General features: G+C 32.1%; 2 protein-coding genes across 2 annotated transcripts; one reads left to right on the forward strand and one right to left on the reverse strand.

Moving 5' to 3' along the window:
* Nucleotides 1–25,917: 25,917 nt before the first annotated feature.
* LOC130441767 (uncharacterized) lies at nt 25,918–32,708 on the forward strand. Its single transcript, XM_056775553.1, has 2 exons — nt 25,918–25,939; nt 32,395–32,708. The coding sequence occupies exons 1-2, from the start codon at nt 25,918–25,920 to the stop codon at nt 32,706–32,708; spliced, it is 336 nt and encodes a 111-aa protein (XP_056631531.1).
* Nucleotides 32,709–40,257: 7,549 nt separating this feature from the next.
* Nucleotides 40,258–104,478, reverse strand: LOC130441300 (zinc finger protein ZIC 4). Its single transcript, XM_056774917.1, has 3 exons — nt 103,525–104,478; nt 43,220–43,389; nt 40,258–42,413 (listed from the first exon to the last, which is right to left on the reverse strand). Exons 1-3 carry the CDS (start codon nt 104,330–104,332, stop codon nt 42,168–42,170), a joined length of 1,224 nt encoding a protein of 407 aa, XP_056630895.1. The 5' UTR covers nt 104,333–104,478; the 3' UTR covers nt 40,258–42,167.
* Between the last annotated feature and the right edge of the window lie 39,701 nt (nt 104,479–144,179).

Genomic DNA, 144,179 nt, shown 5'->3' on the forward strand with positions numbered 1-144,179 from the left:
CTTTAAGTCGTAAATTATCGATATGCGGATATGAAACAAAGAAATCTTTGTTCGTTTTGAACGCGGAGAAGTGCCAAATATATTAGGGGTATTTTTGATGAACAAACACTGTCGACGGGATGAAAAACTGTTATTGATACCATTTGAATATGACAAATGCTCGCTAACAGAAATAGAAGACAATTTAATATTAATTTATGGAGAAGGGTATACAAGTTTTGGTTTTCGTTAATAACTGTCTATTTTATAAATTTCTAAATCTTTAACCTGATAATTATTGTATATAGAAAACATAGGAATTGAATAATTCGATTTAAGATTATTAAGGCATTTATCAGAACGCGTGACTAACTAGTTTAATTAAAATTAAAATTTGGATTGAGGGCTGTTCTTTCTTGTAATGTTTGACTAACTCTAACCGGTAGATCGTCTGGCAAGACCTCTTGGACTTGAACTTGAAGAAGATGTATTTGCTTGTCTTGTCACATTCCTTACGCTAACTGTTGGATTTTGATCAATTAAATTTAAAATATATTCTGTTTATTAATAGTTCTTGTTGTTCTTGGCCTACCACCATTTATTTTTTTCGGTCCCACATTCCCAGTTTCTCGACAACGTCATTCAATGGCTCTAAATGTATTTTAATTATTGACTCAACATCATAACTATCAATGAATGACAGTTTTCCATGGCAAACTCAAATGCTATTGCTGAGTAAAATTCAAAGTTAAATAATTATGGGTACTCAGCTATTGAAGGCTTTAGTATAAAACAAACAGTCCCAGAACCGCAATTCATGATCATCAAATTGTTGTTTGTGTCATACTAAGGCCTCCAATAGGTTTAATTTGGAGAAACAAGACCCTATACTGATTAGACTTGATTTTTGTGGAACGTTGCAATAAATGAAAGCCCTCACTCTCAATTTACGAGACAAAGAATTTGAAATTTTGAACTTACGTATATAATAATAATTAATAACTTTATCAACATTTTACATCAGCATCGGTTATTACTTCATAATTTTTTATTTTAATTAAGAATATCTTTTTGGTGTAAAATTGAATGATGTTTAAGTTGACTCGAAATTTTGCTTGAAAAATCAAATATTGTATTGTATGTAAGTTATGTTCAATACTACTTGGTACGAACCGTGTAACTAGCGCCATCTATGAAAGTCAGACATAAAAACAGATTCATTGGATGTATCAGCTTCCAAAACATATTCGTATAAAATTTCAATTCAATGTTGCCAATAGTTGCGGTAAAATCGTAAGAAATAATTTTACGCCCTTTATCTTGAATACGGACGGCATTACAAAATTTTTTTACTGAGAAAACCCCAAATATTTTTCAGTTTTCTATCTATCCTAAACACAGGATCAACTTTTTACAACCACGCCCTGTATAAATGTTTAAAATTTAATTAAGCACTTATATATATATTTTTCAATCACTTGAAACTAAGTTTTAAGCGTAGTTTCAAGCTGTTATAGTTCGTAAAATGCTACAGGCTCTTGGACTACAGTGGTGTCCGTTGATTGTTTCTTCCGAACTTTCCCCATACAAAACAACGCTTCCCTACAATATGTAGTTTTCATATGCTGAGACTTTTTTTCAGATCGTTCCTCGTACATTGATTTGTCACATTATTCAAGGTTGTAGTCACAAAATCGGTTTTTCGCTATTATCTTAATTTTTATATTATATATAATATGTAGAGCATAAAATTCGTAGCAGCTGTAGATCTGAATATTATTTCATACACCCTTGAGTTTTTTAGGACTTCGACGCCAGCATCGTAGAAACGAGGACAAACTGTATAGTTTATATAATAGAAAAACATTAACATAATGCATACCGACACTACCCATTCTTTACATTAGGAACATCCTATTCTTGAGTTATCATTCAAAATATTTTGGAAATTTATGAATGCCAGAAAGTAAATAACATTGAAATCGACCTAATCAAAATACAATGGAATATTTTAACATAAACATATGTCGAGATTAGGTTAATGCCATTACTTATAAATTTATGATGTTCTTTTGTGTGTTATATAAAGTCACAATCGTAGAAAACACCTGCTTATAAGCCTTGTTAAACCAATTGTCAAGTAGTTCCTGAATACCGTGTCCGATGGGTTAATTTTTATTAATTGTGTTTGTCTTATATAATCCTAGTTTATGGCAGTTTTTGGTTGAGTTATTAACGTAGGTATTGTATAACGTTACAAGGGTTTAAACTTTATTACCATTTCCGTTTAATCTCACTTTAGTGTTAATTTTGATTCAATAACATTTATTTACCAGATATCTAGGAATATCAAAGAAAAATCACCCCAAAAAACGCCTTTTAGAACGACTTCCTCCCATAAAAGACCAATGGACGTCATATTTTACCTCTGTTCAAGCAATAAACTTATATAACATAACTCAATAAGAAATGTGACTGACATACAGATGACGCTACTATTGTCTAATCCAAATGACGTTTATGAAGTACCAACTTTCAAAAGATTATGTGTAAAATTTCATGAAATTTCGATTAGTCAAAAAAAGTGACAGCCATTTTAGTGAAACCACTTTTGTAAGTTTCAAAACAATAGATTCAAAACAAACAAATTTATCATTGTTTCTTCATGAAAAAAAATACTGTACAAGCTCAGTAATGGCTCCATCTGCTCCATCGAAAAGAATTATTTGTTATTGGTTTGCTGAAGTTAAACGTGGTCGTACGAACACCGATGATGGTGAATATTCTGGTCATCCAAATACACTTCCTTGACCACCGTATAGCTCAGATCTATCCCTCAGTGACTACTAGTTATTCGCTGATCTCAAAAAATTGCTCGCCGGTAATAAATTCAGCTCAAATGAAGAAGCAATTGCTGAATCTGAAACCTATTTTGAGGCAAAAGACAAATCCTTCTACAAGCACGGCTTCGAGAAGTTAGAGAAGCGTTGGAATGATTGTAATGATCTTGACGGAGATCACATTGATAAATAAAATCGATTTGTGACAAACAATGTGTTTTTCTTAGTGTTTACTCTTGGTGGAGTAAACTACATAAAAATATTCTAAACGATCGATGTTTATTGTAACCAGGATAATTATTTATTTATTGCCGGAAAAAATGTCTTGGAAGATAACAAGAGTAGTACTGTATTTGAAGAAGCTCTTTCATGTTAAATTTCCATCACACTGGAAGGAGTCTACGACGCAATCCACTAACATTTCAGCTCGAATGTTAAGTTTTTGAGGATATTGAGTCCCTATCATAGTGCTCAATATCTTCGAAAAAGACAGAGATACTCTTTGGGTTCGATTTTTTACCAACTCTCATTTTTTTTTAAATTATGGATTTGGTTGATTTGGGGTCTAATATAGGATTAGTTTCCGCTACGTATATTCTGTTGGGACTGTTTTAGTGGTGTTATTTCATTTATGTGCCCGTCTGGGCCCCGCGAGTATCAGGGATACTCGAAAATGGCTAGGTGAAACAATGTCACTAAGAGAAAAGAGTAGCTGCTTTGCCAACCCTTTGAAAAATCTTGTACGATGGGCTCTTTAAAATATAAATGCCACAAAGAGTTACCCTAGTTGGATTTGCAGGAACGGTATCTATCGAAGGAATAGGGCTAATCGCACGGCTGGCTCCTATGGAATTGCAAGTAAAGGAAAGAAAAGACAGGTACGAGTACGTCGGAGTGTCGCAGGCTGACGCAAGAACAAATCCTATCCAGAGGTGGCAGTGAAATGGGACAACGGAACATATGGCCGGTGGACCCACTGACTCATTCCTATTATAAAATTCTGGATGAACAGGAAGCATAGGAAAAATGACTACTTCTTAATACAAGCACTCACAGGCCTTGGATGGCTTTATAACAGGCGGAGATCCGTGAGGAAGACGATGCCTAGCATACGCTCTTCCACTGCTCCAGATGGGAAGAAGTAGGATACTTGTAAACCCAGAAACGTGAACAAAGCCAGCATGATGGAATGGTTGTTAAAATCAGAGGAGTCCTGGAAGTACAGATATGAAGTGATACGGGCTATAATAGAAATCGAAAAGGGAGTAGGAACTAGATATAACGAAAGACAGCCTTTGCAATGAAGCAATGCAAGAGCGGATACCATTGCAAAGTGCAGGAGCCCAGGAGGTTTTAATTAGTAAGAGTCCGATACTACCCGACATAGTCGCCGGGCGTCCCTGAGGGTTTCCCTAACTACAGAAGACAGATATGCGTTGTACAGATTTTGGTAGGATAAGGAAAATTTTGATAGGAGAAGGGTTCGTTGGAGTGATCCCTGATATAGGAATTGCTCCTCTGCAGGGCCCTACAAAGAAAAAAAGGTATAGCTGCCCTGCCATATCCTATTTAACGAGTTCAGTAGGATGCAACCAAGACCTTGCGCAGAGCAGATTATGTTTATGATAGCTTAAAAAACGCCAACAATGTTTTTTTATAATTTTAATCATAAAAACTTCGTTTTCCTGTACATTTTCCATTATTATTTCACATAATTCCCACCGTTTAATATTATCTTCGGGAAATATTTACTCAGTTATTGGTACTATAAACTATAAAGCCCACGACGTACTACTGTTTTGATATCGATCAATTTCGATTTTAATAAAAATATTATTAAATAGTGGAGTGGAATTTCACTGGAAACAGTTACATTTTTGTAATTTAATGCGATGTTTTATCTAAGTTCACGCTGGAAGTGATTTGCTAAAGGTTTTACATTAAAATTTCTATGTGTAGTAAAATATTCTGTAATATTGAACATTTTCTTCCGAAAGAACAATTTCCCGGTATTTAACGGTTCAATACCGAGTTTATTATCAAATAAATTGACAGCTTTTTTTATTATAAAAACATTTTATCTTTGTTCAACTGACTGAGCGTTATGTCATTGAATCTTCGACTATATTATATAGAGACTAATCTTAGCATCTTATTGAAAATCTAGCTAATATTTACTTCAAACGTAAAAAAGAAAGAGGATCTTTTCCAGTGACTTAACCAAATATGTTTCAATTTATCCCAGGTTACGCACTGTTAATAAATTAAACAAGAGCCCTTAACGGTTGCCCTGAGGTAATCTACCATCGTTTAGCACCAATTTAAAAATCCAAACAGAAATTAACGACCTTTCTTCGAGCCAATATATTTTCTGTGGAGGGGTAATTACTGTAATCTAATAAGTATATCCTTGTTATTAGTGGTGCTTCCACACGCCCACCGATTTACCGATCATCTTTTACCTTTTATTTTTCTTCTTCTCTGTCTTCGGCATTCCTCCGAGCTGCGGCCACGACCTGGATAAATTGAAACGCAACAGAAACCATAAATAATATGCGGAATTTCAGACAACACGATCCTCATCTTATTATAATAAATACAAAAGCTTGTCTCGACTCATAAATTCATTAGAGGAGAAAGAGATGGACGGCGTGGGCCAAAAGAATAATAAACCTGGGTTGTACCCACTAAATTTTTTTAGATGGAACTATTAATGATATCATAGCTAATTTTATAAAAACTAAATATAAATATTTCAATCCGTATACGAATATAATTTGTAATACATTTAATATTTGAAATACATAACTTTTAAGTGACGTTCGGCGTCGTCGATATATATTTTCAATCGCGATTATTTACAATAACGATGTATACAAGGTGTCGTTAATTTTGTTAAATCGCATTTTAATGTCTCACTAAAATGCACAAGATTACAATTTTACAAATAATTTAATACGAAGAGGGGGAAAGAATACAAACGGAGTCAGTAGCATATAAATTACATTTTTAAAAACTGGATCAATTAGACAATACTAACATTCTAGTAAAGCACATTCTTATTAACCTAAATAATGTTAATGGTTAGATAATCAGATAAAAGTGTTGATCATAGGCGGTTGAGAATCCATTTTTTTAACAACCCCTTTTTATTTGTACTCCGTAAAATTTATAACGGGCATATAGTTTTATATAAATTAACTTGTAGGAAGATTGCCAAGACACGCGAAAGATGCCTCCTCCGGCTTAACTTACTTCATTTTTGAAGGTCACAAGCCATAACGATGTTGGGTTCATACCCTGGAGCATTCATAGTGCCCCATAGTTCATAAATCATAAATCCAAATATGTTTCAATGTGGATTTGTCTATTTACAGCTTGTTGTTGTTTGTTAGTCGGGATCTTCGACTTATTAACTAATATAGTTTACTGAATTTTAGTCCCAATGGGTTTCTCTTGGTTAGTATGTGTGTTTTCTAGGTTTTTCGTCGATCCAGTCCCAAGTATTTTACACATTCTTTTTCCTACAAAAGTTGCCCGTTTAACATTACAGTTAGACAGATCCCTCTCCGTTGGGTGTAAGTAACAAGAACATATTTATCTTCCTCAAGTTTTTATCCACAAGAAAATAGCAATATTTAGTTAATATGGGGGTTCTGTTAAGATGTTGCGGTTGTTGTTTGTGTGTACATAAGATAGAAAATCGGGACAAATACGCTCCACTGTGGAATGCCTGGCATTATTGAATGTAGAGTTGTTAGATTGTGGGGGATGTTTTTCCTAATTTTTTATAGTAATCCGTCGCCTCAAACCTTTTAGAATGACTCTAAGTGAGTCCTGACACGGTTTAGACAGAAGAATTTGAAGGACCAATCATATTTGACCTTTTTAAATTGCTTTTTTGGAAAATTTCTTCACCAATAAACCTAGAAGTATCAATAGTTTCTCCGTAAAAAGTATAGCCTACCCTAGTATACTAAATTATCCACTTCCCGAATATTATCTTATTCAATATCACTTTTGACAACTAAAAGGACCAAATTTATCACCCAGCTGACCGGGGGACGTCGTTTTAAATTCACTGGTAAATTTGGCAAAAAAAAGTCTCAGGTTGAGGCTATGTTTGAGTTTGTAAATGTGTATTTTGGTTTTATGCTGTGTAAATAATTTGTTATGTACTTTATAATGTTTTGTTTTTAGTTAACATTTCTTTCATTATTTTCTAGTGTTGTTACATTTGTATGGATTTATAAATTTTTTTCTAAATAGATTGAAATATTTTTATTATATGTAATTCATTTTTTTTGGTTTCAAAATAGTTCTGGCATAGTATATATGTACAAAATTGTTATGGCTGAATTTACCATACCTAACCTAACCAAAAATCATCAAAGTGTTATCTGGCCGAATTTGCTACCGCCCCAACTGACTTCATTCGATAAACATCACACAAACCATACTCAAATTAAAGCATTGTTCACTCATGAATATTGGAATTTCATACATATTTACATCCAAATCTCAAGACACAGCACACCAACGACTGAATATTTTTTTTGAAAACAACTTCTCCTTTTATTGTTGTCGCTTGCTGCCTCTTCAGACGAATACGATTACTTATAATGCAGTGCAAAGAATCTTCATAATTTTTGATTACTATTCCATTCTTTATTACCTCTAAATATTTTATTTCATTAAATTATTTGTTAATATGTATCCATTGTTATATGTTTATTAGTTTATTAAAATGATTCGACCTAGTGATTCTGTATTACATACTTAGTTTGTTTTTATAAATAAATTGTTCTCATTACCAAATATTAACTGAGACGAAGATACGGCGAAATAAGAATATTTATAACCGGTTTGACACAAGAATTCGCAAAAAAGACTTCAACTAAGAAAGAAATAATTGATTATTACCTCTCCCTGAATCATACCTCATTTCAAACTATACGAAAAAATATTTTACACCTCGAATCCTCTGTCATGTAAAATCAAAGAGGTACCCTTACTTGTCAAAGCCAACAACAAAGAAATGAGTTTTTATTACATTCCCTTCTACATTGGACTAAAAGGAAAGGTGGAAAACTTGGTTGCTACAAAAGCTACTAATATCGCTAGTGAGGACAGCATGAACATTCTAACGATTATCGATGATAAAACAACAATAAAGTGTTGTTGGATGAAAAGTAAAACAATTGGAAGGCATTTATAAATAAGCTGTGAAAGGTTGCGACAAACTGAATCAAATTGGTTTAAAACGGAAAAAATTTAAGATTATAATACCAATTTATCAACAAAAAGATAAAAAATAAACGATGACAAAAACCCTTTTAATGATTCAAGGTATCCGGTAGTTCTTAAAGCGTAAACGCAGTTAAAAAATTTCGTGATTGGAATCATCAAAAAATTTATTACGATGATCCGTTTTATTTACTACCCGAACAATAATCGTCTGTAGTATTATGGGTGTAACGAAACACCATCGAACAAACGACCATGTGATTTACAATCAACATGGTACAAATGTAGTTACATATATTGCTTCGCAGAGAGCGTTGCAATCGATCAGGTTAATTAGAAATCAAACCACAAGGGAAACCCCGTTGAGGTTCCAGCCAACCCCCGCTGTTTTTGTGGGCCCCTCATTGCCCCTTGGACCTTTGCATTTCGCATACCACACGCGACTAAAGGCACAATTAGCTGAATATGTTTATATGATCTACGCATTCCTAGCATTGTTTACTATTCAATAGTATATAATTTATATATGAACAACCGTAGTACGTCTAATTTACCAAAATACTGAGGCTAAAATAAACATTATCGATGTAGATATCAAATTGTTGATTTGAGATTTGGTATTAAGAATATGCAATTTTTTTTTTGTTTTTTGTTCAATAAGTACATTTATTACGAAGGAATGAACCAAGAATATCATTTTAAATAGTCTACAAAAAGAAAAAGAATAAAGCTAATCGTTATTCGAAGGAGCAGCGATTGCATGTTGCAGAATATTGGCAATTATCTTTTGATAAAGCTGCGTCATATAAAAATTAATCATTCCATAAGAAATGGCAACTACACACACAACACCAATAAAATCATAAGTAGACTGCATTTATAGTATTAACAGCGTTGTCATGTGTAATACAAAGTATTGAATTTTATGTTGTATATGACACTACAATAAATTTCTACAAATGAACAGATTTATTATGAAAATTCTTTTTTAAACTTAATTCTATAAAGAAGTTAAATAATTGCCTAGACCTTCAGCTTCTACAATTTTGACTCGTATGTCTATAACTATAAGTTATAAATATATATTGTAATATACACAGTGTGTGAAAATAAGAACGCAGGCTGTAAGTATCTCTAATCATTTTCATAAGCACTGACCGAATGGCGTTAATAATCAACAGTTGATGAGGGACTCTTAAGCTCGAAACACTAAATAACGAAGCCATTTGGTAGATGGATGGCTACAAGATGAATATTTTGGATGGAGAAGGCTTCTGCCCCATAATAGGCGAATGTTATCGCTTGAGGCTTGAGCAAAGCTTCTATAAAAGTTAAACAGCTGAAACGGTGTAATCTCTCAAAAATCTCCTTAAACAAGAGCGCAATTCCATCATTGATCGTACCTAGAGGAGGAAGAAACTGCAGATCACGTCAAGGGTACTCATACATGGTGATGCAAATTGAATAATCTCCTCCTCATTAACAAATATTTAATGAGATTTAAATCTGGTGAGCGGGATGGTTACAGCAAAATATTAAAGTCAGCTTATTTGATCTACTCGATAATTCCACTCGTCATTGTTAACTTGGTTGAGTGAAAAACTTTTACGTTTATTTATATTTCAGTAATTTTATTTGCAGTGGCAACATTGGATTATTATATTTGAAATAAACAAACACGAAACGTGATGTTTGCCTGATCATCTGCATTCTTCACATTTTTTATGGCCGTAGAGAAAGGTATTGGTTGAATTAATTTAATTTTATTTTACTACAGCACGACTCAATAAATTCTTCCGTTTAAGTAGATATATACAGACAGCTTTAATAAGGTTCGAGGAGGATCTTTAAAAATCGAAGAAATGGCGTCTAATATTCTTCTGGCGCCAATCAAAACTAGGAATGGTCAAGTAATGATTTTATCATTTCGTAGTGACGCGGAAATTGGGAATTGTTTTCAAATTTATATAAAGGAATTATGTTTGATTGATTTCTGATAGTTTTCTGATAGTTGCAGCCGGCTTTTCAAAATGGAAATGTTCCATTTAAGGTGTATAGCTCTTGTTGGAACTCGTGTGGTTACCTGTAGTGGAACGTGGACAAAAATATGGCAGTTACTTTGAAAGTAACTAACGGTTGGAAATATACCTCGAATATCAATATGCGTTCTAAGAATTTACAAAATTGTTATTTTTTATATCATGCCTCGACACAACTTCAAAACAGACTGGGAAGCACACTGTAATATAATTGATGAAATGGTAGATTTGAAGATAAGGCTTGAAGAACCAGAAGATATCGAAATGATAACGAAGCTACATAACCCACAACTTTAGCTAGCTGCCCAAACAGCTACACCAATCACGAATCAGAAAAAAGAAAACAAAGATGTCCCACTCGAAATAAAGTTACTAATAGCAGAAAAGAGACAGGCTTGGGCCAGATGGCGAAGGAACTACATTCCTGTGGACAAAAACAAATTTAATCGACTTTTAAGTCCGAACTTTTTACTATAGCATGTTCAGAGTTCATCTAGATAATAGTGGCTACAAAAATGGAGGATTGAAGTAAATGTGATCAAGTCAACAAATATAGAATTCAAAAGGTATGTAAGAGTACATGTCCTCCAGTTAAGTTAAATATTGAATAGTTGAAATTACCGATAATCAGTATATAGGGTGTTCCGAGACTTGATGCAAAAAATTCGGGAGTAAAAATAATGCTATGACATGAAAAAAATTACTCATACCACCCATTCGTTTTTGAGTTACAGCCATTTAAAAATGGGCAATCAGAACTTATATTTGAGAATATTATATATTTCTATGTAGTGTGCTTGACATAATAAATAATTCTACACGGGCGGCTCATGCCAATGGTTAATAAGTAAGTTTTACAGGGACAGATAGCAAAAGTGAATTTTTCAATCGATTCTCAACAAAAAGGTAATCTTTGTTTAAGTTGATAAAATTTATGGTTTAGAAGTTTGTAGATTTTTATATCGTTCGTACATACCAAGGAAAACTTCTTCTTCTTCTTCTTCCTACTCCACTTTAGGCAGATTGTCTGTTCATTCTTCGCAGCATGCCTATTGCGTCAATTGATGGCCTTCGTGGCCTCCCCATACATCTTCTCCCCAGTGATGAGTTGTCTCGTGCTATCCTTACTATTTTTTCCTCGCTCATTCTACTTATGTGTTCGCGCTTTCTGCTCTGTACCCATTCGTTAATATTTTCCAATCTGAATTTTTGCCTACGTTCCTTGTCTAGGAGCGTTTTTCCAATAATTTTTCGTAGAACTTTCTTTCGCTTTTTTCCAGGAGCCTTTTTGTTTTTGCTGTATCAGTCCGAGTTTCTGCTGTGTACGTCATTATGGGTCTGACAGTTTTGTAGGTTCTTGACTTGGCCTCAATACTTATTTATTTGTTCTTCCATATAGTGTCGTTCAGACATCCGGCTGCTGTTGCTGCTTTTATTGTTTGCTGTTTTACCTCTGTCTCAATATCATCATATCCGGATATTTGAATTTCATTTCTTGCTGGATTATTCTGTCGTCTACGACCAGCTTACATCTAAGAGGTATTTCTGATGTTGTCAGGCTTTTTGTTTTGGAAATCATCGTATTTAGAGATTTTGCTGTGTAATTGAAGCGATATAGTAGCCTTTGGAGGTCGTCTTCGTTTTCTGCAACCAGCACAGCATTGTCAGCATAGCACAGGATTATTATATTACGGTCACCCATTTTGTATTCGTTCAATCTGCGTACTTGCTTTATTATTTTATTATGTTGAAAAGGAGTGGACTCAGTGAGGCGTATTCCTCTTTGATTAAGGTATGGGATACTTGTCTGTCATAGAATAAATGTACAACATCCTTTAACTGAACCCGGTCAAATGCTTTTTGCAGATCTATGAAACACATGTAGGCTGGTTTGTTGTATTCGATCGACTTCTCTGCAATTTGTCTTATAAAAAACACAAATACCAAGAAAACTGTTCGGCATAAAGAGACATTCTGAAGAAAATTATCATAAATTGTAATTATTTATTGAAAATATTTATTATTAAAGCACAATCAAGCATTACTTGGTAAACTAATGAATAAATAAATCAAATAAACGAAGATCATATAGAAATCCTTTCGTCACAAGAGGGTTTATCTTAAACATAGAGCCAGAGTGGAAGGCATCAATGCAATCAGTATTAAACTTGGGAGCAGGCATGTAGAGAAAGCAAATTTAAGTTAAACTTTGAATGGATGTACAGGTACATTCGTAGTAATAGTGTCGAAGGTAGCTGAAGATTTTAATTATACCTACATAGTCTCTTCATTTCGGTATTTTCACTTGATTTGAGAATCGAAGGTCATATCGAAGATATCACACTGATTTATAATAGGTACAAAGAAATAATTGAAGAAAATTTGGAGTGAAGCAATGGATGTCATTCTAGTGCTTATATATATATTTGAATTTGCTCTTAGAATAGTCCTATCCTTGTGTTTTGCAGGAGTTTGCATGTAGGGAGACATATTTTCTAATAATGGCATTAATTTACATTGTAAGAACTTATATTTCTATTTATGTAATTTTGTTATATGCATCATAAGAACAAGAAAATAAAATTTCAATAAAAATACTACGGCACTGGTTATTAACCATGCAATTTGATCTTGACTTCTGTCGTTAAAATTGATTGTAATTGCGAACGTTTGGATTGGAAGTATATTCAATAATTATGACTGAGATTTGTGTTTTTTTTTTCAATATACTGAATATTAAAATGAAATTATGGCAACATTTTCCATCGAGGAATTTTAGTAATCATAAACGTATAAAATTGTAGCTAATTATAAAATAGTAAGTGACTAAATCTACTAATATATGGTTTTGTATGAATATTTGAATAAATACATATCAAGTCGGCTTAGTTATACGGAGTGTATGTGAATTCATGTGACAAAATTTAGGTATAGAATCATAGCTCTTTCTAAAAACACAATTTCCGCATCTACACTTTTAAGAGTTAGTAATAGTACAGAGTTAGTAAAAGTTAGTTTTTATTTTTTTTATAATTTAAATTTTCTTAGAGATACACGTTTTGTAAATTCCGGGCAATTGAAAATATCAAAACACCGTTTTCAGTCACATTATAATGGAGTGGGATTAGCAGCCTTTATTTTATTTTTCTTAATGTTAATTCAAATTACAGTGAGATGTATTTATCAAATAGCCTGATTATTCCAAGATATTTCTAAAACTCCACGTTTCTTTCTTTTAAAAAATCGGTGAAAAGAAACGCTTCATATTTTATTTTCCATCGTAACGAGAGGAAAAGTTAGAAAATGCAAGAATAAAACACAATTCATAATAAATTTTTTGTCGATTGTTAATTCCTTGATCTAAAAATACGAGTTCATTTCAAGTATTGATAAGTTGTGAACTAATGATTTAAAGTAACTCCAAAAGTAGAAATCACATGGATTTAATTCAGGACATTAAAGTATTGCCTAGAGATCCGAGTAAAATGTAATGGGTAAATCACATATTATTTCTAGATTCTTAGAATGTTCAAGTAGATCATCTTCAAAAAGAAACTAGTACAAACAATTTTATTTAATTGCTGAAACTGGAAATGTGGTTCAATTAAGTTGTCTCCTATACAGATTCAACGATTTTAAGATATCAAATAGAGGGATCTCTATTGATATCTAGGAAAAAACCAGTTACACTGAAACTAAGAGTGAATCAAAGATTTTTATTCTTTGTGATAATGTTTTATTTGAGATGGAAGCAAGCATAGTAAGTGAAATAGAGTAAGCAAAAGGGCGGTATGAGAATCGTCGAGGAAGGCAAGAATGCTTTGATAGTCCGTAAGTAGTAGCCGAAGAGGGAAATGAAGAAAAAAGGGTCCAGGCTTGAGGACGGTGTTTTTCGCTGTATTGGTATCCTATTCGACCCCGATACGAACTACGTATCGGACTTGCAAGTTATTTAGACGGCTTGGAATAGGAATTATACTTATATTGATATAAACGGTGTTACTAGGATAATAACGAAATTTGTAATTAGCTGTTTTTGAAAATTTACTGCTCGCAAGACAGGAACATTTTAAAAAGTTATTTGATAAGGTACAGTGAACATTTGCAGTTGAGACTTTTTCTGTTTGTTTGCTGTGACAGCAGACGTACGCTAAGACAACCCTCAACAAGCTTGTAGAAATCATTCTTCTTTTGCTACCAGATATATGCAAATCCTTTCAGACCACTATAGAATGTGTCGAAACAATTCTTATAAAAAATAAAAAGTCCTCGCTCCCAATTTTTATTTTATTAGGCTCAGCTCTGCCTTAAGTTTTAAAAACGGTACGCTTTGGAAAGCTGTTTCTGTTTAGAGTGTGTTTTATATGACAACTATGGAAAGAAGTCATTAGAAAGTAGTTATTACTACTGATTCAAAAGCTGAACTAGTAATTGATCGAGCTGCATATAATATTTTGATTTTTTTTTACATTTCAATATCATTTGGAATGTGTTCTTGATAAAATAAGTTTTAACCGTTCGCTATACAAAAAAATCCATTATTGTATCTGAGGATCTATCAGGCCAACATGTCACAATCATTCTTCCAAGTTTTAACCACGCTGGGTTAAACTCTACAAAATTGAAATTTACATCAAGCATTGAGAAACCTTTTTGAAAAGTCGTTTTCTTTTTATTTTTATATATAAAAATAAATGTTTGTCTCTATGTCCTTAGAGAAAGTTGTTGTGCATGAGCCTACAGAGGTTTTTGAGTGGTGGTTTATTTTTCGAAGAAAAATGACGGATACACCAATTTTCGAAAGATGGGAGATATATTGGGAGATTCGGATTGCTGATTGACATCTAATAAATTCAAACGTATTTTTCACGTTGTTCCCGTAGAAATATTCCTATAAAGGTACCTGTACATTATTCGAACGCTTCGTATTATTTATAAAATGTTTAACAGATTTGGATTAAAAATAATCTAATAATATTAAATTGAACGGGTGAAGCCGCGACGGGAAACGATAGTTGTTAATTTAATGAAAGAAAAAAATTTCTAATGTTAAATTTCAATTTTTCACCTTCTCTCTCTAGATAATGGAAAGTATAGATAATATCCTAATCAAGTGGGACAAGTTGTAGGTTACAATAATGTTGTGAGATAGTGCGTATATATTTATTTTCCAATATTTCAATCTCGTTTTAGCTCCATACACTTTTCCAGTGATGTTCGATACTATTTTTATAAAAAAATTGTCAAACTTCTCAAAATAGCCATTAACTTACGACATCTCATTATTGCTGGAAAATTTTTGACGATCGAGCCATTTTTTCATGTCTGGAAACAGAAAATAATCCGAGGGGGTTAAATTCGACGAATAGGGTGCATAAGGTAGCAATTCAAACTTAAAACAATAGTTAGTTTTTAGTCAAATGCGGCCGTCTTTGCATGATTTCTTCGCTAGCATAATACTAGTTGATAGTTTTTTCCTTTTTCAACATGTTCAATGGAAATTATCCAGCTCGAATACCAAAAAATCGACGACATGACCATGCCTGCAGATGGAACGATCTTTCCTTCTTTGGAGCCAGTTCTCCTTTTGTGGTTTTTCTTCAACATGTCTGGAGATGTCATCTCAATATTTTACTGTCTCACTCTAGTAGTAGAATCTAGTTTTATATTGGTTGGTCTAAAGTCTTTCAAATTAAAATATTGTATCACAAAACGATAACCAATTTTTTCAATGTTTACAAATTTACTGAAAACTTTCACTATTGAAGGCTGCCAAAAATATATTAAATAACGTTGCGTCTTCAAATTCGAAACATATGCTGTATAGATTGTATATTTTCTGGTATTTTTCAAGCAACTACCGCCATCTCTTGGTCATGCAGATACTTCTAGAGCCAACCTTGTATACCTTCCTAACAATAATTGGGAAATTATTATGAAAAAAATGTGTGTGTTCATTTAAACAATAACATACAACGAAGATGAATACTCTTCAATAAATTTAACGTTATTCCCTAGTCAATGGTTCAAATATAATATTAAAACAGGTTCCTAAATATAACGAATGACAAACTTTCATGTACATCTTTGATCAATATAATATGAATAAAAAACCGATCTTTCTCTTTCCCATTGAATGGATGAAGTTGGGGTACAACATAAAAACATAATTTTAAGTTATGACAGAGTTGTAGTTATAACCGGAGGTTTAAGGAATGTAGCCTGGCGTCTGTATAACTCGTTACAACATGCGCCAACACGCTATCTTAACTTTAATCAGAAAAGTTTACCTGTATGATTATAATAAAATACGGTATGGTTCGTATATTTATTCGTCTAAGATCTGGGATTGCATATATTTCATCCGGTGTATACTTGCGTCTCGGACTGGGCTCCAATATTTTTGTCTGGTTTTTAGTATTAATTTATTATTGTATTTGAGAAAGTAGGCTGTTAATTATCTTAATTTTCAAATTTCCACATTATATGATGAGAAATTTTTGAATAAAAATATCAGAATATCAACAAATAATTATGTATAGACCAGAATATAGTTAGAAAACTACAATATTACTTTGACAAATTTGTAGACATGATTGTGTGATGAAACTATGAAATGAGTGATCAAACTAACAGAAATGTGAGTTAAACGATTCTCAATTATATTCAAGTCAATTATCATTTCCTATATCATTAACTAAAAGCTAATTTGGTAGTTCTAGAGACCGGAAATAGGCAAGAATAATAGACTGTTTTTACTCTGGGTTCCGGAACAAACAAAACTCAGAAGAAATCAAGATGCAAATACACTCACCATAAAAGGAAAATGAGAAAAAATTAATTTTATTCGTCTGGAGCTTTTTGTGATTAAGGGAAATTTCGGAAAAAAGGTCATTCTAGCATTGACTTTCCAGATTAGACAACTCCAACAAGTTCATTCGAAATTTTATTACCAAAAAATAAACTATACTTCAGCACTGGATTTTTTATAGAGCTCTATAGCCATATACAAGGGCCACATTGTACATTTTCTGATGTCACGAAATTAGAGGAGCACGACTTAACTAAACTGCATTTTTAAATAACGCTATCTTTAAGTAATTAGCTACAGTTGAGTCGCTGCTATCATTTGCCATCCAAATATGAATTTCTCAGAGAAACATGGGTACGATATGACTTCAAGATCGGTTTAAGTGAAGTCTTGTACGGTTACAATGCGCATTTCGTGATTAAAGTTCTCCACGAGCGGCCTTTAATAAAGAGCGGCTATCACTCGGTAATGAGATAGATGCTATTAGGTGATAGAAACATTGAGATTGTGAGACGTATTATCGAACAAGGTCCAAGATGTACCTATTGCTACGAAATCATCCACGACACGGATACCCACCCTTGGCCATTCATTGGCCAAGGTTGGTTGACCCAGCCTTGGCTATACCAATGATTATCCAAGCTTGGGCCAATCCTGGGTATCCCAGCCTTGGCCATTCGTTGACAACCCAGGTTTGGACCAAGGTTGGGCCAATTCTGGTTAAGACATTCTTTGGGGACTCAAGCTTCGGCTGTTCGGTCACATACGGCGTGGTTCGAGTATTTTCGCTCAACATTTTTTCCCATATTTTCTTTTATTATGGGTCTGATCAATCCGATTTCTAGTTTATTCAGTGTGTGTGTTTCTTATCACGTTTTTTATTATTTATTACTACTAAAAGTAAACATGGCTCATGCGTATGTTTGAGTTCAAAGATGGTGTGCATTGAATAGAGAAAAAAATCAATTGTGAACGGGCGAAGCTTAAATAATTTTAGTGTGAACATCAGCTCTGTGAGTGAGGTTAACGATAGTGGTTTAATAATCATAATTTGGATAATGATGATAACAATATTATTATTATCGTGTTAATTGCGGTAAGAGTAAGATTAAATATAAAAATTTATATTTGTTTATGTTTAAAATAAAAAAAAATCATATTGAATGGAAAATAAATAAAGATAAAGAAGAAAAAGTTATGTAATCAATAAGTCTTGGTATTTAACCTTGGCCCAGTCCAGGCAGTTAAGCTTGGCCCTGTCCTGGCATTTAAGCTTGGCGCAGCCCTGGCATTTAAGCTTGTCCCAGTCTGAGCGACCAAGCTTGTCCCATCATTGTCACTTCAGAGTTTTACCAAGACTGGGCCAAGCCTGGCTTACAAGCTTGGCCCAGAGTTCTACATAATTTGGCCAAGCCTGGGCAAGCTCGGGCCCTTGGAACTTTCCTCTATGGTAACATTTGAATGAAGTGATAAATCTCCATTGTTGAATTTGGATGTTATACCTATCGTTTTATTTTCCATCTATTTTAATCTTAGTACGTTTTTGAATTGTACTTAACAAAATTAGAGCAATTGATAACAATTTGTCATGCAGTAATATTGTCATGGTATCTGATTACATATTATTAATTTGTATCATCTAAAACGAACAAAAATCATGACTGTAACGGTTATACATCAGTAAAACAATGACTAGAACAAGAATTATTGGATGGTCAAATTAACTCTATCTTAGTTAGTTAAATATCAAACAATCTGGTAGTCACCAACCAGTTTAATAATCATAGCAAAATAAATATTTTATCAGTGAAGCAAGTCGCTTATTTCTGGTAGTTCCACCAGCACAAATAAATACTAATATTCAATCGATAGATCAGCTCATATCTGAAATCGACATCTTTTATAGTAGAATCAAACGATGGTGCGCCTTATTCCGTATTGAAGTCTACTACTGCATCATATTAAATAAAAGTACTTGCAAATATAAATAAAACATTTTTTTTCATGTTTCACTGATTTTATCACTGATATTATAAATCTTTCAGTTCCTATTTTTCAAACACCTACAAAACCAAAAGAAGCTCTGCTGCTCTTAGATTTATATACAAAAAGAAAATAAACGAATGCGTACTTCAGCAGAAATTGATCGATTATTGTGACTATAAACATAACAAGATAGAGAGGATACTGTAATTATACGAGGTGCTTAAAACAAAGTAGATATTATTAGAGACCATATTCCTACCTCTCTCGGTATATTTACCAACGCGAGTAGCATGTCCGAGCTGAGTGGATGGAGGTTGAAATACTATAAGGAACAGTTCTCACAATACAGATAACACTTTTTCAGAATACGCAATCGGTGATGAAAACGCGAAGAAGCTAGGAAGCCAATCAAAGATTGGTGTACAACGTGATCAACTAGACCGCCATAGCAACTGGGATAACTGGGAGGACCCATTGGAATGCAAATCAATCTGGACTGAGATATATATATATATATATATATATATATATATATATATATATATACTCTTACAAGATCCTTAGTAAGAAGTTCAAAGCTCAGCAGATTATAAACCTAAAACTAAGCACTGGCCGCCCATTGGTACATCCAGAACACAGCAGATTTACTGAGAGTACATAATAAGATATAAATCATGGACTAAACCATGAGGAAAAGTTTTGAAGAGATTAGAACAGAACAATTAAGCGAGGAAAAGGACTAATTACATCATGAAATATTACATCGGTTATCTAAGAGAAGACGCCAATAAGGAAAAAAAAATAACAAAGAAGACGGCTTAGCCTTGAAGATTGGTAGTATATGATAATATGAACAGTTTTATTAAAGTGATACTCTTTTTAAGGTCGTTATTAGTCGGGAATAAAGTTTATGGCACTACCCCAAAAAAAAAAATAGTGAATAGCCGACTGAGAAGTTCATTCCGGAAATGGTGTAAAGGTAGGTATACAAGCGCGAGTTTTTCACTATCGAGAGTAGCCGATTTACTCTCGAGAGTAAAACTTGCAAGTGCAAAGAGTCCTGAGAGTTCTCGCCGGAAGTAGAGAGTGAACTCTCCGAGCGCTGCCCCTCTTTCTTCACAGTAGCAGATGTAAACGCTTTTGCGAGTTACTCTCAGAAATTCAATCCGAGTTTGACTTTCTGAGAGTACTCTCAAGAATGTATTCACCAAAAAATGGACGCATGAGGATGTTTGCAGAGTCATCGAGGCATATGAGTCTAATCCAATCCATTAAGGAACGCGATTTTAAAAATAGAATTAAAAAAAAACTAATTCTTGAAAAGCTGGCCAAAGACTTTGAGACAAATATAGTGGGAATAAATAGAAAAATACACAACTTGAGAAATCAGGTAAGTTTATTTCAGATAAACAATAACAATTGTACATTTTAATTAATAATTCGTAACTTATCAAACCTTGTTTTTCTTAATAATTACAGGTTTCCCAGGAACTGAAAAAAATGAAAAATAAGAAGAGTGGAAATGGAACCAGTGAAACGAAAACTTGGTACTTTTTTTCGACATTGAGTTTTATTGTCCCATCTCTTGAAGGCGCTCCTTCTCAATGTAATCTGGTAAGTTTTTCTTAGACAATTTTTACAGAAAATTAGGTATAAATATCTGTTAGAAAGGAAGGAAGAGCTAAAATACAACAAAACAAGGGGTTATTGTTGCCAATGGTGGGGTGAGTGATTGTTGCCGGAAGCCTCATACCTCTACATACTACCTGCCCACCGCTTCTATCATATTCTGTGGAGACACCTTGCTCTCAAATCCACTAGATTCAATTTGTATTTTCTGCAAATTTGACTGGTTTATAATTCACATGTGCAAAAATCAAATAATTAAATAAATAATATGCATATTGATACAAAAGTGCATTGATATTTATCTTCACAAATAGTTTATTCTGCTAACTTAATCAATATTTGTGAATTTCATAAATACTAAAAAGGATTTGCCAATAATAGCAATTGTTTAAATTGTGATATCTAAATTCACATCAAACAAAAAATTATGTGCCAAGAAAAGAAAAAAGGAGTATTTGGACAATGACGGTGTCATTAAAGCAGCACTAGAAGTGCTCGCTAGAAACCCTGATGATGACAAATTCGGAGAGTACGCTGCGTGCGAACTAAGATCGATGCGTATTTGAGTTCTCCTGCCAGCAGTTCATATGTCATTCTTCCTCCACTCCCACCTCCGACGACACCTTCTCCTTTGCCTACAAATCGCATTTAGCCCGAAAATAAGAATAAACCACCATCCCAAGAAATTGTTGAGTTGTGTGATTTTGTACATTTATAACATTTTATTTCAATTAAATACGTTTTTATTTATAAATCTTTTAAGCCTCTTCTAAACACAAATCGCTTCTTTCATTGGAGTGTTCTTTTAAAAAATTAATGGACTCACTAATTGTACTAATAATTCAACTTCCACACACTACAAAAATTTCGAAACTGCTGGGCATCTTCCAGTTTCACGGGTCAATGTGTAGTAGGCGCCTAAATTATTCTGTTTTTTTTTCCAATTTTTTGTCTTCCTCGATTCGTTTTTCTTTATCATACACAAAATCAACAAAGCCGCTGCTATTTCTCATTTCCTTGAAGACATCTTGAATAATGTATATGTTGAATTAAAACGCTACAGCTGATAGCACTGAACTGTAATCACGAGATATTAACTGGCTTAAGTCACTCTCAGAACTAATAGAAATCGCCCGTGTAAACATTCTGAGGGTACTCTCGAGAGTTGCCATGGCGAGTAGCTCTCCGAGAGTGGACTAGAGTTAATTTCAATCTCACGTGTAAAGGACTCCGCGAAAAACTAACGAGAGCACTCTCGGCGAGCTCCTCTCACGTGTAAACGCACCTTAAGAGATGTAAACTGAAAGCACATTGAATGCGGTAACCTCGATCTAGATTGTTCGTAGTATAATAATCCTCATCTTGATATTATTCCATTTTCTTTGACATAATTCAATATTAGACGTTTTACTTCATGTTTTTCATTTAAATTATTGACTATTTTCTCCAACGGAATCCTGATATATGTTGAGTTTATTTTCTACGCGATTCTCGGCTTCCCCTACACTACATACTTCAAGTTATTTTCCTCCAACCCAGAAATTGATTCTCAATAACACTTATAATTTCTCAACGTGACGACACACTCTTATTGACTCTGATTTTCTTACTTTTTTGGAACTTATTTTCAACGAACGAAGAATTTAAATGGATCTGGAATTTCTAAGCTTACATAACTCAGTGTCACCCATCATAAGAACTGTAACAAGAAAATATACTGAAGACAAAGCAAGTGGGAAAAAACAGAATTCTAGACCCAAGAAAAGTGGCATGAAAAAGTGATAAAGACATGGAACTTGGCTAAAGTTATATATTTTAATATATTTCAAATATCCAAATATTTTGGTAAAAAATAAATAATTTTTGCTTTATAATCATTTGACTGTCGTTTGACCCAGGTCGTAGCGTATACATAGTTAAAAAATTGTCATGATTGGATTTAATGAGAACCATCATTTTAATTCTTCCAATATTCTAACTTCTGTCGAAGCTAATGCATTATGATTCCATCGTGACTAATAAGATACTAAGGGAAACAAAATAATTGGTTATTAAAGTTTTAAGTAAAGTTATTAAATTTTACGGTGAATATTACTAGCTGCGGATGTCGATTTAATAACTTAATACAAAACGGAGTTTGACATTTCATCTTTATGGCCGTTCGTATATTATCTTAATACTAATAGTTTCATTCATTGGAATTTATTCATCATAAGTGGATGGAGTCTATATATTTCATTATTAAAGTATATATTTTATAAATTGAAAGAATTAAGCGAAATTTTTGTGAACCACATTATATGAAATATACCTACTTGAGAATAGTATTTTTGACGAGGATCATATTTTTTAATATCCATCCAAAGCGAATTTGTCTATTTTTCACGACCCACTCTGTATATCTATGAATTATTCAGATTGTTTTTGTGGGTATCTACAATTAAAAAAATCAAGAATTCCTCTTGGAGCCATCATTTTCATAGTCTTTGTTTAAGAATGAAAGAGTATTAAAATAATGAAGTATTCGTAATCCATAGGCGTATCACTTTTTTTAGTAAACAGAATATTTTTCAAGTTATACTTCGAGTGTATCATTTGTAAAAATATAATAAATAGGGGAATGGAAGTGCTCTTTACCAGCCATTTCGCGATCTTTGTTAAATTTTTGGGGAATATTGTTGAATATTGATCAACAATGTTGATTTTGGTACACTGAATTAAGATGAAGCTCTATCTAAGCCCAATTCTCTATTGATTACCTCCTATATTTTCTACTCTATAGCGTCAAGGAACCACTCCTGCGGTTTTCTTTTATTATAATTACCCACTCCGAGGATGTATTGATATCTAGTTAGCCTAAACCAGTTCCATGCATAAACAATTTATTACGTTACCATAGTAAACGAACAATAACTTAGAAGTGTCAGTGTAAAGTTTGACGTCAAAAAAGTAACCTAGAGTTAACGCAATGAATTAAAAGAAAAAATATGTCCACCGAAATTGTGAAATTCGAAAAATTGTATCGAGCCATCATCAAGTACCTGTATTTAAAAAGGTTAAGAGGTAAGCAGACTTACGAAGATATGCTTAATACCCTTGGTGACCAATGTCCTTCGTATGCGACATGACATTCATGACTTAATTTTATCAGGCAGTCGAATTGGGCTAAAACGGATATCTGAAGCACTAAATATTTCACACTAACGCGTTCATCATATAACCAAGTTATTGTCCTCAGAGATTGACTTACCTCTTTTAGACTAAATTTTCCCACCAACAAACCTTCTCCACCGAAAATTTATTCCATCATTCGTCAAAGCGCAAATATCTATAACAGTTTTGTAACGGTCTTCGTATTTTTCTACAAATAGTATGTTGTCTTTTACGCTAGCTGAAAACAGCCAAGGCTCTTGTGGAGCGTACAATATGTTTCCTATAATTTTCAATGTACCTGATTTGATTGGAAGCTTTTTTAAGTGTTTAAGGTGTTTAAAATGGTGGTTTTTTCATTACCGACAGCTCCTAACGATTGCAACCTAAAAGGAGCTGTCTGCTGTTTGCAATTTTGACATAATGTCAATCCAATATTCAAAGTATATGTGAAATACAAACTCGTGTATCAGGAAAATACAAATTTAGACGTTGGCAGCCGTGCGAATTGATTTTCGTTGTAAGATTTATTGTTGTTAAAAACAATTATTCCAGTAGTCATTCCTTGACTACTCAACTGTAGAGTGGGCTGTAAGGAATTGGGTGCTAGAATTTCGCCCTAGTGGGCTGTAAAGAATTAAAACTTTTTCCTTTATTTGTGCCCATTTGGTGATGGTGGTCTAACCACGGTCTTTCCCTACATGATGTTTTGAATTTCTCTTTATAAAGGGAATAAAAATAAATGATACAGTTCTTTTCTCAGAGGACCGGGATGGAACTTAATATACTTTGAATTTATCAAATTTTGTAATTTTTTTTAACCACCTGTAAGCGGACAATTTTTCTTAAAAATTGAGTGATAACCTTATATTATCATTACAGCCGATGTGTATGTATGTCCCCCATTGATCCATGTTATATATAAATATATCGGTTTCTCAATACTTTTATGATTCTTAAATAAATTCTTCATAGATTTTCCAACAACAAACTTTTACATAAACGTTTATCTGTAAATTATTAAAAACAATTAGGTTTTGATATTTATGGGACTGGTCCTCAATTTTGTGACGTCACATTTCAAAATCTATTATTATCTAAATTTTGAAACACGAACTTTAAACTATTACTTTACGAAAATATCAAAATTTCATTTGACCACTGACTTTTGCGGATGAAACAACATCGTTCTTAGTTTTCTCGATTCTGCTTGTTTGTGATATTTAACTTACGAAACAAGTTTAAAATGGACAAAAAAGTAATTTAAGTAATCTGTAACGTAAACTATAATTTGTATCATAATACAATAATCAACACAAACAATTACATAAGAGGTAACAAGAATTTTTACTTATCGTGAAGTTTTTTCTTCAAAGAATTGCTGCTAGACGTGCCAGAAAACTTCTGTGAGGATGATGCTGTTGGATTAGATGAAAAAGATGTAGATACAACTAATGTTTCTGGCATTAATAACCAAAACGAGAACGAAGTGGCTGATATGCGAGTTATAAAGAATTTAAAGGAGTAGTATCAAAGCTCAAAGACTCAAGATTATCAGGTTTATATCTCTAATTAATATCATTCTATCAATATTTATTGTTTTGTTAATTCAATGAATATAATTGATTGCTTTTTGCTTTGTTAATTGTTTGATTTGATGTTAATTTCATTAAAAAATAATTTAAATGGAAATAATAATGATTTCGGAACCGCTCTTTTCATTCAATGATTTCTAAATGTAATTTACAAACTATATGACGTCACACTAGGGAGAGGGGGAGTCACGCAAATGCGACCAGCTGTGACAAAGACGGGGACAAAAAATCATGACATTCATGTGACGTAATTTATGGATGACTCCTTATCTGTTTTTAGGCGCGGTTATTGCTAAACTGTTGAGTACACACAACTTGGACTTTCTTACTAAATGTAAAACCCTACAATCGTATTTTTGATGATATTTTTTGGAAAGAGTTTCTTGAAATTTAAATAAAACAAAATTTCCAACTTTTATTAACAAAGATGTAATTATTAGAAAAATCTTACGATACCGCTATGTAATCTTTAATATACATGTCTTCTAGCCGATCCTAGCTTTTCTCTATTATTCTGTACAGCTTATGGTTTTGAAAGACTAATAAAATACCGAAAACGGCTGAACTTCCGAAAAACGCCAATGAAATTTTACAGGTGACGTCGATATTTTTGAAATTTCCGCGATATCGCAAGATCGTAAATGGCGGCCATTTCGTGCGCAGGTAAGTAGGAGAAGGAGTATCCGCCATTTTGCTCGTTCATTGAATTAGCGGTAGATAAAACATTGCAAGTTTAAAACATTTTTTGTGGTTTGGTTTTTTGAGATAAAATTAAAAGGAATACTTTCAAAGATGTAAGTAGTTAATAAATAATCCAATGTTTCGTCATTTGTTGATTGAATTTTTATTTTTAGTTTCTCATATTATTCACAAGTAACCTTTTTAAAATAGTAACAATTATGGCAACAGATTCTCAAACGAAAATTTAGTTTGGTTAGGTTAGGTTATGTTAGGTTATGTTAGGCTACGTTAGGTTAGGTCCGATGCGTTTATAATCGTATTTCTTTCCTTTTTCGAATTTTTTCTCATGTTTTCCGCGCATGCGCACGATCCGAGGTATATTTTTTTAGTTTTAGGTTTATTCCTCTTGGCGTTTTTTTGGAAGTTTATCCCCGAAAACTTGTATTAGCTCAGATGCAAAATTTTAGGAACTATTCCGATTATTATGTAATAAGATTTAAAATACTAAGTTTTGCACTAGAAATTACGGGTAATTATCTAGATTGGGTTAGGTTTCGTTAAAATTTAAGTGTGTTATAGAGAAAATTGTACTGATGACATCATGTATCATAAAATTTGCAGAGAACTTAGTCTAGTTTGTTCACATACGACTATCGTTAATAAATCTATCGATATCTGTTTTTTTTATTCGTGTTTCACCATGAAAAAGATAAAATTCTATGAATTTTTGTGTATTGCTGTTTATTGATCGATCTTCTATAAATATTCTTAGTTAAAAATAGTGGTTAGGTTAAGTTAGGTTAGGTTATGTTAGGTTAGGGTAGGTTAGGTTAGGTTAGGTTCGCCGATGAAATGACAACTTGTTGTCCTCCCGGCGTACGCAACTCCCAAGGATTTAGGAGGAGGGTGGTTTAGTGGGTGAGAGTCCCACAAAAACTCACAGCATTTCACCCGCCCGCTGTGAGGACGGCATTAACTTCCATTAATTACCAAATTAGGTTTTATTACTCTCTCGTACATCAAAATAGACTATAAAACGAGTCATTTCAGATTGCTTCTCAATATTCTTTGATTCGAACCTGAAAATTTATTAATTGTTAAAAGTTTATCACTTTATGAACCTCTTGAATATTACTTTCTACTTGTAAAAAAAGATTTAAGCAATAAACGCTTCATTATACACAAAAAAATATAGACTTTTTCAAGTTAAACCACAAGTAATTTTGTTAATTCGCATTAAAAGCACGTCAGCTAACGATCCATTAATCGTACGAGGACTTTTAATATATGAACGTAGTGACGATAAATTAAAAATTATTCGTCGATTTACCGGCGCAACAAAATTTATTGTTGTGTCGTAAAATCTAATGAGATATTAAATAAATATAAGTTGAGAGAGACACAATGAAAATGAAATATTCACCGTCTGTATCAGTATTTCATGAAATTTGAAACACCACATTCTGAGTACAGTACTTGCCATAATCTAAATTATCATTTGAGTCTATTAACTTTCATAGTCTAGCGCAAAATTCTATGAGTTTATGGTACACCATCCAATAGATAAAACAAAACAAAGTCTGTTCTATGTGAATAAGAACTTCCCAATGAGCTGGTAGCTCTATTTTCTAAAAACATTCCATCTAGTTGCTAGATGGAACTGGAAAGAGTGGATACAGATTAAAAGAGAAATCTGAGTACTGAATGGCAACGAAGAAATTAGAAAAAAATTCGATAATTTCCATACGTTTGGAGAGAAGAAGACCAGGAATTCTGAGACGACTTACCTATATCAGCTTTCTATAAGTTTACGCAAAATAACACCATATAGAATTTAATTTTGTTCTTCCAATACATTACGTCAGTTAATTAAAGTTAATTAAAATAAATTCACATTTCACATTGATGATTTTGTATTAAACAGACCCTTCATGGGACTGGACTAATAACAAATATTTTACGTAAAAATATCGCTAAACTGACAATATACATTCCACCAAATAAAGAATCACATTCCTCAGAAAAAGGCGATATGGCTTAAAAAATCAGCCTTAATGGATTTTTATTATAATTATTATAATTACTAGTAGAAACAAAGAAAGATACAAAAAAACTAAAAAAGAGAAATATCGATAAGTTTAATTTTGAGAAAAAAATTTAAAACTGTTAATTGGATTTTGCTTCTTATCAATTTTTGTTCGGATTAAGAGTACACATGTTTTATATGACATTTTGAAATTTTTATTGACTATCTAAGACGTCTTCATGAAGATGGGCACAATCCAATAGACTAGAAATTGGTCAGTCAACTGTATCCTCTGGGTAGTAGCGAGAGTCTACAGGATATAATAAAAGGCCAGTACAGGATCGGCCGTGGTCAACATATTTTTTAGTCTGTAAGCTTCACAAAGAAGATACTTAACGGCAATACAGATTCGATAAGAGTTAGCTGAAGCTAGAAATGAAAGAGTAACTCCATAAACAGTGGGGAATGTTGTATGTTGTATGCAAACTGGAATGTTAAAGATATACTTTTCAATGACTAGTCCAGATTTTGTTTATGTATTTCAAATAGGAGAATACCTGTTTATAGAAGAAATGGTGAGGAGTATTTTCAACAACTACAAGAGATGTTGATAAAAATTACTTGGAGGACATGATTAGAAGTATTCCACGACGTTGTCGTCATGCAATACACGTTAATCAATTTATTTAGTTTAAAAAAATAATTTTGCTCTGTATTTTTCGATTTCTTAGTTCCTTCTGATTGTTATTGATTTATATACATAAACAGTTAGGACTTTCTAAATACATATACTTATTTGGCAAGTGGTGTAGTAGAAAAGATGATGATCTGACTAGGTATGAAATTTTCCTCCGAAAAATGCGGATTCTATCGTTTCTTTTATCTCGGTATATGCTGTCTTCATATCTCAATTTTTCGATTTAATTCTCCATTATGAGATTTTTATTAATCAATAAACTTCTTAACCAACGTTAAAAAATCGTCCTTCAAGAGTTATGTGGCACCTGTTAACTCCAGCCAACCATGTCGTCTAAGACTTTATGATAAATAATTAGTTTGTTGACAATAATTAATTTATATCTTATATAAATATGAATTTATCTACCCCCCTGTTACCAAATAAAAAACAACGTTTAACTAACTAATTAGGAATTTAAAAAAAATGTAGTGCCCTAGACTAGACTATAACACTATGAAAATATAATTAATATGGTTCCAAACGATGCTCACATTCTTTAAATTCTGAACACGAGAAAATATGTCTAAGAGTCTCTGGACAGGTAAGGCAACCTCGAGAAGAAACAAGTCCTTTAATAAATATTCAAATTTGACCCGTGATAAATTTTAAGGTTAAGTTATGTACCTTTTAAAAAAGACAACATATTAATTCGACAAATATTTTTTTAATATGGTTGCGGTTCATTGTATTGTGTACGAGTCTCGGACCAAGCGAATTTTTTTAATTCGAAGAAAAAGAATTGCGTGTTAACAATTTGTGTGAATCTTTACTATGAGAAGCGAAAATTAGCTTTGAAGGAATCTAATACTTACTTATAAACGGTTATGTAAGAACTACATAACAAAAAAATTAAAAAAAAACATTTTAGAAAGAGGACGATTTATTTTTGGCGCAATGCTTGGTACAATTGGTCTTCATAAATGATTTGGATGCTACCGATGACAAAGTTGAAAAAGTAATATTGTGAAAAGATTGAAAAATGTTGACCAATCCGCTATTGAATGAAGTTAAAATTCATTGGTGGTGCTCCATTTTGCATAAACCACATTGAGTCGAAAGATTCAGTTCCATTAGAATGGTTGTCTATAAAAATGAAATTCGAAAGGCACCAAGAAACCATTTCACATCATTTATTTCAAACTCTCCTTAAAAATGGTACATATTTGAATGATTCAAATGTATTAATACCAACCACTTGATTGGTGTACTTCCCCTAACCAAACCCTAAGAAAATTTAGATTCCATCTACATTTGAAAAGCGTAATTATGGATCTGCTTAATCCAATACACAAGTAATTCTACCACTGTCGGCAACAGTAGAACTATGACCCTTTACTGTTTTAGAAGGTCAGAAAGTAATAATCGATACATTTTCTTTTTCCTTGATGTTATTTCATCGTAAATCATAACATTTACATCTTCTACAAAGACCAAAGACAACGCAAATGTCTACTATAACTTTCAAAATTGAATACGTCTTCTGTATGAATGAAAAACTTCCGCAAATCGTCTACCTTGATATGTCTTATTTAACTCTCTTTTACTCTCAACATGCTCAGCAAACGTTTCCTTTTGTCTGCATCGTGACGTCTCACTCGGCGACCGGAACATTGCGGTAGTGCCAGAGGGTTTAAAAGTACAACTGTGACCTGATATATTTATTGTATTTACCCTTTGTTAGATCCAGACTACAGCTTTTCAAATAGTCCTACAGTATTGATGCATGTCCTATCCAAGACCAAGGAGAATGGCGCATCCACACCAACGCTGAGATTTACGCCGTTAATGGAGAGCCCAGCCTGGTAGCAGAGATCAAGAGTGCGAGACTAAAATGGCTAGGTCACGTCGAAAGGATGCCGGAGGGTCAAACTTTCTGCTAAAGCCGGAAGGCCGCAGCCTACCAGGACGGCCACGTATAAGATGACAGAACGACGTAGAACAGGACCCGGAGGAAATAGGCGTCCGAAACTGGTGGAGATAAGTTCAACATCGAGAAGAATGGAGGATATGTATCCGGGATGCTAAGGTTCTTCAAGGACCGTAGCGACAATTGGTAAGTTAAGTATTGATGCATGTTAGTACATGAGACGACTTCCGGGAGGTTAGCTCTTCAAATTTCAATCTAGGTGAAACTGAATGTCCTATTTTTATCATCTCAAGATGTCGATTGAGTAACAGGGTCCGGTTAGAAACCCTGAGTAAATTAAACTAAAAACTCTGACAAGGTATTTAAATGGAATGGAATTGAGAATATTGATTGAGTAATTTTCTCTAGTTTGTCAAACAAATTTTAAAATAGTACGAATCAAATATCTAGAATAATATAAATTGCAAAACAAAATGATACATCCAACATTGTTAATCTCGTTTTTCCAATCTTTATTTTAAAAATAACTAATGAAAGACGTTTCCCCATTAAGACGAAACTTTCCAAATCCATACTTCATTCGTCGTTCAGTGCTTCGTACAATATTATTTTGGTAGTAGTGAATCATATCTGTTTGTGGCCCCCTTACGCCCCCTTCTGGGAGAACATCTCTTCTCAGCGGGGACCGCGTCTGGACAATGCGTTTCTCTCTCGAACTTATATCAGTTTTTTTTATTTGGTCTGTTGGCAGGCAATAAAGATCGAGGACCTAATTTTCGGCTGAAATATCTCCTATTTATTATACACTTACCAATTTACGTCATTTTGTTTGTTGGTTTTAGCTCTTCTTTATTCTCATCTTTTGAGTTTTATTTTTATTAAGGATTATAACTCTATTGTTCATCCGAATGAAAATATTTATGGGATATGCAAGAATTAACTCGAATGTATTACTTCTAGCGACCATTTTTGTTTTCTATAATGCACGAGGTGTTTCAAAATTAATACAAAATATTTTTAAATCAAATTTGTATTTGTATTCTATTTCAATACGAAAAGTCCTTGTGAACTGCTAATAGATGTTGATGTTTTGTATTAAACAAGCACTGTTGTGAATTGTAAGCGATCACTTTATCAAATTTAAAAGCATTATTCGGCTTTTGTTGCAACAACACTTGATGATGTGAAAGTAACTCCAATTGACCTAGTTCTATATGCTTACCAATTACAAACATAGGTTAGAAATCTATCCGCCTTGAAGCAAGAACCAATACCTAATAGAGTTCATTTGAACTGAAGGTCAATCTTTAGATGTCTAGCGTCAGTCGAGTGGAATAGAGTCGAAGACGAAGGGAATTCTCCAAATTTTGAAGTTCACTTAGACGACGGCAGAGAAGTTTGGCAAGTACCCAAGATGTCTACAAGTACTAATTAAATTGAGTAAGTTACAGTTACTCAATTTTCGAATGATTAAATTTGAAGGGAGGTGGGAGGTAAACAGAAAATAAAAATTGGAAATTTTGATTTTGAGGAAGTAGATACATTCAAGTACTTAGGAATAACCTTAAGTAGTGACGGAAATAAAGAGGCAGAAGTCAAAGAAAAAATAACAGCAGCTAACAGGGCATATTACGCTAACAAAAAACTACTGCAAAACAAAATACTAGGAAAGAGTACAAAAATGAGAATATATAAAACAGTTATTAGACCGGTCTTGATGTATGCTGCAGAAACTATGACTATGACAAAAAAGCAAGAAAAAGACTTAAGAATTGTTAAGAGAAAAATATTAAGAACAATATTAGGACCAGTAAAACTAACAGAAAATGAGTACCGAAGAAGAATGAACTATGAAATAGCACAAGAAATTAAAGAGGACATAGTAAGAAAAATTAAACAACAAAGAGCAAGATGGCTGGGACATGTATGGAGAGCAGGAGAGGAAACAGTAGCGTACTCAATATTAGATTGGAACCCTGGAAGTGCTAGAAGAAGAGGAAGACCAAGGTCTACATGGTGGCAAGAGGTAAAAGACGACCTTAAGAGAATTGGGATGTGGAACTGGCAAGAAAAAACGAAAGATAGACGAGCCTGGCAGGATATGTGCCATAAGATATAAACAGAAGAGAATGGGGACTGATCTACCCCGAAACAAAGAAAAAAAAAAAGATCTAGAAAGCTCGTAAGAGCGGCGTTACCCCATCTGGGGTGTTTAGCCACCATATAAATTTGAAGGGAGTATCATCAAATTGATTCAACAACTTCTCTGACCAGCTTGTATTGTCACCACGTGCCCTTGTTACAGTTTCTGTTCTGTTTTTCATCCACGTTTTGATGATAATACCTTAGCGCTTCTTTATGATTACTACGTTCAGTACTGGAGGGTTTCTGGGTACTATCTTTTGACCCTAACCCTTCCATGAAACTAATTCCATAGATGCTCAATGGGATTAAGGTTAGACTTTCTTGATGGACACTCAATAAGAGAGATTCCCACAACTGAGAGCGAGCACTGTTTTGCGTTAACGTGATGGTATAGCACATCTGAGATTCATCTTTGTACAGTAAGATTACCTATACAACGCCCCAGATGCAAACTAAAAATCAGTTTTTTTGTCTAAAATTCTTTACCCGTTCTGCAATATAAGCCTGTACAACTAGTTCTTCTTGTCTTCAGCATACCTCTCTGCGTTAATTATTTCCAAAAGAAGATTTCACACTACGAGCCTCGATTATTCGCGTGCCCAATCAGCGGCAGCACGACCCAATTGATGTCACACTTGGCAATATTCTGGAGCTAGTTTTGAACATTTTGTGGGTTTTTGAGCAGGAAATCCACTTTCTGCAAGCTCCAGTACACTTACGGACATACCGTGAATGTTATGAAGTCGCTGGTGCACTTGAACAAGTGTCCGATCGTGTTGTGTTTCAGTTAGTCATTTAGTTATTAAAAATATATATTAAAGGTGAGTAGAAAGAAGTACCAATATTATAAAGATATTATTTCTTTGTGAGATCTAGACTATGTATTTTGGGTTGAAGGCATAATTGGACAATACATTATAACACAGTTCTTTTTACGAAATTGAATAATATTAATGAGCCCAATATTTGGTTCCAACAAGACATACCATACAGCCCATAAAACACTCCAATTACTGCACGAAATATCTCCAGGTCGTGTACTCCTTCGTTTCGGTAATCAGAATTGGACTCATAGATCTTGTGATTTAACACCATTAGATTTATTTTTATGAGGTTATATAAAAATCACAGGTCTACGGCAACAAAAGTATAACCACTTGTGCTTCTCTGTTTATTAGCGGAATTATGAAATCCCAGCTCGGATAGTAGATCTTACAACTGCGTGTTCCTACAGTGCCCAAGCTGTGATAAATTATCAATCTCCAGACAAAAGCTAGCAGTAATAGTTATCCAAAATTTAATACTAGGTTGAAAATATTGTTAAAGAACAATAGTCTCCTGGCTACTCGAGTGATTAAAGCTCCACTAAGGTTTCCGAATATTATAGAGAGACTTTCTCCCGATGACTCCCGAGGAAAGATTCCAAAAGGAAGTCTGCCTTGGTTAATACTAATAAACTAATACCTGGTGAGTTCTTGCAAAGCAAATTTTAAAGATTATATTGTGAAACAATTTTGACAAAATAGATTTTATTGATGCAGTGTGATGTTATTAATTATCTGTCTATCAACTTAACATTAAGGAGCGACTTCAGCATTTGTTACATAATTACTACTCCCTTCTTTTGCAGTGTTGTTAAAGAATTGGGTCTATATTTTTCTTTCCACACATGAAGCCAGGATTATATAATTATTTCAACGAATTTGCTGGATCTATATTTTGGGTTGTTATTGTTGACGATTTTACCTTCGTCAGCGGTTTTCCAATTCATGGCAAATGTAGTCCCTCGTTATAAATATGTGGGTCTTTCAAAATACTTTTTTGAATAGATCTTTAAGGTAGTCATTACTTCATAAGAAAAATTTAAATTGAAAACTCATAAGTATATTAGTTTTATCAAAATTTACAAGCAATTAATCGGGCACAGAAATTCAAATAAGGAGAGAGCGTCATATAAATCAATAGTAACATCGCATCAAATACGTTCTTGATAATTAAAATAATTCAATTTCTTTGTTATGTACAATGCAGGTATACCAATCAAATTGTTTTGTTTAATAAAATCTAATAATAATTGAAAGCTGGATTTCATTACAAAGCATCTTTAACTAAGTGGAACTTGACAATGAATTGCATTTAATCAATCTACAAGCCTCATTAAAAGTCTAAAATCAGATATCTACAAATAAATTATTGTTATCGAAACAAAATGTGATTGTAATATTTTTAATGACGATTACATCGCAAAAAAAATTAATAACGAAAAAAATTTATATAATGGAAACATGTAGCACGTGCTTTTCATTTTCAATTTTTATCCAAATGTATTACATCCGTTTGGAGTTGTATATTGAAAGTATCTCTTAAAGAACCAACTTTTTTGCTGCTAGATACTCTCTCCATATTCTTTGAGTCTCATGAAAAAGTGTGAGTATCATCTTTATTTCATGACTTGTTAATGCTGGCTACTTGTCCAATTTTTATTTTCAAATTTTCCAGTTGTCTGTGCTCTTCTTTTACTTGATGAATGTACTTCTAGTTGTGCTTCATCTATTTCTTTGTCTGCCGATGCTTTATATAAACTTCTAACCCTTCATTAGGATATTGAGGTACTATAGAATGTTGGCTGCCTGCCTCAGCCTGATGTTTTGCTAAACAATCATCTACATCGTTTTCAATTTAAAACGATTTGTTGACGGAAATTTTTGTTCCTTATAGAGAGGGAGAAATACTTTATTGCCAAAAAATTGTTACAATTTGTAGACAAAATCTTGTAAAAACTAACAAACAAACATAAAAATAACTAAATAAAGATACAAATAAAATAAAATATCAATATACAGAATAAAACCACAATGAGCAACAAAATTATAGGTGATAATTAGTATATAAGTTCATAGGAAAAAATTAAACCAGTTTGCAGCATGTCCGGAATTAAATATTATTATTAGAATAGTATTAAATGTCGTTTACAAAGTAAAAGGCACTTACCAGTAAATATGCCACCAAATTATTGCGGAATGCGGGAAAAGATGAAATCGATTTGATTTCAATTGGCAAGTGATTGTGCATTTTTGTTATTGTAAAATATTGAGCCCCTAGCTAATTCTGAACGTGGAGTAGATAGGTAAAGGTTAGCTCCGCGTTCCTATGTGGATATCCGTGCAAAGATCTCTCAGAAATTGGAGAAGCGGGTTTACGAATTAGGCAAAGGGATTCAAAGATTAATAAGAACTAGTCAGAATTTTTAATCTCTTAATAAAGAAGTCCCTGCAGTGAGCCCTGCTGTTTAATACTAGTAAATATCTAACAGCTTTCTTTTGTAGTTTGGTGATTCGCTCAAATTGAGTCGCACCACCACCCAGAAAGGAAAAGGCATATCTGAGATGCGACTCAATAAAGGCCTAATAGACTGTTAAGGAGGTGGATAATTTCAGTTATTTGGAAACTGATTTCAGCGCAAAAATTAATTTTTTAGAGAAATATATATTAACGGATAATTTTCACCTACTACACTTAATAATTAATAGAATAACACACTTATTTTTAAATATTATGATTAAGGTCTATGATAAATTAGTAAACAATTATACCCGTTAACTGATCAAGATATTCTAATAAAGGGGCTGCAATGCCAGCGAATGCTTTTGTTTGTTGCGTAGTCATCATTAATTGTGCAGCAGGCCTCCCACGCAAACATACTTTCACTTTTATTAACGTTAGTTGTTCCTCGGGGTTGACGAAAAGGGTTCATGTTTTTTTATAATAATGAAATAGTAAAGAATACAAGTATAGGATTGTGATATTCAATTTTTTTTCGTGTGGAAAATTTGAGAATCAAGCTAAGTTACTTATAAGGAACCATATCATGAGAAAACAGATGGATGATAAGAAATTGCACGAGCTGAATACTGTCACTAACAACCGTATTTCTGTGTAAACCTTTGTATAAGTCAATAAAATGTTACAAACAAAAATTATACGAGAATAGTTAGACATAATAAAGAAACAAGATATTTCATTTTCATAACTTTTTTTATTTTTCAACCTTCCTTCAACCTTCTTCGATAAAAATCTCGCTTGAAAGTATAAGTTCAAGGTCAGGAAAAGTTACTGGGTACTGGATCTGATGAATACGGTGGGTGACCAATCAATTAGAAGTGCAATTCGTGAATTGTGGCCATGGCGATCACCGAAATATGAGTAAGTGTATAATCCTGATACAAAAGTAATTTCTTTTCCTTCTAATGCGGTTGCTTTTTGCAATTTTTCTCCTTACATTATTAAAAAATGATGCGTGAGACTATCTTGTTATAGTTTTATCTTTTTGAAGATAGTTGATGACTAAAATCCCATAATTATCCCAAACAACAGTCGCCACCACTTTTCGAGCCAATGTAACCGTCTTTGCCTATATTTATAAATCGAAAAAAAAATTTGGAAATGTTGATTCGAGTGCTCTTTTGGTGCACACTGGTTAAACGCAATACCCTACGCGCGGGTAGTTTACGTCTGCATAATTCCTCAGTCAGTATATGGTGAGTATGTTCTTTTGATATCCCGATGACCTCTTCTATCTTCCTTACCTGAATTAGACAATCGTCCAGTACCATTTAGCGTACTTTTTCGATAATATCGCTGGTTGTTCAGAATGCTTGCCGTCAGTCCAGCTGATATGGCCACATTTGAATTCAGTCGCCCAAAATATTACGGTCCTAAATTATGGTGCAGAATCTTCTAACACACTATCTAGCTTCCCTTTCAGTAAAATCTATACAATGATCCACCTATAGGATTGCCAAACTTATATTGATATGTGTGAACATCCTCAAACTACTCAACTGCTACTTTTTAATAGATTTTGACATTAAGTTTTTATACTTTGTCTCTTAATAATAAAGTCTTCATATTTCTTGAGTATCTGATTTTTAATCAAAAAACTTCTCGTACTTTTGCATCACAACAGTCCGTATTATGACACAATAGATCATCAAGCTGAATTTTTTCAAAATAGAAACTAGAATATTCATGTATTCATGCTGTCGTGATATTTTGAGTCCTCAGCTTTTTCAATTATCCGCTACTTAGCTCGAATTTCGACGGGCTTCCGCCATTTGACTCCTGTCAACAATTAAACAGGCTACGTTATTCAGTTTGCGTTTGACGGCCATTGATAAAGCGTAATTTTGACGAGAAAATTTTTAAAGAATGTGTGGTTTTTGTTTCCATTATGGGTTATTTTATTATCACTTGAACCAAAGCTTCGCTTAACGAATATTACTAGTTTACCGCTTTCATCGTGACCGTATAAATACAGATACCGAACACAGGACACCCAAGAAAATCTTTTCTCTTTGTGTTCAAAATAGTGTGTCGGCCAATTAGATGTGACTGTGGAAGCTATAGGTAAAGAGTAAATACCAATTAAAACAGTGGAAGATGGCTTCAACGATGAAATCATCTCATAAACAGATATATTTTTTGATGACTTCGACAATGAGATAAAAAAGTTGGAAAAACGTTGGTCAAAGTGTATAGAGGTCAAAGAATACCGAGTTAAAAAATAAAATGATGTTTTATCACAAAACCCTTTAATATTCAGAGGTATTGAAAAGTAGTATCTCATTATATTTAGTAATTGTTTGATGTCGAATTCTCTTATGAAATCTTAATATTGATTGTTCATTTTATAGTATTTTGTCCAATATTCTCTCCTTTCAACCCACTCTAAGCTTTCAATATCTTTGCAGGGCCGGATTAAGATTTATATGGACCATGACTAAAATAATGACGGGGACCCCTTAAGGAATTCGGAAACCCGAAAAATTATAAAAATGAGATCAGTACGTTAGATTTGTGGTATCATCACATCAAATACAGAATGTTTCCTAAATGATGGGGTCCTCTTGGACCTGAGGCTATAGCCGCCCAAGTTCTTAGCTTAATCCAGCGGCCCTGTATCTTTGATTCACCAAATCCATTGATTTTGATATTGACATTACTTTTTTATACGTTAAAAATAAACAAAACCACTGCAGAGATCAAGCTCAAACAAAAATTTTCTCTAGGGGATAGATTTTGATACGCCAATGGTTATTCCGTCATATTTAACCGACTGTACTGATAAAGAACAAATTAATTGTATGTTCCGTGAAAAGGACGCACCTGTAACGACGTGATATGTTAATCTCTTTTTTTTATATATATATATTCACACCTTTCGATTAAGAATATATTTACCTACGTTTTTCGTTACTTTTCAATCTTTTTATATATTTTGTACTGTCATTTCCTCAATTCATATACAGCGTACTTTCAAAAAAGGTGATCCCGTCTTTAGGATAGATAAAAAGATGAAAAATGTCTGGGATTTGCTCAGTAAAAAATTTCCGAAACGCCATCCGTATTCAAGATAAAGAGCGTAAAATTATTTCTTACTATTTTGCCGGAACTACTGACAACATTGTAATAAAATTACGAATGTATTTTGGAAGCTGATACATCCAATGAATTTGTTTTTATATCTGACTTTCATAGAGGACGCTAGTTAGTACCAAAGAGTGTTGAAGTAACACAACTTTTTCAATATTAGATTTATTAAGCAAACTTTGAAGGGAATTTCAAAGTCATTAAAGTCTACACCAAAAAGGTATTATTACTATTACCAATTAGTAAGCATTTTGTTTGTTGAAAAATTTTTTGTCGCGTAAATGACACCCCATCGATAAAACGGATACACTTAAAAAATTGGGACTGAAGGCTTTCGTTTCTTGTCACGTTTCACAAAATCCAGTCTAACAACAAAACTTGATGATAGTGTATTGGAATTCTGGAACTCAAACTGTCGTTTGTTTCATACAGGCCCCCAGTAGCTCGGTGCGCATAGTTTTTGTTTAACTTTGAGAAACAAGATCCTATACTGATTAGGTTGGATTTTAGTGAAACGTTCCAAGAAACGAAAGCCTTCAGTCCCAATTTTTTTAAATGTATTCGTTTTATCGATGTGGTCTCATTTACGCACATAACATTTTCAATTCACATAAAGCGACAAAATCGTTAAAAATGTGTATATTTTTTTTCTTCAACGTCTTCTATCTTGAACACGGATATCCTAAGAACGGGGTCACCTTTTTTGAAACACCCTGTATATTATTTACTAACTTTTACGTTTGCATCTGTACTTTTCTAATCGTCGTTGTTCTTCGTTGTTAATTGTATTTCAATCCTTTTATTTCATGTGATGGATTGCTATTTCACAGAATTCAGAAAGTGAGTGATATTTTGAAAATTTGCCTCGATATTTCTTATTCATAGAAAAATTCTATTGAAAATGCTAATAAATGCTACTTCTGGTTAAAAGCATTTCATGAATAATTTTTCTTGTTATTTTCAATCTCTTTCTATTTATTTAGTATTATTTTAATGTTTTTAATGTAAGGCTTTTGTACAATGCAATTTTCATCAATTCATTCCATAGTAGTGTTAAAAGGTAAACAAGAAAGGTATAATTCAATAACAACATCTCAGTCGGAAATTTCATATATTTTAATAAATTTTATAATTATATAGATATACAGAGATCTCTGATGACCAAATATTATATACAATTAAATTTTTAAACTTTATACATTTAACATATTCTATTTTAAATTGTGTTGAGAGATAATTTTTACAAATTTACAGCATTACGGTTTGAAATGAAAGCGAATATTTATAAATACAGGAAATGGATTTACAAAATTGCACGAAATATAAATATCTATATTTACAACAGTTTACAGTCACTTATCCACAATATAACGAAAATTCTAACTCTTTTTAACACATTTATAGTTCTAGCTTCATTTTGAGCTTACACGCAGGAAATAATTCCAGCGTTTTTTGTATATTTTTAATTCAATAGATCAATAATTCATTAAATTTTCTTATAAAAATTTTTTCCATAATATAAAGAATACTAAGAGAAATATGAGAGAAACTAGTTGAACACTACCAAATCATTTTAATGCATTATGAAGGTCTTCTAAGTCACAAATCTACATATATCTGTCTACTTGATTTCGATCACCACGCTCCTTTCCTTTTCTTTCTCAAAAGCATTGGAGCAACGTGGAGTAGAGTTTCACTTTTTTACATATATTGATAACCTTGTGTGAAGCCCATCTCTTAGAGGTGATTTGCCGCATACCATGATTTCGAAGTACACTAAACCTTCAGAATTCCATCAGACACACAAAAGGACTTTTCACCCGAATTGATCTTTATAATATGTATTGATAATTGTTTTCTGTCTATCGTCTACCCACCAATTTTCAATGTTTGGATTATTTTACTTGGCTAATTCGTTCGACATCTTAGCTAATATTTGTAAATGGATATGTGAGGTAACTTTAGAAGGTCCAAGGCAGGCCGATAATCGGCGAGTGCTGGTACTAGTTTGGTTTTCCACTGCTTCCCTTGTAACCTCAATATCTTCAGGCGTGAAATCTCCAGTATTAAGACAATTAAACAACGTTGAGCCGTTTCGCCCATCAACTGTAACTTCTCCATCAATTTTTCTTCACTACCACGGCTGCTTCAAACTTTTGTTTCCAATAATATCTTAACAATATAAGAATGTATGTACTGCGTTATTAATAATCAAAGATGGAATGATTAAAGGAAAGTTGTAAAGCAATTGTACTCTTAATAGAATTAGAGACTTGTCTCAACAAGTTACGACATGTTTAAATTTAGGCATAGGAATTTTACCATATTAAAATATTTCTTTCTTTGCAGGCCATTGTATTGTCGATAAATGGAAATCCAATTTTTAAATATTGTTATAACATTGTTAATATATTTTAGAATTTAGGATGTCGTAGAGGAAAATTGTCAAAAAATATGTAGTATAAATATTCACACAAGTTTTTCCAAGGTTCTATAGAACAAATGATATAGTATGTACATTCAGGAGGAAATAATTATTTGAAAGAAAATTATTGAGACAAATTGAGTTTGTTTTGTAGAAAAACTAATAATACCACTACATAATACTACTAAATTTTCTAATAGTATTATAGTTGTTTCAATAATAATGGTTTTGTAATGATTAGTTTACATTTGAAAGGGAAAACAGCGTTGTTCAAATTTTTATATTGCATCATCTAATTGATTTCTGAATCTATTTCAAAAATTTTTTCACAATTTAAATTAGGAATTTATGACGAAAACTAATTACAATTCTTTATTCCCTTTTATTTTCAAGATATCTTATAAAATATATTTGGGACAACTTCGATATCGTAGTAATACAAAATATTTACAAAAAGGCGGTAATTCATGTCAAATATTGTTGAAATTTCAAAAAAAAAACATTCACATACTCGACACTTTACCACCCCTACCCGTAAGTGCTTTAGCCAAAGTATAAACAAAAAAATTCGATAAAACACTAATAAGCAGTAGTAACTCCACTATGATGGAGGTTTCCAAAATGTCCTAAAGTACCTAATGGATCGGGGGGAGCTGGTGTGGGCTGGCAGACATACCAATCACTTAATGATGTTGTACCAGGAACCTGAGATGGTAATTGAACGTGTGGGGAAGCAGCTACGGATATACTTCCCGCTGATGATGAGTTTGATTCTTCACCGTCACTCTCGTAGTGATGGGGTGATCTTCCTGAACAACCATGAACCTGAAAAATGACATCAAAAATTAGGTACCAGAAGGAATTAAATTACACTATGACATATAATATTTGTATTAAAAAAGTCAAAAATCAATATGAGAGGCCACTTCATTCGCCAAAAATGACTGTATGATCATCGATGTTGGCGCGCGTTAGTAATTGGCTCTTCCATTTTTGACGAAACCAAAAAACATGCGGTTACAGTTGGACATTCCTTAAGGCAGAGCTAAAAAACTTCTCTAGCTATAACCAAAGAGCATGGTTCAATGAGGGCAAATTCACATACGTCCAATACCTCTTTACCAAGAGTACGTGTTATTTTCCATCGCTAAAAGAGGCGACATAAACTGGTTCCCACATAATTCTGATTTAAATCCTTTTATCATTATGTTTCTCCCGAATCTAAAGTTTGAAACCATAAAGTGATTCTGGTATTTTCAAGAAACAAATTTCGAAATACTGTATTTTGATTATTAATAAACATTTGCTTAGTAATCTTGTCGTTAGGTCTATATACGTTTGGAATGTTGATTGAATATTCTGCTAAATTAATTTGGCATTAGTGCAGAATAAATTTCTGATAAAAAATGCGGATAATTGACCTTGAAAACAACAAAGGATGATTTATTTTTAATATTATTTTTCAGATAATTTATTCATACCATATTGTATGGATATTTAATCTCATATTCAGATTGAGGAAATTACAGTCGATTAAAATGAGAAACGACGCGACTATTCGATTAGAGAGTTTCTAGTGTCAATTATTTCACTTTTCATAAAATTTTGTAGATTAATAGAAAAATACTTACCTTCATGTGTTTCCTTAATGATGAGGGATGAGTATAAGATTTATCACAGCCTGCTACACGGCAATTATACGGTTTGTCTGATGTATGAACATGAGAATGTTTTTTCCTGTCTGATGAATTAGCAAAACGTCTATCACAACCTTCAAACTCACATTTAAACGGCTTTTCACCTGCAACAGAAGAAACTGAAATTAATACTTCAATCAAACTATTAAAATCATAATAAACATTTGATATTAGACTCAAAAACAAATAAATATCTGTAAAACCAAGGAACACAGATCTAGAAAAGGAAAAATAATAATGGAGCGTGTTTTCGCTACTTCAAATCCTTGACGCTAATTTTATTTTCTGCATTATATCACACCGTATTTAATTTAAAGATAAAAGGATTAATAAAAAGAAGAAAATTATAAAAAAATTATAATGGTAAATCAATCTCAAGTTATAAACATGCAAATTATAGACAAGGAAGTATGAAAATGAATATAAATAAATGTATGAAGACAGAATAAGATAAATGTATTCATATGAAAAAAGAAGTCAAACAGCTGCTTTTCAGTTACACTAAAACTGCGAATTGATGTTATAAACTGAAATTAAAATTTCAATTGTATTATTTATTGCATTCAAATAATGTACACAACATAAGTGATGAGGTTAAAAACGTGTCTGGAGACGTTTTCAATTTATTAAAAATAAATTTATTTACTACCCACCTTGAGTTCTTCTAAAAGATTTATTGTAACCTCAAGAGATAGAGAACGGGGAGCAAAATTCAAGATCGTTTATCAAATTTCGTGCGCTTCAACGATTCTTAGTTCTCTTCCAAAATTTCCGAATAATGGAGTCGTTCAACTGCGGTCAACAAAAAACTAATAAAAAGAAAATTTACTACACTTTTTCTGTGAAGTAGGCTCTGGCATTGACTTGACATGTGAACAGTTAAAACAGTTTTTATTTTTGGTCAATGTGTGTACCTGGATGATGTACCTACCTGTATTAATTCAGTCCGTCTAGAGAGAGAGAGGGTGAGCTGTCGAGAATTAAAATTACTAGGAAGAAAATTTGGTGTGGAATCGTTTGATGTATATGACGTAAGAGCGAGAAGAATCTCGCGAAGAAATAGTTTCTTTTATACAGAATGGACTAGCTGACTATCTTCTTAATTTTGAAGAAAACATTTTGAGTCAAATAATCGAATCAGATATATTGCATGGTATATGACATAATAAGAGAAGGCAATCACAAATTTACAGTTACAATTACTTTTTATCGAGCTGGGTTCTCAGCTAATACTGATAAGTTGGGACTTTATATTAAAAGGGTTGAAAACAATTTTTTCTATATGTTTGGAAGCGTGCTAATGCAAAATATTGGCGTAAAATGTGAAGGCAATTAACGTCATATCTACATACCAAAATCTATACCAAGTTTCATCAAAATAATAATAATTATTTTTAATTTACACAATTTTCTACACATGTGCGAAAATATTTTTACCCAGGAAGAAATTTACTGTTTTAAGGATTCAAAATCGTATGGTTTTTTCTTCTTGTTTCAGAATTTAGGTAAAAATTTTGAAAAATCAGTTCAAGTTTCTTGTAATTCTAAGTCGTCAAATATTGAATAGGTCTCTATAAATTTTGGGCTTTAGATGATATTTCTTTTCATTTTTCCTCAGTATGTATCATAAAAATATATTCTTTTCGTAATATTTGAAGCAATCTACGCATCATTCACATTTAAAAGGCTTCAAACCTCCATCTAATATAGGATTTTTCGATTGGCTCAGTATAGGCCCAGATTTGGGCTAAGTATGTACAACTCTGGCTCTAACTTGGAAGCCGTTATTGGGCCAGACTTGGTGGGACTCTAGGATGATAACAATGTCCCTCGATTGGTTTGCAAGCCTGGACCCGCCTGGTTGCTTTTAAAAATAGATTTTTTCTATATTGTTAATAAAATTATAGTTTTATGACAAATTTCTATTAATGCACTAATAAATATACATAAAAATATCAATTAAATAATTAAACATATAAAAAAGTGACACTATTTCTTATTATTCTATTTTTTTATTGTCTTTTATGCATAAAAGAAATTTATTCATAAAAAAGTATCACTTATAATGTTTAGATATCTATTATGTATAAGATACTAGAACAAAACTTTATATAGTTATTCAGAGTTCTGCCAAGCCTAGTTGACTATAAGATGGTCGAGGTCGATTTACCTAGAGTTCAGCCCAGCTTGGGCGACTATGGGATGGCCGAGATAAGGTTAGATAGAGTTCGGCCAGGCTTGGCTTACCATTGAATGGCCGGGGCTAAGTTACCCAGACTTCAACCAGGCTTAGACCATTATCGGATTTCCAAGGCCGGGTTTCCCAGCGTTGGCACAAGCTAAGCCCCGTAGTTTAGGTCTGGGGGCTCCTAGATTGGATATTGAATTGATCCCCAGTACCTAGGCTCCAATTTATCATGATAAGACCAAGTGTATGTAAATTTATAATATGGTAGTAAGCTTTTGTCTTAAAAAATGCACATCTAGCGTATTTCGATTCCAAAATTCAAATCTTGTGTTTAGTATCATCCCAGATATATAACATGAATAGTAAAAGCAAACATTTTCTCTTCTTCCACAAAATATGAAGATAAAAACTTACAGACAACGTTCTAACCATGGCCAATGACATGTACCGCCCTCGTGATGACTATAGAAAATTCGTACCACATGTAATTACTGTATAAGCTTATGATTGAGGTTCAAATATAGTATTTCGTTCAATCTCATGAAATAATCACCAATAAGAGCAATACAATAATTCCAACTCTTCTCTAAATTCTCGATGTCGTCCTTGTAGAAGGAATTTGTCTTTTGCCTCAAACTAGGCTACAGTTCTTCTTCAGCTTCAGCTTCTTCATTTGGGCTGAATTTCTTACCGACGAGCATTTTTTTGAGATAAGCGAATAACCAGGAGTCACTGGGTGCCAGATCTGGACTATAAGGTAGATGAGTAAGCAATTCGAAGTGTAATTCGTTCAATTTAACCATCGTTGCCATCAACTTGTGAATCGGAGCATTGTTTTAGTGAAAAAGTGGTTTTTTCTTCGACACATGAGACCGAGTTTCTTTGATTTTTGAATTCAAACGATCCAACAACTTTGTGTTGCATTGGTTATTGATGGTTTCTCTCTTCTGAAGATAGTCAATGAACAATATTCCAAGCGCAACCTTCCCAACTGACTGTTGTACCTTTGGAAACTTCGGACGTGGTTCACCGGCTGCAGTCCACTCAGATCCATTGTTACATATCGTCACAAAAATTTGATTTATCACGTGTAAACATGACCAAACACTGCTATGAATCATCAACATTGTTGTTTTTCATCGACTATGATTAAACGCTGCATCCAGCTTTCTCGTGGTCAAATGTTCATGCATAATTGTAAACTAGACATAAGAAAAAAATGTAAATGCCATAACTAGCGACATCTATCGGAAAACATACGTAAAATAGAGAAATTAAGACCTGTTGTTGTATGAGATAGTCTTCTAAGTTATACGACGGGTTGTCTGAGGAGTCTCTAGCGTCTCACGTCTGATATTTGAGTCAGAATCTGTCAATGCATGCGTAAACACATTTTCCAATTTATATTGATATGTGCTGACATCTTCGGGATGAATTTTTTTGGAAAAACCTAGTTTGTATTGAATATGTCTGTTATTTCGTTTTCTATATAATTAATAAAGATGCGTTAATACAAATATTTATGACAACGATTCTATGTAGAATACTGGGTTTCCATTTAAATAAAACGTACCTATAATAAACTGTTCTTGCGGGTTTGAAAGTGAGACCCTGTAATTCGATATTTCCATTCAAAAGTGCGGTTTCTTTTTTTACGCCCTCTCTTATACCATTCAGATCCAACAAAAGAGCATTTTTTTCATTGGAAATACAAAACAGTGTCTTGATTCTCCACTCCACAACCATATCCGCTTTGAAGTTTTAAAAAAGGATAGATGAAAAAAATAGAATCAAGGGATGATACCGTCAATCGCGCATTGTCACAGCAGACTGTCAATTGTCATTGTTGTAGATTAGGTGTATCATCATTGTAACAGTATAAGGGTAGATTAAGTTTTTGTTATTAAACTTAATCGTTTTAGTGTTGAATACAGAATAAGGGGTTTTTCAGAGGGTGTACTATGGTTGGCTGGATTAAATGTAACAGCTGTGTTACGCCATATTTGTAACAGATTAATATGGCGGGGATTTTATTACCTTATAATAGTTCAAATGTGCAAAAATGATTCAAGCTGGCCTCGAAAAATTAAGAGTTGTTTATTAAAGCTACAAATTTTCCAAAATCTTAATACAATTTTATATATTATGTAAAAAGATCTTGGTGGATTTGCTGATTCCAAGTTTGCAAGTTAAATCGCCTTGTCGTTGGCCTTGTTACCCGAGTGAGCGAGCTTACGAATGAGCTGGACCTAGCAGCCATCACTTACCAGTTCTTGTAAAGCTTTCTTACTCTTCAGCACGAGCCTGAGCATCAATATAGACAATTTTATGAAATTTAGAGCCTAAAACCTTTATAAACGGAGCTCCTGGTGAGAAATATTTGGCGACAATGGCGATAAATCTTAGAGTAGTTTATCATCGAGTTAATAAGATAATATAGATAATGGCATTGAAATTACAGATTTAGAAGATTAAGCATTTAATTTTCCATGGTCAGTGTTTCAAATACAAAAACGCAAATGTTCAGACAATTTACTCTTACGAAAAACGCAAACGATATTATTCTTTCAAATTAAAAATATCACTCACAAAGAATTGTGAGTTTGAAATTAATTTTATTAGTGAACAGAATGCGTTATTGCAACAACTAAAAGTATTTAGCTTTGTTTTAGGTAAATATCAGAATTTGTTCATATTCACTTGTATGTTATAGTCGTAGATAAAATATTATTACAACAAGTTCGCGAAATGACTCTCTTGGCTGCATGGAAAGTTTTTTTTATAGCAAACGGTTTATTTACATTGTTTCTTTTGAATAATTTCTAGAAAGGTCTAGATGTTTGCACAATTCTTTTAGGATATTCATATATAAGGAGTTTTTTAGCGCAGTTTAGGTCACTTTATAATAAAGAGTCGTGGTGAACAGAACGAATTAACAAAGTAAATTTAAGTAAATTATTTAAGTTAGTTAAGTGTATTATATTGTGTGTAAATAAATTGATAACGTAAGACACAGTGTTTATTAATTTATCCCACGAATATAAATCGTATAAATAAATAAGGAAAACATTATAATATAGTATTTAACTAGTGGTAATGGCTATAGTAGAAGTTGTGTCCTACTTTACCGCTAGTTAAATAATATAGTGTTACCCTTGAACTTTACCACCCTGTATATTTCTTATTTTGATAAAGAGCGTGATAGGTCGAAACGTCAAGATTTTATCTGTTTTTAAACGAAGTTTCAATTAAAAAAGACCTAAAATCAAGACAATTTATCAAAAATTACCATATAAATAAGGTCTAAGAAATAAAACATTGAGAAATTTAAATTTTTTTTCAAAAATCTTCTAGGTTATCAGTTGGAAATGGGGTTCACACTATTTTCAGTCGTAAAAAATCTGAAAATTATTATTCTCAAATATCGTTGTTTCATTTTGTTTATTTCAACCGTGTTTTGGTCAATAAAAAAATCCTAAGACCATAAATTTGTCTTCGAGAACTGTTCTAAAAATTTTAAGTACTTATGTCAATTCTTTCAGAAAGTACTTATTCAAAAAGAATATTTTGAGTACAAAATAATTTAATATCATAATTTATTCAATTTTTACAATTTATTAAACAGTTTTAGGTGAGGTTAAGTTAGTTTAGGTTAGATTAGGTTAGGTTAGGATTCCTCTTCTTCATGCTTGATGCTTTTTTAGTAATGTTGCGTGAATTTGATAATAATTTGATTAGTGTATAAAAATTTGATTCTTATTAAAAAATTAATCATACAATTAATATCATAATTTCTTTTCTTCATCAACCAAAAAAGTGTTGAAATTTTTATTTTTCATTTTTATTCCGAAAAAAAGTTTTATCAAATATTTTGAGACGGAGAATTTTCTACAGAGGTCGGTATAAGTTTAACAACCTCGTTGGACCCGCTTCTCAGTTGAGAAACGTTGCCGTAAAGGCATTGATCAAGATGGGCATCAATTTGAACACATACAAAAACCCTTTTTCGAATTTCTTTTGTAATTTCTTTTAATAAATTTATTTTGACGCTGCATTTTTTTCTCTTATTGCATATTGGTTGCTTGACTTATACCGATCTCTTTATTAAGGTTTAGGACATTATGTATGAATGTAAATTATTCATGAATATTAATACATGTGACATCTTTATGTATAAATGTTAATGCATAATAATATTTTGATAAAGACCAAAATAGGGCCAAAACATAAAAAACGCGAAATGCATTCAATTAACTAAAAATCAGCAAAACCATTTCACTTGAGTAGATTTGAATATAAACCAGTTTGTTAACGTCTACCAAACACTATTTTTAATCTCAATTCTCGGTTCCGACTATTTTAAGGTTTAAATATTTTAAAGGAGAGAGTGATATAGTGTTGTTTGACTTGGGATAATCTGTTTTTTGTCCTCCACGGTTGATATAATAGGAGCTGATTCACATTATAGCAACTGTTCAGTTAATAAAGATATATTTCACTATTCGAAATCAGATTTTAGTGTTACGGGGTTAAGATTATAAACTTCATATGTTTGAAAAGATCGTTTACCTGATACATAAAGAAATAAAATGTTTCATAGAGATTTATCATTTATGAAATTTTTCAATGTACCAGGTGATTCGTTACTTTGGAATTCAATAAATCGCTCTCATATGACATACAAAAATTATAACTATAATAGTTTTACATTAATAGTAAAAGTTATAATTTAGCTCTCATATTTTGAAATTGTTTCATAATGTTACAACATTCTAAGCTATATTTTTTCTAAAAAAAAACACATTAATTAATTTTACAAAATCAATACCTGCACATTGTACTGAATAAACTTATTCCAATCTACCAGTGTTACTTACAATAGAATGTCCATGCCACTCTTTGAGTACAGTATTTATCAAAATTGAAATCGATCAGTATCGAAACAAAAGCGGGGAGATGTACGAGATAATGGAGGAATTAAGTGGCAATAGTATCTTGTGGTTATAAAGGATTCAATAACCAATATCTTAACTCAACTATTTAGCTCTAGGTAAATTAAATCTGGATCAATTTTTCACTTAATTTCTTATTTATTTATAGCTCTTAACTTTATTAATAATTATTAAGAAGAGGATACCAGAGTTTCGAACTGGAACATCAATAACAGACCATATATTCACTCTAAAATAGACACAGAGATTGAGGTAATCAATTCAATGTCATGTACGGCTTTCATAGAAACGAGAAGAATTAATGTAAACAGAATTACATACAGAAAAAATCATTGAGATCGAAAAAGTCAACAAATACGTCAACCTTGGAACACTTATCAAAGATGGCGAAGAGAAAGAAAGCATAGAAGCAAGGTTAAATGGACGAAGCTATCAGCCAAAAGCCCGAGCTACATCTATATCAGATACTCAGACCGACAGAACTTTATGCAAGCAAAAAGTGGATATTAAATAAAATGGGGGGCATAAGAGAGAGGAAAATACTTAAGAGGTGGAAACATGGGAGAAACTTGGAGAGAAAGGACAAACCAGGAAATAAGGAACCTGTATGACGAACAAGAAATTAACAAAATTAGAAGATTCTTAAGACTAGGTTGGCTGGAACACTTAGAAAAAAAGCCGAAATCAAGAACGATAAAGAAAATGACTAACATAAATCTGACAGGAGCACACAAAAGGAAGATCCAAAAAGAATTGGTATGCGGAGGCAAAAGGACGTCTAATAGATAGACGAGTTCAGAACTGAAAGGAGAAAACTCAAAATAGAGAAAAATGGAAGAAAAATACCTAGCCTATACATAGTTTCCGCAGAAAAGTAGTTTACTGGAAGCTCCTAAATCCGTTTGGCAAGGTGCAAGGTTTTTGCCACTGCATCATGGCGCTATTTCTAACCAAAACCAACCTTTTTCGTTTTTGTTACTTATCACGTTATCTGCTGTTCCCATAATAATTTCTTTAACCACGAATCAACAATCAGGCTAGACTTAATACAGAAAACGAAAAAATTAGTTTTACAACTATTCTACTCAAAAAAATCATCTGTCTGACATTTAGTTGGTTGCTCTAATAGAAGTGGTAATTGCGGGATGTTTTTAGTTATGCTTCGATTAGTTGAACTCTATCCTCGCATGATTTTGAGTTTTCTCTCGCATTGTACCTCGTTGGAGTTCATGGTAACAGAAAGTAAGTTAAGAGTAGGAATAATTTGAACTTGTAGAAGTTCCAAATACTTTCCTATTACATATAATACAACTACACCATCACTCATAAGGTATTTAACCTTTAAAATTCATTAAAATCTCACTGTAATGTTTTAAAATATTCCAAGCAGTTTAAGAAGTCCTCTTTGAAACTTGCGATTCTACTAAGTAATAAGAAGTAGTGATAGCAGAAGTGGAAATCCAGAACAGTTGAGTATATTATGATCTGTCCTGAATATCCATGAAAGTGTCCACTGTTAGATTGGATGTAAGTTAATTGAAGAATTCACGTTGAAATTCTCATGCTTCGTAAATTCCTTTCAATTTTATAACGTGAAAATAGTTCTGCAACTCATTCATGATATGTATAAAATCATGTTTGTTTATTATTATTATTTTATAAATATTTCCCAATAATTATTGAAAGAGTCCACGAAACGGGGCGGACACGCACCAGTTCTTTCCATTTGTATAATTTGAAAACAACTAATAATAATTTTAATATATTATTATCAAAATGTTTGATTGTTTTTATCTACAAGTAACTTTTGAAGAAATTTGGTAAAGCGAAAATGTAATATTGATTTGATAAACGCTAAGACAAAAAGTTTTCTAGAGGTTTTATTAAGGAGTGTTGCAAATTATTAATGATTCTAAGAATGACTAAGAAGAATTTTTTGGTAACAACTAAATCGTGTGCGGGTTCCAGTCAGAGCCATTACAAATCAATTCCGCGAAGAGTTCATTGTTATACATATTAACTATAAATTGCTAATCGTAATTGGATTTCACGGTTTGTTCAGGGTTTTTTATAAAATCAGATTTATCTAAAAGATCAACTTTTTATGAAATGTCTCGATTTTATTGACACGCCTTTTTTATGGGTCGGTAAATACAAAGGGTAGTACATGGTTATTAATTTACCATTTAGTACTTGATCTGACACATGACTGTTTTAATTATCATTACGTGAACGTTAAAAAGACAAAATATAATAAAATTACCATATTACACGCATAAAAAATGAGAGACGGTTTAAGAATACACAAGAAAAAACTCAATGGAAGACCAACGACAATTTGGGAAAATCTTAGAAAATAAACGCTCAATGAAGACAACGTTTGCGACCAAGAGAAAAAGGTACAAAATCTTCCATTAGAGTATCCTGTTCCTACATGTAGAGAGACAGTGGTATGGGCAGTCTCAGAGGAATCAAAGGACTGTCAGTGCTTTCGAAATGTATGTCTCTCAGAGGATGATGAAAATTAGTTTGATCTACAAAACCAGAAAAAGAAAACAGAAGTTCAAGTATTTGGAGCACCTTCTGAGGAAATATAAAAGTATAAAATAACGTTAGCCGAAGGGAAATCTACGGACAAAACACTTTAAAAATATAAAGACAAATTAAAAAAGTATTTTTTCAACTGGATGACATTTTTCAACTTTTTTAAATTGAGTAGCATTAAGTTACCGTTAAGTTTTTATGGTAGCTGCATAGGTTAGTGATTAATAGAAAGAAACAATTCTTAAGCATGTACCGCGGTATTTGGTCATTGCTGTAAAGTTTTTGGTTGAGTAAAGCAAAAAATCTAAATTCTTTTGGTTTCCCAACATAAATAGATGGGATGTTTGGTTTACATAAATTTGATCTATTGATTCAAGAAGTTTCCACTAGTACCCACAGATTTTACGCATTATACTGTAGTGTAAATGGATCAAGAAAGCTATTGTAGAACAACCACATAATGACAACATCGTCGGTTGGGGATCCGGTTCCTAAAGACCAATTTGGCAGCACATGGGCAATCATAAATCAGTGGTTAGAAAAAATGTATTGTTATACGTATAGAATATTATCGAACGCGAAGTTTTGATCTCATTTCTTATCGTCCAGACTGGGTGCTGTCCCTATTACAGTTGACCTATTTGCTCTAGTGCAGAGACAAAAATCAGAAATGGATTCAAGTTATCTTCAGGGACGATATTCGGTATTTGGGGATGATCGATGGTCGCTTAAAAATCAATGACAGCTCGTTTCGACATTTTGGATCTACTGGAATACTAAGTCACTTCATACTTCCATTCCACGCTCTTTTTATCATGGATCAGCACCACATAAATCTTTTACACTATCCAATGTCTGTTGGGTCTCCAATTGAACATATCCGGAACACGATTTAGCGCTAGGTTTTAAATTTACATCATTTTATACACAATCATTAGTGAAAAACACCCTTTTGTTGAAATCAGTAGGAGGAGTGTAGAAAAGAAGGAAAAGAAGAAAAAAACATTGCATTTATAAAGTAGTATGGAATCCGTGCATTAATAGAGGGTGGTTATCCTATTTTCAACCATTGTCTAATGAAGAAAAGTTTTTATTCGTTTCAAATCTCTAACACCACATTTGATCAATTATGAAGCCTCGAAACTTCCAGTGATGAAAACGAAAAAATAATTACTCATATCACACCCGCATAATCAGTCAGTTTTTACTTATTATCTGTTTTAAAAATTACGACTTCTGCATTTAGTTACATTTGTAAGTATAATACACTTAAATCCGTGTGTCCAAAACTTTTAATTTTTTTAATCTAAAGGAAAGAAAATAATTAATATTAATATTTTACGCTAATGTCTAACGTATTATTAATATTCTCGTCTCAGCAGCGACTATCACATTAGCGAGATACAAGTGCACTGATTTCATGTGCACAGGGAGCAGTATAGAATTCGAACTGCACTGCGTGTGAGATTGAAGTGAGTGAAATATCATATAATTCACATTAAAATGACATTCTTAATAACAATTATTGATTTGAAACCCAAGTGCTAATAGTAGTGTTTCTTCTTCGACATATTCTAATTTGGATGATCAAATTCCAAATTTAATAGATTTACATCCTCAATCAATTCAGTACGCTACTGATAGCGAACAGAAAACAAACAAGTTCTTTTCGAATTTTATTTTAAATGGTTGGCTGCACTGCAGACATACAATGAATATTCTTCGATCATTCATCTCATTTCATTTCGTCAAGACAGACAAATCACGCTTTGATTGATTGTGCCGTAACTTCGTTTATTTTTATTCGGTTATTTATTCCACTGACCCCCCACAAAAAAACTTATTATGTTTTTTTAGTTTCTTTTTAATTTGTATTGAGTCAAATTATAAAGTTCCTTATCTAGTATAAAGTATCTAGATATTTATTTAGGTTTGATAATAATGAGGCAACGAGTTAATTGAGACATTTTCGGTTCATTACTCTAAAAATTCAAAAATCTTTGGAATAATGAAAGGAAATAAATTCATGATAATTCAGATAAAATGATGATCATCCTGTATAAAAATTAATTATCGATCAACAGTATTCAAAAATGAATCGAAATTTCACACACACAAATCAAAAATTCTCATTAGTTGAAAAAAATGAGTCCAGTCAAACATTAAAAAACGAGCCTCTTCACAACAATGTAAAACATTTCTCGTGAGATTTTTGGGCTTCTCAATGCACTCTTCTTGTTGCATTCCGACGGTCGTGAGGGGTGTAGGAGTGAAAAGAGAAGAAAGTTATAGTGAAAAGAAGAGAAGAGATCGACCTGCGACCCTGTTTTGACCCCGCGCATTCATCTGCTTTTATACATACCACAATAACTCAAATGTATTTCTTGAGTTGTTGGTACAATGTACAGGACTTCGATTGGACGATAGTGACTTGGAATTATATTGAGCCGTGGAGGTAATTTTTTTTAGTCGGGATATTAAACATATTTTCATTTATTGCTTGGTTGCATATTTAATAATATTGTCATATACAAAAAAACATGTTGTAAGAAAGAAAACTATCGATAATATGAATAATTATTGTCAAACTGTATCTAATGTTTCACCCGGTCTTTTATTTGGTGATCAAACATGGATGCTAATCTATGCGAGTAACGGACACGACAAAACGACACTACGTGAATACACCAAATCGTTCTATGGTTTTGTGGTCACACATAAATTAAGTTTATATCTCTGGAACGTGTTGCATCTCTCTGTTATTCCCATATTTCTCCATTTGTTTTCTTCTAGAAACAATAAACGGAGGTGACTTTTTGGACTATGGGAGAGATGCAATACGACCCATAAATATAAGGTTAATTATTGTATTGATGAGTTCTTCGTTGCTTCTTCTAGTAACAAACAAAGAAAGCGACTTTGTGGACTATGGGAGATGCAAAACCACTCAGAAATATAATATTAATTGATTTTAAACGGAAACAAACGAAAGAACAATTGTGGAGTATGGGAGAGATAGAAGAGATGCAACAAATCCTAAAATATGAGATTAATTGTTATATCGATGCTTCCTTCTTGGATTCTTCTAGAAACAAACAAAGAAATCGACTTTGTGGACTATGGGAGAGATGCAACTTGACCTAGATATATAAAGTGTTGTATTATCTTCGTTGGCTCCTAGAAACAAAGAAGGAAAGTGACTTTGTGGAATATGGGAGAGATGCAAAACCACCCAGAAATATAATATTAATTGATTTTAAACGGAAACAAACGAAAGAATAATTGTGGAGTATGGGAGAGATGCAACAAATCCTAAAATATGAGATTAATTGTTATATCGATGCTTCCTTCTTGGATTCTTCTATAAACACACAAAGAAAGCGACTTTGTGGACTATGGGAGAGATGCAACTTAACCTAGATATATAAAGTGTTGTATTGTCTTCCTTGGTTCCTAGAAGTAAAGGAGGAAAGCTACTTTTGGACTAGGGGAGATGCAAAACCACCCAGAAATATAATATTAATTGATTTTAAACGGAAACAAACGAAAGAACAATTGTGGAGTATGGGAGAGATGCAACACGACCTAAAATATGAGATTGATTGTTATATCGATGCTTCCTTCTTGGATTCTTCTATAAACACACAAAGAAAGCGACTTTGTGGACTATGGGAGAGATGCAACATGACCTAGATATATAAAGTGTTGTATTATCTTCGTTGGTTCCTAGAAACAAAGGAGGAAAGCTACTTTGTGGACTATGGGAGATGCAAAACCACCCAGAAATATAATATTAATTGATTTTAAACGGAAACAAACGAAAGAACAATTGTGGAGTATGGGAGAGATAGAAGAGATGCAACAAAACCTAAAATATGAGATTAATTGTTATATCGATGCTTCCTTCTTGGATTCTTCTATAAACAAACAAAGAACGCGACTTTGTGGACTATGGGAGAGATGCAACATGACCTAGATATATAAAGTGTTGTATTATCTTCGTTGGTTCCTAGAAACAAAGGAGGAAAGCTACTTTGTGGACTATGGGAGATGCAAAACCACCCAGAAATATAATATTAATTGATTTTAAACGGAAACAAACGAAAGAACAATTGTGGAGTATGGGAGAGATAGAAGAGATGCAACAAAACCTAAAATATGAGATTAATTGTTATATCGATGCTTCCTTCTTGGATTCTTCTATAAACAAACAAAGAACGCGACTTTGTGGACTATGGGAGAGATGCAACATGACCTAGATATATAAAGTGTTGTATTATCTTCGTTGGCTCCTAGAAACAAAGAAGGAAAGTGACTTTGTGGAATATGGGAGAGATGCAAAACGACCCAGGAATATAAAGTGAAACATTTCTAAACGGAAACAAACGAAGAATCAACTTTTTGTTGAATGTGAGGAAGATGCAATACGACCTCGAATTATAAAGTTAATTGTAGGTATTTATGTGTGGCCATTTGCATCTGAGGCTCGTTCATGAGAGGAAATAAGGTAAAATGCAGCTTCAATGATACATACTATTGGTATTCACATATTTTAATAAAAATATCCGGTAAATTACAAAATAAAAAAACATAGATATTGAAAATATGTCATGATTAGGTTTGTTATCTAATTTTTCTGAGATGTTATACTGTATCCGTTTTCCAGTGATAAAAACCGTTTTAATATTTATTTTTCAGTAAAAATATGTTGTAGTCATCGAAGCAATCAATCAAATCTCCTATCACGACAAAATGGTTTCGAAAATTTGAGAATTTGACGAAAAAAAAATCGGGACGAGAGGTCGTATTATACACGTGACAAATGATTGTCGAAACCTTTTTATCGACGAATAAAAAGAGAGATAATAATGAACGGAGAGGAATATTGTTATCGCTAGTCTTTGGCACACGATAAATTGATGACGCGCTTTATTATTTTCATATAAAGGATATACTTCCAACAACCGAGAGTTCCAGAATATGAAATTTATTTTTAGTGAGCCGTGTGTTGAGAATATATGGACGAAAAATACGAAAATACGATTTGAATGTGAAAATCATTAGCAATAATGATTTGTACTACATAATAAATCATTTATTTTTTATATTGAAATATAATTTTGAAGAACTAGAAACACTTCAAGCGGAATATATATGAATTATAATATAATTCATGATAAAATTAGTCATATAATAGATGATTGATGACGTGGTACATTTCTTTGGTGGGATCCACTAATTTGCGTTTCTATAGTACTTATTTACCTAATTCTAATGTATCTTCAAATTTCCCCCAACTTCTATAAACCCTTTATTTCTTTTGGTTCTTATCTTTCTGGCTTAGAATGTTGTTTCTACTATTCTTTCCTCTTCGTAAAAACCGATTAGTGCGTTGGCCATCTAGATATCTTGTCTATTCACTTTCCAAAACAAGTTTCCGTCACTATTATAGTATTTGTGCAGTAGCGGTTTGAAAGGAACGTGTTTGTTTCTCGTGCCGAAAAGAAGTAACGTATCAATCTCAAATTTCTCGTTGAATTAAAAAAAAACTCCGACTGAGTGCTATAACTTGTTGCAAGAGGTCTATGGGGACAATTCTCTATCTCTTGTGCGTGTTTTTGAGTGGTGTAAGAGCTGTAGTGAGGGCCGAGAGAGCACTGAAGGTGACCAACGCCCAGGTAGTTCTGTCACTGTTTCAACTCCGGAACAGTGAACAAAATCAACCAAATGTTGCGTGCATATCGTCGAATGAGCATCCGGATGATTGCCGAGGCTGTAAACGCCAATAAAGAAAAGGCTAGAAAAATTTTTTACACGTTTCATTTCTATCTGTTCTAATTCCTCCATAGGAACCTCTATTTATTATATCAAATGCTTTTTATAGATCAATGAAACACAGGTGTGAAATTTCTTTGCATTGCATTGCTTTCGTCGATGTTTTCTTCATATTGTGTCCGCCCTATTGTGTCGAAATCCGAATTGACTGTCAAATTTTTTCCTCAATCTATTTTCTATGATTGTCGCAAAGTTTTCCCATGTATTTTTCATTTCTTAATCAACTATTTTGTTGACTTTTCTTCGTTCTAATTTGTATTAATAAGAGTTTTCCTTTATTTAAATATCTTTTATATGCTATCTTTCTATTTTTAACTGCCTTTTCATGTATTGTCTTTCCATGAGTGTGCTCTTTTTATATTTTTGTTTACAATGTTCGTTGTCTCACATCATTTTTTGCATCTTTTAAGACTTCTTCTTAAAAATATCTTCGGAATATTCTATTTTCTCAAAGTCATTTTTGGAACTTTTGAAAAATTGGTTTCTTAGATGGTTTGGGAAACCATCCTGATAATTTTTTTCGCGATAAAGTACTTTTTTATTCTTCTATCAAACCACTCTCGTAGAGGCAGAAAGAATGATAAAAAAGTATGTCTGGAGATAAAAGAAACATAAAATTCAAAGATGTTTCCCTGAAAGAAACTGAGCAGTAAATATTCAGTATACCAGACATTCTACAACCATATCATAAATAATAAAATTTACCCACAGATTTTTTTATGTACTCTTGTTATAACTACTATAAAAAAAATTATTTATGCGTTTACAAATTTGTCCTTGCTTAATTTATTGTCGATGATTATCTTCGAAATCGAAACCAACACAAAAGCGTGTTTTACAATTAGTTAACTACTTACGACAAGAACAAGAAATAGTAGTTAATTAAAAAAAATACAAAATTTTTAAGACACCCACGCGATCACCACATTCTCTAACCACAATCTTACCCATCGATCTATAGAAATATCTTAAAATGTAAGTTGAACATCAGGTATAAGATAAAATGCAGGTAAACATCAGTGAAATTTGATACTTAGTGCTACCAGTTGATGTATCTACAAGAGTTAATAGAATAACTTCCAATATCTTCTCATTGCAGTGATTATGTTTGTTAAGAACATTTAAAGAAAAATACCATGTTGAAAATAATATTTAATGTATATAGAAATAAATTATATTAACGATTTAGTCTTAAAGTTGTTGTGAACACACTACTACTAAACCAAACATTACATCTCGTAGGATCATCGTCAAAACAACCAGCACTTTCCTTACGGCCTTACTGAAATGTTTAAACTACCTACAAAATTGTTGAATATTCAATAATTTTTTTCTCTATAAATATTGAACTAAGAATTGATCAAAAATTATAATTAAAGTTATATACAAAGCATTCAAAATTATTTTTGTCTCAAACCATGTTCTCTATTATGAGTGTTGGTGTAGAGGTAGTGTGTCAGTGTGTTCAGTAATTACTCTAGGTAAAAAATTCGACGTAAAAACTCAATACGAATTGCCAGGAAGCACTTCATCTGCCATCATTAAGAAAAAAAGAAATGCTCGAAAGAGATAAGTCAAGCAGCAAAAGACAACGACTAGTCGACTTACTCGATGTAGAAGAATACTTAATCACTTGGTTCAAAAAGTGTCGTGACATACAGGTCCTTCTTATCCTTCAAGTTGGCGCTGGTATATTGATGGGTTTTAAGAAGCGTAAAAACCTTGCCTTTAAGAGGGTTGTAGTTGAGAGTGCAAGTGTCAATATTGAAATATGTATTACACAGTTTTCTAAAGGATTATGAACCAAATGCCGAAAGAACTGAATTTTATTCAAGTGCTTATCTGATAAAACGTTTATTTTTAAAGTGTGATTATGATAAGCACTGTAAGAAGTGATTAACAATATGACAAGAACCAAAAAATTGGTGTAGTAATAGCAGTAAATAGTATGAAAATCACAAACTGCTTTAGAAACTCAAACATGAAAGAGTCATATTCTTCAATTTACAGTTCCTTTGACACTCAGTTTTTCGAAACGTATATGCAAAATAACATAACGAAAAATAATGTTTACTACCCGTGTATATTCAAAGAAATCAATAGTCCATGTAGTGTTGAACCAAATAAAACCGTAAGGTTAAGCCCATTGTATTGGTCAAGGAACTTCCCTGATTGGTGACAAATACTAATAATAATAATATTTTTGTAGATGAAACTCTTTTGTTGGAAAATCTGGTTTAAAATGACTAAGTAATTGTACAAAGTAGTAATGAAATTCCAGTGATCCTGCAATCTACGAGTAACTAAAGATTGTGCTAATTTTTTTGAAGACAACACTGCAGATTTAAATAAAAATTGTTTTGAGAACATGTTTTACCTAATATTCCACCAAAATCAGTAATCATTGCGGATAACGCATTGTCTCAATTTTATCAAAGAGACATCAGAAGACGTTTCAATTTAAAAATGAAAGAAGCATGAAGATATCAAAAGGTCTAAGGAATAAGAAATTTATAGTAATACATTGATACTGTGATACGTTATCAATACTCTTTTATATGGTTTTAATCACATTTTAACGGAGACGGCTTGAAGATGTACGTTGACATAATAAAGAATGCGGAATGTCTGAGAAGTATTGGACATAATGAGAAGAGATGGAGACATGTTGCAGTGTTGCAGAAGATTAAACGAAGAAATGCGTCAGTGGCAGGATAGCAATGATAATCTCCAACCTCCGAGATGAGACAAAACCTTTAAAAGAAATAAAGCATTCTAGGACTGATATTTTGAGTTGATTCACCTCAATATAGATTAAAACTGGTTCCGTGGAACCAAAAATTATTATAGAAATCAGTATAAGGAAAAACATTGTTTCAACTTAATTTCTGATATACAACAACAAACAAAAAATCTAAATAAATAAATATATGTAGCTATAGCCCTATTTTATATGTTTAAAGAAAAATAAAAGGCCATATCTTCCATGTAACCAATGACTTGTATGTTATTCAAGTAGAAGAGGTCCTTAGATGTGTAAAACAAGCTAATGGAATGGTTATGATGACATATTTGGTGTTGAGAAGACAACAGAAGAAGAATATAGTTTTGTGATTAATTTTCGTGAAATTAAACTAAAAAACTATTACTTGAGGGAAAGGACATGGAGCAACTTAAAGCTAAAATCAAATAAATTCGAAATGGCTATGCACAGAGCCACAAAAAGCTTTTATAAAACAGATTGAGTTACTAAGGTAGTTTATCTGCCAGATTCGGCGTGGTTTAATCAATCAAATTACCGGATTCACCGATAATCTGCACAACGAAACCACTACGAGTTATTCGCAGCTAGAAAACAAAAAAACTATGAGACTTTTTTAGCACTTTTCTTGCCAACATTTTCACAATCATCATATTTACTATCATATAGTGATCTTTCAGGCTAATAGCTGGTAATCTTGCTTACTGTAATCGACTCTTGAAGCAACGCTGTCATCGTATGTCGGAATATTTTTGAGATATGAAATAGTTTTTCAAGTGTAGAATATTGTAGCAAAAAAGTAGTATCTACGTCAAAATATCATTTTCAATAATTAAAACCTTGTTTCATATTTTTTTATATCGTTTAGTAAAATTTCACAAGGGCTGTCCAAAGACAAACCTTGAAGACACCCTGTAGATAAATTTATTTATATTAATGTGTGCTCAGGTAACAATTCTATCCCTATTAAGTATAGAAGTATATTTACTTATATTTACGGTTCTAGGTAAGGTCAACGTAAAATGGCAATATTATTCGAGACAGTACTTTCAGCTATTTTTAACAAAAGCGAACCTTAAATAAAAATTTATGAAGGCTGTCACAGTCATAGAAAACTTGATATATGGCTTTTGTGTTAGGTAATAACATGGTGTGACTCTTGGTAAAGTAGGAAGTTTCGTTTAGAGATTTTTTATATATCGACGAATTTTTGTAAACTGTAAACGTTTAACATCCTAGAATATTCTTGGAAAATTTTTCCAATAACACGTTTCAGTCAGATAACAAACAAAACAAAAAGAACAAAGTCAACCGTGTTAGAATTTAAAAAATCGATGAGATTCATAATTAACACAGCTACTTGCCAGTCCATTAGATGATATTTTCACACAAATAAATATGTTTAACAGAAAAAATTTGGAAGAACAACTTGGCTGAAACTATTCTGTAAAACAATTCTAGGCAGTATCCACTGCTTCAAATATTTCACAACTGCTTGTTTGAGATCGTTTTGGCGAAAATCACATAACACTAGATGGCGCTGAATCTGGTTTTTTAGTGATTTTGATGTGATTTTATTTATTTTTGTTATTTGCGTTATTTCCTAAACGTATTTGTGTAGTTAGAACCAAAAAATCGTATTTAGGAATCGGTATAAAAATGACATCTTATTGTAATCAGAAGTAGACAACTAAAACCATTAGAAGTTTATGTCTAAACATATCAGGTTTAACTTCCCAGCCTCATGAAATAATTAATTTGAGTGATGTAGTTAGAGATTGGGAACCGCATTTGTTCATGTAAGTACGGACTTGAATATCTACGAAACTACAAAAATGTGTGCTAGCGTTTTATTGGTTATTAGAATACGATTTGAACAATTTTTACCACGTTTTTATTGTTTTCGAAGTGTACCTTATGATTGTGTGATTATTTTTATCTCAGGAAAATACTTTAAGCAGATATAGGTACCAAAAGTCTGCTGACTGGTTTTTTACCCGGAATATGCCATTTTCATGCTATAGGCTTCACGAATGATATCGTAGTGTTTGAACCTTAACCTAAGAGATTTGTTCAAGTACTGTAGATTAAAAAAATCTACTATGTCTTGTCTTTGCTAGATCTGGGTTGGATCTTTGTACAGTCCCAGTGCACTGTTCACGGTACATTAATCAATTAATTTGCGATCGATGTATTTATTAGACCTTCTACGGTCATAGTTGACGAGGATTATGTTTAGTTCTGCCCTTAAGTGATTATAATATGGAAAACAGAAAGATTCTGGTCTACTGGTCTTAGATGTCACCTCAGAATACTAGAAGTCTCATTTGATAGGGGTAAATTTTAGTTTTAAATAGTCATACTTTGTTTAGTCTTTCTAAATGTATTTTTGATGTGATTGAAATATAAAATAATTTTGCGATATTCATATTTACAAGACTAAAAAGTAGTGACTCAGTAAAAAAAAGTAATAAAATGAAAATAAAAAAATATAAAATATGCGGCTCCTGCTTTCTGGCTCCTCCGTAGCATGCGACTTTAGTTTAGACGTTTAGATCGAAGATAACCATGTCGTTCCATCGTATAGGTATTTAATTTCACCCATATCGACCATTTGAAAAATTACCATTGGGTTTTATACATATTTGTTGTTTTTTTCGTTCAGTAGCGGACTAAAAAGGAAGGTGATTTTTAATTTCACCTCAATAAAATTTCTAAAACGACAACCGTATTTGTATTATTACTTTTTAATTGCCAGAGCTCAGTTACATTTTTACTTTCAGGAAAGTAGCACATAATGAGAAAAACGTAGGAGGGCTAATTTTGAGTAAAGTGAAGTGCCTTACAACGACAAAATTTCAAAATCAACTGTTTACTAACGTCTGAAGTATTTTTGAAAAGATTGGAATTACTTTGACCAAAAACATATGATTATATACATACATAATTATAATCATTTTCACCTAAATCGTAGATTAGCTCCGTCTTTGTCTTTCACGCTATACTAAATATCAATTCATAAGTTTCCTTGAGCAAAAATTTTAACGAATCATAGGATTTTATATGTACACTGTGACTCAGTCTCAATCTACAAGTGTAAATTTCACTCTTATATATTTATAAATATTAGCAAAAAAAATTGACCATTTTGAGAAGAAACTAATTGCTCCTAAGTACAAAGACAATTGTATAATGTATGGATATTGTTTCTACGAGGCTACACGAGGAAAAGCAATTGTGAGAGTGTGGATAATACTCTCGCCTCCTCTCGCCTACAATCGCCTCCACTGCCAGTCTCTCCGCTCTGTGTAGATTATTCGGGCATGTCTAAGGACGTGAACTTGTGAATATAGAATGAATCAAAAGTGTGGATAGTCATTCCTGTTGCCTTCGCTCGCTCAAGATTCATGTCGAGAGCCTCAGGAGGCATCTCGCGAGAATGTGGATCGGGAATCATTTGTATTCGTTATATTGAAAGGGACACCTCCAATAGAACGTAGCGATAAATAATTATCTAGTTTTTTAATTTCTTATTTTTTACTAGTTTTACCTGAATGTTTATAGAAATATTAGGCTTTCGTCGAAAATATCTATTTCTACTTGACGTTTCACCAAATCGTGCGATTGGCATCTTTTGCTTGCTACCCCGTTTCATCCTATCAAAATGAGTAACTGAATATGTAAACCTCACAAGTTGACGAAACGTCAGGTTGCAATAGTTATTTAAAATATATATTTTTCTATTTTTTTGTTGACACGAGGTCTAAATAACGATTCTGGTTACGAAAAAGGGTTTTATTATAAAAATTATTCTGCATTCTAATGCCCCCCTTCAATATACTCCCCTCCCCTCGCCACACACCTTTCCCTACGTTTTTTCCATTGATCGGAACAATGCTGGAAGTCTTCTTTGGGGAGTGCCTCTAGGAGCTCTGTCGTTTTTTGCTTTACCGCTTCCATCGACTCTAATCGGGTCCTTTTCAAAGCAGATTTTATCTTCGGAAACAAAAAAAGTCGCACGTTGCCAAATCTAGTAAGTAAAGCGGGTGTTCGAGCACTGGAGTGCGCTTACTGGCCAAATACTGCTTCACAGATAGTGCGTTATGGGCAGGTGCGTTGTCCTGGTACAAAATCATTCTCGCAGTTCTGCCAAAACTGACGAATACTAACTCTGGTTGACATTCTGATCCTCTGGAACCCAGTCAGTCATCACGAGACCGAGAACGATCAACATTGCCTTGAATTTTGATTTGCTCTCTCGGCCCTCACTAAAGCGCTTACACCACTCAAAAACACGCGCACGAGACAGAGAATTGGCCTCTTGCAACAATTTATAGCACTCAGTCGGAGTTTTTACTCAATTTAATGAAACATCGAGATTGATACGTTGCTCCTGTTTTTCATCACACATGGTTTTCGGCAAGAGAATAAAACACGTTCATTTCAAACCGCTACTGCACAAATACTATAATAGTGAAATAGTGACGGAAATTTGGTTTGGGACGTGCAAGATATCTAGATACCCCCCACGCACCACTCGTTTTTTAACCCACCCTTCTAGGGCCCCCTCTAGGCGCGCAGTCTCGTTATTTAATAGCTAGACCTCGTGTTGACTTAGGTATCCTTTAATTCTAATTGTTTTTTAATTGAAATTACTCTTGACGTTCCGTCAATTCGTGCGATTGGCATATTCGGAAGTTGCCTGGTGTCCCGATTCATTCTATCAGAATGAGTAACCTCTGAAGATGTAAACCTTAAGAGCTGGCATTCGGTATTTATCAAAATATAATTTAACATTGATAATATAATTCGATCTTATATATATATTGACATAATTGTCAATGACAAACTATATTTAAAAAAAGACCGTCAAGAGTGGTTTCTATTCCAAAAGTCCTAAAGACGATTTATAAACATTATAACTTAACTGATCCACTCTACATATTAAAATCAATTAAAATAGTATATGAAGCTAAAATTGTACAAAATAATTCAAAACGGAATGATTACGTTGCTTAAAAGTACAAGAAACTAAGGAACAGAGATCAATAGTGAACGATTAGATACAATTCTATACAGATTTTCTTCCTAGCTTGAGCAAGGAGGAAGGTAAAAAAACCCACAGCATCGTTAAGCATTTTCAGTGTGATTCAAAGGGAAAGTTTTGTTATAAATAGTCGATTATCAGTGTAAATGACGGAAATGTACTATAACAACAAATATTATTTAAAGACCAATAAAGCAATCAGATAGTAGCTTGGTGATTGCGTGTATTTTATTGTAAGTGAAAGATTTGCGAGAAAATGTATGTGTATCGTTGTATTTACAATGTAAGGTACACCGTGCAGTTCCATTGCTTATAACTTACCGTAATAAATCGAGAAAGTTTCAAATGACTGGTTCTGTCTTGCTGTTTCTGTGAAATATAGACTTATAGATATTTACGAGTTCTTTTACGCTTCCACTGACCTTTACCGATCTCGATATCTCTACCGTCTTTATTTTGACTTATTCTTCAGTACCAGATTTTTTTGTCTGGTTTTAGTATCCAGATACAGCGGTATGGACGCGAGTACTAACAGATTGTAATGCATTATCATTTTTTATCGCAAATAGAATGTTCATTAATATAAATTTTCGAGTACTGATGACTTAATAAACCGGCCTAAAATTTTCTGCGATATTATTCGATTTTTCACTTGATATTTATATAACATTTCAATAATTATATCGTGAGTATTGTGATATAATGAACCTAACCAACCAACAAATTTTAATTATTTAGATAATTTTATACTTATTACAATAATTGCACGTATATATTAGATTCTTTCATTAATTAAATTATATATCCACTTTAAACACACGTCTTAAAACAATAAGATACTTATTATCAGTAAATCTTGAATGAAAATTTAAAATATTAATATATTCAAACAAATTCTCATATTCAATGACCATCAACAAATGACAACTCAACTTTGCAAGCTTAGACCAAATTTAGTATTTTTACCTTTACGCACGTGTAAACATCTACTTTTTTCTTGACTCACTTTCTGTTTTGTTACATAGTGTATTTTTGTGTAGATCCTGGATCCGTCCCTGTTTGGAATTTGGAATGTTCGAATTTTAGCGTTAAGTTTCCGGACAAATTATGTGCAGCAGTATATTATTGAAATTAGTGTGAATTATTGTGTTGAGAAAATAGTCTATGTGTTTTTGAATTCATCAAATACCACAAGACTTTGTAATCATAATTATTTTGGACATCTTCTTGGCCTTGAAATTTTTTTTATAACATATTTTTCTATTTGTTCTTAGGTGATTACTAATATCAATACTTCTTCGAGATTATGTGAGATTTTATATTGTCTAAGAATTCTTGTAAGAACAAATCCAACAATATTTTATTATGTTTTGGAGCACAGGAAAATCGCACAGATTCTTATAAGATTGTATACTAAAGTTTTTGTGAAATAGGCAGGAGATTTGAAATTATCTTCAGTGTATATTAGCACCACTATATTCCAACTGAATTTTGTACTATGATTCAATATTCAAAGTGTGATATTTAAAAAGTAGCTACTTTGTTTCGAAGAAAAAAATTATTGAAAATTCAATAATTTTGTAGGTAGTTTAAACATTTCAGTAAGGCTGCCATATTGCGTGACGTCATAGGTATAAAATAAACTGTTATTTTAAAATAATCGTTATTATTAATCTGAAATTTGCTATATAAATCGTATTTTTGACAAGGATGTAAAAATACCATTTCTGAAACACCTGATGAAGTTATTTTCTGATGTCAACAACAAATTTGGTTAGAAAATGTTGGTCGTGTTGACGATCCTGAGAGATGTTATTATTTTTGTTGTAAGTATCATTTTAGTATAAGTAAGATTCAATTCAAGATTATTTTAATATTTTATATTAATTAAGTTTATTATAACGTAATTATGTAATAATGATGTGAGAACTTAAGCTATAAAACGTTTATTCTAATGTATAGAAAAATGTTTTAATTATACGTAACTAATAAATAAAAACTATTTTATAACAGCACACGCTACGTTGCCGGCAACGATAACCTCGTGATCATCTAGTAGACAACTGCTCAATGTTTATATTAAACCTTTGACGTCACAGATGAAAACTAATGAAGGTCGTTTTCTTATGCAGTTAAAAATTTGAAATTTTTGCGATTTTCAATGAAATATTATTTTTCCACTCTTAAAAATAAATACTTCTTAAAACGTGCAAGTACCCTATTTAAAAGGGTGTACCGAACAAGGAAAATAATAGAATGCAATTTGTATGATCAAAAACAGTAATATTTCCACCTTTTTTACATATAACTTCTATGTGGAAACGGGGTGGGTTGATCATATAATCAAATTTTATAATTTATAAAACAATATTTCTCAAATTTCATTTTTAAAATATGAATTTCAATAACTAATAGCTTCTGTATGGAAATTAATTTTGACCAATCAAAATACCAATCGTTGACAGCTCTGCTGCGTGATTTAATGAAAGCAAAAAGAAAAATCTTCATTTTGCACAAATTTCTTAGGTCTTTATTGATACAGTTTTTATTTTTATGTATACTGATGACTTTTTAATCTACTTTATACATATTAAGATGATTGTCCTACATAAACAGCATCACAATGAACCTAATAATACGTAATATTACTTCTTATATTTTGTCTCTATTTAAATATATTACTTGATTGTTAATTGAATATAGTAATTTTATATTTTTATCTTTACTATGTTCATATATTCGGGGTAATAATTTTCTTTTAATGCAGTCTGATATTTGGATAGCTCTGTTAGCCAATCAAATAATCACTGACCTTTTATGAGAGATGAAGATAAAATGAAATGAAGTTTGAAATATGTCGAGATTTTAATTTATTTTGTATACCATTTTGTTGGTATGTTATTGTTGATTTTATCCAATGTGAAATCTAGAAAATCATTATTTTGTTCCATCTCGATGGTACATTGAATAGAATATTTGGCATAAAAGTATTTTCAATTTCATTTTGACAAAGCTTTTAAGCAATTGTACACTAAACTTGCCACTATAACATAATTATCAATGTGTTTATATACTTCATCCTTAAAGTTTTTTCTATTTTTTATTTAACACATTTTTTACAATCACGACTGAAACATTTATATGTAGAGAAATTATATCTAATGAAATCGGTGTCGAAAAGGTATATAAACACCCTCTTCAGTTAAGATTAGAGCCTCTGAACTGAAGAGTGTGTTGAATGGCTCTGATGAGATATAACAATATCCAAACCGGTCAACGTATTACGCCTCATTATTTGTAAATGCATGCTATTAGAGATGTCGATCGACGTTACGATTTTAGGTGGAGATATAATTCCATATCCATCTGCATTAGTCAAGAATAGCAGACTCCGAATTCGAATTATAAAAATCGGTAACAATGTGAATAATGGGGAATAATGTTGGAATGATATTCCCACGCAATTATCGAGATTCCTAAAAACAATTTTTTATAATAAATCACTTCGATATTGGACCTAAGAGAGCTTCGAAAGAGATAAATGACGCTCGTTTGTAAAACGTCTGGGGATTATTGAAAACCGGACTGGACTTCAATTTGTACCAATTTTAGTTACAAACAGTGTCACAAAAAGAAGAAATCCTATCTCCATTTTAAATTAGAATAAATAGTAATATGTCAAGCTGATAGACACTAGGTGGAAAGGTATAATATATAGTGATTTCAAAGAAAACATCATGTTTTGGAAAGCTACTCACGAACAAGTTGGATCGAATTTGATTGCTGTTAACTGTGTCCGATAGCCAAGTTTATAAATCCGCAGTGGGATGTTTAATGAGTAAACTTTAGTAAAATTGATAATATGAAAAAGAAAAAATCTGGAGATTTATCGTATATGGTCTTAGTAGTCTGTCTTTTGATCTTCTATATAAATATGCTTTAACAAAGACCGAAATCCCTAAAAATCGAATATGTTATATAAGCTAAATTCCCACGATTTCTAATTCGCGAATATTCATGTTGAACGCTTTGATTTTTAGACCAGGAACGATAATTTTTGAAACAAGAAGGATGAAACCTATTGGGAAAGGGAAAAAATATAAGAAAAATGGGGTGAAAAATAATTTACGGACGATCTGGTTGGGAAATGAAAGGGGGTGAGTTGTTAATGGTAAAAAACAGCTCGATTTGCGAATACTACAATTCCTACAGGAAAAAGTTTAATAGCAAAGATGTAGGTGATAAAATATTCTACAGCTTTTGTATCTACACTTTTTAACATAACCTCAAAATGTATGTTAAAAATTCAAATAACCAAGTTTTTGGTTTTTTTAAATTTTTATCTTTAGAAAAATGTGTTACAAGATTAGTTTTGGTTTGAAAAATTCATGTTTTTCACCATATTTTGACCTAATACCGCAAAAGCACCCTATTATCGATAGAAAATCTTTACGTCAAAATATCGGCTTCCTAAAAAAGTCGATGCGTTTTTTGTTCGTTGAAATGTCTTCTTGTGGTGTGAAAAAATATACATTACTATGGCAAGTTTGCTCAGAAAATGCTAAAAAAAAATGAGTATCTACACTTTTTAACATAACCTCAAAATTTATATTGAAAATTCAAATAACCAAATGTTTGGATTTTTTTTAAATTTTTATCTTAAAAAAATGTATTGCGAAATTGATTTTGGTTTGACTTGATATCGTGAAAGTAACTAAGTTTTGAATAGAAACTTTTTACGACTTCTTTAAAAAAATCGGTGGGTTTTTTGTTCGTTGAAATGTCTGATTTCTGATGGTTTGAAAAATCTTTCAATCATGATTTTCATCTATTTTTTCGTAGGTTTATGTTATTGATATTGTCATATTTTACTTAATAAGGTATTATAAAAATAAAATTTTAACAAAAATATTTTAATGAACCTTTATATCCTAAATGCAGAAGAAAAACACTCATAGACGGATGTTACTAGGAGTGTGAGTTGGAGGGATGTTTCCATTTATGGGTTACAAAAATATTTTCGAATTCGAGTTTTGTTGGTGCATTGTCGGAAAAAATTAATCTAAGTAATGTATCTTTTTCACACATACATATAAAAGTAGAGATTTCAACGAAGAAAAATCTCACCGCTGAAATTTTGAGTATTTTTAATTTAACATTGGGGGGCTTTTTTGATATTAAGTCAAAATAAGGTGAAAAAATATTTTAATTAAAAAAATATAGTTTATTTGAATATAAAGAAAAAGTTTTCACTGAATTTTGTAAATAAATCGATAAAGATAAAAAACTGAAGACTTTATTATTTGAATTATTATGTAAGAGAAGTGTGAATGGAAAAATTGTAAAAATATGTATTTCCTCCAACTTTCCCATTTAACTTTTTTCCATGGAACTGATAAAATGTTTTTATACCCATAAAAACTCTCCCCCCCTCACTTCCCGTATCGACCTTAAATTATTTTTCTTTATATTTTTTTCCTTTCCAATGGGTATTATCATTTTTTTCGTCACCATTTTCAAATGCTTTAGCCACTGGTTTATTTTGTTAATAATGCTGCCTATTGCCAAAAACACACAGTATTTATTAGTTCTAGTGTTTTTCAAATATCAAGTAGTAAAAATGGTAATGTAAATGAGTAGTATCTCGATATTATAATGAAATTTCAGTATCAAAACCGCATAAAAGTGTCGATAATTATTATTTAACGTTTATCTATATATTTCGGTATTGAACGCCTTTCAATTGCAGTTAAGCCGATACAAATTAATTCCAGTTTAATTTGTGCAAATACCAACAAGATAAAGACAAATGAACCTCAATTAACAGCACCTACGGAAACTTATCCATTCGACTTGAGTAAAATAAAAGCGATAACGTTTGTTTTCCCTTCTGAGAACCTAAAACTCGACGTAATCGTTGTAATCGTTGTCAGCGACCCCGAAATCGATGGTCACATGTCTCTTCCACCAGACAAAATGGCGGCTCGGATACTATTATCCGAGGATTGTTGCATCCTTTATTACGCGTCCTATTCCTACCAGGACCCTACTCCGTAAAAAAGGCCCAAATATCATTTTTCCATTTTAAATAATTTCCTTGATAGTATTATTATTTTTTTGTATTTATAATTTGTATTATTTATACGTTGACCGTTTTGAAAGTGAAGTGCAAAGATGAATATAAATTTTTGTGTTTGAAAATGTGAAGTAAACTTGAAAATCTAACAACACTCTTAACTACGATTCTGAACTAAAGCTCAATATTTAGAGCAGAGAAACAGTTTTTTTAACTGATTACAGGTTTCACTGGAATTTGTGTTTTAGTTGCAATGCTCTATTCAAAATTTTATCCCTATGATACTGCGTTGAAAAACGCCAAATTAAACCTATTGAATGTAGAATTAAGTGCGCAACAAAATAGTTTTTTCAAATAGAATACGAACTCTAAGACAGCTATCATTGCCCAATTGAAAGCTGATACTTTAATTAAACATAATGAACTGTTTCAAGATGTTTACGTATGGAAAAAAGATTTTATTAACGATGGAGGAGAAACGAATAGATACAAATGGCGAAATATAGTTATGCTTGAAACAAAACCAAACAGTCAAAATCTTCATATTTTACATTAAAATCATAATAAATGCATTGTATTGTCACTAAAGTCTCCGACTATATGGGCACTGTAGATTTAGTTATGAGTTTCTATACGGATATATTCGATTAAAAAATTATGTTGCACGAAGAGATTGTCCTATTAGCAAGTTGGTATCAATAACCACTGATGAGGTTCTGGTCATGATTGGTAATAAAAGTGGCTAAGTTGCACTGTATAAAGGTGATGGAGACTTTCCAGATTAGATGGAGAATCATTGTATAATATTTTTATTATCTTGATCATTGTCTCCCCTACTGTTTAACCTCTATCTGAGGCAGTATTCAGCGAACGCCTCGAGAATACAGCTGCAAGCATAAAGATCAATGGAAACATTATAAACTATCTTCTTTACGCAGTTGATACCGCGGTAGTGGCCAGTAGCCTACCAAAATATAGCGAGCAATTCGGTCTTTATATTGGTATTCTCAAAAATACAAAGAAACACCTCCCTAAGACTCCATGGAGATATCATTGAACAAGTGTCATCTCTAAGATAACATGAGGACACTTTTGGCAAACCGCAACCTCAGCTTGGAACTCCGGACCAGAATGCTACATCTTTTCTGTTCTTCTGAGCGGATGCGACCACAGAGAAGAAAATTGATGCGTTTGAAATGTACGCTTACAGGCGAATGCTGCGGATATCTTGGACGGAACATAAAACAAACCTAGCAAATGGGTAAACATAAAGAACTTCTCACGACAATCAAGGAGAAACCAAGGACATATAATGAGAGGCGACCCATATGAGATTCTAGAAGGGAAGATCGAAGGAAAACGGTCGGTCGGCCGTAGACAAAATTAAAGGCTGAAAGACTTGCGCAGATGGGTCGGACAGACGTCTACAGAAGTTTTCAGAGCTGCGGTTTCTCGCGCGACAATAGCCATGTGGATCTCCAACCCTGCGTAGGGATACGGCGTCGTAAGACGAAGAAAAATCTTCCATCCAATTTTGTTAACGACGACTCTCAAGTTCCTACTGCTTTTTTGGCTATTTCTGTAACCTCTTTCCATTTAAGTTGCAGCTCTTTCTCAATAGTTCCTCTCCGTACTCGTATAGGTCTCCCTTTTTTGCTTTTGCCTCATGTATTATAATTTATTGCTTGTCTGGTTATGTTTGTTGCTAGTATCCGTATTGTATGGCCTACCCATCTCCATTTTCGCAATCCTTACGTCTACTTTCTCTTTAGTTATGTTCATTAGTTATCCTATTTGGTCAATAAGTTTTAAATATACCTCGAAGGTATCTGTTGATATACAATTGAATTTTCTGGAACATTTTCTGATTATATTTTTAAGGTCCGGCACCATATTACAAAACAGACTTTATAGAGGTCTGTAATTGTCTAAGTGTATAATACATACGCAAGTTTTATTTTTAAAAGTACTGGAATTGATTCTTGTTAGGGATGTTTCTTTTGAAATAGTAAACTCGAAAAGATCTAAATGTTTGTTAGGTAATAAGTTATGTGTTGTGCTGACAAAAATATGCTCATATTTACGAATAAAAGATATATAAAATATTCTGAATATTCTTACGACATGTTGTTAATATTTAATACAGTTAAAATATAGAACATCGTTTCCTTAATTTCCAGCTTTTGCTTTTTGAAACGAACAGTTTCTTATGATTGTTGGAAAGCAAAATTAATTGCTAGGCCTATTTACCGAAGCCTTCAAATTACATTCGTCACTCTACAGATATAACTGGGATTATAATGTATCCTAGCATAGTATTATTATATTCTCCATTGTTGGGTTGTCTGAATTAAGTATGAATTTCAATAGCTTCTGAATATCCAACTTATCAGCGTAGTAGTTTCATAATTTAATCGATTATTTTCGTTTGCTTTGTTTATCCAGCTTCAGTTTCACTTTATTATTAATGTTAGATTTGAGGCGATGGCTTTCTTATCGAAATTATCTAAAAATTATATTATAGTATATAAAACCGAAAAGATCTTTTTTTTTATTTGCTTGTCAAACATTTTTAAGATCATCTTCTTCATATCTATCATATCATATCTTTTATTGAATATAGAATCAATTTCCATTCTCAAACTACTATTTAATTTGATATTCTTCTGAAATACTGTCATTTTTCTTTCTTGATCTCAGTGTATACGAAGATTTGACTGAATTATAATACAAATTTGGAAACCATAAACGTAGAGGTATCATCAACTCCATAAAAGGACTGCTTTTGGTGAGCTCATTCATTTTTGCGGTGAATCAATCCGCATTTTCTTACATCTCTTTTATTTTATATAGATTGGTGCAGTATTTTGTCACAATTTTTCTCCATTTCTTTCTTTTATCACGACTTCTCTTTTATTCGGTAATCTCCCAAGTTTTTATTTACTTTTTTAACCCGGTTTTCGTTTTTCCTCTTGGTCTATTTTTTGTTTATCTAGACTTCGTGGGTTGAGGGATCTTTTCTCTGTACATGGTTTTAGTATTTACGCTTTTTGGTACTCTTCTTTCGAAACAGATATTTATTTTTTCTTCAATCAGTGCGCGGTATTTGCTTTCTTATGATTTTTTATTCCTAGAATCCTTCTCAATATTTTTTTATATCGCTTTCTCATTTTTTTATCTTTATCTGTTAAGCTCATTTTATGAATTGTGTAAGATTTTCTTAAATAAACTCATATCATTTCTTGTATATATATATATTGTTCTTTTTAATTTAGTTTAACGTTTTATATTTTATTTTTGCTACTTCCACTATAATCCATTCTCTAGTTTATTTTAATATCTACTTCTCACATTTCTACTGACCATCAATACTCCAAGGTATTTGAATATATTTCTATTTTCGTACTCTATAACTCGGTTTAAACTCAATATATAGTTTGTTTTTTTAACTACTCAGATTTCTTTATATATTTTGATAAATACCGAAATAGGTTGAAACTTTTTTTTTAAACTGATTTTCCATTAAAATATTTATCAAGAATAAATTATATATTTTGTTTTATACTGTGCTTAGTTTTCTGGCCTGCTGCTTCTGTTTGACTCCATCAGAGCTTTTTCTTATCACTTGGTCGTTCGTGTATTCTACCTATCTTAGAAGTACCTAACCTGACCTAGAGATGGTAGTAGTTGTTTGAAAAATACCATTGTATTGGAAAGTACACAATCTATACATCATATGTTTCAAGTTTGAAGAAGCCACGTTGTTTAGTATTTGTTTGGCACCCAGCAAATGTGAACGTTTTCAGTGAATTTGTATGGAAAAAATTGGTAATCGTTATTTAATACAATACTTTTATTTGAGAGGTCTTAGCCCAACCAAAATAAAAGCTAAACTAGATTCTACTGATATGGGTGAGACTGTTCCTTCGTTAACAACAGTAAAATATTGGATAGACCAACATCGTAGTGGTCAACCAGATGAAGTGACGACCCCAGAAATGTCAAAGAAAATCCAAAATGCGGTACTTGATGATCGTCGACTGAAATTGTGTGATCTAGCATAGTAGGCATTCCAAAAAGTGCGGTACATCGGATATAAACTGAAAATTGGGACATAAGAAAGCTGTGCACGAGATGGGTGTCGCATTTGCTCACAATGGAAGATGTTTCTATCGAGTCCATTGTTTTGATTGTTCTTTTTTTGAATTATTTCACCGTTTCGTAACCATGGATGGAAAGTTGGTCCATCATTTTACACCCGAAACAAAAGAACAATCAAAACAATGGATTGAAAAAGGAGAACCGGCTCTAATGAAATCAAAGACCGTTTCATCCGTAGGCAAGGTCATGGCGTCGATTTTTTGGGATGCACGTGGCATAGTTTTTCATTGACCATCTTGAAAAAGAAAAAACTATCATCGGCGAGTATTATGCAAACTTATTGCAACGTTTGAGTGAATAAATAAAGCAAAAACGGCCGCATTTGGTTAGTAAGAAAGTGTTGTTTCATCAAGACAATGTACCAGCTCACACATCCGTTATGGCAATGGCCAAAATTAATCAATTAAAGTTTGAATTGTTGAATTGCTACCTGATACACCCAATTCGCCAGACTTGAAGAAATGGCAATGATGGCTTTTTTGAGAAGCTTGACGGTTCTTATTATAAAAAAGGTATCGAACATAGCCGACAAAAATATATGGAGTTAAAAGTAGATTACATTAAAAAATTGAACCATCCTCCTATATAGTTTTACTAACTCTGTGCAATGTTAAATATATGTTTTTATTTGAATTATCTTCATATATTATTTATTTCCGCGTTCCTTCCTTCTGTTATAATTTTAGTTATTAAATTAGTAATATGTTTGTGTAATTCGAGGATACGTTTTTTTAAAAAACAAAATTTTTACAATTTAACAAGTTTCAAGCTTTTTAGAACTAACATACTATAACAATGTTTCAAAAAAACCTCTATTCCGTTTGGTTAAGGGTCGGAATGAATATAGTCCTATCGTAAAGGGGGATAAAGGATAGTAGGGAAGGGAGGTGTGTATCGGCCCATCTGCTAGTTGTCTTTACTTTCCATTGCTCCACTCCCTCTTATATAATAGCCCTATAAATGGCTCGCTCGGATTTGAATAATCTGCACGCACTGAATTATTTATGGTATATTATCGAAGTAGTCAAACAAACAGAGCAGGACTGGTTCGGACTAAAAGGGTAGTCACTATTTTAATTTCATTAATTTTTACCTCTAATGAAAACACAGAAAATACCCACATAGATATTGTAGTAATTATCACGTAGTAACACTGAAATATTCTGAGCTAGGTTGTTTGAAATACTTAAAAATTTGCAGCTTTAATTGATATTGATCTTCTGAATCCTATCTTCCAGAGGTCTCCTTCGAACTTAAATAACCATCGCAGCCTTCTTTTCTTTTCCCTCTTATTATTGTGGTGTCTGTGTTCCAGTAATGTCTTGTATTTTTACTGTATGTATAAGAAGCAGTTGATTGTTGAGTTCTTCAACATTTACAGTTTTTATTCCACTTTATCCCGGTACCACAAAACATAACAAGTTAAATAATCGAATAAAGAAAAATTATAAATCTGATGATGATAACTGGAGAAGAACTGAAGACTGAAAGTTGGATGGCGGAAAGGCGTTTATAGATAATAAGAAAATATCGTATAGAAGCATAAGAGAGAGAAGCTCGCAAAAAAACTTTCATGGGGAGAGATGGGGATACTTTTATGTGCAGGTCTGGGATCGTGGTGATTTTTGGAATGGTCCTTTTCGTGTGGTACGCGCTTACTTTGTGTTTGTCCACCTGCTACGTCGCGGAATCTACGGAGGAGTACACACAGAATAAGATTGGAGGAGAAGAGCTAATAAGGAATTGGAGGAACTTTATTGAGAAACTACAATAAGCTCGTTTATTAAGCGACAAAGAGTGAGATGGTTGGCACATGTCGAGAGACTACGTAGAGAACGGATGCCAAAATTAGTACTGCAAAGAAGATCAATAGGGAAAAAGAAAAAGGGACGACCAAGAAAGCGATGATATGACAGTGTAATAGAAGACTTAAGAAATAATAATGTTCAGAATTGGAAAGAAAAAGCTGTGAACAGAAAGGAATGGAGAAAAACTGTGTGGAAAATGATTCTGATGTGTTAGAAATCATATATTGACTACTGATTTTGTAAATTCTGTAAAATCTTATACATTCTGAAAATATCTTCTGTATGTTATCTTTCTTTGTTTTAGTGATTAATAGTTTATTGATGAAACCTAATACCTACTTCAGATATGTTGCTATAAGTAAATTACTTCTGAAAGGTTGTATTGAACGGTCTTTCTAACATGTGAAATAAACTTCGAAAAATAGACATCGAAGAACTAAAACCTCTGTAATTAACCAATTGACTGGTTGTTTTGTTAGAATGTCAATTGGGAAAAGGAAACGCCGACAAGTTTACATAACCATCAGTCCTGTCAATCTTTTGAATTCCAGTAATTTGATATTATGTATATTTGAAGGGTTGATGCATCCTTACAAGCTTTGTAAACATTATATATTGCATATGTAATAATTTTGTAAACGTTTGAGATCACTGAAAAAATAAAACATTTCCGCTATAATGGAATACCATACAAATTGTTGCAGAGCAGAAAATATGGTTGGTATATTACTACAGGCGATTTATAGTTTATTAGTAACACTAGTAACGGCAATCAAAATTTTATTTAAAGATCGTATTTTTGATATACAAAAGCTATTACATGATCTCTTAAAGTGACTTAGTTACTAGCAATTGCAGATTTTTACATTACAATTTATCAGACAATGATTATTTCGTTATAATTAGCAAATTAATTGGAGTTTAATTAATCCTATATCAATTTCAAATAATTATTTAATATAATTCAGAAAATGAGCTGCTCTAATTAATTTAGAATACCTATTGAAACAATTATCGTATTTATGAGTTACAAGAATTCACAAAATATTAATATTATAGCATTTATTAATTATACAATCAACATTTTTCTACTTATCATTAAGTTGGATTGAATTGAGCATGAAGGTTTAATCTATGGAGGGTAGAAGTATTTCATATGAGATAAAAGTTTGAAAATAACAGCTCAAAAACCTTCCAGACTGGCCCTGGTGTAAACTTAATTATACCTAAGTGGAAGTATTAAAATTAGGATTTTAATAACGTAATCATTCATTTCAATTTTTGCATAAATAGTTTATTTACAGTTTAGAGCCTATTCTGTGAATTCCTAGCTTCAGGATAGCAAGAAACTGAAAGAGTTTTTGGCATTCGCCACAAATTTAAAAGTGTAGCTCTTAACTATATAGTTTCAAAACTGAAGAAACTATAATCGATAAGCTTTTAAATTATAGAAAAAATTGACTTGTGAAAAAGCCAATAATAGAGGTCAATCATTCGAATTCGTATCAAAGTTTTGAATAATCTATCAGTCAAAAAAAACCAAAGCAATGGCTTCTTCTTCTTCTTGTATCTTTTCTGTAGGCAAATCTGCTTATTTCATTCTTTTGTAGTGATTTCAAGTTATATTATCGCTCCATCTTTTCCGGGGTCGACCGACACTTCTTCTCCCGGCCGGCGATTTGTCTCTTGCGATCTTTACTACCCTATCATCTGTCATTCTACTTATATGGTTGTTCCATTCTTTTTTTCTATTCAATAACCACTGCAGGGTTGTTGGGTGGATTGAGTAGCTCAATGACTCTGTAGCCGGTCCCAAACCCGGAAAAAAGGGAGCCTATCTGAGGACTTAAATACATTACCGCTCATAGAACTAAGGTTGTGCCTCGAAATCAAAGGCTAAATGGAACAAATAAAAATATGGATAATTGGAATGGAAACTACTACTATTGATATGTTGGGGAAAGAAGTGTTGGCTGAGTACGAGGGTGATTCAAATATAAACCGAACACGAAACATTTTAACTACACAAGTGTCCCGTTTCTGAATGCTAAGAGTGAGTGGAAAGGGACATAGCAAGGGCGGTATGGCGGACGCCAGTGCCTCGTCGTCTCTGTATGCATTGGACTATTAAAGTATGTAAAACAGACGCAGGAACTGAAAGCCTGATCAGTGTTCATTGTTTTTAGAATTCGAGGTTGTTTCGTTTCATACTCAAAGGTTGCTTGGAGAAATATGGGCTTAGGTTCAATTAGCGTCATGTGGTTTAAATAGTATTTGAAGATGAATAAACATGAAATATGAAGTTATTAACCATATAATACTAAAAAGAAGTCTTCTGCTGATTTATATTCGATAGGTATAAATCAAGAGTAAATATTTGTATACAAATAATAAGAAAATTGTCACCTAATATATAAAAACACCTTGTTGACATTTATACGCTCTTATCCTAATCAAACAAACATTTCGAGTATTTCATTTTTATGAATGAAATGAATGTATAGTTGAAAGAGCGGTCGATGAAAGAAATTTGTTCGTATGAAAGTGCTTAAAATGGCCTCATCTGTAAAGGTAAATAAGTACAAGGTGTAAAGACCAACAAACGACTCTTAAAAAGTTCCCTCTTGAAGTTTTCTAAGTGCATTAAGCCGGGATAATCTAGCAAACGCTGCTTTTCGCTACCATTCACTACCAGGTAAATATTTTACGTGTATATAATAGATTGTACGACGAGCGGAACATTACAGAGATCATGAACGTATCCTAGGAATGGAAATAAAGGTTAAGCTTTAATTATTTTTATTAAAATATTGTTTTTATTGAAATACAGTGTATTCCAGGACAACGTGCGTTCGCAATCGAAGCGTATTTCAAAGCCAATGATTCGTATGCAAAATTTTGTTCACGTTAGAATATACGACAATTACGTGACGTCTAATGTGATGATTTGATTCAATAATGAGTGCGAAGGTTCCCTGCAGCAAGTTCAGCAGAAAATAACCCACGACCGGGACCCAGCAGCACGTCCAGAACGAATGAAAACATTGAACTCATCGCGGCGATAATCCGCGTAAGACCGTTTGTAAGAGAGCGGCTGCCTTATGGTGCACTAAATATTGAAGAAGTATCTTAAATTTCATATATTCACAATTCAAATTGTGCAAGCGCTTAAGCCTAATAATCACAATATGCATAAAAACTTCTGTGAGATAATGTTGGAGCGATTTCGCACAGTGAACACCATCGTTTGGATTGATGAAGCCCCTTTTCCATTTGAATAAGTGTAAACAAGCAAAATTTTCGTTATTGGTTCATAGTCCCAAAGTGACGGTGTGCTTTGCCAAGCGGGACAATAATTTTTTTAAAATCATCAAGGGCAAGCAATTTCCGTAGACGGTGTTGCTTATAAACGAATGCTTAACGATTATTTATTTCCAACATTACCTGCCCTTCACCTTACATACATGGTTTCAGCAAGATGGCGCCATGCCACACAATGCAAGGGAGACCATGGCGCTGCTTCGTGATTTCTTCCCTAGCAAAGTGATAAGTCTTTTGGACTATTTTCTGTTGGGGTATCTCAGAAGTAAAGGGTACGAAACAAGCCCGGCGATAATCTTTGAACTGAAAAAAAATATCATTTGCGAAGTCAATGGCATTTCTGGGGCACTTATCCAGCGAGTAGCAAGAAATACCGAATCCAGGTTCCAAGAATATGTCCGACGTACCGGCCAACATTTGCATTTGCCTACTGTATATTGATTGAAACTAGCATTGCATATGTTTGGTAGTTTTCTTGTTATATAGTTTTTAAATCCTGATTTTGCCACTGGACACCCTGTATGTCCATATGATTGAGGGAATACATAATTTTACACTACTATCTGAGGGTCAGGGGCGGCTAATGTCCAATAATTAACAATCCGTAACTAAAGATCTAAAATCAAAAATGATATTTAAATCAATAAAAATTATGGTTTAGGAGATATGTAGATTTTTTGATCGTTGTACATCCAAGGGAAATCGTTCGAAATAAAGAGACATTCTGAAAAAAATTATCATAAATTGTAATTATTCATTGAAAATAGTTACAGGAGGTATTGAAAGATAATCAAACATATCTTGAAAAACTAATGAATAAATAAATATTTGTACTATATACAATATTATATACAATTATACTACTAATGATCGATGGAATAAATTTCCATTGAGACGCTACAAGGAAGAATCTTGGAGAACTCTTGCAAGTTCAAAGAAATATGCAAGGCGCTCACTTTGAACATTATAGTTTTTTGGTTTTTATTTTATAAGTTGTAGGCTAAAATTTTTTTTATGTTTCCTTTTTTTTCCCTTAGTAAGTAACAGTTCATTTGTAAATGTTTGTCTTATTACCTCCTGTAAGTATTTTCTCTGACATATCTGAGAAAAAGATATTCATTTATAAGGATTTTTAAACACATAGTATATCCATTTGAATATCCTTATCAAGGACAATTTGACGTCCATAAATTGTTTTATATGTTTTTAAATTGTCTTCATATTATACTAGCTTTTACCCGCGGCTTCGCTCGCATCGAATCCATTAGATAAGTATCAGAAATCATTATAATAGAAAAGAACGAACTCTGTAGCTATATTAAAACCTGAGATATAGATCTTTGAATGTAGAAAAATTGCCAAAAACCTACAAAAATCCATAACTCCACATTGAATGTCCGCGTCTAGCTCCTCTACAACTCAACCGATTAAGTGTTAAAAAACTCAAAACAAAGAAGGTGTTTCAACGAGTGTTCTTAAACCAAAACGAACTCTGTAGCTATATTAAAACCTGAGATATAGATCTTTGAATGTAGAAAAATTGCCAAAAATCTACAAAAATCCATAACTCCACATTGAATGTCCGCGCCTAGCTCCTCTCCAACTCAACCGATTTAAGTGTTCAAAAACTCAAAAGAAAGAGGATGTTTCAGCGAGTGTTCTTAAACTAAAACGAAGTCTCTGTCTTGAATAGAACTTGAGATATTGAGGATAGAACGTTTGTATGTGAAAAACTCCCATAAGTAATGTACAGGGGGAAATCGCATTTGAGTATAACTTGAGAATGGTGAAAATTAGATGAAATCCGATGGTTGATGGCTGATCTGTGCATCAATACCTTTCATTAAAAAAAAATTGAGCAAATCGGTTGGGTAGAACGCCTGAACGGAAATAATCAATTTTTTTAATATATAAGATTTACAATACTTTAGATATAAACATATTTTCTGAATATATGTATAATTTACAATCAAATGAACCATATTCAACGATTACTGCAAAATAACTAACTTTTCTTGAGTGATACATTTAAGTACTGTACCCTATACGTATCAAGTCATGACATATTGAAAATCGATTTTTCTTGTATTGTGCAATGAATAAAAAATCGTACAGTCATGTACAACTTTAAACACCCTATAAAACTAGCTATCAAAATAAGTATTATTCATATTATTATAAATTGTATTGAAATATTGTATTATGGAGGGTAGAGGTAAGGAGAACCATCTCTGTGCTACAGAAAGTGTCCATCAAATCCTTTACTTCATAATTACTTGCAAAAATTCTTACAAATTCACAATAATTAATTAACCTTCAGCGTTATCTCACAGTAACTTTTCTAGGTTAAGTTTACACAATTATTTTGGACTACTACTACTTTGAAATACTAAATTTTTTAGCATTGCATACTTCAATCTACATAAAATAACTAAGTTCATATGATATCTCGTCCGACAGGAGCGCCAATCTGGTCAAATTTTGAATTATAGTTTACCGTCTACAAGCGGACAGTTTTTAAGTTAAGTCCCGATATGAGATGGTCCTCCTTCGACCTCTACCCTCCATATATTGTATTAAGGTACGCTAATGGAAGTATGTAAGCAGCATTTCGAATATATATTTTAAGGACAGCCGAACGTCGTAGTCGTTGAATATTACAGCTCTCAGCCAACTCCAACTCCGTAATGTGAATAATAGGATCATTATGTGAGCGTTTCGTTGCGGAAGCAGAATTCTATTCAAATGTGGCATTTTTGGAGGGGTTGAGACGCGAAGGGATGGTACGTGTTTGTGGTTATGGGTGTTTTCGAGAGGTTTTCGAATAATATGTTTGCTCGTCTGGAAAAAGATTATTTAGTCTTCAAAAACTTACAACTACCTTATTATTTGAAATAGATAACATTCTTCTTTTCACGAATGCTTACAATATATAAAATGAGATAGGCACTGTAACAGAAACTGATTTTGGTTGAAAGTAATTGTTCTTACAAGCCACAATTCGTCTTACTTCAAAGGAAGTTATTATATACACGAGTAATTTTTTCGTATTACTGATATAATATTTACTACAGCAACAGTCATGAGTACACCTTCTGGTATCAGGTAGTTAGTATGAATATAACCAATGATTCTACAACTTCCACTGTATTAAAATTTTCATTTTCTCCTGATCTATTCGGTGCGGTAAAAGGTCGGGAATAAATAACTAACTGCTTCAATAATCTAAATTGTGTTTCCAGTCTCCTTATAATTGATCAAAAAGATCATAATCTCCATTGAAAACGTTGATATTTTGAAGAAATGGAGAAAATTTTTTGTTCATCAACATTCGATAGTTGAATTTAGATTTTACTATTTAGTTTGCAGTCTTTCAGTTAGTTCATAACTTTCTTTGTATCTTATTGAAGTAGCTTTTCCAGTGAATATGTTAATTCATTCATTTTTCGTTCATTGCCATAGTTTAAACAGTCAATTAAGAGGTGCTTCACTATAAAACACTATTGCACATCCCATATCCCGTCGTGATCATTTTTAGCGGTTCGTGTTGGTTCTGATTTGCTTTTCCTTGCCATTTTTCTAGGATTTTCTTCTTAAAAAATGCTTAAAAACCGATATGTACTATATAGTTACTCTTTACTGATTGCTCGTTGATAATCCATCTACTCTTTCTTCCACTATTCCGGTGTGAGATAGAACCCACATGATTTAAACATTTATCTTGTTGCTTCTGAAAGTGAGTAGCTCCTAAATGAAGGAAATAGTAATAGATAAGTGCTGAATCATTCATTTTCATATGCCATCCTATTTTTTGGCCAAACTGTCAAATACATATTCGTAACGAGTTGCTAATTAACATCATCGATTTGATTAGTTCAAATTGGGATCACGCCACCTTATCCTTAGGTTTGCCTCTTTGTAACTTGCTGATTCGAAAAATAGGAAAGACTATGAATTTTGTTATAATGTATTCTGTATATTTGGGGACCTGGGAAAGGATTTCAACTGCTATATTGAACAATGAAATTGAAAACGTCTAATTAAATCATAAAAGACAGTTCACTAAAAACAAAATTCATATACTATATAAAGAAAAATTTTCCAAAAAAGTTCAGTCTTACCTGCAAAAACTACGTTAAGAGTAATTGATTATCTTGAATAAATGATAAACAACATATTCAATAGAAGATAAACAAATACTATAATCAATTAAGAAGTAAAATAGAACATCAAAAAGTATAAATCACTTTTTCTTACTAGGGACAAAGTATTTTAATAAATATTATATATTAATCATAAAGAACATAATAAATTATCAAAATGTTTAAGGAACAACGACAGAAAACACCAAAAAATGAAGGAAATAATTGTAATAAGTGTGACTGTTTATATAGGTCAGACATCTCAGTATTTAGAAAATAGATTGACAAGTCATTGTATTAAGTCACAACGAAATAGTATTTTATTTACAAAATTTACAAAAGAAAGGAGGCATTTTTGGTATAGTTCTTATACATTAAAATAAAACGTTGAGTGAGATTTCGAATTGTTTTGTAAAAATTTCAATGTAACTGTAAGTAATATAAAATTGCTTCTTATTCGTATATCAAAAGTTAAAATTTGACCATGGAAGATAGAAAAGTATTTGTATGATTAAAACAGATTTTATTTCTATTTTCAAGAATTAGATGATCTATTAATTCATATATCAGAGTTAGGTAATATTTTGATAGAGACGGAAACATTAAAAAAATCTCACTCAAATAAATAATAATAATAAATATGAAAAGTGTAAGTGGTGGTAAGAAAATAAAGATGATTCAGAGAACGAAGATACTCCACCTACAGACAACAATGCCTAGAGAGACAATGGTCAAGGGAAGCGACATTCCCCTTACCAAAAATCGATTTTTCAACAGGAAATAAAGTACCAGTTTCCAGCATCGAAGAACCACCACAATTTGTTATTTCACGGAAAAGTTGGTGGACGAAATTGTTTTGGAAACAAATAGTTACACCAAGAACAAACTAAGAAATAAAACTCTTTCCAAAGATTCATGGCATACATAGCGCGACACAAATAAGGAGGATTTTAGGCCTTTATCGGTGTTTTGAATATAGGAACTACGGTTTTTCCAAATGTGCAGGATTATTGCTCTACTAGCGCAATTACCAAGATACCATTTATTCTAACGTGTTCACTAGAAAAAGATTTAACCAATTATTATGGATGTTAAATTTGAAAAAAGTGATTCAGCATCAAACAGACATTAAAACACAGTCAGTAATTTTATGGAATATATCAATTCAAAATTTGCGGAACATTTGATACTAGAACAAGATAAATGTGTCAACGAATCGGTAGTAGAATTCAAATTAAAATTAGTTTTATGGTCTACAACCCGAATAAGCCTACAAAAAGGGGCATATGCATATACGTTTTGGCGTAATTTCTAGTTTTAGATTATACGATTCAAAGTTGTAGCCACGACGTTTTGTCAACTATATAAACCATCTTCTACTGGAGCATGGAGCTACGTACAAATCGTGATAACGAAAAAATGTGCATCAATTTCAAAATAATTACATAACAATAAAACTTGATTAGATCTGTTAAGATATGAATCGTACAAAATTGGCAATAGAACTCATTAAGCAACTCAATTTCTTCCCACGTTACTGTTTTCTAACCATCGATTAATTTAATTTTTTTAAATTTAAGGGTCTCTTGTAATAGCGATTTCAGTAATCAAAATAGTAAGTCTCGTTGATAAATATCAACTGAATATTTTAAATGTTTTAGTTATTTCTCATGAACGTCTATTTAATATCGTTAAGATTAAACTATTATTATAAAACCTATTTCACGTTGTAATAGCATTGATATAACGAGGTCGTAGATGTAATAAAATTAACGCTGCGACTAACAACCCCAGTAACCCGTCTAACCCCTTCCCATCCTTTTCAGACGAGCACAGAAGCCTAACAAAATGTAATTACGACCCCTTCTCCAGCAAATCAGTTTTGCCAACAAAGTCCTTTATATTTATATACAACGAAAATGCACCCCATTTCTCTCGTTTATACTGATGTACTGGTTACACAAACACATTTAAATAAATTATGTTTAAAATAAAAATGTTTATTACAGATACAACTATGGAAAAAACATTTATTCTACAAACAGTAATAGTGAAATATATTTTATAAAAATCAGTGATTTGACACTCGGACTTCGTTAATTATCAAAATTTTGCGAACATGGGTCCAAAAACAAAACAAAAGACAATCAACTTCATCAATTAATACGAAATAGTGAGAAAGTTTCACCAAAAAAAGTCTGTAGCCCAAAGCAGAATACTCTGCAACACATATTGGAATACAAAAAAATATTCTGCAAGGTTAAATGACACAAAATAACAAATTAGGATGAAGAATATAATTCTAATCTAAACAAATTATGCACATAAGAAACGAAAAAGCTTCAAAGACTTATTTTTGATAACATACAAATAATCATATTGTGATACACAAACTGACTATGAAGAAGCCGATCCATTTTCAAATGTTTCAGATAATATACAACATGAATAAATAATATTGAGAAAAGATATTTTCGGAAACGATCAGAAAACATGGTAAAATGTCAGATAAGTCATTTGATATTCTGGCTATAACTTCATATCTTATGTATCTCTATATCACGATGCTGAAGGTTGCGGTAAGAAATATCATTCTTTTCAATCAATGCAGCTTCCAAATCTTTTTTGATATTTTTATAATTTGGTTATTGACCTTCAAGCATTATGTCAGAAATTCCTACATTTGATGGTTGTTCTCTTTGTTAAAAAAAGCACTTATGACAGAATCCCAACCTTTACAAATAACTTCTGACAAATCACATTCAGTCTTTTCTGCCCTATTTGCACTGATTACCTTATGAAATCAATAACTTTGTTACCTAAATTCGAAGCAAAGAATTTGTTAATCAACTTTTAGAAAAAGGAAAAACATCAACATAATCGTGAAATATTTTGAAATAAAATCCCTTATACCGTGCTGTTCCAAAGGCAACATCGCAGAAAATATTTTGCAGGCTAACTCGAGCATTCTGCTGCAGGGGTCGGTAGCTGATAAAGAATGCGGAAGACTCTACTTGCTCTAAGTTTAACAATATATTTTTCTCTATACAAAGAAGAATATGTTTGATATAATTGGGTACTGGTTTTATGTCATTTCTCATCTCATATGATTCTATTTTTGCTTGTACCGTAATGATAGCTTCAGTTTTTGCCATCGCTTCCTCTGCTAGTAGTGTTTGCCATATTTTTTAACAAAATTGAAAATAAGAATGATTAAAATTTGTTCCTATGGCTTAAATGACAATTAACAAAAAATACTATTTTGAACCCATCAACCCTTAATCATTTTATTACATTTTCCTCTAAATTTATCTCACAGATATAATCTAAAACGGTTATAGGTACTCATAAACTCTTTTTCTACCTCTCTTCCATATCACAATAGAGTTTGTACGCTTTCCTAGGCAATGGATTGGAAAGGGAGGCTTCATTGAAAGGCCTCAAACATTTAAAGTCCCTGCTTTTTTGTGTGGATATTTGAACTAAGACGATGAACAGTAAATGAAGAATACCATTAACGTATACGTTCAATGTAATTCCGAACAGTAAATCTACAATTTTTTGGGTACCATCTCAATCAATAATATTGGAAATTGATTCATCATAACTTCTAATTTCATTATTATAATTATGTTGTTTTAATTTTTGATGAGACAGACAAAAATCTTTTGAAGTAAGAATGCCTAAATACAGACTTAATGTCTTCCGAAAGATTTGCATTGACACCCTGTATATAATTGATTAGGGAATTGACGAGCCTAAATTCCAAATAACCACGAGCAGATGGGCGTAGTTGAACTAACAGCTAGTAATTTTAATTTTAGTCTCTGGTGCAATAAGGCGTGCACCCATCTCACCGTTTTTAAAACCCCTTGGGGGGCTTTACGTTCCAGCCTCTTCGGTAGCCACACCATTAGACTCTTATAAATATCGATCATGTTGGCTTAACCTCACATCTTCCGTGGCTAATTAGCTATTTATCAGACCTCTACTAATTGTGGGATTTGAAAATTCAAATTCCCTTTTGAAAAATATCTTATGAAAGATTTATTGGATGTGTGTTGTGTATGTATATATTAAATATTAATAAATAGCTGATAATTAATTCATTTCACGTTGCAACTATAGTTTATTATATTTTATTCGATTAAATTAATTTAGGTTTAGATCTACGAAATCAATTTATGTCTAAAACTATTTAATAAAAAAGAAATTTACGGAAAAAGTACAGCCGGAAACTATGAAGCACTTCAAAACAAAGTTTTCCTTCACTCATATAGAAAATCAAATTTTTGAAATGATCTACTGAATTGAACTGAATCTACTGAAAGTATATACGAGGATATATTGAAAAATTCTTAGCCTACTATAGAACCAAACAAAATTTCAATGTCAAAATATTTTATTACTCAACATAATCTCCTCTTAATTGGATACATTTATTACAGCGAACCTGCAACGTCTCTAGACTTTCAAAAAAATGTTCTTCTTGCTGTGCAAACCAGACCTCCACAACTTTTATTACCTACTCGTTGGAAGAAAATTTACGACTTTTCAAACTATTTTGACTTGAGGAAAGAGATGATAGTCGGACGGAACCAAACCTGGTGAATAAGGGGGGTGTTCTAGTAATTCAAAACCTAAATCACAAATTTTTTGCAACAAAACACCTTTTGATAGCTTTCCGCGTCTTTTCTCTTCAATTTTTTCCTGTAGAGTGGTCAGTCATGTCGAATAGTAGTCTCCAGTTATTGTTCTACCCTTATCCAAAAAATTAATTATGATTACTCCATGGCAATTCCAAAAAACTGAGGAAAGAACTTTTCCAGCAGATTTTTGGACACGAAACTTCTTAGACCTTGCTTGGAGAACCAGAGTGTCGCCATTCCATTGTTTCTTTGCTTCTGGATCGTAGAAATGTACTCAAGTCTCATTCATAGTAATAATTCGGTTTAAGAAGTCTACATCGTTTTCAAATCGAGCACAGATCGAACGCGATGCTTCTACTCTTGCACGCTTTTGGACAACATTTAAACATTTGGGGATCCATTTTACAAATTTTTCTCATGTCCAAATTGACGTGAACTGTATGATGAACGCGCTTGAGTGCTTCAGATATCCGTTTTAGTCCAATTCAACGGTTTGATAAAATAATGTCATGAACTGCATCGATATTTTCGGGGACTGACTCAGAAACTGGCCTTTCCGATCGGTCATCATCTTCAATAGAAAATTTACCTGTTTTGAAGCTTGCAGTCCAATTTTTCATGGTCGCATACGCAGGACATTAATCACCAAGAGTATTAAGCATATCTTTGTAAATCTGCTTACCTCTTAACCCTTTTAAATATAGGTATTTGATGATGGCTCGATAGTGAAATTTTTCGATTTTCACAATTTCAGTGGACATCTTTTTTCTTTTAATTTATTGCGTAGCTCTGGTTTACTCTTTTGATGTCTCACTTTACACTTACACTTCTAATAAGTTATTGTTCGTTTTTATGGTATCACAATATTTTGTTTATGCATAGATGCGCGTTTGCTTAGCTCTATTCCTAAATACTGCCCAAGCATTCAATAGGCGACGACGAAGAAGACTGCAAATTTTACTACAAAAAAAATTTCCTTTCTGTTGTGTTTATCTCTAAATCAATTTTCGAGAATCACATTCTATTGATATTAATTTGAATCCGATACTATCAATTTCTGTTTCAGATTTAATAAAACTAATTAATTATCTTTGTTGTCATAAAATGTACAATAATATTCCTGGAAGCTAAAGAATTCATAAATAAAATTTCCTATTAATCAGTAGCAAATTCTTATACTTTTCCACCATAGTACTTTTATCTCACAATGAGAAACAATAAAAAAATAATGTTGAGATTTTTAGGTGTCATGAAGTATAAGGATTTCAAAACATGACATGTAATTATTTGTACTTACTTAATTGCATTTGTTTTATTCAGTTCAATGTTACTTGCCTTGTTTATAAGATTGTAAAATTTTCTGAGCTATAAAATCTAGTCTATTTATCCAAGAATTATAATCAATTTATCTTTTTCGTATCTAGTTTATTTTTATTTTGAATACTTAATACATTTTTTTGCATTGGAGTGAATTCGCAATATCAAGACACAATTTTGATTTGAATTTAGAGGTACTTCACATTTGATACATGTAATAAAAGTAAACAATTTCTTTTGGTCACATTGACATACAATCTGTAATAGTTTTACTTCGATATAAAAGAGAGCTTTACTTTAATAATCAGATTGTCATAGATATGAATCTACGGCTCAAAAATGCGATATAGACGAATATCAGTTTAGGCAGAAGCTTGGGCCATTTTGATGGTTATCTTGTCATTATTTAGGTTTTGTATGTGTTACTATCAATAGAGGCTTTATATTATGATCTCTTTGTAAGGTTGATTGAATTTCATAAAGTAAATGTTACATAATCCTATTATAATGAAGAAGAGAAAATATTTTGTACGATTTGTTTTCGAAAAGTCTCAAATGATTAATTGGTGTGTTAGATATGTCTAAAAGTCAAATATCAATCAAAATCTATACAATTCTGTTCTATAATTTCTTAACCGATATTAAAATAATTTATCAGTAGGTATTGGTCATAGATAGAATGTTGTAAATTAAATTAAAATAAATATCACCAAATTATGATGAATTGAAACTTATTTCAATTAGAAAAAACTCATTATTGTTGTTTTAAACATATGAAGACATGCAGTTCTGATAATAAAAAATAAAATTAATATGATAATCACTTTGTACTTTCAATTAAAGTTTGGAAAATATTTTAACGAATTTTTTCCAGCAAAGAAATAACTTCCATTCATTTTTAACTATTCCAGTTTGTTAAACGCTATAACTTTTTTACGGTTTTTCCATACTTTATTATTAGTAACTATAAAATATATCAATATACTACGGTACCAAAAGTTCTGTCAAAATTTCAACAAACAGCATTAAATTGTTTATGTTTGACGAGTTTGTGAAATAATTTAAAACAAAAAGTATTTTCTGTGCTCATTAACCATACTTTTTGCGAAGGAAGCGAGCTTAATAAATATTATGTAACTCTTTACCATAAATTAAGAAAACTGTAGTATATCAAAACAGTGTTAGCAAAGAATATCCCGACGTTTAATTGAGGTTTTGATAAATCGAGACAAAAAAACATGATATGGTGTTGATTATCGGAGCTTGTAAATGAACACTTTTCCGCTTTGTTCTCTAACAAACGAAAAGGAACAGTTTGACGTTATTAAACTTCAATATGGACGAGTTTCAACTCCAGTGTTAACATCCTATACAGAAAACCCCAGAGTTGACAAAGGGGCCAGCTTCGGCGTACCTTTATTGGCCCAAGCGTGGGCCAGGCTACTTAACTCAGCTTCCGCCATACCAATGTTTACCCAAGCTCTGGATACCTAGCCTTGGCCATTCATTGGCCACCCAGGCTGGGCCTAGGTTTGGTTGACTCAGATTTGGCCATACCAATGATTACACAAGCTTGTGCCAAGCATGGGTATCCCAGCCTTGGCCATTTATTGTCAACCCAGGCTGGGGCTATGGTTGGTTGACTCAGCCTTAGCCATACCAATGATTACACAAGCTTGAAAACCCAGGCTTAGACCAAGGTTGGGCCTTGGCTATTCATTGGGGACTCAACCTTCGGCTGTTCGGTCACATACGGCGTGTTTAATTAATCTAAAAGTGTTTAATAACCATAATTTGGATAATAATGATAATAATAATATTATTTTGTTGTTAATTATAGTAAAAGTAAGATTAAATATAAAAATTTATGTTTGTTTATTTTTAAAATCAAAAAAATCATATTGAATGAAAAATAAATAAAGATAAAGAAGAAAAAATTTTGTAATGAATAAGTCCTTGGCCCGGTCCTGGTAGTTAAGCCCGGCACAGCCCTGGCATTTAAGCATGGGCTGGGCCAAGCGACCAAACTTGTCCCAGTCTTGGCGACCAAGCTTGACCCATCGTTATCACTGCAGAGTTTTACCAAGACTGAGCCAAGCCTGGCTTACAAACTTGGCCCAGAGTTCTACATAGTTGGGCCCAGCTTGGGCCCTTGGAACTTTCCTCTATGGGATATCCAACTTCGATGAAAAACAATCCAATAAATAAGTTATTTTAACGTCCTATTCTCCGGATTCAGTCACGATTGAATATTTCGGTTTCCAAGGATGAAGAAAAGGTGCGACGGAAAGAGATTTGCCTCAATTGATGAAATTATTTTAGCTTTGATTATAACATAACAACAATAACAGTTCTTAATCAAGTAAAAACAATCAAAAAGTGAGATTTCTCCTTTTCTTCGGGAGTAAATCACGCTTTCCTAGCCTTTCCACACGATTTTGATGTTCATTTAAAATGATGTGAATTATTATTTTTGCGTCAACTCTTTCTCTTCATGGTTTCCCATAACACACAAGGGGACTTTATAGATCTAAACATCGATTATTCTATTCATTGTTGTATTAAAAAGTCAAAGGAAAAGGCTGAGCAATTTGTTCAAGTGGACAAACAAACTTCAAAAATTTAAGATGTCAAAAGCCAGCCTTATCATTCAGACGTATATTGTAATTATTTTAGTTTTTTCACTTGAAATGCTGAGTTGAATTTTATGCTCCATGTGTTTACTTATTGTGAAAACTCAAAACATCTACTTAGGTATAATAAGAACTAAAAATAATGCATTGAATACAAATAAAATGGCAAACATTTATTGATTAATTCTCGGTAACTAGTTCTTTCGATCGTATAGAAAAGTTCATAATCAATTATCTCTCATTTCTGACTGTTTGAAAAGAAGATTCACTATCTAACACGTCTATTGTTCCTATATAAACATGATAAACTTATTTATGTTGTCTCCTGTTGTTAAATAAACTTTTACTTGTAGGTTTTATGATAATAACTTCTCCACTTCCCTTTTGCGATTTTATAATATTCTCTTACTTTTTTCCCTAGATTTCTTATCTATAATTTCTATCTTACATTCATCATCATATTCTTAGTTTTAATCGTAAAAGTAAGATAACTGCCGTTTCGATTTAGGTGTCAGATGGCATCCATATCGATGAAAAAAATCCTTATAATGTTACCCAAACAGCTAAAATTAGAACTTTGATTATCAATTCGCTGTTAGTTTTGTTCCACCAATTGCTAGAAAAAGCCGTACCCTGCTGAAATGCACATAGATTCAAAATGCGTGACTACAACCAGCTACCGACATTGCCATAAATTCTTCGGCAAACACTCCACCTCAAACTACTACTACAACCTCAAATCTAGTACAGCAAGCAACATTAGATGATTCTTTGGATAAGTTATCATTCCATCTGGTTAGCCCTTATCCACGAATGGCCTGAAAGAGATCCAGACAAGTTCCTAGATGACCAAAAGCAGTTATTATGACTGCTTCTCCATATAAAACAGAATTAGAAGAAAGACAAACAGGAACAAACAAAAAGGAAATAAAAACAACAAACAAGAGATCGAAAAAACCTAAGAAAGCTGACGATGCAACTCAAACATCAGATAAAGAATGTTTGTACTGCCACGGCTTGTATTCAGAGTCTAGTGAAGGATGGATCACTTCAATCCATGAGGATTTTTTGGTTTTCTGATGTACTTTCTATTATAGCTTTGAGGTTAGTCGATTCTATAATGTCATAGTGTGTGTTATAAAAATATTATAAAATTTATTTGTAATATATTGTAAATAGACATCTGTTGCTCCATTTAATCAACCCATAACATTTATTGATTAATTCTCGGTAACTAGTTCTTTCGATCGTATAGAAAAGTTCATAATCAATTATCTCTCATTTCTGACTGTTTGAAAAGAAGATTCACTATCTAACACGTCTATTGTTCCTATATAAACATGATAAACTTATTTATGTTGTCTCCTGTTGTTAAATAAACTTTTACTTGTAGGTTTTATGATAATAACTTCTCCACTTCCCTTTTGCGATTTTATAATATTCTCTTACTTTTTTCCCTAGATTTCTTATCTATAATTTCTATCTTACATTCATCATCATATTCTTAGTTTTAAACTTTTCATTTTTACTTTTTTTCCGTCTCGATGATCTTGACCTTTCTTTATATATATATATATATATATATATATATATATATATATATATATATATATATATATATATATATTCATATATCACATATTAACGTTATGGAATTACAATGTTTATGGTTACGCACATTTCCCGTGAATAAAAGTCCCTCGCGTTCCATTCTCTAGTGTCATAAATATTAAATACTTTCGATTGAAAACGACCACTTCAACTACACTCGCACTCTGCATCTTCAACTAGCGACAATAGACTAACGACTATTTTGACAAGAGCACCATGAAAATGTGTGACAAAGGCGAAACGCACACATGTGGACACCCTCGAAATTATTCGAACAAATGAACAATGTGTGAAACGAGTAGCAGAGTAGCTCAGTCAAGTGGGCCATGTGATTTCGACCCTTGGTGCTTGATAATGTTGTTCGAGAAATTTGGAAAAATGTCAATCGGTTGCTATAATTAGCTTCAGTTATCTGCTTACATTGATAAGATTATTGGGTAAAATGTTGGTGCTCTAAAAAAAAATCTTTGTTGACTACTTTCCTACGTGTGTGCTACACAAGGTTTCAAGGTACAAATGGATATTTAACGTGAAATTTAACTTTGTGGAAGAGAGAGTAGCAAATCGCTGCGAATACGGTTTTAACAAGAATAGAATAAAATATTTCAGAAAACCAATATATTGGAATGACAGATCCGTAGTTGATCAATTGCTCCACGTCTTTTTGAATCTCCCAAAAATCTATTATGGTCATGATCTCTGGATCAAAACACGAAAGGCAGTTCTAATCCATCATCTAAAGTAATCGGCAGATTAGTAAATCTCTTAATAACCATCACATATTTTGGTTCATATATCAAGATTTCCTAACAAGTTGAAAAAAAGTTCAAAAGATTATCACGAGATGTTAAAATCTGTCATATGGTCGTGATGTAGTTTGAAGAGTCGATTAAGGATGAGGAAGAGTCGTGACATCTTTTTGACTCGCAAAATATATGAAAATGTGCGAAAAGTGGATAAAATTGTTTGTCTATTGACTATCTAGGACTTAGTAAAGAACCTAAAATCCTTTATGGGTTTATTCCAGGTAGGATTGCCAATCCACCAAACCTAATAGCCGAACAAACCCGCCAGTATGACAGGACATTTGGGTAGAAAGGCCGGAACCTCCGGGAATTTGACTGATAAAAATAGAATCATGTTTACTTTTATATTGATAAAAATTCAGAGTTAACAGTAGAAAGCTTCGCCGTAAAATAGCCTTCAATCAAAGTCAAAAATAATTTCTATCGATTTTAAGGGCAAAATACCATCGAGGTTCTTTCCAAAAGGAATAATTCTAAACTCCGAATGCTATTGTGAAGTTCGGGAAATGATGCGAACAGAAAGAGACTTGCAAACATTCTTCTTCATCATGACACTTAATTAACGAGACTTTGGCCTCCAAAAGTTTCAAATCCACATCACTTACTAGACTTAGCAGCATGCGACTTTTAGCTCTTACCTAAACTTAAAAATATGCCGTTTCTGATATTGAGAAAGCTACAACTGAGAAGATAAAAGCTTTATGGATTCAACGTTGATGTTATTGCCCTGCTAACCAAAACCAGTACTTTAATTTAGATTAGATGTTACCTCTGTCGTTGGTTTTCAATAGATTTTTAATATTTTTTGATCAGATCGTATAATGACAAAGAAATATCGATTGCGTACTACACAGGTTAACATGAGATTGACAATCTTATTGAATTATTCTTTTGTTGAAGAATAGTCTGATGAAATGTTTCTTCATTTTTTGATAATATAATGAAGTGATTTTCTGATTGTTTAGTTTTGATTTGTGATCTTGGTACATTTATTTTCATCAAATTCATCACAAAACTTTATGTCAAGAACATTAACCTAGTTCAAAAGTCATTTATTAACTATTAGCATTATTTTTGACGATCCTTTATCCAAGAATAATAGACCCAAATTTAGAAAAAAATTCTCAGAAGTCAACAACAATAGCAACGTTCTAGGAACGAAAAGATTATTGTCAAGTACAAAACTTATGACTATTGTGGAATTTGTTTGCCTGCGGATTAAAGGAACGCCCTCAAACTTTAGGTCAAATGTTTAAAAATCAATTTGAGAAAGATTTCTCTTTTTCACAGATAGGTAGGTATTATTAGGTATCAGGGAATTTCTGAGAAGAAAAAAAAATGATTGCTGTTGACAAACGTTTGGTAATTTATTGAAGTTTATGGGTAAATATTGGGTAATCATTAAAACAGTAACTGTTTCTTGAGAATACTTTCTATTAAAAAAACTTTTTTATAACAGCATTTGTATATAGAGTGTTTCATAAATAACTATTTTAACTATCTTGCGCGTCAAATATCAAAATATATAACTGTGAACATTCTGAGAACAAGATATAAACCAATAAATAAAGAGAATATTCAGAGAACGAGAAGAGCAACAAAGAATATCTATAGAGATAGAGTTGAAGGAAACAAAGGAATTGGACGTTCCTGAAACAAGTGATACAAGATAAAGTAGAATAAGACCCAAGAGATGAAAGTTGAAAATTAGGAAAAAAAGGCCATAAATCGTGCGAGCAGAGAAGTGAATACTGAATTACAGAGTATTTTATTTGAAAATCAAGGATGCTGTATTGTTCAACATAAATTATGCTAAAAAAAGTTTCCGACTCTAATTAGAAACCTACGAGAGTGGCAAGTCTTCGCTTTGTATAAATAATTAATTAATTAATTAACACATTGATTAATAAATAGCTAGTTTAGTGAATAAAAGACAAATATATGCCAAACTACAGACACCACAACTGAGTCAAACAATTGTTACGTTTTTGCCCAATACGGAAAGCTTTTTCCAAAGCCCAATCCAGTAAGATAACTGCCGTTTCGATTTAGGTGTCAGATGGCATCCATATCGATGAAAAAAATCTTTATAATGTTAACCCCAAACGGCTAAAAATAGAACTTTGATTATCAATTCGCTGTTAGTTTTGTTCCACCAATTGCTAGAAAGAGCCGTACCCTGCTGAAATGCACATAGATTCAAAATGCGTGACTACAAACGGCTACCGGCATTGCCTTAAATTCTTCGGCAAACACTCCACCTCAAACTACTACTACAACCTCAAATCTAGTACAGCAAGCAACATTAGATGATTCTTTGGATAAGTTATCATTCCATCTGGTTAGCCCTTATCCACGAGTGGCCTGAAAGAGATCAAGACAAGTTCCTAGATGACCAAAAGCAGTTATTATGACTGCTTCTCCATACAAAACAGAATTAGAAGAAAGACGAACAGGAACAAACAAAAAGGAAATAAAAACAACAAACAAGAGATCGAAAAAACCTAAGAAAGCTGACGATGCAACTCAAACATCAGATAAAAAATGTTTGTACTGCCACGGCTTGTATTCAGAGTCTAGTGAAGGATGGATCACTTCAATCCATGAGGATTTTTTGGTTTTCTGATGTACTTTCTATTATAGCTTTGAGGTTAGTCGATTCTATAATGTCATAGTGTGTGTTATAAAAATATTATAAAATTTATTTGTAATATATTGTAAATAGACATCTGTTGCTCCATTTAATCAACCCATAACATTTTCGAACGTCCTTTTGTTTTAACGACCATACTTAAACACCATATTCTAGTAAATGATGTTTGATTTTTCTTGTGAAGAGTCACCCCAACCAAGTTTTTTCAGCAACTGGTTAAAAGCAACAAATATAATAATTTGGTTTTCAATTAATAAAAGAAGCTCAGAATTATTTTACTTATAAAATTGTAACAAACTCAAAATTTTGAAGATGGTAGTTCCCGAGTGATATTCGTCTCTATAAAAAAATACTTTTCGAAAAAATAGGACATTCAAATACCTCAAAAGCTTTTTAAATTATCCTAATTGTTGCTAAATATTGAATACCTATCCCAAAATTATAAATAGCAAAACGTCTGTTGATATCACGTCCATTGCTACAAAGCTACACTTTCTTTGGTATTTTATCTTCCAAACTCATCAATATACGAGATCTTTTGTTGCAAACATATATTTTTCTATGTACTAAATAATTTACAACAATATTTTTGTATTCACCAAAGGATTCTTAAATTTGAAGGTAGGTAAATATTTTTCAGTTGTATTAGAAACTCTCTAAGGCATTCGACATTCAAAAGAAAATAAAATAAAAAAACATTCTTCACAATATTCAAAGTTTAAGTAAAGAATCTGACATGAACCAAAAATTAATTTAAAGATTCTGGAAAAAACTGTACAGTCGTTATAAACAGAATCTCTTTATTCATGATGTTGTGAATTCATATTTGGTCTGCTATTAATTTATTTAATATTTAAATTATTACTTATGATTTTAACTTAGATAATGAAGAAGGAATTTCTATCTAAAAAGTTAATAAAAAGATAAGTAAAGATAAATTTTCAATGAATTAGTAACTGTCCGGGTACATTATTATGTAAATTTTATCTACTTATAACAAGATAGATTTTAAATTTACTTCCTTGCACATGACTGAGTGTATTTTTTGTTTCCAAAGACACTAAATAACTTGATGCACCTACATAGTTTTTATTAAAACAACCAGGATCGTAAATCGTAAAATTTTATTGAATAACTTGAAAACACAATGTGTCAATTTGTACGTTTTCTTTATTTTGTAACCAAAGGAAAAATAAAAAATATACGCTATACCTATTTTTCAAGGGGAGAAATTTTGGGCTAGTTTTAAAATAAATTATACCAACCCACTATTGGACTAGCACAAAACCTAAAATTTTAAATGGAGGAAAATTAAAAATTACCTGCTACAAATTTTTTAATAGTTCGCAAAAAATCTCATGAAAGTATTTATTGATATTATTAGAATGAATTAAAATGAAAGAATCTGAAAAATGATATAATTTTCTCTATTTTTTATGTAATTTAGTATGTTAGTTTGTGTGTTTTTGTCTGTTTGGATAGAATTTTCTAATCGATTTTCCACCAATTTCAAATCAACTTTTTGACTTGTAATTTTACATACTTTCTTGCTTTTGATGACAAAACATGATTCGATCAAAAAATTGGTGATATATTTAAAAACATCGTGTGAATTATTTAATTTTTATAGCGCTACATATTTGAAATTCTATCTTTAATTGAATTGACTTGATGATTTATAAGCCTTTTTGCCAAATGAGGTTTCAAATGTAAAATAGCGTCCATAACTCAATGGTCCAAAAACGATTATAATCTTGCTTATAGTTGGTAGAATATATCACATAAGGGACTTGAATAGAGCAAACAATTTGAAAAAAAAACTTGTATCTTTTCACTCTAAAACTATTTTTATTCTTATATACAGGGTGCTCTAGGACTTGTGCAAAAAAATCGGGAATTAGTAGATGACGTGAAAATAATACTGTGACATGAAGAAAAATTTTCTCATACGACCTCTCCAGTTTCTGAGTTATAAGCTTTTAAAGTTGATAAATCAGAGCTTATATTTGAGTATATTTTCTAAATTATACATGGATCAAGTCCCGGAGCACCCAGTATGTGGTCTTTAAGAATGATTTGACTAATTGAAGCTGACAAAATTGAGAAAGTATATAGATACAAAAATGTAATGGAAACTTGATTATAGAGGCTATTGAGTAAACTTGAAACTCTTTGACAAGGATACCAAAACAATGAATGGTAACTTGTACAATTGTACGGTTTTTACTAGTTGTACCAAAAATCTTAATTTCTAGTTCATTTTTAAGCTTAAAAAATTCTCTTTTCCTAATTTTTTCAAAGTATATGTACAATATTTTCTTATAAATAGTTAATGGAAAGAATGTAATCTACTTACACTAGGTTTTTCCAAATTCGAAAGGTTATAAGGTAGAAAGCAAACCCAGGTATGGCATTCTTGAGATATTTGTTTAAATATTCTTTTTTAATCATTCTCGACACCATTTCTTGACATCAAAATTACTTTAATTAGCTTTGCGAATAGAAGTTGTGAAAGCTACTAATTTTTAAAATTGAACATCAGCAATATCTGATGAAAGATAGCCTAGTAATAATTTGAATCATGAATATGTTCCGGACGTTGTATTTTGGATGTAGTAGCACAAATAGAAGTTTTGAATACTTCATTTTAGAACGCTTCACATTATTTTACGCCAAGTAGAAAAGCTTTGAAAAGTGAACAATTTAAAAAAAAGAAAAACTACGCGTAGATAGTTTTTCATTGAGGAGAAATTTGACAACATTGCTTATAAAATAATGGACAACATATCGAAATTTTTGTAAAATGAACTTTTTTTTATTACTTTTTCATTGCAAAACAGTTAAAATATCTTCACTTTAGTGATTAAACATAAAAGAAAAAGAGGTGAATATAGACATGACAAAAAATATTTTGACAAAAGCATGGGGCGTTGTGTGCCATATTTTTCGTAGAATCCGAATATACAGCAGTTCTAAACCTAAATAATTCTGTACGTCCTTCTATTTTCCATTTTATCTCTAGGTTTCCATACTTATGTTTTGTCTAGAATCTTTTTTTCTACAAAAGTTCCATATTTCTTAATAATCTAAATCTGGGAAAACATATTAAACCTCTGTCACCACCTAGAAAACTATTTTTCAGTTCTTTATCCGTTCTTCTTTATGCTTCTTTAGAATTGGTCAACAGTATATTATGTTTTTTCTTTATTTAGTTGTTTTACAAGTAAAAATTACCAGAGATCTGGTTTATAGAGTATATATTTCTCTTTTTGACTTACTCGATATATTTACGTAGCCTTTCTCATCTAATTACAAAAAAATCTTTATTATTTTACTACTACTTGAAGACAATAATTATTGATACAAACTTTTTTCTTCAACTTTCTTGTTATTATCTGTAGTTTTTACTACTTTAGATAGAAGATGATTGCTTTTTCTGAGACCTAGTTGATTATCAAATACTAGTTATTTGATTTTCAGAATAATTTTCCCAAATATCAAATAATTTTTTGATGTACCGGTTACATATACAAATATTAAAAATTTGATGATCATGGCCAAGGTTTCCGCCGTTTTCCGTCGCTCGACATTTTAAAATAACTTAATTGCCGAAAATTTGAGTCTTGGAGTTTGAATTCTGAATAGTCGTTTGAAAGTTTAAAACAATATTATCTTCAATTTACAGTATAGTAACAGTTTAGTTAAAAATACATATTATTTCGCCAAACAACTTACCTGTGTGAGTTCTTTTATGGATTTTGAGATTTTCACTACGGGCGAATACTTTTCCACAACCTGGAAAAGGGCACGGAAAAGGTTTTTCCCCCGTATGGACCCTAATATGATTCACCAGTTTATATTTAGCCTTGAAAGGCCTTCCATTTCTAGCACAGTTTTGCCAAAAACAAGCGTGAGTCGTACACTCAGGTCCCCCGACATGTTCCACGGTTAAATGCGACACTATTTCATGCATACTAGTAAAATGTTTACCACACGTTTTTCTAGGTAGCGGTTGATCGGGATCTATCCACAAACATTGCATTTCTTGTTTTATAGGTTGTCTCATATACCTAAAGAAAGCCCCGTGTACATTTGTTGGATGATGGGGCATGCCCATATGGGGATTGAGGTATTGGTGATGATTCGGTTGGGGATGGTAGGCAGCGTGGTGATCTGTCCTTGAATATAACATTTGGTGATGAGGAGTTAAATGTGGATTGTGATGGGGAGGCATTTCGGGGTGATGGTGGAATAGAACGGGATCACTGGGAGCCGTTTGAGCTGTGGGAAAATCATGATGATCTCGTCGCAACAAAAAATCTCTAGCGGCGTAACCAGCATGGGGATTGAGGTGACCTACGTGCCCGTAGTTACTTTGGAAGTGATTCTGGTGACCTGGTCCAACTTCTGGCGCCGTCATAGCTGCAGCAGGATTCTGATGAGGCGACGGAAGACTTCCTGCACCACCATTATGTCCTGGTGACATTTTTAGGCCGTAAGAAGCCAAATGATGGTGGCCAGTGTCCATAAACGCGTTAATCATTTCGAATTAGCACTGTAGATATTATCACTTGGGGAACATTGCTAAATACGCGAATCGCGGTTTTTCTTCAAGTTTTTGGTGAAAAAATGTAATAATGGTTCTCACTAGGGTGACTATTACACGCGGAGCTCACAGCTTGACTGAACACACATACCGGGCCATTCTTGAGTATCAGTATGAGGGTAGGGCGGATCGGCACTGGATTGGTAGCGGATGGAATGACTTTTATTGGTTGATTGGGTTGTTTAATGCGTAGTTGGTCGACGATAGGCCAATGAATGTGAGAGGTGTAACGTGGAAACACATTGTACTTGTTGATTTTTAAACGTGTTTCGTATTGTTGATGTTTTTTTTTGATTGGAATTGTTGCTGTTATTTGCAAAAACAAAGTTTTCAAATTTTTGTTGTATTATATTATACAGTAATTTTCTCAAAATAACAGTGACTGTTAATGTAATTCAATTTAAATATCTACTAGTTTTTTGAAATGATCATGTAAGCCTCGAGAAGAGCCATTTTGTTATTCTATGGGTTTATTACACGAAACTTTTTTGCCCAACATTTAACCACTCTAAATAAGTTTATGTTTTCAATATTAAAATCTGTTGCGATTATTAATTACTGTATATATATTATTATATCAGTATACAGGGTGTTTCGAGACATACAATCCCTCTTTTCTGAGTTATAGGCCTCAATATTGCGAAATCAGAACTTATATTTAAGTTTAATTTCTAAATTATGCATTCTAACATTATGAAGTTTTTATGGTATGATTACGTATGTCGATGTAATGTGTTTGGCTGAATAAATAATTCTACACTACAATCTGAAGGCCAGGTGCGGCTCATGCCCAATGGTTAACAATCTGTAACTTTTCCAGGGACAACTTGTACATTCTAAAGATAGTAAAAATGAAATTTTCAATCGACTTTTCAACAAAACTATTTGTTTAACTTGATCAAATTGATTGCTTGGGAGATATGTAGATTTTCAGATTATTTTGTACATACCAAGAAAATCGTTCGCCATAAAAAAATTCTGTAGAAAATTATCATAAATTGTAATTATTTATTGAAAATACTAATCATAATCTAACATGTCTAAATGAACTGCATACTGTCGAACAAAGTTTTACTTACATAATAAAAAAATTTAATTGTAGAATTGATCAACCTACAACTTATCAAAGAAAAACTATAACAAATGTTCGAAAAGGTCACCTTGCACTTCTACACACTTCCGGAGTCTAAGAGAGATATTTCTTCGAACATGGAAGAGTATTCCAAGATTTTGCCTCATAGCGTCAAAATGGAAGTTTATTTATTAACCGGTGCTGCATATATGAGGCTTTTAAGATCTATCGTGCCTGAACTACATATCTCGCTAACCATTCAAGTTATTAACAGAAAAATATTACATTATAACCTACTATTTCTGACCACAATTTAACACAAAATCGATGTTGATTCTTGTTTGAATTGTAGCGTGATGATTTGGTATTGATAAAAACCGTCTCGTGTGAAACCAGCTTCAACAGTTAACAGAACTTTTCCAACAAATGAATTATCAACTCATGGTTTATCTAGAAACCAACCAGCGTTGGCCAGTCTTGCTAGGCAATGGCTAACCAATTATATTTTTTTATTTCTCAATTTTATTATTATGTAGTTCAACTAGAAATATTTTATTTTGTTTAATGTAAGTGTTTTCAATAAGTAATTACAATTTATGATAATTTTCTTCAGAATGTCTCTTTAAGGCTTATGGCGAACGGTATGTACAACGATCCAAAACCAAAAATTTTATAGAGTTAGATAGTTGTTGAAAAATTCATTTTTAGATTGTCACTGTGAAAGTTACAGATTGTTAACCGTTGGTCATGAGCCGCTTCAGATAGTACCTAGTGTAGAATTATTCATTTCGTCGACCACACTACATGGACATACGTGATCATCGATTACAAATTCATAAGGTTCGAATGTATCATTTATAAATATACTTACTTAATTATAAGTTCTGATTTCGCTACTTTAAATGCCTATAACTCAGAAACGAATGAGTCGTATTTTTTATGTCGTAGCATTATTTTCACGTCATCTACTCACTCCCGAATTTTGTGCATCAAGTCCTGGATGATGCAATTATAAAAATTATATAAAGAAATTACTATAAAGTACCTACCATACACAATATTTTTATCATGTTTCCCATAAGTCCAGCAAAGTCAAATCTGGGGATCTAGGTGGCCAATTCCATAGACCTACCTTCCTATCTATCTATATTCTATTTAGATAATTTTTTACAGCTATATTAAAATGTGCCGGTTCGCTGCCACATCTTTGCTAGGATGTTTGAAGGAATATGCAACAAAAAAATCTAAAAACGCTGTTTTAAATAAGGAGAATTAATTTTCGTACATTCAAATGGAGACCTATTGAGTGACTCTCCACAATCCCACCAAACACATTTATGCTCCATTGATGCTGAGGGTCCACAGTATTGAAAACTTTTTATTTTAATGACTATTCACTAGACCATTATTGCGGAAAATACATTCTTTTGTTGATAGCACAAATTTGCTAGTTTCAAATTGATCTAAAGCACCAAAATCTATTCTGTGGTAAAAGTCAGTAATAATACTGATGAATATGATAATATTTGTGCATTCTAAGAATTCTAGAAACACTGTATTGACTCATATCTGATTGTATATCATTTTTCTTGGTGCTTCAATCCAGATATTCAATTATGAATCTAAATATTCGATGTCTTCGTCGGTGGTAAAAATTATCGTCTTCTTTTGCTTCGTGTAAGCAACATAACCTGTAACACGAAATCTTGTCAGCACTGTTTTTAAAACTTTTTTTGTTGTGAATAGTCTCATACAAGGTATTTTATATATGCCTTTGACTGACAGAATAAAGAAGAGAAACTCAAAATTATCCAGCTATACCTAGTAGTAGTATATTATATAAAGTTTGGAAAGTGATATTTTTCGAACTAGTTATTGTTTTGAACGCCCCTCGTAGCGACGAGTGCTGAAAAGTAACGAGTGTCAATTACACTTTCTAACAAGTTGTATACACTATTTTCCCTACTACCAAGTAAAAAAATCTTCAAAAAACGTATTTTTTATATAAGAAAGTCAATTAAACAATATCACACATGTGTTGAACAGTATATAAACACGTATTCTGAAAAGTTAGAAGATCCTACAAAATATTTTTTATTTTGTAATAGTAGAGATGACAAATACGAGAAGAATGATTATGAAATAATTTATAACTAAGGAACAGAAAAAGAACAAATAGAATAATACATTTTTTGTAACTGTATTAGATACCTAACAAGAGCCAAACTAATTATTAATGATTTTGCTTCACTTCTTTTCTACATAAACTTGCATTGTTTTTTGGTAATGCAGTGTCAGTATGTTGTTCAGCATTTTGTTCAACACTATGTTCAATGTTTCTATTTGCAAATTCTTTGTTTAATTTGCTTGTGCTGCTAATGGTATTCATTATTTAGTATTTGAACACAAATCGCAACAAACTTTCAATTTTTATTGTAAATACTAATATAACCTCAAAAAATCATATTGTCTAATTCTTCAGTCTTCTTAAATTTGGCCTTTTGCCTTTCGGCACCCAGTCAGATTCATATTTTATTCGCGTATTCTCTCTATCGGTCGAGACCATATGTAACATAAGAAAAAGAAGCATTTCAACACATTTATGTTTTGTTATTTTTTAGTACATGTGTGAAATAAGCTACTTTCTTACGTAAAAATGAGTGTGCAATCTATCATTTTCATAGGTGTACATTATGTTAATAGTAGTAGAAGGCTATCATTATTGTTAAGCCCAGAAAGTCGCACTGCCGAGGCGTTAAACGCCCATAATAAAACCTTGCTATCGTTTCTCATTATTTTTTTACTAGTACAATAAGCGCTCATTATTTTACTAGTAAAAAAATAGGTTAATTCTACGATCTGTGTTGCTGAAAATAATCAATATTGTACTTAACTAAAATGATAGACTCAGAAATGAACAATTTGATACAAGTTACTTAATGAAACTTGATTTTCAATAAAGTGTGATAGGAAACTAATAGTGCTATTCAAAGCTTCAAAAATATACAGGATGTTTTATTCGATGTAATGAAGTAATTTATATTTGTAATTTACCAAAAGAACTTTAATATTTGAACATCCTATTATAATAATATAATAATTTCATTGGGATTAAATTTTCTAGTTTATCTTTCGCATTTTCGCAAAAAAAAACGGCATAACTTTATTTTTCATGTAGAATTTTCAATATTTAAAAAATCGCATGCCTGATTTATCTAACTATTTTTAATACATACTTTTGGCTGTAAATACTATAAGATTGATCTGGATATCAGAAAAATTTTTAAAAATGTCACCGTTTGCTCAATAGAAACCGTATAAGTATCAGTGAATACAGTTAGTTATATCATAATCAAACAAGTGTTATTTAGATATGAGAGACCCCCACCTCTAAAGACGAATAAGGGACATTTCTCTTTTCCGGAAAAGCACAGATCTAAATGTTATCAATAATGATAAAGACAATAATCCAAGAGAAAACAGAACCAAATGCATGGAATATATTACGATAGCTTTTCCTGTTGTCTTATATATTGTGTACCACATTTTTTAAAAGCTTCAGTTGTGAGATCTGCAATATATTAAAAGAAATTAGATACACCGTATTACTTACTTCCCTAGAAGAGTTTCCTAGTTACAAACTCCAATTTAGAAACGGAGAACCAACCTCTCTGAAGCCGTATCAAAGAACAGCATACATCGATGCTTTTGGACTGTACGAAAAGCTTTAACTGTCTAACATAGTTAAAATTCTAGATATTCTATTCATAGTTATTATCTCGTATTTATATTGGATTTTCTTATTTAATGAATGCAAAAATGATGAATTTGTAAACTAGTTGTATATATTCAAATTTCCGTTAGAAATTATAAATGGAACAAATAACAATATACAATAGGCACGTACCTCAACACACGAGAACAAAGTAAATAAAGAAATTTAAAGCATTATCAATATTTAAAAGGTCTACAGTGGTGTAGGTAGATAAAAAGTGAATGGAAGGCGTTTTAACTATAACAACTTATCATAGTTATTTCAATATCTATTACAGAAAATAAAAACTCATATAAAAATCTTTGCCGACAATTTTGTTTGATCTACCATAGCCGTAGATACCTCATACCACCAAGCTAATTCCTCAACAGAAGTTCGCGTCAATCCAAACAAGATTCAAGTAATTTCAAATGCTCAAGTAATTTTTTTCCACATCAGGTGTAAAAGTAGCTTTCCAACATTCTAGACCCTTTACAGACAACTCCAAAGTTTTGTTATTATTCGAAGCATGCCTTCTTAGTGTTGCTTGTGGGACTCCAAATATCTTCGACGCCAAAAGCCAGCCCATTTTATTACTGCGCACTGCTTCTATAGCTTTACGCGATGATTCCTCACTCCAGGATTGACGATCAGTCGTACGCTTATAATTACGTGGAATTTTGGTATCAGCTGTTGATATCTGTAAAGAAATTAACAGCTAATTAACGAGAAACATGTTTTAGGTACAATCAACTCATTGGGTTCTTATGGACAAAACGACATACCTGCAGTTAAAAGAAAATTTGTAACTTACCAATGTTTGTCGTCAGCAATGACACCCAAACGAAAGACTGGTGCTAGCTCACGTTTTTACAGGTTAGGTATTACCGGCTAAAGTCATGTGATATAGTTATCTATGGCGTGTTATAAGCAGCAGAATTTGAAATATGTGTCATTTTGTACTTTCCCTATATCTAAATCTTAATTATTAAATTCATAACTGTCTTTATTGTCACTAATCTATGCAATTTCATTATCTTCATTCGCCCATGGTCTAAAGAACACCCATATTACTATTTATTTAAAAAAAATTATGAATTAAATAAATCTCACCAAGCCACGCCACTACTTATCGCAGGCTGTCTAGCAGGAATATTTCAAAAAATTGTGTAGATACGCCTTCCGACAGCTACAGCCAGTTGAAATGCTTTTATGTTTACGATTACAGTGGAGATGATGAGTCCACGTTTACTGACGGTTATGAAATATTGATTGTTCTTCGCATAGCTGTCTTCTGTAATTGATATTGCAAGAACTATACACTATTTAATATTTCCTTGACCATTTTGATACCTAATAATGGCGATAATGATAATTATTTAGTTGATGAATAAATTTACGCATGCGTTTAGAGTTTCACACTACAATTTCAACCCCTTTAAACCCTTTGTTTCTGTTCCTATTTGAAAGAAAAAATGTGCTTTTCCATCTGAAGACCGAATCTTCTTAAACTTTGGTGACAGTCATGGCAAAAATCCCTAAACTAGATCTGTACTCCACAAGCTTTTAGGACTCTTACCCCTATGAACTAAAATGAGATGCGAATCTAAATCTCAACGGAAGTTGGAAAGCGGCAGAGAAGGAGAAGAAGTAGAAGAAGAAGAAGAACCCGTCCACCAACCCGTAAAAAAGCTCGACAGAAACAGAATATCAGCAGTAAGAAATTGAAAAAATATTAGATTGTGTCACATCAGAAGTGATAATGCTATCGATGATTGGTGTCATTTATTAAATCTTTATACGAAGTATGTTCATGAAAAGTCAAAATTGGATAATGTTGTGTTACGCTGAAGTACGAATTTTTCAAATACAATTGCAGTAGAAGTATATAGGAACGCGTCCGTAATGAATTTCCAGTACAAGTTTTAATTTTAAATGATAAACATGCCAATTTTTTCCTGGCTAGATGGCCCCGGACCCAGTCTAGTGAAAATATAATTTCAAAGGTTCTTGCGCTTTTATAACGAAAAAAAGGAGGGAACGAAAAGCCAAGGCTGTGCAAACATCCTCGTTTCCATCCACTTCTTGAAATTTAGCAACCAAAATGTTTTTTTTTGTAGTATTATTATGATAGTGATTCTACTTTGCTCTTGCTCTTTAAAAAGGTCAAAAAAATCGCTATAAGCTATTTTTGAAATTCAGCAAATGATTTGTTTCGCAGTAGGTATTAAACTTTTACAACTAATCGCACAAACAACAGATATCTGTACTGCAACAGATTTCCTTGTTCGTATCAAATCGCACTGATTTAGTCGAACAGTATTAGAACGTTGTTGTCCTCAATTTATTTTTTGTGGCGCTTCTTTTTCGATTTTTCGCTTATGCGTTTTCCCTTGCTTTCTCTGGAAAGTTTAAAAACAGTGAAGTGTATAATACCGACCGGTAACATATATGGTGCGTACGCTAATGGAACTATTGACATAAATTGACAATGAAAATCAATGCAAAGTACCTAAAGTCAGACAACGAGTCAACAATTATCAAACATCACACTTTTATTCTCAATCACAATCGAACAATCAAATACCGTCGTTTCTCACGGTTCTAAGATGGCCCAGTACGCAATTATTTTGCCCTCTTAACCGGAAGTAACACGTGCTATTTCTGTCGCTCTGTGTTTCGGTATGTAATTACGTTTTAAAATGACAATAAAAAGTCAGAGGGTAACAACTATTGTACAGGAATGTCTTTTGGAGGGTTTTGTTGGACGCGACTTTGATTCCTGTAAAAGCTCAGCGAGATATTTCGATATAATTATGCGTTTTGATGGTGATTTCAATAGCTAGGAAAAGTATTTGCCCTTTGACTTCTTCAAAATGATTATGGAATGAATAAGGGTGAAAATGTACGTTTACGGTGTCCGTTGGAAACGGTTAACGAACTTATTCACAGTTTGATCTAAATTCTGTAGAAGAATTACACTTTAACAGCAGCAATCTATTAATATTCAAAGAAGTTTTGTTACCATATTTTTGCTAACTCTTTTAAGAACCCAAAACATAATGATGTAGTAAGCATTCTGTAGGAATATAATGTACTATTTAAGTTTAAACACTCAAAGTCTTGTCTTGTTAATACAACTAACAGTTTGATCTAAATTCTGTAGAATATTAATATTTGATCACATTAACAGCAGTAATTTATTAATATTCAAAGAGGCTTTGTAAGCAATGCTACCATTTTTTTGTTAAGTAAGCATTCTGTAGAAATAAAATGTACGATTTAAGACTAAACACTCAATGTCATGTTAATACAACAAACAGTTTGATCTAAATTCTGTAGAAGATTAACATTTGATCACATTAACAGCAGTAATTTATTAATATTCAAAGAGGCTTTGTAAGCAATGCTACCATTTTTTTGCTTAGTAAGCATTCTGTAGAAATAAAATGTACGATTTAAGACTAAACACTCAATGTCATGTTAATACAACAAACAGTTTGATCTAAATTCTGTAGAAGATTAACATTTGATCACATTAACAGCAGTAATTTATTAATATTCAAAGAGGCTTTGTAAGCAATGCTACCATTTTTTTGTTAAGTAAGCATTCTGTAGAAATAAAATGTACGATTTAAGACTAAACACTCAATGTCATGTTAATACAACAAACAGTTTGATCTAAATTCTGTAGAAGATTAACATTTGATCACATTAACAGCAGTAATTTATTAATATTCAAAGAGGCTTTGTAAGAAATGCTACCATTTTTTGCTAAGTAAGCATTCTGTAGAAATAAAATGTACGATTTAAGACTAAACACTCAATGTCATATTAATACAACGAACAGTTTGATCTAAATTCTGTAGAAGATTAACATTTGATCACATTAACAGCAGTAATTTATTAATATTCAAAGAGGCGTTGTAAGCAATGCTACCATTTTTTTGTTAAGTAAGCATTCTGTAGAAATAAAATGTACGATTTAAGACTAAACACTCAATGTCATGTTAATACAACAAACAGTTTGATCTAAATTCTGTAGAAGATTAATATTTGATCACATTAACAGCAGTAATTTATTAATATTCAAAGAGGCTTTGTAAGAAATGCTACCATTTTTTGCTAAGTAAGCATTCTGTAGAAATAAAATGTACGATTTAAGACTAAACACTCAATGTCATGTTAATACAACGAACAGTTTGATCTAAATTCTGTAGAAGATTAACATTTGATCACATTAACAGCAGTAATTTATTAATATTCAAAGAGGCTTTGTAAGCAATGCTACCATTTTTTTGCTTAGTAAGCATTCTGTAGAAATAAAATGTACGATTTAAGACTAAACACTCAATGTCATGTTAATACAACAAACAGTTTGATCTAAATTCTGTAGAAGATTAACATTTGATCACATTAACAGCAGTAATTTATTAATATTCAAAGAGGCTTTGTAAGCAATGCTACCATTTTTTTGTTAAGTAAGCATTCTGTAGAAATAAAATGTACGATTTAAGACTAAACACTCAATGTCATGTTAATACAACAAACAGTTTGATCTAAATTCTGTAGAAGATTAACATTTGATCACATTAACAGCAGTAATTTATTAATATTCAAAGAGGCTTTGTAAGAAATGCTACCATTTTTTGCTAAGTAAGCATTCTGTAGAAATAAAATGTACGATTTAAGACTAAACACTCAATGTCATATTAATACAACGAACAGTTTGATCTAAATTCTGTAGAAGATTAACATTTGATCACATTAACAGCAGTAATTTATTAATATTCAAAGAGGCGTTGTAAGCAATGCTACCATTTTTTTGTTAAGTAAGCATTCTGTAGAAATAAAATGTACGATTTAAGACTAAACACTCAATGTCATGTTAATACAACAAACAGTTTGATCTAAATTCTGTAGAAGATTAAAATTTGATCACATTAACAGCAGTAATTCATTAATATTCAAAGAGGCTTTGTAAGCAATGCTACAATTTTTTTGTTAAGTAAGCATTCTGTAGAAATAAAATGTACGATTTAAGACTAAACACTCAATGTCATGTTAATACAACAAACAGTTTGATCTAAATTCTGTAGAAGATTAATATTTGATCACATTAACAGCAGTAATTTATTAATATTCAAAGAGGCTTTGTAAGCAATGCTACCATTTTTTTGTTAAGTAAGCATTCTGTAGAAATAAAATGTACGATTTAAGACTAAACACTCAATGTCATGTTAATACAACAAACAGTTTGATCTAAATTCTGTAGAAGATTAATATTTGATCACATTAACAGCAGTAATTTATTAATATTCAAAGAGGCTTTGTAAGAAATGCTACCATTTTTTGCTAAGTAAGCATTCTGTAGAAATAAAATGTACGATTTAAGACTAAACACTCAATGTCATGTTAATACAACGAACAGTTTGATCTAAATTCTGTAGAAGATTAATATTTGATCACATTAACAGCAGTAATTTATTAATATTCAAAGAGGCTTTGTAAGCAATGCTACCATTTTTTTGTTAAGTAAGCATTCTGTAGAAATAAAATGTACGATTTAAGACTAAACACTCAATGTCATGTTAATACAACAAACAGTTTGATCTAAATTCTGTAGAAGATTAACATTTGATCACATTAACAGCAGTAATTCATTAATATTCAAAGAGGCTTTGTAAGCAATGCTACCATTTTTTTGTTAAGTAAGCATTCTGTAGAAATAAAATGTACGATTTAAGACTAAACACTCAATGTCATGTTAATACAACAAACAGTTTGATCTAAATTCTGTAGAAGATTAACATTTGATCACATTAACAGCAGTAATTTATTAATATTCAAAGAGGCTTTGTAAGAAATGCTACCATTTTTTGCTAAGTAAGCATTCTGTAGAAATAAAATGTACGATTTAAGACTAAACACTCAATGTCATGTTAATACAACAAACAGTTTGATCTAAATTCTGTAGAAGATTAACATTTGATCACATTAACAGCAGTAATTTATTAATATTCAAAGAAGCTTTCTAGAAATGCTACCATTTTTTTGCTTAGTAAGCATTCTGTAGAAATATAATGTACGATTTAAGACTAAACACTCAATGTCATGTTAATACAACAAACAGTTTGATCTAAATTCTGTAGAAGATTAACATTTGATCACATTAACAGCAGTAATTTATTAATATTCAAAGAGGCTTTGTAAGAAATGCTACCATTTTTTGCTAAGTAAGCATTCTGTAGAAATAAAATGTACGATTTAAGACTAAACACTCAATGTCATGTTAATACAACAAACAGTTTGATCTAAATTCTGTAGAAGATTAACATTTGATCACATTAACAGCAGTAATTTATTAATATTCAAAGAGGCTTTGTAAGAAATGCTACCATTTTTTGCTAAGTAAGCATTCTGTAGAAATAAAATGTACGATTTAAGACTAAACACTCAATGTCATGTTAATACAACAAACAGTTTGATCTAAATTCTGTAGAAGATTAACATTTGATCACATTAACAGCAGTAATTTATTAATATTCAAAGAGGCTTTGTAAGAAATGCTACCATTTTTTGCTAAGTAAGCATTCTGTAGAAATAAAATGTACGATTTAAGACTAAACACTCAATGTCATATTAATACAACGAACAGTTTGATCTAAATTCTGTAGAAGATTAACATTTGATCACATTAACAGCAGTAATTTATTAATATTCAAAGAGGCGTTGTAAGCAATGCTACCATTTTTTTGTTAAGTAAGCATTCTGTAGAAATAAAATGTACGATTTAAGACTAAACACTCAATGTCATGTTAATACAACAAACAGTTTGATCTAAATTCTGTAGAAGATTAATATTTGATCACATTAACAGCAGTAATTTATTAATATTCAAAGAGGCTTTGTAAGAAATGCTACCATTTTTTGCTAAGTAAGCATTCTGTAGAAATAAAATGTACGATTTAAGACTAAACACTCAATGTCATGTTAATACAACGAACAGTTTGATCTAAATTCTGTAGAAGATTAACATTTGATCACATTAACAGCAGTAATTTATTAATATTCAAAGAGGCTTTGTAAGCAATGCTACCATTTTTTTGCTTAGTAAGCATTCTGTAGAAATAAAATGTACGATTTAAGACTAAACACTCAATGTCATGTTAATACAACAAACAGTTTGATCTAAATTCTGTAGAAGATTAACATTTGATCACATTAACAGCAGTAATTTATTAATATTCAAAGAGGCTTTGTAAGCAATGCTACCATTTTTTTGTTAAGTAAGCATTCTGTAGAAATAAAATGTACGATTTAAGACTAAACACTCAATGTCATGTTAATACAACAAACAGTTTGATCTAAATTCTGTAGAAGATTAACATTTGATCACATTAACAGCAGTAATTTATTAATATTCAAAGAGGCTTTGTAAGAAATGCTACCATTTTTTGCTAAGTAAGCATTCTGTAGAAATAAAATGTACGATTTAAGACTAAACACTCAATGTCATATTAATACAACGAACAGTTTGATCTAAATTCTGTAGAAGATTAACATTTGATCACATTAACAGCAGTAATTTATTAATATTCAAAGAGGCGTTGTAAGCAATGCTACCATTTTTTTGTTAAGTAAGCATTCTGTAGAAATAAAATGTACGATTTAAGACTAAACACTCAATGTCATGTTAATACAACAAACAGTTTGATCTAAATTCTGTAGAAGATTAAAATTTGATCACATTAACAGCAGTAATTCATTAATATTCAAAGAGGCTTTGTAAGCAATGCTACAATTTTTTTGTTAAGTAAGCATTCTGTAGAAATAAAATGTACGATTTAAGACTAAACACTCAATGTCATGTTAATACAACAAACAGTTTGATCTAAATTCTGTAGAAGATTAATATTTGATCACATTAACAGCAGTAATTTATTAATATTCAAAGAGGCTTTGTAAGCAATGCTACCATTTTTTTGTTAAGTAAGCATTCTGTAGAAATAAAATGTACGATTTAAGACTAAACACTCAATGTCATGTTAATACAACAAACAGTTTGATCTAAATTCTGTAGAAGATTAATATTTGATCACATTAACAGCAGTAATTTATTAATATTCAAAGAGGCTTTGTAAGAAATGCTACCATTTTTTGCTAAGTAAGCATTCTGTAGAAATAAAATGTACGATTTAAGACTAAACACTCAATGTCATGTTAATACAACGAACAGTTTGATCTAAATTCTGTAGAAGATTAATATTTGATCACATTAACAGCAGTAATTTATTAATATTCAAAGAGGCTTTGTAAGCAATGCTACCATTTTTTTGTTAAGTAAGCATTCTGTAGAAATAAAATGTACGATTTAAGACTAAACACTCAATGTCATGTTAATACAACAAACAGTTTGATCTAAATTCTGTAGAAGATTAACATTTGATCACATTAACAGCAGTAATTCATTAATATTCAAAGAGGCTTTGTAAGCAATGCTACCATTTTTTTGTTAAGTAAGCATTCTGTAGAAATAAAATGTACGATTTAAGACTAAACACTCAATGTCATGTTAATACAACAAACAGTTTGATCTAAATTCTGTAGAAGATTAACATTTGATCACATTAACAGCAGTAATTTATTAATATTCAAAGAGGCTTTGTAAGAAATGCTACCATTTTTTGCTAAGTAAGCATTCTGTAGAAATAAAATGTACGATTTAAGACTAAACACTCAATGTCATGTTAATACAACAAACAGTTTGATCTAAATTCTGTAGAAGATTAACATTTGATCACATTAACAGCAGTAATTTATTAATATTCAAAGAAGCTTTCTAGAAATGCTACCATTTTTTTGCTTAGTAAGCATTCTGTAGAAATATAATGTACGATTTAAGACTAAACACTCAATGTCATGTTAATACAACAAACAGTTTGATCTAAATTCTGTAGAAGATTAACATTTGATCACATTAACAGCAGTAATTTATTAATATTCAAAGAGGCTTTGTAAGAAATGCTACCATTTTTTGCTAAGTAAGCATTCTGTAGAAATAAAATGTACGATTTAAGACTAAACACTCAATGTCATGTTAATACAACAAACAGTTTGATCTAAATTCTGTAGAAGATTAATATTTGATCACATTAACAGCAGTAATTTATTAATATTCAAAGAAGCTTTCTAGAAATGCTACCATTTTTTTGCTTAGTAAGCATTCTGTAGAAATATAATGTACGGTTTAAGTCTAAACACTCAATGTCTTGTTAATACAACTAAATTGAACTAAATTAGTATTCGAAAGTTACTAACATTGATTTGAAGAATGCTTGTTATAAGGTTTATAATATACACAGGGAAAATACTGTTGAAGAAATTTACAGCAGCAAATATACTATATAATGGAAGGAACTGTTGAAAATGATCTCTCTCTCGCCAAATATTTTTATTTTGTTCCCTTGAAGAATTGAATACCCGTTTACCTGTAAAATATGTTGTTCAATTTATACTCCATATTCTAGTTTGTGATTAATTCTGTATCATCATTTCTATGAACATAATTCAAGTATGGTTTTCGACACAATAGATTTTTTTGGGTCGCAGTTTATTTGACAGCTTGAACATGGTTTTCTCAGTTTACTTACCCCGGATAATTTCTGATCAACACAACATTTACAAAGGAAATATATTATGTACCATATTTACAATTACATTCCATCGAAAAAGATACATAATAATTTTAAAAATATTTTTAAGTTGAAATTTATGAAGCCGTCAGTGATATTAATACTGAACACACTGTTTACACTACCACTACACCAACACTCACAATTACACTGCCTGATGCGCGTTTCGATAACCAAGTTATCATTTTCAAAAATGTTTTGGCTTACCTACAGTCTCTGTGGACGATAACACTGATGTAGTGGTAGGATAAACAGGGTGTTCAGCAACAATATTTTCAATTTAGAAAATGGATAATATACCTAAAGATATCAGAACTTATTAATATAAGTACAGAAATATAATATCTGTACTGCAATTTCATCCAATTTGAATGGTCACTCGCTGTTTGGCAATAGTATAAATGATGGTTCGGTACAACAAAAAACTGCCACAACCAGCGATATGATGAAAAAAGTTCACCAAGTAATAGTTGACGACCGGATTAAGATTAGAAAATTAGAAGAGGCTATTGATATAATAAACTAGAACATTTGTCTTATACTACTGTAGTGGTAAATGTAAGGATTATCACTAGTTCCCTTAATTTATTTTTGATGATGTGGACTGTTTATTGAGATGATGAGAACTTGTATTCAAACCAATTTATTGCTTTATTAACTTTATATAATCGACCAATAGTGATACAAAACTAAATACAAACATTATAATTTAATTACAGAGAAAAACTTGGGACCTGGGTCCTTGTGACATTCAATCTTTTAACCTCTTGCCTTTACTTGACGATCTGGTGCGCAATTCTGCTATATCTCGACTTAGTTCGATGACTATCATTCATGGTTTACTGTCAGTTGTTGAAGCAATGAACGAAGCAGCTCGTGGTGTAGCGTATGCAACCAAACTAGCACATTTTCAAATTGCAACACTGACTAAAGGCCTCCTAACCTCAAATTTGATCTAATATTTTGTACCATTTTAACAATGAAGATAACAAAGCTAAGTTTTATGAAAGTCAGATTTTAACAATGAAGATAACAATAAAAATGCTCAAAACCGATAATGTCAAGATCTTATATGAAACAATCAGATGAACTTCATCTGCGCATGCTTTTGGTCAAGAAATATTGCGTCTTGCATTGCATTGCACGTTGTCTTGCACCATATCAAGTGGCCTTAAAGAATTATTCTTGGGTAAGCATTTGCTCAGAGCGTATTCGAATTTCCCAGGAATTATTGATACGATTTAAGTAAAATGAGTCCAATATTTTGCGTAGATTCATTACTGTAAGATAAATTACAAAGGTTGTACCAGTTCCGAAAAAGGTGTAAAGTCGGTTTCATCGATGTGATGGCGTTTCTTGGGATAGTCATGGTACTGCGCATCTTTACGTGATAAGGTAGAGGGAGAAACTGTAATAAAACAACCACAGCTAAAGAAAAAGAAGTATTTTTTCGCACTTTGTCACATTTTGGTGATCCTAGTGGTTAAAATGAACGAATTGCACTTGGAATTGGTTTATCACCCACCGTACACACCATATCTGGCCACCATCGACTTTTATCCTGTTTACTAACCTTAAAATCTTGCTTGTAGTCGACAACTATTATTTATAAGTGTTGAAAACCTTGGAGGATCGCCGGAAAAAGTGTATAGATAGATTTTAAAGGAGACTTTGTTGAAAATAAAAATGATTGAGGAAACAAATGTTTTGTTTTTGTGTTAGTTCGTATGTGATGAATCAACTAAAGAAATTAATGAATTGAACAAAATTTTCAAATATTATATTCCATCTAAGACCCTAAAAATGTAATGAATTAATACAATTAAGGGAAATTGTTTGTGGTTAAAGTGAATTAAAGTATCATGCACTTTCACCCCCACTGTTACCCTTTAATTGAATGGCCAATTAGAGTCCCTCAGGATCCATTAAGAATGTATACGCGCATAGATGCAATTAATGTTGTTATCGGTACTTAAACCACTTCCTCCGATCTCGTGAGTGACGATGCTTCTTTCTCTCCTTCTATCTTTCACCATTTCAGTTAATTTAGCACTTTATTTAGAAACAGCGGGAAATACTTACCGAGCTTACATTCATTCTGTCATTTTTTTGTGGTGAAATTAAATTGAAGAAAATAATTTAAATTCCTTTCATTACTATATTAATATTCTCAGTTTGTCCAATTTATATTAGTTTTCAGTTATTTCCATTAAACGTGATTTTATATGTGGTACTGTTTTCATAATTATATATTTTAGTGCCTTTTTATTATTTATTTTGAAATGTTTGAAGCAAACAGGACGAAAAGAATAGAAAAAATTTCTATCTGGTTATATTTTGAGAATATAAAGTTCTTGTATAAGCTCTTGTTAATCCAGATCTATTCTATTTACTCATTTCTTTTTTAACCATTCCGTGTTCCCATTTTTTTTCTTCATTTCAGTTTCTTCCGAAGCACCTCAATTGTCAGGTTAAGGTAACAAAAATCAGATTTAAAATTTTGAACTACAATGTCGAACAGAGTTACTAAAAGAACTCACGCGGCTATTCCAGAAGATTATAACTTCTGGCACTATCCCAGATGAATGGAAATCGAGTATATCCGTACCACTACACAAAAAAGGAGAAAAAGAGATCCGACTAATTTTAGGACTATAACTTTGCTCTGTTCGGTTCTTAAGGTTTCACTAAGATATTGGCAAATACAATAAGGAATAAGATACCAGCTTCCGAAGAACAACAAGGATTCGGGTCTAATAAATCAACAGTAGACGCAATATTCATAGTTCGTCAGTTGGTGGAAACTTTTCCCATATTGACTTCACCAAAGTATTTGATATAATACGCCTGGGAGACGTGATTAGGAGTCTTGAGAAAAACAACATAGACTATAAGTACCAACAAGATATCAAAGAACTTTATAAGGGAACCAGAACAAGAAAAACTAAGGTGGGATTCTCTAAAGAAGTTCAAATTAATACTGGTGTCTTAGCCCAACCCTATTCAACATCATAATGGATCAAATTATCGAGGAAGTCAAAAAAGTCAATGCAGGATACAGAATGGGTCACCGCTCCCTAAAGGTATTGTTTTATGCTATTACCGTAGCAGAAAATGAAGACGACTTACAACGTCTACTATAATATAAGATGAAAATTTCTGCCGAAAAATTTAATATCAGCATCTCAGTCAACAAGGCACAATCAAAGGTGATATCAAAAAATCTTATTAGATGCAAATTGGCAGTCGATAGCGGAATAATACAGTATCAAGATTCAATTACCTGGGAGTTAATATATCTAGTGAAAGAAACGTAACAGAGGAGGCACAAGCACAAGCATCAAAAGTCAGCGACTGTCTAAGAGATATAGTGTGGAGAAACAAAGCGACGAGCTCACAGAGAAAGACCAAAATCTATAAAACGTGTGTGAGACCTATTCTCACATATGCCTCAGAAATTAGAGCCTAGACATCAACAACAAAAAGAATAATGAGAACCACAGAGATGAAAATACTGCGAACCATCAGGGACCGAATAAGGAGCGATGACATAAGAGAAGAATTGGGCGTACAGGATGTGGTGAGATGGAAAAAGATTCTGGAGGGATGACGTAGAAAGAATGCCAGAAGACAGATGGGCTAAAACTCAGAGACCGAACACACGCAGACCTGTAGGCAGACCACCAAAAAAGTGGTACGGGAGCTGGAGTTCAGCTTCTCAGGAAGATCCAGGAAGAGGGCCAAACTTACAGGATTGAACAGGACCTGGTGCTACTGAAAGAGAAAGAAGAAGAAGAAGAAGAATGTCGAAACTGAAATAAGTTGGTGTATAAGAATAAACTAGAAGAAATGTGATGCAAACATATTTAATTACAGCAAAATTATATATATCCTCCAAATGTCAGTGAATCTTACCATTCTTCAATCCATTTTTCAGTCCAAAAATTCCATTTTCTTGATGACATTCTCTCTCTGTTAATAGCTTTAGTTAAAGTATGTAATGTAACTTCTTCTAACAACCTATGCTTAATGCAGACATGGCTAGTAATTTAGTCTCCTTTGGGCTCCATACACTTTTCGCAGCGATGTTCAATAAGTTGTTTGAACAGGTGCCTTGTCTTGACGAAACAATGCTTGATTTCTTTGCTCAAACGCCATGACCTTGCCTGCAAATGGAATGGTCTTTGCCTTCTTTGGAGCCGGTTCTTCCTTTTCAATCCACTGTTTTCATTGTTCTTTTGTTTCGAGTGTGAAGTGAAGGACTCACATTTAATCCCTGCTCATGAAATGATTGCGCGATTCACTGAAAACGTTCACTATTGATGTCTACCAAACAACGCGTCTTCAAACTTGAAACATATACTGTATAGAATATGTACTTTTTAGTACTGGAGGATTTTTTAAGCAGCTACCACGATCTCTAGGTTACGCCAGGTACTTTTCGTAGCAAGTAATTTAGTGCGTGCGGACAGTAAAAATTAGTTGTATAGCTTAGCTTTGTCAAGTAGATAGAACCGATTTTATTTTTATGGTGGAGCAGAGTGCCTCACCACGTCTAACTAACTACTAAACTACCACTCAATCACGTCTAATAGAGCGTGTTTAGTCAAGCGAATTACATCAAAAAATACCAAAATGGTGCGCTAGAAGATGCGACATTTAAATTTGTTAATCAGTATGGAATGTCACGAGTGAATTGTATAAAAACATGCAAGCAAGGCAATCCACATATGCTAATTTGGAAAAAGCTGGATTTACGAGAAAAAAAGCTTATATTTGAAGCTCCCAAGGATTCTTCTCTACTTATCTACTTTCTCATCACAAGACTTTTGATTCTTTTTATATTTCTTCTTCAATTTCATTCAAAATAATACGCATAATACTTTTTATAGCTTTATTCACTTTCGTACGATTTAACTCTTGCACTATATTAGTCTAAACGATTAATGATTAGTAGATACTCGACTAAATTACTCGCTACCTGACTAAATCACTGGCCGTGTATGAACCAGATTAAATGTACTCGAAATAAGGTAGAAATCTACAAATTTTCTAGTACTACTATTGGTATTTATATATTGCAATTCATATACTATTTGTGTTGGAAACTTAAAATTTTTTTGTTAAGTAACGTTCAAGAAACACATACCAAAACACTTGAAAGTGTAAAATCAGTTATTTATTGTAACGTCATACGTTAACACAATTCAATGCTTTTTTATATGGAAACATTTATTCTTTTGTGGAAATTCAATCCTAAAAACTATTATCCAATAGGTCATAGTTTTGGAGAGTTTCAAAATAAATACAACAAGTTCAAATATCGTTAAGTTTATGTGAAATAGTGCACTTGAAACCCTCCTATTTCTTCACAATAAGCCACTTTTTATTAAAACGCTTTTTCAAGCGTATCATGTCGAGTTGTATCAATTTCTTTGTTCAATTCCTCAATTTTATTGTTTCATTTAGCGTATACTTTTATTTTCAAATAACACCACAAAAAATCTAATGGAAATATTCCCTTTATGTAATTCCAAACATTTACATCATAATGAGGGGTAGCACGGTCTTGCTGGTACCATATTTCATTTGCCAAAATCAAATACATGTAATATAAAACACTTGTAACTTGTATCTACACGTTTCCAGAGTTGCTTTTATCTAGTGGAATGAAGTCTGGTACTCTCACTTTCCGTTCAATTAACCTCTTTCTTCCAATACAATGATATGGAAATATTCCGTTCATATAATTCCAAAGATCTACACCACAATGAGGGATAGCACCGTCTTGCTGGTTCCGTATTTCATTTGGCAAATTTGAGAATAGACGGTACTTTTTGCTACCTCAACATTTAGCAGTGGTAAGCTACCGTCTATAATATGCCAGTTCTTTTGTCTAGAGATATTAAAAAAAAAATCGCTCAATACCCTCAAGTCTTGGAAAACTGTTGCTTCCAATCAAGCATATTTTGCTTTAATTTCTTATTTCTTAGACCTTTTGATATATTAATGTTCCTAAATGTTATTGATTTTAGGTCTCTACTGTTTCAAACTTAGTTTTTTTAATAATTTTTAAAAGATGAATATTGACGTTCCGACTAATTTTAAGTCTTTATCAAAATATTTTGATTTTTGAAAGAGAATAGATCTAAAATCAAGAACATTTAGAAGCATAAGTATATTTTACTTATTTAAATCATTTGAAGTAATTATTTTTTTCCATATGATGGTAATTTTCAAAACCCACACAAAAAAAGTAATTTATAGACATTAGAGCTCAGTACTATTTGTATTTAAATTGACTATGAAACCTTAAACCAATAAGAAAAAAATTAATTAATTGGCCCGTGTAATTTGATGTTATTGCTTCCAAATACCCATTGTAGGTAAATAATAAGGAGCTGCTTCTGTACTTTTGTAATATACCATTTGACATCATATTATTAACTTTTCTATGTTTAATTAGTTTTCAATTTATAAGCAAAAGTATTAATTTATGATAAGCAAAAGTAAAAAGTTGAAAAGTAAAAAGGACAAATCATGAGACTTTATTATTGTTCTGTCTTTCTCTTTTAAATTAATAAAAAAAACTTCTTAATAGTGTTTGTTCGTCAATTTACATATTTTTATAAATTTTATTTCATCTTGTCATGTCGAAGAACATTTCAGCTCACGCTGAGCAACTAACTATAATATAAATATCATCGAATTATGTTCAATAACGATTTTTTTCTCATCCGTGTATTCTACATACAAAGTTGTTAAGTAGCACCTTAAATTGATCAAGCTTTTTACGTTTACCAACATTTTCATCAAATTAGAAAACTAAGTCTATTAATTTTTTTAATTTTTCTAAATCGTTTTTATTTTAGGTCTCTTTTGATATAAAATTAGTTTATTTTATAAAAAAGACCTAAATAATGTAAAAGCTAAGGAAAAACTAATTTTTTATGTTAAAACAGACTTTGATTTTATTTTTATTCTGATATTCATGATATAATTTTGCAAATTGTGAGAGTCAAGTAATATTTTGAAAAAGACCGCAATAGGTCTAAACGTCAAATTTTTATCTGTCTTTAAAAAATTTAAAAAAAAACTAATTTTAAATCAAAAGAGACCTTAGAAACATGAACATATCAAAAGGTCTAAGAAATAAGAAATTGAAGAAATTTTATTTTCAAATTTTCTGTAGGGATCTAAATTCAGATGATAAGGAAGCCACGTCGCACTTATTTTTCAAAGGGGAAGTTTGTAGGCTAGTTTTCAATTAAATTACATCAACAAGCGGATACAGCCCTTGAAATTTTAAATTAAGGGAGCTCACTGATTCTAAATCGTTCAAAACCTGTTTAAAAATACCACATACGTTACATTTTCCAACAGTACAAGAGAAATTTAGTTAAATCTGGAAACAAGGTATCAAAAACATTTTCTAGACCTCATTATTTTTAGTTTTCTTGTGGAAGGCGCTTTCGGACTTTTTTTGTCGATTGTGCAGTATTGTGCTTAGTGACAGTTAAGTGGTAAATACATTTTGAAAAGCGAGTTTCAACACAAGACAGTATTCTGGATGATCCTTTGAAATTAATGCCCGGTATTTCTTTTTAATTGGATACATGCTTGTAACTTGCATCTACATGTTTCCAAAGTTTCTTATACTTTAAAAAAACGTAAACCAAAATATTTTGTACTGTTTTCGACATAAATCTAGACACTCTTGCTTTGATACTGATTTATTTTGATTTTTGTGTACTTAAAGACATGAGTTTTAAATTGGTAAATTGAAAATACGTTTGTATTTTAAATTTCTTTTCCAATACTGTATGTGTGAAAATGATACACTGAATGAAAAACAAAATGCGCAGTAAGGATTGGAATAGTAGATAGAAATCATGTTTCCCATCTTATGCGTTTCTCTTTGTTATTGCGAATCATCAACTCGTTCTTTATGGAAATTCAATATTCATTGCGACGTTTAGCCCTGACAAAATCTGTAGCTAGTAATTTTTTCAAAATATTGACTCAAATGGATTGTATAACGATGCTAGGAGTATAAATATATTTTCTAATTATCATAAAACCTATTCAGCTATTAGCTATTTATTAAAAATATCAAAAACCCACAGATTTTTATCTCTAAAACGTTCTGAACAAGAAATTAATGCTTAGGACTAAATGATGGGACAATTTCGTGAAGAATACCATAAATTTTCGAAAAAAAAATCATTAATAAAGCAAAAGGTCCTATGCATTTTCGCTGCGCTATAGGCCGGTTCATTTCTGATGAAATACGAGTGAATAGTTATATTAAAAATTTAGGATAGGTAGATTTAATTTTAGATATAAAAAAGAATGCTAGTAATCGATAAAATCAATGTAAAATTATCAAATACAAAAAAATTAACAAAGAAACTTGAATCAATATCATACAAACGTCTACTTGAATCTAGAACAAAACAAAAAATAATGGTACTAAAATCTAGCAAATGCTAGTGAAAAGCTCTTGTCTCATAATAGTTTTCTAAGTATAGGTATTATAGGCAGAATTGAAGTGATATTTATTAATTTCCAGTTTGAATATATATACCTAAATTATCGAGCACGTTTCAATTTATAGTGAAAGTGAACCAAAAATAATTTTAACTTCAAATGAAACGTTTTTTACAATCTCAATGGTGTTCAAGTGTATTAATTCACACTATACCGCCCAAGTTATTGTTTTTATCGAAAATTGACTTGGTAAAAGAACAGTTGCTAGATAATTCGATATGACCCGCGCAGCGGTTCGTAGAGTGTGTCTGCGTTATGAGGAGTCTGGATCCTCTGGATCATAGGCGAGCTGGAACAGGCAGAATGACCGTTTTATTGTGTCAACAACATTAATAAATGTCTTAATGTCGTTTTAATGCAACTGGTAAGAAGAAGACTGCAGGAAAATAACCTGACCCCAGAACACCTGCGATTGGTCCAAAACTTACTCTAGCTCATCGGTGAGCACGCCTGCGTTTTGTGCTAGATAGTTTGATTTGAGCGTTGGATCGTTCTGTTCTTAGATAAGACCAGAATATGCCTCCAAGGTAGCCAACGAAGAATGAAATTCTACAGAAAACCAAGAGAGCGATTTGCAGAGTATTACTTTGAAGAGCGAAGTGCTTATGGAGCTGGATCCTGCATAATCCGGGGTGCAATTTCTAGAGGAGCACGAGTCGACCCAGTGTTCATATTCGTAGGAGTGACCGTGTTCATTAAAGAAGAGGTTTAACGGCTGATAGATATATCGAGGAGATTTTAGCAATTTATATGGTACCTTACGTCGACTACATTGGAGACGAATTCACCTTTATACCTGACAATGCTAGGACGCACACCGCCAGAATTGTGCAAGATTACATCGTAGAAGTCTGTTTGCGGGTTATGGAGTGGCCAGCATATACCTTTGATCTAAATCCCGATAGAAAATTTATGAGATGAGCTGAAAAGAGTCCATTGTCACAGTGGAAGAAGAGGGACTTAATAAAACAATGGCTACATTGTATTTAAAATTTTTCTTCAACCACAGGCCTATTTCACAAGCTAACGAATATTGTATGAGTTACGCCCACAAGGACATAAAAGAAACCCTATAGGGACTTATCAGATCGACATTTAAAAAGACATAGTCGAAAATTGATGTTTTGCCAGCTATTTCGGATTATCTAAGTCACGGTCTGCGGTCTTCTTTTGTCGATTTGCCTTCTTATGGTTATGACACATATTTTTTAAATTCTGACATTAAATTTATTTTTTAATTTGAATTATTCACCGTTCTGATAAAAAATAGTGGCGAAAGTTTCGGTAAATAAGCAAAATTATTCAATATTGCAAGGACACGTGGTTTCTCAATAACAGCATTAATTTTTTTGAAAATGAAATAGAGATAAGAATCAATATTTTTAATTTCAAATTTTAGTAGTCCCACCTATATAATATATATGATATATATGAATTTTTCACCCTTCAGAACTTTTTATATTTAATTTTTTTATATGCTCTTGATTTTGTGTCTATTCTAATGATTAGTGGGATTTCTGTCTTTATCAACGTATCTACGAAGTAATAGATCATCTATCACTTAAATATCAAAGTACAAGTTTCTTTGACTGTAGAAAGTTTCCCTAAAATTATCAAAACTCGAAATTCAAAATGCTAGAAGCAATTATAACCAGTTTCAAAAATTATCATTGCAGTATTATGTTTTCCATCGTATTCATGATTTATCAATCTTTTTTCCAAATATTTCGATATTTGTCTTATGTGAATAACATTATCAATAAATAAACAGAACTACTACACTTATTTTCGATGTTTTAGATTTCAGACCACTTAATAATAAATTTTACCGTTTATGACTTATTTTAATTTAGTATTCACTAGAATAATTGAATAAAAGTTGAAAGATGAAGTTTCTTTTATATGGGAAGTTTGGAACAAAATTATTAGTTGTATAGAATCAACATCTCACCCATATTTCAAATTTCGAAATCAGTTAGTTTTTATTATAATGAAGAATTCACTATTAGCAATAAAAGTATAAGTTAAAAACCTCCGACTGAATTTTAGGATTTCGGTATAGTCTAAAAACTGCCGGTACTTGTTCTCTAGCACACTAGCACACTCCTCCTCTCAAATCATTCTTCACCAAACAGATTTTTAACCAATTAGTAAATGTTTTTTTTAGAATGAGCAGGACAACTATCATGTTGAAAGAAATGGGTCTGTCGAATATTCAAGGAAGTTTGTCAAGAATTTTTAAATAAATATGCTGATTTAACGTTCCTTTTGTAAAGAAACGTCCGACATTTTCTTACTTCTATGACAAGACACACCAAACATTTATTTTTACGAAATGCTGCCTTCTTGTTTTATTACATAAATCGCTAAATTTGTTTACTTTATAATTTCTCTGTGAATATGTTTTACTAATGATTGTAATTATGCTTAGATTTTTGAATGATATTTAAAGGACATCTATTCTGTTTAAAGCAACTAAAGAGCCTGCATTAGTTTCATCTAACTTCTTTTTTGTCTTGTCTTCTCTTCTCTAATGATGATTTGTACGACATTTACAAATATCAGTCTTTAATTTATAAAATAAACACAAAAATATTCAATATAATAGTTGACCCACGATTTTGAAGTCTGGTGTAGGGCATATAAATTTCATTTTTTTGGGGGCTAAATCTGGCGAATAGGGTGCATGAGGTATCAATTCAAACTTTGTTTTATTAATTTTGGCCATTACAGAAACTGATGTGTAAGCTGGTGCATTGCTTTCTTCTTAGGCAAATGCAACCGCTTTTGCTTGATTTCTTCACTCAAACGCTGCAATAAGATCGCATAACACTCGCCGTTGACAGTTTTTCCTTTTTGAAGATAGTAAATAAAAATTATTCCACGCGCATCCAAAAAAACCGACACAATGACCTTGCTTGCAGATGGAACAGTCTTTGCCTTCTTTGGAGCCGGTTCTACCTTTTCAGTCCATTGTTTTGATTGTTCTTCTGTTTAGGGTGCGAAGTGATGGACTTACATTCCATCCATGATTATGAAACAATGAAAAACTTTAGCTCTATTTCTGTGAAGAATTGCTGAACACTCGTTGACAACATCTTCACGACCTAATGGTTTTTCCATTGTGTGTAAACGCGGCACCCATCATGCGCATAGCTTTTTCATGTACAAATTTTCAGTTAATATACGATGTACCACACTTTTTGAAATACCTACTATGTATGCTAGCTAGCTCTCTTTCAGTCGACGGTCATCCAGTACCGTTTTGTGGATTTTCTTCAACATTTCTGCGATACTGGTCTTTGCAGGTCGTACGGCCTGGTTCAAACTCTGCTACCCAATATTTTACTGAGCTTTTGTATTGGTTGAGGTATTGCTAAACAAATACTTAACAACGGAGCGTCTTTAAACTTTAAACATATGCCATACAGATTTTATACTTGATAATACAGGGGTATTTCGCAAGTATCTACCGCCATCTCTAGGTTAGACCAGGTACTTCTGGGATCATCCTCCACTATATACTTGTTGCGTGATTTAATACTACCATACTTGTTTGAAAGTATTACTAATGAAATTATCGTTTTCTAAGAATTGATTAGTATTGATAAAAGTGCAATAAGCTGAAGCAAAAACTTATTGAAATAAGGCATACCACCTCGTATTTACTTCAATGGTAACTTTTGGTGAGATCCAAGTCATTTCGGTGGAAATTAGTGAAGTTTTTCGACTATTTGATCGATGTAATGGAAACATTTATTATTGTTCCACGTCAAATTTTCGAATAATCATCAATATACTTCAACAACAATGAATAAAAAAGGATTCCTCATCACTATGAATTCCTTTCACAAAACTACAATTAAAAGCATATCTAGTAATAATAAGTGAGCAAAAGGAATGTAATCGAGTAGACCAGGTGTACTGTTCATATATAGATATTATACATAATTAATTATTATTATTTATCAGCCGACAAGACGAGCGGTACCTTTGAAGAACTACCACTCAAAACGCCCCCTGGTGACACAATATTTATTAAATAATAGAAACAACTGTTCATCTTTTAATGATTTGCAGATTCGAATCATTATCCACTGCATTATATACTGTACCGACGAAATTATTCCTTTGTTGCCTTGTAATTGGTTACCGTTCAAAAGAGTATTTTTTTTTAATTAGATGCTTGAACTTCCAGACAAACTTGCTCCAATCATTCCCAACGATTGAATGAAATGGAATAAATTTAAAGAACGTAAATACTGGGTGTTCATTAGATTCATATAAGTTTTATTATTAAAATTGTTTCATTTTTCTCCGATTTCGTTGCCAAATTTAACATCCACGCATTTAAAAGTGAATGTCAATACCTACTGAAACCCACCTAAAATGTTAACCTTTCCACCTACTCGGTAAAAGTGTATTCAAAAAAATAACACTCTAAAACGTTGCTTAAATAAGACAAAAAAAAAGGGACGCATCATGAATGAGTAACAGGTGAAGAAAATTTAAATTATTAATTATGCCAATGATAAACGAATACAAACGGTGGTAATACAGAAATTCAAGCAACAAAACTCAGGAGGTGATTACTCGTATGAAATTAAGATGGGTTTTTCCAATAACAAAATTTCCTCAGCCCACCCCTTTCCGAAATATCACCGTTTAAATATGGTGACTTAATTTCAGTTTTTATATTTTTCTGAAATTTCAGTAATGCTAGAGATTTAAAATTCAGTAATTGCTGTGAACTATCAGTTTTTTTTCAATATTCATGTGACATTATACGGTGGTGAAATTAGCAACCCTTACTATAAGCAATTTACCTTCAGTCTCTGAAGACGATAACTTGGATATCGAAACGCGCGTCATACAGTGTAATGGTGAGGGTTGGTGTAAAGCTGGTGTATTCAGCATTTATTATGAATCGAATTGAATTTTATTTACTAAAAAAATTATGAATTATTGGGAAAAAAATTGACAATAATTTTAAGTTATGATTTTATTCCACAGAAATTCATCTTGAAAATAAGTATGGATATGAAATAAAGTAAGGGTTGCTAATTTCATCCCTATAATATAACAGGAATATTGAAAAAATACTCATGGTTAGTCCTTTGCGAGTGCATGAAAATGGCAGTATATTCGTAATTCGTAAAATTAAATAAAAAGTCAAATTAGTTATTTAAATTTTTGCCTTTTTCGAAGCCCTTCACAATCTACTTTCTTATCTGTTTTTTCGCTTCAAAAATAAAGAAGTGGATCTAGGTTTCATTTACAGTAATGAATCCACGCAAAATTCGACTGAGTTTGTTCGTATTGCGTCAATAGGAGCTGGGAAATATTCTTTCGAATGCGCTTTTGATCCAAAGTGAACAAATATAATACCTCCCGCGCGAATAACTTACGTATGCATATTTCCTCAGTCAATTTTTGGCAATAAGATATTGGGTAACAGAGTTTAAACAAGGCTGTATGACCTACGAAGACCAGCAACGCAGTGGTCGACCAAATGAGGCGCCGACTCCAGAAATATTGAAGAAAAATCACAAAGCGGTACTGGATGATCGTCGACTAAAGGTGCGCGAGAAAGCAGACATAGTAGGCATTTCATAACTGATTCATAACCATGGATGAAACGTGGATCCATCATTTCACATCGAAACAAAAGAACAATCAAAACAATGGACTGAGAAGGGAGAACTGGCTCCAAAGAAGACAAAAACCGTTCTATCTACGGGAAAGGTCTTGGCGTCGATTTTTTGGGATGCGCGTGGGGTAATTTTCATTGAATATCTTGAAAAAGTAAAAACTGTCAACGGCGATTATTATGCGAAGTTATTGCAACGTTTAAGAAGCAAAAAAATCAAGCTAAAATGGTCCCCTAAGGAGCAAGTGTTTTATCAAGAAAATTCACCAGCTCCCACATCCGTTATTGCAATAGCCAAAATTAGTTAATTAAAATATGAATTGCTATATCATGCACCCTATTCACCATATTTAGCTCCCTTGGATTATTTTCTGTTCCCAGACTTGAAGAAATGGTTCGGTGGTCAAATATTTTCAAACAATAGAGATGATGTCGGCAGTTAATGGCTATTTTGAGGATTTTGACGATTCTTATTATAAAAAGGTTATCAAACTTATGGGAAACTCTGGGAAACGTGTGTGGAGCCTAAAGGAGATTACGTTGAAAAATAAGTATAATTTTTTTTAATACCATCCTCATAGTATATTAACAAGGTCAAAAGTACTGGTCCAAAGGACCTATCAACAATTTATAAGCTCTAAATGCATTGAATAACATAATGGCACATCTAGTATATTAACAGAGAGGTAAAATAAAAATTTTTTACTCCAATTCCGAAAAAAAATATGCATTTCTACCAAAAATATATTTGTATCTATAATATTCTCGAATAATTCATGAAAAATCTAAGAGTTTGAATAGAATATAGATGACATGATGATTGATAACATTGAAATATGCATCGGGGCAGAAAAAGGCGTTACGGAGGCGTTTCTTCTTGTCTATAGATAAACATACATCATGCATAGGTTAACTTTCATATACGAATATATGTGAATCCACCAGTTCCTAATTATTATAACTCCCACTTTCAAAAGGTACCCCTGAAGAATTCGCTCGTCACACCTACGTGTTCCAACCGTATGAGTCAGTTTGATTATCAACTAATTGCTAGTTTCGAATTTATCAGCACAATCATTTTATGTAATTTGGTTTTACAAATAACGTTGAATGCAGAATGAAAATTTTCTATTCCATCGTCATATTCATTTTCAAAAGCCTTACAAAAAAATCTAATGCTCCATTTAATTTATTTTGAGTCGAAAAAACTTGCTTTTGTTTGTCGATGGTACCTTGTTATTAGGGTTTTATCAATTAACAACCAATAGTTATCTATCAATCAACCCAACATTGGAGGTTTCCTTTTCGCTTGATATGATTACACTGGTCGACAAAAAATTTTTTATAGTAACACAAGAATGAATAGAATATTGTGGACCTATACAAATACGCATATATGAAAAAATAATTGTAACACGTAAGTTTTTTAAATTACATTTGAAGAACCATATTCATTTGTAAAATATTTTTTATTTAAAATAATTTCACGTTTCTTGGATCGTACATTTATTTATAAAATTTATAGCTTACATCTAATAAACATTTACATGTATGTTATTCTCGTAGTGCATCTGGGAAATATTCAAACTCATTATCATTATCATTTTTGCTTTCTGAGACTGACTGTGTTACATTATTTTCATTTACAGCATCATAATTTTCATAATTTACACCTATTTCATTTAAATCTGGATTATTTGACCAGCTGATGGACTTACTTTCAACAAGCGGTGCATAAAAATCCCTTACCTTTACCATTAGCCTCAGTTGCAATAGGATCAGTATAAAAAGAAAACACAACAGCCTGATGCTTACAGACTTTTCCGAGAATTCCACTTGCACATGTGCAATGCCCCATGCATATCGCGATATCATAAAATAGTTGCTAACACTTGCTACTGAGTACTTGAAAATAACATTCGTTAATTTGAATTACGTTGTCTTTGGTCAAGTATGACGTTTTTTGCAGAAGATTATGAAGAAGATTTTTTGTAAGTACCTACAAGTGCAAAGTTTCTGAAACGCCGAACATAATAATGCTCTAGAACGGTGCACGTAAAATCTGCTAATGCGATTTAAAACTATATCTTTATAAGTCGGGCACATATTTCGGAAAAGTTGTAGTTTGATTGCATTGTGTACTACTATCCCTGTATACTAAACACCATGCATGTCGTCGATCCCAGTACGTTTGTAAATAAGATACCCAATTTGGGTATTTCACATTAATTTCTATTATTAAAGCGGATTTGAAATTATTTTCCGATTTTAAGTATTTGAAGAAATTAGCATATTCTTAAATTGTCTGTATAAAAGTTGACGATCTTATTTTTCAATAGAATGTAGTGCGCATAGTATTCCCAGGGAGACAAAATCTACCCGCGATTAGCAATGTTTGTACAAAACGTACCAGCGATTAGCAACAACAAATGAGAGACCTTAATTTATAGCCTATTGCTAATCAATGGTATATTCTGCCTAAATGCCTTCCGGACATTCTCCGTAATGCATATGTAGATAGCCCCTTTTAAAAGTAGACATCTACTTACAAATAGCTCCATTGTACGGAGAATTTTCAGAATAATATTTACGAAACTTTTCCTCGGTCCCTTCAATTGTTTTATGGCTTAAACATTATTGTGTATAAGTGTTTTCTTTTTATGCGTATTGAAACTAATATATATAACAGATGTCATCAGTAACCTAGCAAAAACTAACTATATAATCTAATAAACTCACCCTTCCATGAAACCACACTCGGAAAGTGAAGCAGCTTTACTTGAATGTCTCAATAAAAACTTTATTGGTATATGGTCATCTCACCTATTAGACCATCAACATCAAAGCTATAGACATCAACATCTGAATAAAGGAGATTCCATTGCTATAATCTTGAACTCAAGATTGCAGATTTCTCTGTGGATCGATCTAGTTATCGAAATAGATACATTGAGTTCAATCACAGGGAAAACACTAAGAGACAGAATAAGGAGCAATGAAATTAGAAGAACGTGTGACATTCCGGATATAGTGAGATGGGCCAGAGCTAGAAGAAGAGCATGGAGAGATCATGTCAATAGAATGGTCGACGATCGACTGACGAAAATCGCAAAGGAAGAGAGACTCTATACAAGTAGACCGCCTGGAAGACCATCAAAGCGCTGGTATGAGAGCTGGTCCTCGGAATCACAACTTAGGCCGCCTCTTTGAAAACACAAGACATAGTCTTAAAATAAGAAGAAGAAGAAGAAGAAGAAGAGAGTTCTAAATGACTAATGAGATAGGAGATGATTAAGATACTTGGAATTCTTCATAAGCCTTGACACTTGAAACCTTGAAACACTTGAAACCTGATTAGTTATAGGTGTTTTAGTGATTCGAAGATTTTCTGTTTTTGTAAGAGACAAATATATTGAAACATGATCCTTTGATTCGCATAATAATACAGATTGAAAAAAATACTTTCAAGGTGAGAAAACATATTTGTGGTAATCAGTATTTATCTCGATGACTTCTTAATCAGTAAAGTATTTTCCTTTTTTGACATTTTGATAAGTATAAATCACAAATATAACGAAAACTGTCTCGAGAATTTGTATCAGCACTAAATATGCTGGTAGATGAATAATCAATTGTATACTATACTGTGAATTAATTTTTTGGGGGGTCGCTGCGAACTATCTATATTTTTATGATTGAAACAATTCATGTAGGACATTATTCAACTGTCCAATCAAATTTGAAACGTCACTCAAGTAAAACTAATGGAAAATGGTGATACATAAACGTAGCATTGAAATAAATGAATCATTTTTCTTTCTTTTTTTTTTGTTTCACGAGCCGGAGTAGTGGTTGGTGTATAATAGTGACAATGGCGTCGTCCGCTAGGTGCATTAAACGTAATGGCCTCAAGAAATTACAACGATTAATCTGTGTCTTTTAATGCGTGCAGTGCCAGGTAAAATATCGACACAAGTTGTCTTCTCTGACATATTTGTTCAATTTCTTATTTTGAATTAGTCTTACTTATAGTAAATCGAATTTGATTGATAGCACTGACAAATAGATTTTGCCATGAAATATCATCATTCGAAATATTCTGTTTATATAGAGTAAGGAATCATAGGACGTGATTGGAATGTCAAAAAATTAAGGAGTCCCACAAAGGTATAAGGATAATATAAGAAGAAGGAACATTGTTAAAGTGGCAGTTTCCAGAACTGCATTGATTGTCAATTTTTGGCATTCAGAGATGGCTGATTAAGAAGCACTAGTTAACTTCGCCAGCACTGTTCTATTACTCTCTCTTCTACTTTTCTTCTAATAAATACCGTGTCAACTCGATTTGATGATACTATGTATACTTTATGATGTCATTATATATAGATACCTAGATATAAATAATATAAGAACTATCCATTTAATATTAAAATATCTGACGTTAGCAGCTATTAATAAACTGGACAGTTAACGTTATTGGTTCTAAACAAAACTGCATTCATTTAGTCCATTCATTTGCATAAGCTCATAAAATGCATTTAAAAAAATAACAGACATCTATAAACAGTAAAAAGGTAAATGAGATGAACATTCCAAGCAGTGGTGTATCAGTAAAATGTTAAACAAACTCGTGCAGTCATAGGATTCTTAATTAAAATTAAATTTGCCTCCATTGGAAACGTTGTTCACGAATCTTGGTTTTTTCATTGAACCTCGTATTTTTTTTTCATTCGTTACCGTAATTTTCAGTTTTTCCTTGAGATTAGGATGCGCCAACTCGGGTCGGGGATATTTCAGGTAAACGAAAAGGTAGTCCGCGACAACTCGTGATGGATTTAATAAGAGTATTGCCTAGAAATTAGTATCAAATCCGAATATCAAAAAATTATACCCTCTATGCACAAGAAACTCCGTTTTCTTCATTGATCTCCTCTTATTTCTCTTATTTTCGTTCGTTACCGTTATTTTTAGTTTCTCCCTGAGATTAGGATGCGCCAGTCGGGTCGGGGATATTTTAGATGAACGAGAAGGTATTCCGAGTACAACTCGTGATGGATTTATTAAGAGTATTACCTGGAAGTAGAAAATCCACTTTGTAAATCTGGAAAATCCAAAAATTAAAACCATCTAAACTCAAGAATCTTGGTTTTTTATTGATCTCCTCTTATTTCTGTTATTTTCGTTCGTTATAATTATTTTCAGTTTTTCCTTGAGATTAAGATGCGTCAACTCGGCATGGGGATATTTCAGGTAAACGAAAAGGTAGTCCGAGTACATAATACAGCTCGTGATAAATTTATTAAGAGTATTACCTGGAATTAAGTACCTAATCCATTTTGTAAAGCTGAACAATCCAACAATTAGAACCTGGACTATCTAAATCCTTTAGGTTAGATTAGGTTAGGTCAGGTTAGATTAGGTTGAGTTAGGTTAGATTAGTTGTTCACCATATATGACGTTCACAATGAACATTATATTCCGTTGATCTTTTGCCTTTTACCGAATCAACTTTCAATAACGTACATAATTAAGATCCCGAGCTGCATAATCTCTGTCACGAGTTGTCTAATCTTCATGACAACCACGATCTCGAGTTTGCACATTGTAATAGAAGTTAAAATTTTATGGCGGGTACTAAAATCGTGATTTGGCGCACGCCCTTATTTTGTTTATTATTCTGTGTATCCGAAAATCTATTTGGCCTAAAACTGGATTATCCCCATTCCCCTGTGGTATATCTACCATCTGTAATCTAAACAGTTTCAATAACAACACCAATATTTTGAATTATACGCGATTTGCTCAATGTACGGAGTAATCAAAATTAAAGTTAATCTTCGTAAACCGTAACTTTCCCTTCTGATAATATTGTATTGATTCCAATTCAATTTCAACGATAATTGCTACTAGTCTGATCACTATTTAACAACAAAGTGATACATGATATGTTAAGTTAAATCTAAAATGTTTAGTGCATGGCAAAACATGTATGGAATGTAGTACAGCACCAATTGGGATAGTAATTTAATCCATAAAAATCAAAGCTTTTAAAAAGAATCTTAGTCTAAATCATATAAAATAGAGTGTAAATGATATAAAGCTAGAAGGAAGAAGTAATTTCAGTGAATATAGCGGAGACTCTAGGTGAAAATATGAAACAACATTAGTTGACATCCAAGAATATTTACAGCCTATTGGAAAAATATGCAGAAGAGATGTTTGAGTCCCCCATGAACCATCTGCTGAAAATAAAACCAACCGATCCATCACGGTACCATTCAGAACTTTTTTGATCGTTTACTGATTAAAGATGGAACATGTCAGTGGCTCTTTCCAAAAGAATTACTATAAGAAAAAACTGATGAATTTGGGTGGGACTCACCGCCTCGGATTTCCATTCTATAGATATTAAAGATATTAATAATTGGCACACTAGATGGTAAAATGTTGTAGATAACGAAACATAAAACTTTTTTTTATCACACTGTATTGCAAAACTATATTTTTCTATCTCAACTTGAATTTTCCCTACTAAACCTTTTACTGTATAGAGTTAGTTTTGATTTTCCATTAAATTATTTTTAATTATTACATAATTAAACTGAAGGTATACAGTGTATCTTCGATTATACAGTGTGTACAGTGTACGCTACTGGTTTATATCAACTGTCGCAAACATTCAATATTTATCTACGACTATAACTGCAAGACGACGCTTATTAAGACGAAACCCTTAAATAAAAATAAATTGATTGTATAATATCATTCTATAAAAACTGTCGTATTTTGACATAAGAATTAAATTATTAACTAATTATTTCCAAAGTTATATAAGTTGCTATTAAAGCTTGGACATCTTTTCAACAACACAATTATTGTATGTACAAAATATGATAAAAAATATGGCAAAGATTTTTATAGCAGAAATCACTCACGCTGCCATAACTACAGCTAGTATGTCGCATGAGTTGAGACAAGAATTGACAAGTTTAAACTAATACAGAGTGCGCTACTACAGACGCTTCAGTGAGATTACGTTTTCAGTGTATGTTGGCAAACCTGTTTCGCAAACCAAAAAAAAAGCTTACGAAATGTTATAATCTATCTATACTGATATTGTAATGATTTTGAGGACTTTTAGTAAGAAATATGACTCATTAGTGAATTAAGAACGAGATTGTATTTCAACAGATTATTCACAATTTAAACGAGTGAGTGCTAAGTTTTCCCAAGCCTTTCCACGGATGAATAAAAAGAAAATCGTCAAAGATTTTATCGTAGAATTGAAAGATTGTCTTCATGTTGTTAAACAGTGAAATTGAATCCATGGCTATGATCCTTGAACAAAAATTGACAATACTCCATAGAAAACCAGTGACCCACATCGTTCTGAATAGGGTTTTCGAATATTCAAATTATTACTTTCTCTTTAAGGTGTTCCTTCTAAAGGAAACAACTGTAAATTTCACATGTACTGGAAAGTTTGGCAAGATAAAGAGAGAAGATAAAAGCCACAAAAGAATGCATCTACATTTCACTTAACTTTGAATCTCTGAGAAGCATTTCGAAAAGGCTTGTTTCGGATTGCTCTACATCAACTCCTTCGTCAGAAATGTCAGAAATGGTGTGAAAACATATGCTTTTCAGAATATTTTTCATTTTTAGTGGAGCAACAAATCACATGGTGCTAAATCTGGATATTATTGCCGATGTAGACAGATAGGAAGACTTATAGCACCAAAAAACTAGCAATAAGCTTTTTTAGAACTCGTTTTTCACTGAAAACTCTAAATTTTTCTCACAGGATCATAACTATAGACAATTTGTATCTGTATAAAGGCAATCTTTCGATCTGGTAACAAGCTTGCAGACAATATCAACATATCTAAACATCGTGAGCTTTTTAGCATTTTTTCAACTCAGATAAATCTCAATTAGGATTTACGTTTCACGATAAGCACTGGAAACTAATTATTGTTTGTATTGCATTGTAAAAAATTTTTGCTATGACAGTTCATTCATCACACCTCTTTTTTCACCGTTAAGATAAAAAGTTTTTGAATTACAAATGAACAAAATTAATCATTTTATTCATCGCACACGACGGTGAATAAAGTAATGAACAATAAAATTGATTCACTGTCGCTTATTAATTATCTTTTTGATTATTTCATAATAAATACTATGGAGTTTATTGGTAAGATCTATAAAAGTGAAAAATCAGTGATTAGACAAAGGACAATTACCAAAGCTCGTCTCAAGGAGAAGTTGATTCGAGAAGAAAGTCTTGTTGTGTTTTTGGTAGAAGCTATCAATTTCGAGGTATACAGTGGAAAGATGATGCTAATGTGTTAAGTTTTCTCCGAGAAATATCTAGGTTTAGTCAATTGAAAGCGGGTTCTCTTACAAGACAATGCTAAAGTACATGCAGCGGAAGTTATGCGGTAGAAGATTCACTTGCAAGAAAAAAATCGGCTAGATATAAACAACGTGGGGACCGAAGCTATCCAAATTGGAAACTAACATAATTCTCTGTGCAGCTAGCACTAAGCGCAACAATCTCATTAAATTCAAATGAAATAATATAGAAAAATATTTATTCAAATTATTTGGAATTCGAAATTCAGTGTTTTAATGTTTTATTGACAATTTCCATATATCTATAATTCAATTCAATTTCTTAGTATTAATTAATTAATTTATTAAGTATGTGAAATAGGGGGACATAAGAATTTTAGAGAAGCTAATGTTGGGCATGGCACAAAAAAGGTTGGGAAAAGCTGATGTAGATCAATGAAAGAAAGTGTAATATATTAAGATTCCTTTAACCTCAATCTACTTTTAAAATATTTAGATGTACGAAAATTTTCGATTCCGTTCAAAGGAAGGTATATTATATTAATCGTAAACCCACTGAGACATCACAAATCACGAGTAGAACGGACTCCTAGTTTACGACGATACAGCTCCCCAGGTATCTCACTAGGACTCTGGCCAACATCACAAATATTTCATCAATCAATTTTATTATATTCATCCTCGTAACCCTTCATATGTTATCCTGACGTTTTCTTTTTCTTCGCCCATCGTCATATATCATCGCCATGCTATAATTTTAAGAACCTTTTCTTATATTAACGACTGAATATTATGACCTGACCTAATGTAAATATCATTATGAACACGGACAGCACGAGAACACTTTTTTTAAAATAAATTCAATTAATAAAATAGAAAGTAATTCGTTCTAAGTTTAGTATGGTGTGATAATAAAGATATCTAGTTACGATTATGAATAAACAAAAACATGAAACTGATATGATTAATGATGATGATGTGAAGCTTCATTACTAAATCTTAATCTTCATTAAACCAAAATCGATAATTTTATTTCGACGCCTGTGAAGCAATCCCTTGTAGAAAGAAGTCTTGGCTGATTGCAGATGAAACTATTCAGTTATTGACTGACTAAATAATTACTATTATTAAGATTTAACTGTAGTATATATGAACTGAACTAGATTTAGAGTTTTCACGATGAAATCTATCACGTTTTAATTATAGTACAAAATAAAGCGACAGGAGAAGATGAAATACTAAATGAGCTCTACCCAATAAAATGGGAGATGTCTCTAAAACATCTTATTAACACAATTCTTACACAAAAAAAGGTGGCCTCTACATGGAATAAAGTTAATAAGTACCTATTATTTTGAACCAATTTCCTGAACTACACTGGCAACGTAATTATCGCAACGCTAAAAACATTATGGAAGTATTTTATAGAAGGCTTATTTCGTAGAAGTTTTCATCTGCTTAATCGTAGCTCTTTCAATGCCAGGAAAGATGTCAAAACGAGAGCTGCTACATAAGTTTTGAGATATGGCAACACTGATGTGAGTATGTCAAATCTGAGATTGCTGTCATAAAGTTTAACATTTTTAATGGACTTTTGTTGACGAAACTTAAATATCGAACCTCCGTGATTTGCAAGTTTAATGAATTCAATCGAGGTCGTGCTTCGCTACAGAATAAATTTCGTGTCGATACTGTGTGTGACCTGGTATTGCAAGATCGTCATGTGACATACCGTGAGATAGTGACATATTTCGGCTTTAGTTTCACTCGCATACATTCAATATTGCATTAACATTTGGCTGTCAAAAAGATTTGTTCGCGTTGGATGTCGTATAATTTGACAATCGCTCAAAAAAAGTGCTTTTGTCGATTGGTGCAAAGAAATACTGAGAAATTTAATCGTGGTACGACGAATCATGGATCAATGCATATGAACCCGAAACTAAAAAACAATCGATTGTATGGGTCTTCCAACCAAATCCAACGAAAGTTGTTCGCGAACAAAGCACTTCGAAGCAAATTGTTTCCTGTTCTTTCGGAATAACTGGACAAGTCACCACCGTTCCACCAACATTTGTTTGCCAAAAGGTGAGCTCAAAAAAAAACAAAACGTTTTTGAACAGTCTAAACATCAAAGTGATGGGTCATCCGCCGTACAGTTACCCAATATGTATTCAAATCACATGAATATGAATGGAAAAATGCTTCGATAATTGGTTCAAACAAATGCATAGTGTATTGATCTTAATAAAAAATATTTTATAAAACAATGAAGCCATAACCAATTGTAGATATTTGTTATCAAAACCTTGTAGCACATTTTCAGTTTTCAGGAAGAGCCAGAAATAGTGTGTTGCTTAATCTGATGTGGATATACAAGAAGACTTTTAGCGGCCAAAAATCTGTTTTTAAGGTCGAAGGTCCTCAGTTGATTCATTTCCACTTTTATTACTTGTAAACAATCTTTGAACTGACTTAATTATTACCATAGATAAATTTTAATATTTTGTAAGCCTCTTTTTTCAACTGAAACAAATCCAGGGCGTTTTTTTATTTCTTCCTGACAACTATCTGATTGCTTTGAAGTTATTACTAGATAGTTGAAGGTTTATACTGCTTAACAATAATGTTGATAAATTTATAATTGGTTGATTGTTTCTTTCAATTTATTTCGTTCCTCATATCAAACTCGGTTTCTGTTGCAA

This window comes from Diorhabda sublineata, chromosome 3, assembly GCF_026230105.1.
Source record: "Diorhabda sublineata isolate icDioSubl1.1 chromosome 3, icDioSubl1.1, whole genome shotgun sequence".
In the NCBI taxonomy this organism is placed as follows: Eukaryota; Metazoa; Arthropoda; class Insecta; order Coleoptera; family Chrysomelidae; genus Diorhabda; species Diorhabda sublineata.

Excerpts from the sequence above, each read along its gene's own strand:
- LOC130441767 (XM_056775553.1), top strand. The coding sequence starts at position 25,918 with ATGGCGGCCATTTCGTGCGCAG. Across the intron at positions 25,940-32,394 it reads GGCGGCCATTTCGTGCGCAG|GACCAGTAAAACTAACAGAA; the intron begins GTAAGTAGGAGA and ends GAACAATATTAG.
- LOC130441300 (XM_056774917.1), bottom strand. The coding sequence starts at position 104,332 with ATGATTAACGCGTTTATGGACACTGGCCACCATCATTTGGCTTCTTAC. Across the intron at positions 43,390-103,524 it reads CCATAAAAGAACTCACACAG|GTGAAAAGCCGTTTAAATGT; the intron begins GTAAGTTGTTTG and ends CTTCTGTTGCAG. Across the intron at positions 42,414-43,219 it reads CATTAAGGAAACACATGAAG|GTTCATGGTTGTTCAGGAAG; the intron begins GTAAGTATTTTT and ends GTCATTTTTCAG.